General features: G+C 34.7%; 2 protein-coding genes across 5 annotated transcripts in view; both read right to left on the bottom strand.

The window, feature by feature from the left end:
- Positions 1–10,716, bottom strand: part of LOC138695165 (uncharacterized) — an 11,271-nt gene extending 555 nt beyond the window's left edge. Inside the window, exons 1-2 of the mRNA XM_069819623.1 lie at positions 10,625–10,716; positions 1–2,916 (exon numbers count right to left, since the gene is read on the bottom strand). The exon at positions 1–2,916 is cut by the window's left edge and continues 555 nt beyond it. Coding sequence (XP_069675724.1) covers positions 1–2,901 — 2,901 coding nt within the window. The 5' untranslated portion in view covers positions 2,902–2,916; positions 10,625–10,716. The remainder of the gene's footprint in view (positions 2,917–10,624) is intronic.
- A 19,785-nt stretch (positions 10,717–30,501) lies between these two features.
- On the bottom strand, positions 30,502–116,171 carry LOC138692959 (uncharacterized). 4 transcript variants are annotated; one of them, XM_069816404.1, is made up of 5 exons: positions 83,785–83,998; positions 61,622–61,781; positions 51,351–51,449; positions 49,529–49,875; positions 33,361–33,502 (listed from the first exon to the last, which is right to left on the bottom strand). In XM_069816404.1, exons 1-5 carry the CDS (start codon positions 83,868–83,870, stop codon positions 33,484–33,486), a joined length of 711 nt encoding a protein of 236 aa, XP_069672505.1. In that variant the 5' UTR covers positions 83,871–83,998; the 3' UTR covers positions 33,361–33,483. The 4 variants fall into 4 exon arrangements, with proteins under 4 accessions (XP_069672488.1, XP_069672497.1, XP_069672481.1 ...); XM_069816387.1 differs by lacking the exons at positions 49,529–49,875; positions 51,351–51,449; positions 61,622–61,781; positions 83,785–83,998 and adding exons at positions 113,607–113,859; positions 115,994–116,171 and having other exon boundaries at positions 30,502–33,502; XM_069816396.1 differs by lacking the exons at positions 49,529–49,875; positions 51,351–51,449 and having other exon boundaries at positions 30,502–33,502.
- Between the last annotated feature and the right edge of the window lie 28,008 nt (positions 116,172–144,179).

Below are 144,179 nucleotides of genomic sequence, written 5' to 3'. Positions count from 1 at the left end.
ATGTGGTTCCTTTGATATTTGATTGTGTCCAATTGGCGATTCTATGCAGTCATGTTTGGTTGTAGTTTGAATTTCTATTTTCTGATCTTCTGTTCTATCTTTCATGTATTGACGAAGATGATCTGGCATTGGTGACATTTCAGGTGATTTCCTTGTCACCTGAGGTTTATAAACGTTTGAGTCTGCATGTTGGGAGTTTATTTGCTCTGACGTACATCTTCTACGATCGTCACCATCTTCTGTCTCGAGGTTGTGAATTTGCCGTTGTGATATTCCACGCACGTTTGTGATCATTTCAGGAGCACTTTGTGATGGTTTTTTATAATCTGGACTATGTTTGGCACAAAATGGTATCTGCCTTTTCTGAACCTCAGTTCCAGCAGCCATATTTTTCTCATGGGGACATTGTGATACAGAATTTTTTTTACATTCCTGATGTACTTCAGATTGTAAACATTCTGCACAGCGCTCAACTGATGGTATTCCTTTTTTCTTGTATTCTTCTCCTTGCATAGTTTTATACTGGCTGGGTACCGATGGCTGCACTCCATGTGTGTGTCCTTCCAATGGAGGAGAATTAGTATATTGACCCGATGCATCTTGTCTTCTTTGATTCTCAATATCATTGCTTACATGGTAATGATATGGTGTCGATGTAGGTACTCCATATTGGAACTTCACTAAAGAATTGTACTTCTCTTCTGGGTGATAATGACGATCATAATCCTTAAAAGAGTATTCAGGAATATTTGAAGGGATTCTTCCAAATGTATCATTGGTCTCAGATTCATGTTCTTTCTTTGTAGCTGCATGCTCATCTGCAACATTTTCATTTCTTTCGTGACTCAGTTGCTCTGGACTAAGATCTTCCTCCTTTTGTCTCCTAGTTGTCGGTTGAGATCTTAAAATTGCTTTACATGTATCACATAAACCCCCATCAGAAAGACCGTTACGTTTGTTACATTCACAGTTTTTTAAAATGACACTTCCACGGATGGCTGGCTTTTTGGGAGATGTATCCATTTCAACCTGGGCTACGGATTCATCAGATGGAATTTCATTCTTATTGTCTGTTTTTTCTAGCATATGAGTCGCACATTTCTTTTGTGTTTCAGTAGTACCACACTTCCTGTTGAAGCTTGCTGGTATCGGCATACTAATTCTACTAGGTTGTCTATTTAACTCCCTGCACGCGTTGCATCTAATTGATGTAGTAGACTGTTGAGGTTGAATTGGTTTGTTTGTCACTTTTCTTCTTGCACTGTAACGAATCGGACTACGGAAGTTATTTGCTTGATAATGGTCATAGTTTTTGAGCCTCTCACTCAAACTCTCATGAGCTGCATCACATTCATGTTTGTCACCCGTTATTTGTTGGCAGTGATTGTTGGTGTTCTGAAATTCATTGACATGATCTTTCTGAGTAATTTCTTTCATATGACAGTGGAGATCTTCATTAAATTTTGTTCCTTCCGCTACCTCATTAAGTTTATTGTCATTGGATTTCTGTTTATTCTGAAATGGGTGAGTGTATTTGGCATCATAATGATCTGCCATAAATCCTCTGTCGAGATTCTTGTGATTGTGGTTGTATGTACAATGTTCCGTGTTGTAAACTTCATTATTATTGTCAGTAATCCCTTGAGATGTACGAGAATTGTATGAATTATGATTACAATGAATATGTTCTTCGAGTTTATGATCATCTGGACGAATTTCTCTTTCAAGTTGCTCGCTGTTTTTCATGTGTAAAATTCTATGATTCATTGAACTCTCAGCATGAGAACTTTCAGTGTGAGTTTTATTTAGACCGACATTTTGTTGATTGCTAATGTGATTACAAGAAATGTTAGTGTAGGGCGCGTAACGTAGTGGATATGTACTTGTGTTTCCATTAGCCACGGGGTTTCCATGTGTTTTTTGAAGATTATTCGACTTCATATTATTTTGATCTATTGTAGGTGGATATCCAAAAGGGATTTCATCAGTATCATAATCACAAAACACTGTTCTTTCATTACAATTTTTTACACATGACATTCCCTCTTCGGCTTCACGATTTCTGCATGAATGTTGTATATCATTGCAAGATTCATCAGTGTCCCCGAAATCAGTTTGTTCTTGATGTGGCTTGTCACAACACAGCTCTGGTTCCTCATTTACCATTTGAATTCCATGAATCATGTCAGGTATGCTTTCTTCATTCAATGGAGTTACTGTTGGTGGGTATCCAACCATTCCTCGGTTCTCATATGGGTCTAGAGGAGGTAACTCTGTACGATACGTACTCTGAGTAATTTCTCTTTGTGAGTGTACTTGTCTTTGTTCAATTTCCTCTCTATCAGACTGAATATTTTGCCGATTTTCATAAACATTTCCTGTAAAATGTTGCTCTTGTGACCCACATCTGTGGTCAGATGGACTGTGATTCTGACAACAACTTCGATGAGGTGGATTGTCAACGTATGCATTAATTCTTGCCAGATTTGGGTCGTCTTCGGACAGTGGCTGCACAAGTTCCTTTTTATACGCCATATTCTGGTCATTTATGTTCTCTTCACAAGATGACTGTGGGTGAACACTGTTGATTTTATTCGGTAGCAACACTTGATTGCATTTATCTGTCTGTGTTGTTTCTTGTTTTCTTGTGCATTCTTGTAGGTTTTTACTGGTTGTTCGTGGTTGTTTGTAATTCGGAGCCTCTGCCCGATATGTAGAATCAGGTAAGCTCGTCTGTTGCAGACGTGGAGAAGGTGGTGGTGTTTCGATAGGTTCTTCGTGAGGTCCGGAACAGTATTTAGTAGCACCGTCCTGCAATCCATTACGCGTGTTACATTTGCATCCCTTCAGTATCTTACCGCCGAGTATACTGGGTCTCGGGGATTCTGGACTTTCAGTCATTTTCACGTACTGAAACTTAAAAAGAAATTATATAAGATACATTTCAATGTGCAATCAAAATATGTTTGTGCGAGATCGTGCGTATTTGCTTGTTTTCCGCACAGAACCAATACGCGGTAAGTGTGAAATACCACATTCAGTATTCCCAACGTAACACACATAACAATTTCCCTCTTCTTACCGCTTAAGTGACATATTGATTTTACTGCTTTAGGCTTTTAACATATTATTTTTAGAGACGTTCAATATAGTAATAATTATAAATTGGAAACTTACCACTGCAATTTCACCTAAATTGTACTGTTAATTATTGTTTTTAAATATTTGCAAAAATTAAGTAAACTATACAACTCCACTAAAGTTACTGCATTCGTGATGCATGTAACATTAAGGAAGCCGTGAAAAAATCAACAAGATTCCAGACTCATCATAGACTGGGGGGAAAAAAAGACAGACGTATATCACGGCCTGCTGGAGTATAGTAAACACAGAAAACATTTTATAGCAACAATGTTGAAGAAAGATATTTTGGTGTTCCGAAGTTGCCGTCATTAAACAGAAACCAACATGGAGGTTTCATTGCAACTAATTAGAAATTCGTCTTTCAGGTATGTAATAAACGATCTTCGCACAAAATAATGTACGATACACGAACGGTATGTTTGTTTTCATGTTCTCGGAAATTAAAAAAGCTCAACTACGTTTCACTTTTTCAATCTTTTCCTCGACCATGAAAACGTCAACATACCGCTCTTGTAACGTATATTACTATTTAATAACCATTTTATAAAGCGAGAGTTTATTATTCTATTAATTCCGAGTCGATCTCCGTCGTCTAGTGCAGTGACTCTCTCACTAGAGGGGCCACGGCCCTCTGGGGGTGCTTAGAGCAGTTAATGGGAAACGGAACAAAATGATAATGATAACGGTAATCAATAATAACAGTAATAATTATAATGACAATAATAATTAATAATTTTTAAAAGTAGTTTTATTACAATTTAAACATACAACTGTTTTGCATTAAATAAAACATAATTGAATTGTTTTATTTTTAAATTGATACCAGATTTTGTATTACGATGTTCTGGCCCAGGAAAAGGAGACGCCTCATTATCAAAAATTTGGAAACATTCGTGTAGAGTGATAGGCCTACTATACAGTATTCGGAATTAAGAATAAATCGTGGACTCGAGGTTTGTTACTTTGATGGATTATGCATAGAGATTTAGGTAATTTATCAAAATTAAGTTCGCAGACTTAGTGCTATTCTGTGCGAGAATCGATACGTATCATGTCCAAAAGTTAACTGGAAAGTTCAGAATGAAAAAGGGCGGGGTCTTGATTATAACGTTTTTCAAGGGACCCAACAATTCTTGTTATAAGGGAGTGTCATTGTTACCAAGATATATAGTACAAATGTTGTACTAACATCCATGGAAGGCGGAAAATTATACAATTTATTACTTAATTAAACCAAAGTTACAATTTTTACGTTTTTACTTTGTAATTTACAGTTATTTAATTAGATTTACGGTATATTTTAATTTCAGATATATAAAAAATATTCATTACACATCAGCACTATGCGTGCATTATCCAGGGACATCATTTTATTTTTACTTCAATTTTTATTGTACCTGCATTTCTAAATGTACTTGACTCCCACCCCTTTCACTAATGTCCTTGCTAACGTCAGTCACACGAACTTATGGCCGCTGTTGCTAGCAGTGAAATAAACAGTACAGAGTACAGAGTGTTTCAGAAATATGTTGCATTTTCTGTAGAAGAAAGAGCTTATATTATTGAAGTTTATTTTCACACAGGCATCGAGTGTAGCATAACTGAATTTATCTGTGTGGACTGACTACAAGTGAAGATTAGAGTACGGTACTTAACAGCATTATTTAAACAAGAGTTTTGTTTTACTGTTTGTAGGTATGAAGGACTATGATGGAAACTGGAATTACAATATAACCGAATGTAAACAACAGTTTTTTTCACAATTTCCTGATTATATAATTACGGAATATTTTCGTAGAAATGCCATTAATCTGGTAGATAAATTTAGAGCAACAGAGTGTACAGAAAGGAAGAAAAGTGTTATATGGCCAACAAAGGTAACAGAAGATGCTGTAGAAGATGCTAGAGAAAGGATGCAGCGAGGTCCTAATAAGTCGGTCAAGAAGTTAGCTGTAGAAATTGGGGTTTCTTACGGAAGTGCTCACAAAATTCTCAGGAATAAATTAGGTTAGTAATATGCTGAATAAAGTAGACATTACGTAATGAATATAACCGCCTAAAGAGTTGAGTTTGTCAAAAAAAATTGTTACCGGTACTATTCAACTTTTTTTTGATAAAATAGTGTAAAAGTAATTATCAAACTGAAAATCGTAATACTGTATTTCCCCGTAACATAAATGGATACACTACTTTTCTCTCCTCCTATCGCTAGTAAAATGATTTGTTTACATATTGCACTAGCAATTCCAAACTCCTGTAATGGAAGGGGGTTAACAGTGTTTCCGAGTATAGCCAGGTTAATGTTAAAAATGTTGGTAAAAATAAAGTGATGTCCCTGTACCTGTGACACTATCTCTGCGCTTCGATGACGTCAGAGCGGTGGGGGTAGTATCTCACTACAACTCACAACAAAAATATAAGTTCAAGCACGCAGATTTAGCGCTGGTTTCGGAAGAGGAGTTGCATTATTTATAACAGGAAAGTAGGCTTTATAACTTTTATTCTTAGAATTTTTCTTCTTTACTCCTATTTTATTTTAATATACACCGTGCCCGGCTTTTAAGTTTAACATTGTAAGAGAGCACATATTTCAAAGTAACCATAATTTAATGAAAAACTGATGTTGTCTAATACGGAAACTCTTGCATTGTAAGTTACATTCAAACAATTTCGATATATGTACCCCCCTCATGGTAAGACAGTCAGCAGTAGGTACAGATGGAGAGGTGAGATCTGGCAATGAACTGTGTGAGAGGGGAAAGAATGAATTATCAGAAATAGAACTTATTTAATGATGGTTAATATTATACAAATCTATCAACACGGAAGTTCATCTCAAGACTAAAACTTTACTTCCCTCTCCATACTCATTGGTGATGTAGCTACGACACATACGTTCACAGGAGCCACGGTGTGGTATTTTCATAAACTGCCACATCATTATATCATCACATATACAACAATTTTCAATCGAAATTTCATACAACGAAAGTTATATATGTTTCCGGTGTTGAAGCTACGAACTGGACACTATTGTTTGCTGACGACATTATACTTTTAGCAAATTCCGAAGATGTATTGCAGAGATCAATATACCAAATCACAAAGAATATGTCAGGAATATAGTATCTGCCGAACAATCTGAAATAGTGGAATTTGAAGGGAAATCACAGGTCCGTAGTAAAATTTGTATAATATGACAAACCTGTTGAGCAGCAAGTTCTTTCAAATATTTAAACTCTAATATATCCTGTATAAAAGAAGATATTTAAGGAAAAACTTAACAATATAATTCAGCCGTCTCTCCGATACAGCGTACCTCGATTAATTTTTTGCACGCATTGCGGTACACTTTTTTCAGATACTGTTTTATATTTTGTAATGGCATTTCCAACAACATTTTTCACTTATAAAAAAATAGACACGCTAGTTAAAGAAAAATATAATATCTTGTTTAGAATCTTATTAGACCCGTTTCCTAAAGTTCTGTCGAATACTCCATAAATGAATAAACAACACTTAAATTTACAAATAAATTTATTTTAAATGGACTTAAGCTCCATATAAAGAGAGCGAAAGCATTCAATCTTAGGAAACCCACTTTTTCTGAGTAACTTTTAAAGGTTTGACATCAAAATTTTGTACGAAAATGTTTCATTAGCACAAAAGAATCATGCTTTACTGCCGTATATCAGCATAGGTCGAGCCATTGTCTAATAGACTTTAATTCTGGTGTCTTTTGTTTTTTTTACTATGTTTGGCTTGAAGATTTACTCGCTCTATTCAGATTCAACTTGTCGACTGCTGATTGTTGCTGAATTGAGATTGTAGTCTGATTCGTTACGAATCATTTTACACCTCTGTGGACGTTCTATCGCTTCGCATTCTCGATTTACACCGCCTAGGATGCTTCAATTTCCCCCGCCCGTGTATTGCCAGACGTCACCCCTTCAACTCAAGGTCACGTTGGATATATTGATCCTTTATCTGTCGATCGCTGTTTACTTCATTGTAATATGTCGTGTAGTTTAGAAATAAATGACATTCTAATACTGGACCGAACTTACAGACGTATTTACATCAAAAACAAAAGAAACGCATACGCGTAACACCTGAAATTTTTTCCCCAAATAAATGTTGCTTATGCATTCAGTGCCGCCAAATTCTATGGGCCCGTGGGGCCTGAGCCCATCCAATAATATATTATTATTATTATTTATTTTATATATTTATTTATTTAACCTGGTAAAGATAAGGCCATCAGGCCTTCTCTTCCCCTCCACCAGGGGATTACAACTACAATATTAAGAATACAATTACATTATAATTACAATTAATATTGAATTTACAAATACAATAAAAATCAAAGTACTAAAAGATTAACAGACTAATAAAAGCTAGACAGTTCATTGTAAAATTAAGAGGAGAGAAAAATTTTTTTATTAACTAAGAAAAATTAAACGCACTCTACGCAGTAAGAAAATGCTTAATAAGTTTGCTTTTGAACGCTACTAAATTCCGACAGTCTCTGATGTCACTGGATAGGGTATTCCACAAGCGCGAGAGCGAGATTGTGTATGATGATGAATACGATGATGTCTTATGTGTTGGTATGGTTAGTATGCGGCTATTTTGCGTGCGTGTGAAGAGATTATGATATGATGACAAGTAACTAAAACGGGAGGCAAGGTAGGTAGGTGTACAGATGTGAAGGACTTGGAAAAGGAGAACAAGTATTATTATTATTATTATTATTATTATTATTATTATTATTATTATTATTATCTTTTCCATTCTTTCCTGGCTCAGTTATCTCATGCGTGATGCCTTACTGATGAGGTACAAACCTGTCTTCGGACAGTTGTCTAAACAAGAACATGATATGTGATGGTTGCTCATTGAAATCAGTAAATTACAATAAGTAAATTTTCAGTAAGTGAGCTGTTCAGAGCAGAAGTGGTGTAAATCAAGATTGGGTAATGAGGATTAAACTAAAAATTCTATAAAATACAGCGCAAAGTGTCAATTAAATATGTCTTTCGTGCTATCCACTGACTACTAATAGTTTAAATAAACTGAATATTAATTGCTACTTTGCGCTGTATTTTACAAAATGTTTACTTTAATCCTCATTACCCATTTTTGACTTACACCACTTCTGCTCTCAACGGCTCAAGTAAGGATGCATTGTTGGTGTCCACTTTATTCACCTACCTACCGACAGTCAGGTGCCACATACGGATAGTGCTGAAAAGTTAGGTTTAGAAGATGTTTGTGACGTATTTATAGGGAGAAACACATTTTGCATCATCCGTGCTACATAATAGTGAATCCACTTTCGTATTATCAATTTATAGTTAGAAAGAATTCAAGTCCCCAAGTTAAAATGCTTATATAATTGTAACGTTCTATTTAATTACTAAAAATCGATAATTGTGCAGAACAGCTGTGCACAAAATAATGCGGAGATTTTTTTGTATATAGTTACTAGTACCTACGAAGGAACAAATTGGTATTCACATAAAATCCAAAAGAATGTCACCTACAAGTAAATGGAATATAGTACCTGAACCTTGTACTAACTATATACATTGCAAAATCGTTCTTTGGTCTCAATTTTGTTATTTTTAGCATTCTACTGTATATTGTATAGGCTTGTACTATCCGTAGTCACATCAATATTACGAAAAATGATATCATTGAAGGGAGGATTTATGAGATTCTTTTGAGAAATTATGATCAAATGTTTGAGCCCAGCCAATGTTTTTAAAAAGTTGGCGCCACTGTATGAATTAAATGTTTCTAAATTATTATATAATATTAATTCATTTTTGCATTAAAATACAATATTATTCTAATTTATAATCATTCGAAACAGCCTTCTGACTACCAAGTGTCCTCAACTAAGAGTTATTGTTTCTCAACACAGCTTTCCAAAGACGTTTTCACAGCCTTACAAATTAGTGTGGACAGCAATTCTTTTTATACTTGTCTGTCTGCTATTGAGCAGTTTGAAGACAGATTTCGATATGAGATTATTAACAGTTCCCATGTAAAAAAAAAATACGTAAGTTTAAATCCATTCATTACGCTATTTCTGAATCTGCAAGTTTCCTTCAATGTGAAATATTCAACAATTGAATAGTATGATCCCAAAACTCGCTTAGTACATAGGGCCATTTTTATTATTTATACATATTATGTATAATTTTTTTAAACCTCTATCATTATATTTTAACGATGAAAGAGTAGTGGAAAGGAGAAAAATTCTCTCCGGCACCGGATTTGAACCCGGGTTTTCATCTCTACGTGCTGATGCTTTATCCACTAAGCCACACCGGATTCCCATTCCGGTGTCGGATCGAATCGTCTCAGTTTAAGTTCCACCTCTTAGGTTCCCTCTAGTGGCCTGCCCTCTGCACAACGTCATAGATGTCTATGAACATAGGACTAATGTCCACATATGTGCGGAGGTGCACTCGTTATGAGGGACTGATTGGCAGGGATCCGACGGAATAAGCACCGTCTTAAATCACAAGTGATTTACGCAAATCATATATATTATTTTAATGTACCGAAGTACATATGAAGTTTCCATGCAGGTATTCTGTGTGTGGCTTAGTGGATAAAACATCAGCACGTAGAGCTGAAAACCCGGGTTCAAATCCCGATGCCAGAGATAATTTTTCTCCGTTCCACTACTCTTTCATCGTACGATGACGCAGAATATCTACATGGAAAGTTCATATGTACTTCGGTACATTAAAATAATATATATTATATTTTAAGCTTATTTTCTTAAAAAAACAACTCCAATCCTTGTCTAAAAGTTTATGTTATTGTACATGTTACTTGAAAACTGGCTCAGTCCGCAGATCTGTAGATAAAAAGGTAACTAGCTCAGTCCTTTAGGCTAAAAAAATTGACTTAACACGTTTTGGGATCACATTATTTAATTACAGAATAAAAAGGATGTTAGGCCTAAATAAGGCGATATTTAAAACATTAATTTACATCAGATAACGTCTACAACAAACATTGTAATATTGCAAATTTTCTCGATGACAGATTTCTTCAAGCTATTCCTGTACTTAATAATAAAACAAGGAATATTCTGGTAGTTTCACTGATAACACGGTTATTGATAGAATATCTAAGAAGAAGGTTTGTTGCCAATTAAATTTCAAACTTTGTACTTCGATGTCGTTAAAATAAATGTAAAATAAAATTATTATTTGCTATTAACAGAAATAGAAACACAAAAGCACGAAGAAGTATAGACGTCTTGTTATATACCGTACTATTTTGTTATATAATATGAATCAATAATTGTGTTTGAATCTAATACCGAGCTTTATTCATAGGTATCTTCTTATATTGATTGAATTTACTCTAGATATAATATAGTTTATTTGACATTATTAAACCCTAACCCAATTAATCTTTACATTATAAAGATTTGCATTAAATTAACACTTACCTTATAATAACTAAATGCTGATCAAGTTAGAATTTTGCAATTAATTTCTGAAATTTACTGTTAAGAATATTAGCACACAATGGCAACGTAATAAAAACACATTCTGAAATACGTTCTAGCATTGAAACAATATGTTACATGGCCTCCTATAAGCATCACAGCCTTCGAAGTCTTTCATTATTCTGGAGAGACATTTTAATCGTTGCCTGTTGTTTCAAAACATTGAACGGTTCAAAATGTTATCTTTTATATTCAAATGAATAAAATATTATGTATTGTGAGGTTATATCAAATACCTTACTATAATAATACCGGACAGCTAGCAATTTTACGTGCGAACGACGCTGGTGCTACTACCTAGGCGGCCGGTGTGGTGATACTCGTGAAACAAGCTGTAATGAACTGCAATGTATATTGTTGCTGGGCTAGTTAATAGTTTTATTAATTAGTGCTCTGTTAAAATGTCAGGGTTTATATGTGCTGTTTATAATAATGCTACAAAATTACAGCATTACAAATTGCTCCAAATCGTACTTTGGATTTCCGAGGGATCATAAAACGTGAGTCAAGAGCATTCTTTAGTAGGCCTAATTCCTTCGTCTTTGTGTTGATAGAAAAATACAAATTGGAATTTTTTATCTAGACGTAATAAATGAATAGAAGTTAAAATGTATTGGAAATTTTAAGGTTTTATCAAATTAAGTTTTTTTTTTGTTGTCCACATGCCTTTACTAATTATTACAAGCATCATATTACTATCAATTTTATCTTTGCAGTTGTCAGCAATGCGTATACAAAGCATTATTGTAAATTCATTTCTAATATCAGAATTGATTTTGTCTCACTAAACCAAAGAAAAAATATGTAACAATTAATTACGGCAAGTAATATGGAGTATGCAATATTTCTCATAATATGCAGCTCTGATATAAGATAATAATTTTGTGCGAGATCGTGCGTATTTGCTTGCTTTCCGCACAAAACCAATACGCGGTAAGTGTCAGCGTATTCCGAATCTCACCGGTCCGGTGGCATCAATGACGTCACGTTGCAGCGAAATAAGGAACAAAACTACTGGAAGGATCGATGCTGTCATGGCGACTGTACAAGTTGTTTTCTGTGCTACGCTAGCAAAATTTTGCGAAATTTTCGTACTCCCATCTCGTTCAAAGAAAAGATAGCATAAACAATTTATTTCTTGAACCAGTAATAATAACTGGTCCGTTGACATGTTCGCTCATAAGCCATTAACATATTGTTTTTACGTTGTGCTCATTACAAACAATACAGCAGAACTAATGCAGAACACACCGCCATGACACAACAGTGCACGATGTTATTCGTCTGCTAATTCCCGCCCTATACAAGAACCAATCAGATTCACTGATGGCGGCTGATGGAGACTGCCACCACCTCTGCAAGTTGATGGCACCGGTGCGACACCGGTGGAGCATCGATGACATCGGTGGAATTCGGAACACCGTGATGCCATCGGATTGCTCACCGGTGAGATTCGGAATACGCTCTGTGAAATACCACATTCAGTATTCCCAACGTAACACACATAACAATTTCCCTATTCTTACCGCTTAAGCGTCATATTCATTTTACTGCTTTAGGCTTTTAACATATTATTTTTAGAGACGTTCAATATAGTAATAATTATAAATTGGAAACTTACCACTGCAATTTCACCTAAATTACACTGTTAATTATTGTTTTTAAATATTTGCAAAAATTAAGTAAATACAACACCACAAAAGTTACTGCATTTGTAATGCAAGTAACATTAAGAAAGCCGTGAAAAAATCAACAAGATTCCAGACTCATCATAGACGGGGGGGAAAAAAAGACAGACGTATATCACGGCCTGCTGCAGTATAGTAAACACAGAAAACATTTTATAGGAACAATGTTGAAGATAGATATATTTGTTAGATATATTTGTTTTCCAAAGTTGCCGTCATTGAACAGAAACCAAGATGGAGATTTCATTGCAACTAATTAGAAATTCCTCTTTCAGGTATGTAATAAACGATCTTCGTAAAAAATAATGTACGATACGCGAGCTGTATGTTTGTTTTCATGTTCTCGGAAATTAAAAAAGCTCAACTACGTTTCGTTTTTTCAATCTTTTCCTCGAACATGAAAACGTCAACATACCGCTCTTGTAACGCATATTACTATTACATTAAATATTAATCAACATTTCTTAAGTGTTTCGTATATTTCTCCACATTAGTAACTCACGTTTTAAACAATAGTCAGAATCCCGGTAAGTTAATATTTGTATATGTGAACGTAATTCCATCCCGCTTCGCTAGATGTCAGGTCCGCGATATTTCGCACTCACGCCAATGCTGCTAGTATACAGCTGTCCGGTATTATTATAGTAAGGTATTTGGTTATGTTTAAGATGTAATGCAAAATTTAATGCATCTCACTTTCAACGAATTTAGTTCATAAAAAAACTTCGTTCATTTTTCTAATGAGGACATTAACAAAATTTGTCTAACGGTATTGAGAGATTCATTATCCATTTTACACAATCACTTGTATAACACTACGTAATTTTTTTTACTTCAGTTCATTACTCTTCATTGTGCTTTCATCCACGTTTCTCCGGTACTTTGTTTTTAAATTTATCATTGTTCTGTATTCTCTCCGCAAATCATATTGTATTTTATTTTTAAGTTAACCTCTGTATCACTTAATCACTACGTAATTTTTTTTACTTCAGTTCATTACTCTTCATTGAGCTTTCATCCATGTTTCTTCGGTACTTTGTTTTTAAATTTATCATTGTTCTGTATTCTCTCCGCAAATCATATTGTATTTTATTTTTAAGTTAACCTCTGTATCACTTAATCACTTGTGTAACACTACGTAATTTTTTTTTCTTCAGTTCATTACTCTTCATTGAGCTTTCATCCATGTTTCTTCGGTACTTTGTTTTTAAATTTATCATTGTTCTGTATTCTCTCCGCAAATCATATTGTATTTTATTTTTAAGTTAACCTCTGCTTTGTATTCTGGATCCTAATGGTCAGCCGTAGATGTCTGCCAGATGCCCAAAATTGTGGAATTAGTAGTAGAATATCAAGCATAGTAATGCATTGAATGAGGAAAATGTAATTGTTCGGTTTGTCGCTATTATTTTCAGACATTTTCTGAATGACAAAGACTTCTTAATTCTGCTAGTATGACAGTGCGAATAAATACATTTCTCAGGCGCTGAGCACTCTTAATAAGGATGACGTAATGAAAATTTGGACTCTCACTTTAAGAGAGGAACATAGGTTGAGGGTGTTTAAGAATAAGGTGCTTAGGAAAATATTTGGGGCTAAGAGGGATGAAGTTACAGGAGAATGGAGAAAGTTACACAACACAGAACTGCACGCATTGTATTCTTCACCTGACATAATCAGGAACATTAAATCCAGACGTTTGAGATGGGCAGGGCATATAGCAAGTATGGGCGAATCCAGAAATGCATATAGAGTGTTAGTTGGGAGGCCGGATGGAAAAAGACCTTTAGGGAGGTCGAGACGTAGATGGGAAGATAATAGTAAAATGGATTTGAGGGAGGTAGGATATGATAATAGAGAATGGATTAATCTTGCACAGGATAGGGACCAATGGCGGGTGTATGTGAGGCAATGAACCTCCGGGTTCCTTAAAAGCCAGTAAGTAAGTAATGGAAATAATGATGATGATGATGATGATGATGATGATGATGATGATGATGACCCCAGCGGAGTTAAATTATGACGTGGATGAGAAAACTGTGGATAAATTTTGACTGGAATTCTCTCTTTCAGAAATAGGGTTCTTTTATATGCAGTAAAACTGTGGTACGAGTCTCTAATCGTCATTTTCCTCCCGGAAGAAGCCATGCGAACGGTTTTACTACCCTAAGAAATCTATCGTCCTCTCCTACATATAAATCCGTGAACCTAGGTTCTAAAGAAAGCCTCATTAATAATTCATTCATTCATTCATTCATTCATTCATAATGTTCTGCTTTAAGTCAGGTCTTTCACTACAAACCCAGCATTCTCCATTCCCTATTTTACCTCATTCTTCTTACTCTTTGCATATTATCCATATATTTTAATGTCGTCTATTATCTGATATCTTCTTTTGCCCCGAACTCTTCTCCCGTTTTCACCATTCCTTCCAGTGCATCCTTCACAAGGTATTGTCTTCTCAACCAATGAACCAGAATAATTATTAATTAGGAACAATAACTGTATATCGAAGTTTTTCATACGATTTTATTTATAACTTCATGTTACTGTTTTGGTACGTTCCATTAGACGTTTGTCATAAACGCAGAAAATAAAGCCTTATTTTTACCGTGTGAGCAAAACATAATAATATGTGTATCTTATCTGTCGCCTTCCATACAAGATAAGACATATCGGTGGGATGACCTTGTACTGTACTTCTATTTATTACGAGCGTATCACGACCGATCTTATCTCGCTCGAGCGTGCGACATTCGACCGAGTCCAAGCGAGCGATTTAACTCCAATGCAGCACTCTGGAAGAAGGATAGCAATGGCCAAGGAAGCTTTGAATACAAAGAGGAACATCTTCTGCGAACATCTGGAAAAAGAACTAAGGAAGAGACTAATGAAATGCTTTGTGTGGAGTCTGGCATTGTACGGGAGCAGAAATATGGACATTATGACGAAGTGAAGAGAAGCGACTGGAAACATTTGAAATGTGAATATGGAGAAAAATGTAGCGTGTGAAATGGACAGACAGAATAAGAAATGAAGCTGTGTTGGAAAGAGTAGGTGAAGAAAAAATTCTGCTGAAACTGATCAGGCAGAGGAAAAGGAATTGGTTGGGTCACTGGTTGAGAAGAAACTGCCTACTGAAGGATGCACTGGAAGGAATGGTGAACGTAAGAAGAGTTCGTGGCAGAAAAAGATATCAGATGATAGACGACATTAAGATTTATGGATCGTATTCGGAGACTAAGAGGAAGACAGAAAATAGGAAAAATTGGAGAGTGCTATGTTTGCAGTGAAAGAGTTGCCCTTGGGCAGAAAACTATGAATGAATGAATAAATAAATCATCATCATTATTAACCATTACGAACTATAAAATAGATCTGTGTCCAACTCATCTATTGTCTCTTCATTGGTCTTCAGGGAAGTCTACAACTGGTAGGATTATAATTTATCATTTGTATATTTTCTTGTTTATTTGATAAATCCGTTGTAACTAATTGTTTTCTATTTTCGAACTCTTATCTTAGGTGAGGTCACGTTTAAATTATTATTATTATTATTATTATTATTATTATTATTATTATCATTATCATTATTATTATTATTATTATTATTATTATTATTATTATTATTATTATTATTATTATACCCGAACCCACACTTTCTGAAGTCGAAATTGCGATAGAAAATCTGAAAAATTATAAGTCTCCAGGTAGCGATGAAATTCCAGCAGAATTAATACAAGAGGGTGGAAGCGCATTATCTAACGAAATTTATAAGCTTGTACTTCCTGTTTAGGAAAAGGAAATTGTACCAGAACAATGGAAGAGGTCCATAATCGTACCTATCTTTAAGAAGGGGGACAAGACTAACTGTAGTAACTTTCGAGGAATGTCACTTTTGTTGATGTCGTACAAAATTTTGTCCAATATTCTTCTGAGAAGATTAACTCCATAATATGTAGATGAAATTATTGGGGATCGTCAATGTGGTTTTAGGCGAAATAGATCAACTATTGACCAGATATTTTGTATTCGACAGATAATGGAGAAAAAATGGGAGTATAAGGGTACAGTGCATCAGTTATTCATAGATTTCAAAAAGGCATATAACTCGGTTAAGAGAGAAGTTTTATATGATATTCTTATTGAATTTCATATTCCCAAGAAACTAGTTCGATTAATTAAAATGTGTCTTAGTAAAACGTACAGCAGAGTTCGTATAGGTCAGTTTCTGTCAGATGCGTTTCCAATTCACTGTGGGCTAAAGCAAGGAGATGCACTATCACCTTTACTTTTTTAACTTTGCTCTAGAGTATGCCATTAGGAAAGTTCAGGATAACAGGCAGGGTTTGGAATTGAACGGGTAACATCAGCTGCTTGTCTATGCGGATGACGTGAATATGTTAGGAGAAAATCCACAAACGATTAGGGAAAACACGGGAATTTTACTTGAAGCAAGTAAAGAGATAGGTCTGGAAGTAAATCCCGAAAATACAAAGTATATGATTGTGTCTCGTGATGAGAATATTGTACGAAATGGAAATATAAAAATTCGGAATTTATCTTTTGAAGAGGTGGAGAAGTTCAAATATCTGGGAGCAACAGTAACAAATATAAATGATACTCGGGAGGAAATTAAACACAGAATAAATATAGGAAATGCCTGTTATTATTCGGTTGAGAAACTTTTATCATCCAGTCTGCTGTCGGAAAATCTGAAAGTTATAATTTATAAAACAGTTACATTACCGGTTGTTCTGTATGGTTGTGAAACTTGGACTGTCACTTTGAGAGACGAACAGAGATTAAGGATGTTAGAGAATAAGGTGCTTAGGAAAATATTTGGGGCTAAGAGGGATGAAGTTACAGGAGAATGGAGAAAGTTATACAACACAGAACTGCACGCATTGTATTCTTCATCTGACATAATTAGGAATATTAAATCCAGATGTTTGAGATGGGCAGGGCATGTAGCACGTATGGGCAAATCCAGAAATGCACATAGAGTGTTAGTTGGGAGGTCGGAGGGAAAAAGACCTTTAGGGAGGCCGAGACGTAGATGGGAAGATAATATTAAGATAGATTTGAGGGAGGTGGGATATGATGATAGGGAATGGATTAATCTTGCTCAGGATAGGGACCAATGGCGGGCTTATGTGAGGGCGGCAATGAACCTCCGGGTTCCTTAAAAGCCAGTAAGTATTATTATTATTATTATTATTATTATTATTATTATTATTATTATTTTGTAGGTGGTGTTGAGTCCCTTTTCTTACAATTTTATACTCTCAAGAAACTAACAGCAATGATATTAAACATTGCTTATGTTTGCAGATACATCAAAGAAGTTGGTCGACAATTAGGATGTAATAAACAGAGCTTTAAAAATACAACTATGGTAGTAATTGTAACTTACCTTGGAAACGCATTCACGCAAAAACATTTTCGAATATTAAATTCAATAGCATCACAACGATCAAACGTCTTGGACGCTAAATCTTAAAATTCCTCGTAGAAGATGTCGAGAACTGGCATATCTTGTAATAGCAAAAACACCAGGTCGCAAGAGGTAAACTGTCAGTTGTATATCATATTTTAGATATTAATTCGTTATTTTTTCACAAAATGTGTTTCATGATTGCATAATAAACAACATGCATTAATAACTCTTTACAGTTAAAAGCAGAAGTTACCGAAATGCGATGTTGTTGAAAATTATTTTGAATTTCAGTCAGTATAAATGTTTTTATTTTGATCATCTTAAGTACCGCTAACTTAATCATATCTTAATTATGATTTTGGGTTCAGTGTCTGTATTTTATTTTTATATACAAGTTTGTATGCGGGTACACGATTTCGCAACCACCTGGCATCACGAAAAATACCTTCCAAATTAAAAACAACTCATTATGCCAAATAGTTCATCATTACCGCACATGAAATCAGTATAACTGTTACAGAATACATTTTAGCACAGATATTGACAGGAATTGCGAAATCTATCGATAAGACCGGTTCTGAAAAATCTGTAAAATAAAAGATGGTACTGTAACATTTCAGAATGTGAATAAAACGGAATTAATACATTTCAAAATACAAAATATACAAAAATTCTAAGTTAGATTATATTTCTGGAAGTTTTGAAATAAAACACCTTAAAATTCAGCTACAAAATAAAATACTTGCCCATCTTAAGCTATGAAATGATAAGATTACGGTTATTGTGAAAAATGTTTCAAGTGCTAAAATTTTTAATTGAAAAAATATACTCTTTTCGTATAGTTTTGACATATCATAACATTAATTATACGTTTTGTTGCCTTTTTTAATACATCTATTTGTTCAAATAGAGCTTATTTATTATTGTTAAAATAAAATAATAATCCAGTTCTATTAAGGAGTTAGGTACAGCTTATAGCAGCAAAAGTTTTGGAAATATTAAACATTTTTTTCTTTCATTACTGTATCTTGTACAATAATCAAAATTGGTATGTGTAAAACACTGTCCTTCTGCTATATGAAAAAAAAATATATATTTACAATTTAAATATATATAATTTTTTCAAAATTCAAAATGGAGGCAGTTCACTGTGCAGTGATGAAGCGTTTCCCTCATAACTCATAAACTTGTTAACTTCTTCATGTTCCATGTCTTTTATTTTATTGCTGAAACTCATGTTTACAATATCATGCTCTTTCAGCTACATTCCTTGATAAATAATCTCTTTATTTGCGATAGAACAAAATATATTTGACTATTTTTCAAATGAATTTATTTTTATCAGACAATCTATCAAAGGTTGAGAAGTGATTTTGCACCATATTGTAGATATGATGTAAGTGCACACAAAACATTTCATCACAGAATGTTGGATAGTTTATAAATTATGAGGAAAACGCTTCATCACTGCACAGTGAACTGCCACCCTTTTGTATTTTGAAAAAATATACACAGAGACTCCGACATAACTGTTTTCTTCTGCCATCTGTGGAATAGTGTAGGATGTATCTTAATAACCTTGCATAGTGAAAATCAGGGAATACCCCAGTTTCTGTAGCAGCTTCAGAAATCGTTGGCTTCTGCCATCTACAAGCAATTGACGCACTTATTGTGCACGCTGTAGTTTGTGCCATCTGTGGTGTAATTTGAATACTTCTATTGTACGCTGTAGGTTCTGCCACCTGGACGGCAGCCTCAAGGACTACGACTGTTCCTTCTTCGTGGCGGATGCAAGTGTAACAGACGCAATGGCCTGAGTTCGGAATGTACGTGTCCAAACGCAAATCGAAGCTTAGAAGAAAACCAGAAATTAGAAGTCGAATTGCAGATTGAAAATACAACGAGATCAGAAATCGACGTCTCAGAAAGCACGATGCATCGTTCTGGGTTCCCCTGTCCTCTCTGTGAGCCACCTAGAAAACGTGATCCCCCATCTTATGATGTTCCTAATGAGCACTCAGTTTAGTTTCGTCTCCAGTTTGAACAGATTTAGAGATGAAAAATATTTACTTAGCTATCATTTTAACGGACACTAAATTGGTGAAGTTCTAGATTATGACAATATTATATTCAGAAACTTACAAATGTATAAAAATTTTCTGTATTCAGAGCAACGACAAATAAATAAATTTTCTTTCACCGTTTTGTATATTATTGTCGACTCACTATACGAATTATAGGAAAGTTTGGGATGCTGTGTAATTATTTTTATCCATGACCATATCGAAAAACATGCCTTTACTAAATACTTTTGCGTTTGTAAAGTAGGCTTTTATCCAACATTACTTTATTCCACTAGTGAGATAAAGACTTTACCTCGCAGTTTGAACTTTATCTCACAGTTCATTAGTATTTTCCTAGTACCCGGGTGGGTACACACGTATACATACACTGAATCTCCCTCTCTTTTCTCTATCTACTACGTAATTTGTGCATTGCATCCATATCTAATATATATATATTTTTTTAATTTGTAATAATTTACCTTATGGAAGGCGAGGTAGACTTGAACCTGCGAAGTTGGGTTTATAGGATTTTGTATTTTATAACAACGCGCGTTAGTCAACTGAGTTAGACACGATGATAAATTACGTTTTAATATTCCTCTTAAGTTTACAGAAGTAAAATGTGAAATTATTTTAATCACATTAGTCCCGTGAACACTTCTAAATAATCCCTGAAACTTCAAAAAGATGAAAATACACATTTAAAATGAAAAAAAATAATATATATATATATAAATTATATTAGTACATTATGCAACGAGCCTATAATGAAGGTAATTAAGAAGCGAGTATGGATATTTATGAAACGAGCGCAAGCGAGTTTCATAATTTTCATACGAGCTTCTTAATTACCATTATAGTCGAGTTTCATACGACTTTTTATGCTCGACCATATTTCTAACTTGATATTATTAATTTTCTTTGTATCTGACCTTGACCAATGTCCCGTATGTTGTGGGATGTGCGCAGACGCGAAAGTATTGATTTTTTCCGAGGAACAGATGTCCACATTGACCTTGCTAGGCCATAAGAATCTACAGAGATAACACTGAAATTAAATTAGACATTGAAAAACGAGATGACAAATTGAATTTATTTGAATATTATTTACAATTAACGCTAATTATTATAGTAACAGAACATAACCTTCTGCGACAGTATTGGATTTCCAGCCTCCGTGACTTTTCGCTAATTCTCTTTCGATTGCATATCCGAGAATAATCGATACTTGCGGTTTTATAACGGTAGAAAGCTGACCTGTCATTGGCTGAACAGTTGTAACCTGAGTCGTCATTGGCTGAAAGACCTGACCTTTAATGAGTAGGTGTACTTCAATAACATGCATTAAAGGTCTGCTACCAGGTGTATAATTACTACATTTCGGCATGGTCGAGCATAAAATTAATTATAATTTATTTATCCAACGCCTTAGATACCATTCTTCACTAATCACGGCCTCCTACATCATAACCTACCTACTACACGTATCGATTCTAAAATCCATGCCGTGGTATGTGATTACATGAGGACTTATTTTCAACATATTGTCTTTTATAAAACATAATTTTTCGTTATGGTCATGGATAAAATTACGTATGATACTTGTGAGCATGATCTTTATTGCGCTCGTGTAATTTATACACTCAGTTGATGCCTCGTGCTTAAATCTTTCCACTCGCGCAATAAAGATTCACTTACCCCAAAGTACCATAAATAACTAGTATTTATTTAGACTAATCCTACAAGGAGAGATATATTGTAACGTTTTGACATGAAACGTTTTCCGTAAACTCTGACATCACTCGTGATGTAATGGAAACAGAAGACTGTTGTATTTTCTTACATGACCTACTATATTTCAGTAAATTCTGTCATTCGAGGTCTCTTTAACTCTCAGGATGTGCCTAAATCACTCGCGATAAAGTAAGTGCAACTATTTTGACGAGTCCATTATTACACGGAGGTGCATGTATATGAATAACATATTGGGCGAGTCCATTAATATGGAGGGGTGTTTAAATTATTTTGAAAGGTAATACATATCAGCAATGCTTCGTCATGAGAACTGAACGCACATATCAAATAAAAACACTTACTTACTTACTTACTTACTTACTTACAAATGGCTTTTAAGGAACCCGAAGGTTCATTGCCGCCCTCACATAAGCCCGCCAGCGGTCCCTATCCTGTGCAAGGTTAATCCAGTCTCTATCATCATACCCTACCTCCCTCAAATCCATTTTAATATTATCCTCCCATCTACGTCTCGGCCTCCCTAAAGGTCTTTTTCCCTCCGGTCTCCCAACTAACACTCTATATGCATTTCTGGATTCGCCCATACGTGCTACATGCCCTGCCCATCTCAAACGTCTGGATTTAATGTTCCTAATTATGTCAGGTGAAGAATACAGTGCGTGCAGTTCTGTGTTGTGTAACTTTCTCCATCCTCCTGTAACTTCATCCCGCTTAGCCCCAAATATTTTCCTAAGCACCTTATTCTCAAACACCCTTAACCTATGTTCCTCTCTCAGAGTGAGAGTCCAAGTTTCACAACCATACAGAAGAACAATAAAGACACTACAGTGTTAAAGAAAGTACATATTATATTTTATTACTTTAATTCCGGTATAGACGTTTCACGCAATCATTGAAATTTCCTTAAATCGCCTTTGAATTTTTATGTACCTGAATAAGTTTTCACCTCTTTTGACAGTGGCATAAGGAAAAAAACGAGTGCCAAGAAGACAAAAGTATATTCCCATTACCATGGGTGGGCAACTCGTGCTCTCAAAGTGTCAACATAATCTCAGTGCAGGTAGAACGGACCCTGTACTGTCTGTGTGCGATTCTTTCGAGACACAAGTTCAATCGCGTCTGCAGTAAGTGGCGGCTCGTTTTAAGTTAAAAACAATATAATTCCCAGATCATTTCTCTTTAGTTGCGAGTAAAAAGATATTTTTTTTATTAAGAAGAGAATTAAAACTTGTATTCTATTACACTTTCTTACGCATGACATTTTATGTAACAAATAAACAGTGAAGGTTTTAGTAAAGAAATACTGTCTGCATCTGCTTTAGAACAGCTGAAGGTAAAAATGAGATATCAGCAAAGTGAGACTGATATCAAATATTAGTACGTTGTGCTTGCGAATTACAGAATTCCAGGACATATAATCAACTAGCTAAGAACATTTTTATGGGTAAATTTGAAATATGGCAGTATCATGTAGAACATAGACAACTTCACTTTCTTTGACTATAAACTATCTTGAAGAGTGATAAGAAAATCTTCTTATCAAATATAAGACTCTACTTCAAGACCTACAGCAGAATTCACTGCTAAGTTTGGAGAAACAGTGACAATTGACAAGGAATTGACGTTTTTCTGAAATCTTTTTGGCTTACGCCGATAGAAAATCCTGAAAATTTATAGCTTGAATTAATAAATCTACATGACAGCACGCCACTCAGATTCCAGCAAAATCAGGAATCGAACTGTTCGTAATGTTGCCTAAGTCAGAATTTCCAAATATACTCTTTGCTTCCATATATACTGTATGAGCTTGAGGCAGAGTTTAATACAAGAAAGGAGTGTAAAAGCTCTAAAAGTAAAGAAAGAGCTCAGAAATAAGCTTACTTAATCTGCCGTGACATGTAAAAAGCACTTTCTTGAATTTGTTATTGTTTGCGAATATAGACTATTACCCTTCTGAGAACAGAGTAATACTCTTTAATGTATAAAGACTTGTAAATTCTCGCGTTCTAAGTTTCAAATAAGACATATTAACAAATAGTGTAATAATAAATAAGTGTAGCGGCTATATGTGTTGTATCTTGAAAAGGTTGTATCCAGTTTGTGTTTCCAGTACTAAACTAATTTACAAAGCTAGAACATAATATAATTTTGTTATGTGTTCAGGTACAGTCTGTCTAAAATTACTATAATTATTGTACCATGCGTCATTCTGAAATTCAAATCATGGAATAGGTATCACGACCACCTACATGAGCCGCCAGAGCGCACCGTGGGAGTGAACTGCTTTTGCAGCGAAACTACAAACAACTTGTAACTGCTGCGGCTGGCTCCGTCTGCCTTTCTCTCTTTCAAGGTTTTTTTTAGCACTTTGGGAGCACGAGTTGCCCAACCATGCTCATTACACTGTTTACATTTTTCGTAACTGTTTAGCTATTTTGATAGTTTGGTATGACCGTTCATGGTTTGTATATATATACAGAGTATTTCAAAAGTGATTGTCAATAATTTACAGATAAAAAGTACAAGCTAACACGAGCAAAAAAAAAAAAAAAAAAAAAAAAACTCCAATGCACATCGGTCCGCAATTTAACAGTTGTCGAGATAATGCATATTTTCTGTTGAGACATCCCTAACTGAATTCAACCTAGAGCAGGTGTTCAAAACACTATCCATGCATCTGAACGCAACGCTGTGCTCTTCTCTGTAGTGAGCCGCGAATCCTCTCGGGCAGTGCTGGATCATTCCTTATTTGCTGAAAGGCACATTCAATTCGAAACCGCAATTCCTGAAGTGTGTTGACCTTGAAGTGTAAAATGACCCAAAACACAGACATTTAAAGCCATGATTTGGGCAATTTATTTAAAAAAAAATAATATGCACATGTTATTTCGAAGAACAAAAACATATTCCTGTAAGAGTCTAAAACAAATTTCATTAAACGCGAGTGATGCCTTATTGTAGTCACTTTGGGGTTCAGATCAGTCTTCGAAGCCAACAGCCCGAAGACTGGTCTGAACCTCACAAGTGACACCAATAAACCATCACTCATAAAAATTGACGTTAAACTTTCTTTTTCAGAATTCTATCATTCCTACAGGGACATCATTTTATATTTACTTCAATTTTTATTGTACCTGAGTTTTTTAATGTACTTCACTCCCACCCCTTCTACTAACGAAGTTCAACAGTTCTCCACACAGATCCATACAGTCATAGTAGTGTTACTGTCATAGTAAACAGTACGTTCCAAAAATATGTTCGCTTTTCCAGTGATGAAAGAGCTTTCAATATTGCATCATTTTCCATTTACCTACGTCGCAACCCGGTTTCCCCCAACTGCTTCTATTCGCCTCTCTGTAAATGCTAGTAGATGGGCTGTCTTAGCTCTTTTCTGAGAACATTAATTTCTGTTAGAAATTGGACGTCTACGTAATATTATACCCATAGGCTACAATTGTTTAAAATAACTTAAATAAAAGGGCCTCGTTAAGTAATTAACTATCACATGATTTCCTCCCTTTCTACGACGCTGCGACGTAATCACTTGGATGGACAGTACATAGCATGTCTGAGTAGTTTTCTTTTCGGATCGGGCATAAGCGAAGATTGAATTTACAGTACGTAAGGTCTCTTTTATAGAGTAGGTACAGAATTATTTCAACCTGGTAATTGGAATTACGTACAAAGTCTATAGTGCGATAATATGCACATTAGAACTGAAGCCTGTATCGAAATGAACTGCTACCTTTTTCAAAAATGTGTATAAATATCCACATTATGATTATTTTTCAATTTAACTTCATTCTCTATAGTGTACGCTAATGTGCTATAGACAGTATACAGTGCATAATGAATACGTCCGCATGGAAAGCTCAGTTCGTGAGTAAAAACACTCATTGTTAATACTGTACTGTATTTAAGTTAGATTAAACAAAAACCTAATGAAAATTATCAAACTCAAAATCGCGATATTTCCTAGTTTACGTAAATGGATGAAGTACTTTTCTTCCCCCCTATACCTAGTAAGGTGTTTTGTTTGTATATTACGCCAGTATCATCGAACTCCAGTCGTGGAAAGGGGTTTCCGGTTCCTAATCGTTGATCCAAAGGTATAGCCAGGTTAATATTAGAAATGTTAGTAAAAATAAAATGATGTCCCTGTATAATTATTACTAGGGTTAAGAATTGTATGCCGTTACATTGCGCTTCATGAGCCTCTGACTTAGGTACCAGTACGTAATTGCTTTGGGGTGGAGGATTTCAGTGTGTTTCGTTCAGCAGTGAACTTCAGTTGATCGGTCACATTACGACCGAATACTGCTATTCGTAACAGGCAACAATCAACGTCCTGTAAAGAAGAATAATAGCAAGATGCTGAGGACGAAATTTGTGACAATTTCAATTTGTAATAATGATACAGATTTTGAGATAAATAATGCTTGAGTAAAATATTTCAGATAGGCCTATGCCCCCATTGTTTCTGCAGAAGTGGAACGAAGTTTCTCTAGATATGAGGCTGTATTTTCTAGCAACAGGCAATCATTCTCTTTTGAAAATTTGAAAATGTGGTTTTTTGTTCACTGGAACAATATGTGAAATGAAAAATTGTGTGAAAAAAGCGTAATATACTATCATATTAATATAGTGAAATAAAAAGGCTGATACGTCTTTTCAATGTCATATTAGGTGTACGGGCATATCAAAAGTCCGGTAACACTGTCAATATTTTATTACACAAAAAACTGCTAATGATAGCACTTTCAAACACACGTCAGTTTAAAGTCAAACTCTCAAAGTTATTCAGCCGCTTAATTTTCAGCGACGAAGCGACATTCCATACGAGTGGGAAAATTAACAGGCACAACTGTCGTGTTTGGGGTACACAGAAACCTCACAGAATCATTGAACATGAGCGTGATTCACCAAAGGTGAATGTTTTCTGCGTGTTGTCACAACGAAAACTGTACGGACCTTTCTTCTTCATTGAGGCTACTGTGACTGGACATTCATATCTGGACATGTTGGAGCAATGGTTGGTGCCTCAACTTAGACAAGATCTCGATGACGATTTCATCTTTCAGCGAGATGGGGCTCCGCCACATTTCCACAATGCATTTCGCGCATACCTGAATACGGAGATGTCTGATCGTTGGATAGGACGTGTTGGAGTAAGGGACAGATGTTTCATGACATGGCCACCAAGGTCACCCGATATGACTGCATGTGACTTTTTTCTATGGGGGTACCTAAGGGACCGTGTGTTTGTACCGCATTTGCCACGTGATTTAGAGGAACTAAAAACCAGAATACGAGAAGCTGCGACCACGGTCACAGAGGATATGTTGAAAAGGGCATGGGAAGAGTTTGATTAGCGTTTGGACATCTGCCGAGTCACTCGTGGTTCACACATTGGATCTCTGTAAGGTGTAAAACGAACTTTGAGAGTTTGACTTTAAATTGACGTGTGTTTGAAAGTGCTATCATTAGTAGTTTTTGTGTAATAAAATATTGAAAGTGTTACCGGACTTTTGGTATGCCTTGTATTTACCACAGACATAAAATAGCATGTAGTCAATAATATTGTGACGAACCTAATAGTTGGAACAAGAAATAGGAGGAAATGTAGCAAATAAGATGGAAAAAATTACTGAATAAACATCATGGATATTTAGCTCTATGTAAAATTTGTGACAATTCCAAATGAGAAAATTTATTAATAATAATACAGATTTTGAGATAGATAATGCTTGTGTAAAATATTTCAAATAGGCTCGCATTGTTTCTGCAGAAGTGGAACGAAGTTTCTCTAGATAATATGAGGCTATGTTTTCTAGCAACATGTAGGCCTAATCATTCTCCTTTGAAAATTTGAAAATATGGTTTGTTATTCACTGCAACAATACACGAAATGAAAAATTATGTGAAACAAATACGTAGGCCTAATACACCATCATATTAACGTAGTGAAATAAAATGTCTGATACTTGTCAATTTTATATTAGGTGTATTTTCTATAGACAGAAAATAAAATGTTTTTAAATTAGTGCAATTTTTCTTTAACAAAGAAAATGTCTTTAAATGTTTCTTTGGCAGATAGAAATGAAAAATTATGTGAAACAAATACGTAATACACCATCATATTAACGTAGTGAAATAAAATGTCTGATACTTGTCAATGTTATATTAGGTGTATTTTCTATAGATATAAAATAAAATGTCTTTAAATTAGTGCAATTTTTCTTTAACAAAGAAAATAATGTCTTTAAATTTTTCTTTGGCAGATAGAAATGAAAAATTATGTGAAACAAATACGTAATACACCATCATATTAACATAGTGAAATAAAATGTCTGATACTTGTCAATGTTATATTAGGTGTATTTTCTATAGACAGAAAATAAAATGTCTTTAAATTAGTGCAATTTTTCTTTAACAAAGAAAATAATGTCTTTAAATTTTTCTTTGGCAGGTAGTTGTACTTTCAAACACAAAGGAGTGGCTTTCATCCACCCAAATGCTGAGGACTAATTTACCGTTATTATAAGCATGAGTTCAAACGAACGGAAGACACTGCGTTAACTCAAACTCCCTCTCTGAGACGTGCTCAAAGTCAGAGGCGCACGAAGCGCACTTGTAATATAACGGCATATACAGGGACATCACTTTATTTTTACTAACATTTTTAACATTAACCTGGATATACTCGGAAACACTGTTACCCCCCCCCCTTCCATTACAGGAGTTTGGAGTTGCTAGTGCAATATGTAAACAAATCATTTTACTAGCTATAGGAGGAGAGAAAAGTAGTGTATCCATTTATGTTACAGGGAAATATAGTATTACGATTTTCAGTTTGGTCATTATTTTACAGTATTTTATCAAAAAAACAGTAGAATAGTAACAATTTTTTTTTTCACAAACTCACAAACTTCAGGTGGTTATATACATTATATAATGTCTACTTTATTCAGCATATTACTAACCTAATTTATTCCTGAGAATTTTGTGAGCACTTCCGTAAGAAACCCCAATTTCTACAGCTAACTTCTTGGGACCTCGCTGCATCCTTTCTCTAGCATCTTCTACAGCATCTTCTGTCACCTTTGTTGGCCATCTTACACTTTTCTTCCTTTCTGTACACTCTGTTGCTCTAAATTTATCTACCAGATTAATGACATTTCTACGAAAATATTCCGTAATGATATAATCAGGAAATTGTGAAAAAAAAAAAGAAAAACTGTTGTTCACATTCGGTTATATTGTAATTTCAGTTTCCATCATCTACCTTCGTACCTACAAATAGTAAAACATAACTCTTGTTTAAATAATGCTGTTAAGTACCGTACCATATTATAGGGTACCGTACTTTCGGTAACTCTAATCTTCACTTTTGCTCATTCCACACAGATAAATTCAGTTATGCTACGCACCATACTTGTGTGAAAATAAACTTCAATAATATAAGCTTTTTCTTCTATAGAAAATGCAACATATTTCTGAAACACACTGTACTCTGTTCTGTTTATTTCACTGCTAGCGACAGCGGCCGTAAGTTTGTGTGACTGACGTTAACAAGGACATTAGTGAAAGGGGTGGGAGTCAAGTACATTTAGAAACGCAGGTACAATAAAAATTGAAGTAAAAATAAAATGATGTCCCTGTATTTCTCAGGCCTAATTATTACTTTAATAAATTATAGACCCTATTCAGTTCGATTTTTCCTTTGTATTGTTTCACAACTTCTCTTGTCCTGAAATGATTACCGTGATTTCAGACTGTTATTGCTTTCCACTGTTGTAATTTAAAAAATCAAATATACAGAATAAAGAAATATAATTACAAAAACAAACAAAGAGAAATACAAATAAAATAATACAAGCAATATAAAAAGAAGATACAGTAGTATTAACAAAATTTGAGACCGAATGAGCAGCGCTCGTGCTCGGTCGCAGTTGTAATTGATTTCTGGTTTTCCTTTGTAAGTGAGATGTTGGTCGCTAAGTGCTTCAGTTCCCAATTACGCCGCTAGGAACGCTGTAGCTACTGAATATCTGTAATGGTTTCACTATAAAAAAAAAGGCGTAGTGTGTACCGTGCAAACTTCACGAAAGGATCCATGCGAGGGGAGTATGATCCTTGCGGGGTAAGAGGAGAGGGTAAGCTAGTAACTGAGCGCGCGTTTCTGAAGGAGCAGGTGGATGAGGTGGTGTCATTGGCCGGCTGGGACAAACAAAGCTCAGTCATTTGCCAGCCGCTTCCGTGTCGGGGGTTTGTTGTAAGGGTGGGGGGAAAAACTCGCATTCCTTACTCAGATCTTCTCCTGAAATGCGGCCATACTCCCCACGCAGGGACCCTTTCGTGAAATTGAGGAGCGTTTTTGCAAAAGTCGATAGATGCAGAAATTTTCGATAGTGAGTTACATATGAATATCGTATGTTTTCTACCTCCGGAATCGATCTATGAAATCAGATTTACCAAAACTTGATTCATACCATATGTAGAGACTACCAAACCTACCAGGTTTTTTTTAAAAACTCGATAGATCCTGTCACTTAGTGTAATTTCTGTAAAATCTTGACTTCTGCATCTATCGACTTTTGCAAAAACGCTCCTCAATTTGTACAGTACACACTGTGCTTTTTCCTGCAGCGAAGCCATATATTCAGTAGCTACAGCGCTCCAAGCGGCGGAATTGGGAACTGAAGCACATAGGCTTCAAAACTTTAAAAGGGTGCACCATCTCACGTACAAAGGAAAATCAGAAATCAGTCACATCAGTGGAAAGCAATCAACCTGAAATCAGATAATCATTTCGTGTCACTCTGTAAATTCTAAGGAAATAAACATTATACAAATTAAAGAAGATGATTTCCGGGCGGCAAAATGTATTTATTACTGGGAATGCATATTACAAAAAGTGTTGTTTTTATGTTTTATACGAGAATAAACAAAACTGGGGGATATCATCTCCACAACATGCATGCATGTCGAGAGATTTTGAACATATGAATTTATACTTGCTTGCAAAATTATAGGTAAGTTAATACAGTTGTATTCTCGTACAATTTTTAGCACAGTTTTATCTTCATCCCATATATTTAAACACACGCAGCATCAAAATCCGTGCTTCTGGAACATATAGTTGATACGTTGGCGTGAGTACTGAAGAATGGACCCTGAATCCCTACGCTAAAGTAACTTTCTCTTTTTCTGGTGGCTTGATACCTGAAATGGAAACGATTAGTTATGTTGGAATTTACTCACTATCTCCGTATGCCACTTAATGTTCTTTTCTGAGGAATCGATTAACATTTTTATCGTAATTTACGGAAGATGAATATTTAGAATAAAAGTCCGGTGTCCTTGTAAATGCAAACCAATTTGATAGTTTTGTTTTGTAAACACTCACACTAAAATTCTCTGGCATGTTTGAATACATGTAAGATAATCCATACTATTATTACTGTTGTCTGATATAATTTAAAAGATTTTCTTTGCTCTTCGTTTGAGAATTAGTACGTCAATCTTTAGTTGTTCGGAACACTAAGCTTTTCTAGGTGCCACGTAGATGAACTTTGACAGCTTTAAATTTATATAAGGTCTTGAAACTTGAAAAATTAAAACTTGAAAAATTAAAACTTGCAAATTAAAGAGAGTCGAAAGTTTGATGCATAGTCAAAAGCCTCCACAATTTGACACCTATTACTGTGTTTTGTTTTCGGCAACTTCAACTTATTAGACAACCGTTTTATGGTCATGTTTTTGAATGTTGCAATAATAATGCAAACTTTAGATTTCAACTTGCATCTTGACATAAAACTTGCATGATTTCTTCAATTCCAAATATTTTTGCGAAATAGATATTATCAAAACACTTTTAAAATGTGTGGCTGACGAATTCATTGTTACGTAAGTTGCAAGACTGACATGTAAGTACTGATTTTCTTTGCTAGTACAAATAGCCACACTGTATTTTTCATGTAGAATTTTTGTTTTTCTTTCTTTGCAAAACGAGTAAAGTAGTATTGTGTTTTCAAACTTATGGCATACATAAGTGAAAGTCGTAATCTGACGTACTAATTACGATTGATGAATTTCTATTTAAATTATGTTATCTTTTAGCACAAAGTTTCTGAAATTGTAAATGCGACAAAAATCTGTTTAACATTATCATACACTACGTTTGTACTTGGATTTGTGCATTAATAAATTGTCTTCCTGTGATAGTAAATCAAGTAATCAGACAGCATTAAGCTCAAAAAAACTTCTGCATTAATATTACCCAAATTCTCTGCTTGGGTTTCACTGTTTTAATTCTGTCATTAGGGGACAACAAGTGGGAACTCCTCAGAAGAAATTGCGACAGAATGGAAAGATAGCGCTTTGCAACATATATACATTGATGAAATACCTCAACTGGTGTTTGAATTTAACTTTGAACAATGAGTTTCTAGAACAGTAATTATTCAAAAACAGAATCGTTTGTCTTATTTCCAATAGACGTTACTATTACGCTTGTATACGTGCATTGCGAAAGACTTTTTATGGGGAATTGTAGCAGCGAATCATGAATTTTGGAATTTATGAAACTATTCCAGGAATCATCCAAGTCTTTACTGTATTGTTACTGTTTGTGGGCACTTCTTAGAGCACAGCAAATAAGAAATCTCGGCAGATATTAAGATGAGGAGCATGAAGGCAGATTGTTCAGTCACACATATCTCGATGATCCTCCACTGAAGTTCTGATTGTAGGGTTTTCTGATCCATCATGTGATCTTTTCATGGTATTTGCAAGGTACTTTAGGGTAAGGACCAGGTTGGCAACCTTTCATTCGTTTTCCTTTTCCTGGAATATAACAAGAAGCAAATTTGTTCAAGGGTTCTGAGTCTTTGCAAACTGTGAGCTTTCTCCAGACCTCAGTATCTGAGAAATCAGCACAAGGAGTTTGTGAGACTTTCTCAGAATGATTGAAGTCTGGGGAAGGCTAGCAGTAGCGATCCTTCACGGGTTCATTCCAACAAGGGGGTTCACAGACAGGGTAGCAAGGTGATATGTAACCAGGGCCTCCACTGGGTATGCACATGGGTTCAGGCTTGGTGAGACACTCAGGGCGGCCCTGACACAACGTTCTCTTGCAATCATGCTGCAATCCATTGCGCTTATTACAATCGCAGCCTGTGTACAAAACACCACCTCTGAGTTCTCGACTCTTTACCTCTTGGAGAGGGATATGAATGTTGGAGGACGCCGGACATGCCTTGAGATCACAGGGAGCAAGGTCTTCTACAGCAACACATGGTCCGAATCTTTCTTGAGGACTAGCATGTGCATGGCTTCGATATTCACCACCAGATCTGACAGGGTTGTTGTAACTGGTGTCCTTGCAAACGTTGGAGTTACCAATTTTATTTTTACCTACAAGATGTGCCTTTCTCGCCGCTTTCAACATCTCTTCTTCGAACTTGTGTTGTCCTGGACACATGTACGGCTTTCTCGCTCTCAGATCTTTCTCCCTTCGATCTAATTCCTTCCTTTCTCTCTCGATTCTCTCTCTCTCCATCCTCTCTCTGATCTCTCTCTCTTGGCGCTCGCGTTCCTGGCGTTCTCTCTCCAAGATGGCTGCTGTGCAGGGACTCGCACGCATGGGTCCAGCTCCTGTTCCAGTGTAGGCCGTAGCGGGACACACAGCACCCATGCCTGCTCCCATTCCCATCTCCATGCCGTATCCGTTAGCGCACGGAGTGTAACCCCCAGCGAAGCCTCCTCCCCCGATGTTGTAAGATCCCGTGAAACCTCCTCCTCCAGTGGGTGTTCCTGCGACGAATGAAGCGGGACATCTGGGGTCCATTACTGGGCATATCGGTTTCTGTCAGGGAAAATGCAAACACATTAGTTTCAACACCGGGACATTTCAATGGAACAAAATCAACCTTGCGATTGGAGCACTCTGTCATGATTGCTACTGTCGATGACTACATGTTACCTACATTACCACTACTGTAACAAAAATTACGAAAAATATGCTGCCTGGGAAAGACAAGTTAAGAAGTGAGAAGAAACCGTGACTATCGTCATTTTATCCCTTACGGATTGCTTCCCGCTGGAGCAACTCTCAACAGGAACTGAATCGAAACTGATTCGTAGTTGCAGCTCGCCATGTATTTAGGCAGTGCTACGTCCATTGGCCCGAAAAAATTTGTGAGCCCCCCATGAAGTAACTTATAGAAATGATAGACGTTTAACAGTAAATCTGTAAAACAAAGTGGCGTGTAACATCAACTTAACATATCGATGGTGTTCAGGTAAAAGGGCTAAACCAAATTTGTTTGTAATTTGTCTTTTTACTGTAATTAGCATAGCCTAATTATTTAAAATTTAATTACAAAATGTGAAGATATGACTTTGGCAATTATGTTTACATTCCACATATTAGGCAACTAATAATAATGTCTTAAATTTTAATTTTTGTTGTTCCTGAAACATCTGTTCTGTCGGATAAGCCAGTTTACTTAAACACCATTGATATTCTACTACCCAAAGCAGGCATCTGCGAATTAGGAAAATGTCTAAAATTTATTTTGAACTCGGTTTTTTTCTTTTCTCAAAATTTTGACGCCTCTGCGAATTTTCCGTTCTTGGCCCTAGCCCATGCTTAAATATGGGCATGGATTCAGCTTAATTGTATTAAAGATTCGTGTCTGTTTGCACCAGAGAAACTTTGAGTTTAGTGACTGCATATTCAATATTATTTTTAGCTTTTTAGCACTCCATTTTGTAGATATAAACAGCAACTATCAACTGCAGTCACAAAAAGTTGCGTTGAAGTATAATTGAGTTCTGGATGGCAGTTGCTCCAGTGGGAAACTTTCCTAAGAGAATACCAAACTCGACGTAATATCTGTGTAGATAATTTTGCTTAAGTCAGTGATTCTCAAGGGAGATTAATTTATAGCGTTTCTAAAACAATAATGCAGTAACTTAATAATACTAACTTATTAATGAGGCGTTTAATTGCAAAATCAGATACATCACTAAAACATAATTTTTGAGTATGAAGGAAAAACGTTTGCAAGGAACCAATGATTTGCAACCAATACTATTCTTTCATCTACAAATCCATGTGATGTATCTGGCTTTGGAGCATAACAGTGCCATAGCAGTTGTAGAATCATATTATGAAGAAATGAAATATAACATTAACTCATTTTCGAAAAAATGTTATGTATCTGATTTTTCAACTACACGCCTCTAATATGAATGTGAAAGAATCTGTTCTTGGTCAGAACTATGGGACTGTTCAATTGTCACAAATTGTAGTTGCCTGTAAGGTAAATTTCCTTCCTACCTTTACCAATCACGACAGCTTTCCTAACAGTTCTTTACCAACCCTCACTCGATGTTCGTAATGGACTGTGGTATCGTTAAGATTTAAAACCAGTACAATATGAGTAGGCCTATACCTCTTATTGTTATATAGAATCTGAATTCCAAAATGGAAATATAACTGAATTTAAAGACGTATGTTACATGCGGTACATATCTGAAGCGACAGAAAATGTCAACACTCTCTACAAGCAATTGTTTCTTGTATCCTCGAACAGATCTGCAATGCGTGTCTGTGTAGTTAGTACGAGGAAGTAACAGCGCATTGAACTGTAAGCCGCTATCAAAGGATGAGGAAAAATTAGACAAAGAACGGTATAAATCGTCCAAAGTTTCGGAACTACACTTATCAGCTCCCATAACTAGGCAGGACAAGAAGAACCTATCTCCAATGGACCAGTAGTGAATCAAACAGATAGATTACCCTTGTCTTTCCTTATGATGGAACAGATATGCAAGCTCCAATGCGTAGGATGCATCTGAGTTATAATAAGGTGCAAGAACTGTTAGGTATACCCTCTCACCATCTTGAAAATCATGAAACTCTTTGATCATAAATAATTGATTAAATGGCGATCTTACTCGTGTTAATTATGTAAGCATGTGCGGCTTATAGCTGTTTCGGTGCTATTCGACACCATCCTCAGAGCCTACTAGATCTTAGCGATATCTCAACTTCGCTGCCTGTTGTGTGGGTGCGTTCGTGTGATGAAGAATTGTGTCAAATAGTGTGTGTGTTATGAAATTGATCTTTGTGTTGAGAATTTGACTGGTGTCTGTATATTTCATATTGTTCTAGTGTGTTGAGATTTGGTTTTTGGGTTGTATGTGTATGTCTGTATTTATGCTATTGTATGTGCGGCTAGCATTAGTTATGTGTTCGGCGTATGTGGATGTATTCTGCCCTCTGGTTATTGCTTTAATGTGTTCTTTGTATCGAGTTTGGAATGATCTGCCTGTCTGTCCAATGTAGAAACTGTCGCAACTATTGCATGTGAGTTTGTATACGCCTGTGTGGTTGTATTTATTTGTTTGTGTGTTGAGATGTACAGGGACATCATTTTATTTTTACTAACATTTTTAATATTAATCTGGCTATACCTTTCTATTAACGATTGAAACAGGAAGCACCGTTTGCTACCCCTTCCACGACTGGAGTTCAATGCTACTGGCGTAAAATACAAATCACTTTACTAGGTATAGGAGGGAAGAAAAGTAGTTCATCCAATTATGTAAACTATCACTTTTATAATATTACGTAGACGTCCAATTCCTAACAGAAATTAATGTATTCAGAAAAGAGCTAAGACAGCCCAGCTACTAGACTTTACATTGGGGGAACAGAAGCAGGTGGGGAAAACCGGGATGCGACAAACGGACGACAGTACCTGTGCGAAAATATGATTCAATATTGAAAGCTCTTTCGTCACTGGAGAACGCGAACATATTTCTGGAACGTACTGTACTCCTAACTCAGTACTGCTTACGCGCCCTCGGCACTATGTCGTAAACGGGTGGAAGTTTACTAGTAGAAGGGGTGGGAGTGAAGTACATTCAAAAACTCAGGTACATTAAAAATTGAAGTAAAAATAAAATGATGTCCCTGTATTTGTAGTGTGTTTTCTGTTCTATATGCTATGTTGTATTTCTGTTTTCTGAATGAGGATGTGATCTTGTGTGTGTTTTTGTTTTCGTATGTTAGTGTGCTGTATTTCTTGTGTTCTTGTGTTTGTGTTATGTTTTGTATTTGTTGAGTTTTTGTTTTGTCTTCCTTATGATGTTGTCTATTATGTTATGAATAGCACCGAAACAGTTGTAAGCCGCACATGCTTATATAATTAACACGAGTAAGATCGCCATTTAAACAATTATTTGTATTCAAGTGTTAAAAGTAGTGTATGAAAGATTCAACATGGATCTTTGATCATGCTATTGGATATGAGTTGTATTGACAGAAGCTGAAAATATGAAAAGTATTAATAATAACAATAACACATTTACTAATTAGCATTATAAAGCTTGCCAGTTGTAATTAAATTTCTACGCACAAGGACAAGCAAACAGGATACTACAAATTTAACAAGCTATGAAAAATAAAGCAGCTAAATTGGAAGCTTATATACTTTATGATAGTGTGCATTCTTTGTTGTGTAACTTAAACTAAAAAAAAAGTGTAATAATATTACACAATTTATTTAATGCGGAACGTTTAAAATAGGCACTTCTGTGGGGGAAAATGTTCGTAATTTGAATAATATCTACGCTCATCTTGCCCCTATGAGGGTGCTCGTTGAAGCAACCAGCAACATATCGTTTGGGTTAACGCGGGATTCACACGTGGAAATATTAAGCATCGAGGTTCGAGGATCAGTCACGTATCGGAATGTCACAAAACGACATATTTCCTACAAAGCCTTTATGGCGTAGCGACAGAGTTACTTCTACTCGATACGAAGACCAGGCTTGAAATCTCTAAGTAAAAACAAAGCTAAAATTCTTTGAATTATTTATTATCATAATACAGTTCTTTCTTAAGCTGATTGAGCATATTGAGAATTAAATCAATGGCTTTCCCAAAACACGCTATGAAATATTTCATATAAAACAATTTCGATCTCGTAAAAGAAGCAAAAACGAGCAAAATTATAGTGAACTGTTTAATTTTAAATATCTCAAGGAATAACCTCCTGATATTAATAACATAATAGAGCAATTGAATCAGTCGGAGCTAAAAGGAACTAAGTCACTTTTCACAACTTTTCAGGAGAAGCAAAAAACATTCCACAAATGTATATATTTTTGTTATAGAAGACCAAAGAACATTTAAAAGTCTGACTTAGTTCCTTCTTTCACCATTCGATGCGCATGACATCCGTTGTTCAAATTGTTGCATAACCAAAAAAACTGCATATTTTGACTTAGTTCCTTTTAGCTCCGACCGATTCAATTGTGTAATTTATGGACATTACCCTAGATCATATATGTAACAGATAGGTCGGCCTTATAGGCTCTGACGTTAACTTTTGTCAGGTTTACTACGCTGCCATCTAGTTGTTACATAAGGAGTCACGTCATAAGTCCCATTTGTTTATTTATTAACGGGAACATCTATGGTACATGTCAGCCTGAAAAGGTTTTTACTTTAACAAAGATGATTAACAAGCAGGAACATTCATATTTTTAATTGAGGTGTCCGATCTTGACGGTAGTTGTTACTTTATACTCTTGTTGCCAGGGCTCTTATCAGAGGATTGGGGTGGTACAGCAAGTTCTTATGAAAGTTTTCTGTAAATTTCTGTATAATGTCGTAGAATGATTCTATTTCAAGCATGTCTTGTAGTTGTTTATTGGTGGTTCTATAGTCTGCACCAGTGATAGTTAGATCCCTAACTTTTCTCTGCATAGCATGAAGATGTCTGATAATTTGGAATTTTGCGTTGCTCCAGTTTTCGCAGTCATAGGTCATTTGAGATCTTATAACAGAAGTGTAAAGTATTTTCTGAATTGCATTAGCGACTGTACTGCCATCTCGTGTTCGTTTACGGCGGAAGGGTGGCGACCCTGGCGGTTGTTCTCTTCAAAGTGCAGCCGATTTTAACATAGCGATGAGTTATCTGTTAGATATATGATCTAGGACGTTACCAAGAATACCAAGTGAACATCGTGTCTGTGTTTCAGTAATACATGTAGAAATGTAATCATTTCAAAACATTCGAACATAAGAATTGTGATAAAACGTCCTAAATAAAGACATTTCTACCACACATACCTGAATTATTACAGCTTACAGTTTAAGAAGACTTACTCTTTCCATAGGCTGGTGGTAATCTGAGGGTGGGTACTGCCGTCTCTCGCTTTTAATTGGAGGAAAGCACTGCTCGCAGGGCACTTCCGCCCTGTGTTCGAAATTATGGGGAGGTGGTCCTTGCGGCCTCATTGCCTTCCTTCTTTCCACCATCTTGATTCTTGCAATTCTGTCCTGCTCTTTTCTCTCTGCATCCCGTTTCTCTTTCTCACACCATTCTCTGATCTGTTTTTCCCTTTCCTGAACTGAAATCTGGCATTCGCCCCAATCAGCTAGTGGCGGAACAGAATAATCTGTTGGCTCCACGATTTTAATCGGCCGCTGGAGGAATGCTGGACAGTTGGAGTCGCCGCGCGGTGCAGGATTTATAGGTCCAAAACTTGCGGGACACATCATGTCCATCGGTGGACAGACAGGAGGTGGAGTCTGTGTGGCGGAACATTATCAGAAATGTGTCAAACAGAACACGTAATAAATAACACTTTCACTGCAATTTTGAAACGAATTTAAGCGTCCGTACACAGCACCACGCACTTCACTCAATACTTGTTTCTCTCTTCAAAACCTGTTCCCTTCATGCATAGAACGTAGCAACTATAGCTGTGACGAAAGCTTTCTTTAATTCGATGAGGAATCTACTGGCACAATACAATAAAAAATACAAAATTTGAAGCACTGAATGAAGATTTCTCTTCCACCATTTCATTGTCCCTTTCAACATAGAAGTATAGAGAATTTATCTCACCGTTATAATCTTTTTAGTAATATCAAACGAGTAGGATGATATTAATTTTCGTAACTACATTACAATGCTTTTCAAAAATTAAATAAAAAATTGAAATTATACATTCTTCTTTCCAAATTTGAAACCATAGTGTAAATTTTTATTTGAATACTTGAACATTAGATTTGAAGTAATTATACTTGCTCCCTTGCTATTTCATTATAATCGTTTCATATTCTTTCAAATGTTGATGTTATTTTGAAATTCAGCGTCCATAAAATTTCATTATTTCTGTGTCTCTGAACTCTCCCCAAAACGTTTAGTTGTATAAAAACTGTCACGTATAATTGTACAAATAATTTTCAATTTATAATTAGACATACGATTAAACACTTTGAATAAACTTATTTTTTCATGTTCGATTTCCAATACATTTTCTCTCTTCTGAATTAAAATGTATACGAAACGCAAGTTTCCTGTTTGCCAATTTCTTGGAGTAAAATAGGAAACATAATAAAAAGTTATCCAAAATGCAGGATTCTTTTGAAATTGCTAACATTCTGTTAAAATTAAGCTCACGTATGATTTAAAACACCACTTCATTCGTAAAACACTGATTTATATTAATGCCCATACTTCAAGGCTTTGTAGGCCTACAACATTTAGAAGAATTTTTTGTGTGAAATATTCTAAATTCTTCTAGGGTACCGTAGAATTATTTCCCATTGCATTTTTAATGCCACTGGATTAGACCAGTTCGCGTCTGCAGAAATAAACTTTTATTTCGAGTAACAAATTTACAGATCAGACAGGGGTAGCCTTGATTGTAACATTTCGATGGTGAAGGAAATTGAAATAAAGCAATTGATTCCAGTTGCCGATAGATGGCAGCACGTTGGAAGTACACGTTAGCGGACCGGCCAGTAGATGGCAGATTTTTAAAACTGAATGCTTCAACAATATAAAATACCCACAAGCAGTTCTGATATGACCTTTGCAGTTAAGGCGGTTATAAATAAAGAGAAAATAAGTATTTAAAATATATATCGCGATGATGTCAAATTTTCTTTTGGTTATATATATTTTATGTAAACTTTGTTTTAAAGTAAAATGTCAGAGATGTCAAAAGTTTCCTGATTTTTTAATAAACTTACGGATGCTTTTCCCCTATTTTTTCAGTGTATTATAATGGCTCAAAATCTAATAGTAATTGTAAGATAATATCATCAATGAAAAGCACAATGCATTCGTTAGAAAAAACAGTCAATATACTAACACTAACATAATATTAATTTCCGAAGGAAAACGGTTAAAAAGACTGCGATATATAGGCCTATCGAAGAGAGCATAAGTCAGGCGTGTTCGTGAAATGCTTGTGTGGTTAGATATCTTAGAATTACTTCAAATATAGACGAAAATATTATAATGTGTAACGAAATTTACATTAAAATCCCGTACTTTTCGTGAGAATAAGGGAAATTTTAGAATTGTCTCTACAAACGATATTGTGTTAGAATTAGTCTAATTGTAAGAATTTAAAGAAACTTGCGCAGTAAAGGAAAGAGATATTTTCTTTGTGTAGACATAAATATTAATGTCCAAATTGTAATACTCATAGTAAGTACGATTCTTCAGCGTAAACTAGCCTAAGTCCTCCTGAGGCCTGAAGTTGAAATAAAGAATTTCCTGAGTGTCACATGTGTCCCACAATTCCCTCTGCAGAATATTCATAAAAAATATTCTGATGTTAATGTTTAGCGATATGAATGATTTCTTCAAACTGAAATGTAACGTTACCGGTATTTTAAAGTTAGTAACACATTTGAAATTAAGAAAAATTGAGCAATCAAGATGAATTAAACGGCTATGGGATGTGCTAAGAAAGGAATTATCTGTTTTCCGTATTCGACAATTGTATTAACTTCAGCAATGAGAGTAAAGTGTGCCTCATCTCTCCACAGTATTCCAGACAACTATTCCAGTTCAATTTCCATCTGAGCTAATATACGCCTACATAAAACAAGTTTTATCTCTTTTCATAATCAGCTTCTTTCACTTCAAACACCATTTGGAATTTATAAAGTTACCATTTTCAGAAGTTTGCGTAAAATTTCCTAAATTGTGCTGTATAGTATTAATTGAAGGGTTAAGAGCCATGGTGGGCCAAGCGCCATATATTAAAAACGTAGAAAACAAGGGTTAAAATTAAGAGATTACTTACTTACTTACTTACAAATGGCTTTTTCGGCGTAATAGATTGACTATTGATCAGATTTTTTGTATTCGACAGATAATGGAGAAAAATTGGAGTATAAGGGAACAGTACATCAGTTATTCGTAGATTTCAAAAAGGCATATGACTCGGTTAAGAGGGAAGTATCATATGATATTCTTATTGAATTTGGTATTCCCAAGAAACTAGTTCGATTAATTAAAATGTGTCTCAGTGAAACATACAGCAGAGTCCGTATAGGTCAGTTTCTATCTGATGCTTTTCCAATTCACTGCGGGCTAAAGCAGGGAGATGCACTATCACCTTTACTTTTTAACTTCGCTCTAGAATATGCCATTAGGAAAGTTCAGGATAACAGGCAGGGTTTGGAATTGAACGGGTTACATCAGCTTCTTGTCTATGCTGATGACGTGAATATGTTAGGAGAAAATACACAAACGATTAGGGAAAACACGGAAATTTTACTTGAAGCAAGTAAAGCGATCGGTTTGGAAGTAAATACCGAAAAGACAAAGTATATGATTATGTCTCGTGACTAGAATATTGTACGAAATGGAAATATAAAAATTGGAGATTTATCCTTCGAAGAGGTGGAAAAATTCAAATATCTTGGAGCAACAGTAACAAATATAAATGACACTCGGGAGGAAATTAAACGCAGAAGAAATATGGGAAATGCGTGTTATTATTCGGTTGAGAAGCTCTTATCATCCAGTCTGCTGTCCAAAAATCTGAAAGTTAGAATTTATAAAACAGTTATATTACCGGTTGTTCTGTATGGTTGTGAAGCTTGGACTCTCACTCTGAGAGAGGAACATAGGTTAAGGGTGGTTGAGAATAAGGTGCTTAGGAAAATATTTGGGGCTAAGCGGGATGAAGTTACAGGAGAATGGAGAAAGTTACACAACTGTGAACTGCGCGCATTGTATTCTTCACCTGACATAATTAGGAACATTAAATCCAGACGTTTGAGATGGGCAGGGCATGTAGCACGTATGGGCGAATCCAGAAATGCATATAGAGTGTTAGTTGGGAGACCGGAGGGAAAAAGACCTTTAGGGAGGCCGAGACGTAGATGGGAGGATAATATTAAAATGGATTTGAGGGAGGTGGGGTATGATGATAGAGACTGGATTAATCTTGCACAGGATAGGGGCCACTGGCGGGCTTATGGCGGCAATGAACCTTCGGGTTCCTTAATAAAAAAAAATTAAGAGATTACCATAATTTAATGAATTATGTAGCAAGTAATATAAAGTATGCACATTAAAACTAAATGATATGTCAATTTTCATTAAATTACGATATTCACTTAACTTTAATTTTATTCTCGTTTTCTCCGTTGTTAATAAATGGCGCTTGGCCCACTATGGCTCTGAACCCTTCAATCGCCTAACACATTAGCACTGCTGATTGATAACGGATTTTCTCTGTCTAAATTTTCGTGAAGAACATCTGAAAATCACTAATTCTTAATCACCTCAATTTTACTTCATCGTGAACTGAACCAAATTCTTCAGACTTCATAATTAGTACATGTTAAGAAAGCATGCTGCAAGGGACGTCTCTCAGATTCATTTTTGTCCGAAATTCCTACCACATTTATAATAACATTGTACCAATTCTTGTTTGAAGATTTAAAGCCATTTTCTGAACATTGTACCAATTCTTGTTTGAAGATTTAAAGCCATTTTCTGAACCTTGAAAAATATGTGTAGTAAATAAGAAAGAAAATGGCTAACAAACTCCTGTTTATTTTTCAAAGCTTCATTGCTGCATCACGAGAAAGAAATCATTTTTTTTTTGTTTTAGCACTCAACTAAATCACTTTCTTCACACATTCCATAGCCGTTTAGTTCATCTTGATTCCTCAATTTGTTTGGCAGTTATTCTAATTTCAAATATGTTAGTCACTTTATGCAAATCCGACAAATGAGATTTTCACATGGTTTGTTTGAACAATATTATAATATTTGGAGAGTTTGACAGATCTTGGTTATCGTAAACAAACCTAGGAAGGAGTTTCTGAGAAGAGTCCATGGAAATGAAAATAATTAACAGGAATCAAAGTTGAAAGGGTACTTATTATTTAACGAAAATCGGTAGAGGAGTTTTATAGAAGATCTGTGTTCAACAGGAAGAAACAGAGATGACAAAGAAAACAGAATATGAAAAATACTGCAGTATTTCAAACTACATACGAAATAGACAATAAATTATGTCAATATATAGAGTGAACTGTAAGTAATGTCATTAATTTCAGGGGGTTATTCTTTTATATATTTCAAACAAAAAAGTTTAATATAATTTTGTTTGTTTTTGCTCCCTTTCTGCGATAAAAATTGTTTTATATGAAACATTTCATAACGTGTTTTGGGAAAGCTGTTGATTTCATTCACATAATGCTCAGTCAACTTAAGAGAGCAGTGTATTATGATAATAGATGATTGAAATAATTTTAATTTCGTCCGTTAAATATGCAGAAATTTTATTCGAACAAATTTATTACTTTAACATTCATTTCCAGAACGAAAAATTACATATTTTTCGGATCATATTTCTGCACATTTGAAGGAAAATAATTTTTTCAATAATTTATTATCTCAATACACTGGTATCTTAAATTTACTGAGCATATTGTGAATTAAAGCAATGATTTTACCAAAACACGCTATGAAATATTTAATATAAAACAATTTTTATCTCGAAAAGGAAGCAAAGCGAGCAAAATTGTATTATTATTTTTTTTAGTATCTCAAGAAATAACTTCCTGAAATTAAATACATTACATACTGTTCACCTTGTAGTTCCATGAAACATTTTAGTGCAAATATTTAAACATAGTGGTTCAATTATTATGCAGTGAGTTACATCAACACACTTGCAAATACCAGAAATCATACAGAAGATTCAATGACTGACAATGGACCTCTAAAACAATTTTTATAATCCTAGAAAAGTCAAATCCATTTAAAACTGACAATCCGTGTGCTTGACTGTTTAGGTCCTCTTTCGACCTATGTATTTCCCTGCAATATTCACTGCCAGTATTTTTATTAGTTTGTTATTTAACGACGCTGTATCAACTGCTCGATTATTTAGCGTCGATGAGTTTGGTGATAGCGAGATGGTATTTGGCGAGATGAGGCCGAGGATTAGATTATCGCTGAGGAAAACCTCGTAAAAAACAAACAAGGTAATCAGCTCAAGCGGGAGTCGAACCCACGCCCAGCGCAACTACGGATGGGCAGGCAAGCGCCTCAGCCAACTGAGCTGTACAGGTGGTTAACCATCGTTATAATCTGTCAAAGATGTTTGCAGGTATTGTTGAAATAGCCACCACAGTGTAGTATATACAGTCACGAAGCTCAATACGTAATAAATATGCGTCTATAGATAGTTGCTAACCACTAGGATCGCTAATATCGCCTCATTACAGACAATACGATATAGTACCGGCACAGTCTATTGTTCCTAGCACCCTCACAACTCAAGCTTCGTGACTGTATATACTAAACTGTGATAGCCACCAAGAATCCGTTTCATGAACAGCGTTCTGATATGGAGAATATGATAAATTTTGTGACCAGAGTTTATGTATGAGAAGGAGCAGGTCGTAGTGTTGATTATGACTGGGAATTGAAGAGATTAGCTCAGTGACTCAATGTGACTCGATCCCCAACAGACGCTGTGATATATATAATCACTTTATAATGTCTAAATTGACTCCGTGCGATTTTAATTAATAGTGGATTAAGAGTTAACACTCAACTTTTGTGGAACAAGTTGTAACTAAAACGATAAGTACCATCATATCAATGACAGAAATCCTTTTGTAAGACAGTAATCAACATACAGTTTCCTACGATTAGGTTAAAAAAAATTAAGTTCCGGCTGACTTATTTTCATCAACATTCATCCTTCAACCCTTACCTACTTACTTACTAGCTTTTAAGAAACCCGGAGGTTCATTGCCGCCCTCACATAAGCCCGCCATTGATCCCTATCCTGAGCAAATTAATCCAGTCTCTATCATCATATGTCACCTTCCTCAAATCCATTTTAATATTATCTTCCCATCTACGTCTCGGCTTCCCTAAAGGTCTTTTTCCTCCGGCCTCCCAACTAACACTCTATATGCATTTCTGGATTCGCCCATACGTGCTACATGCCCTGCCCATCTCAAACGTTCATCCTTCAACCCTAGTGCAAAAATCTCTGAGATGGACACTTTACGGACAGAGATTCTTGTGCAGAACAGTAACCGTAATACAATTAACACGATGACCTGTGATAGAGCAAATTTTGTCTGGTGTATATTCATCAAAAACTAGTTTAATTTTATCCTTCAAACTTAATGCAAAAAAGACATACTCTGAGAGATATCGACATTTGAGGAACCGAAATAGTTTACAAGGTAGTAAGCATCGTTCAGTTTACTTGACTATCTGTGAACTAACAAGCTTTCAGTGGTGTATTTTCATCAGAAACTCGTTCAAGTTTATCCTTAAAACTTGATCCAAAACTCTGAGAGGTACAAAAACTTGAGGAACTAAGATAGTTTACAAGGCACTAAGCATCGTTCAGTTTACATGATTATCTGTGAACTAACAAGCTTTCAGTAGTGTATTTTCGTCAACAGCTCACCCAAGGTTATTTTTCAATTCCAGTTCAACAACCTCTGACTAAGGAACACCTAAACTTGAGCAAAAAGAGATTCGTTTAAAAAGCAGTCAGCATATTACAATTGATACGATATTCCATAAAAATTATATTTTGACTAGTGCATTTACCAGCAGCTCATACAAGATTATCTTTCAACTCCAGTTGAAAAATCTCTACCTAAGGGACAGCTAGACTTGAGGAGCAAAGCTTCGTTTTCAAGAGAGTAAGAATCATATAGTTGACGCGATTACTTTCAAAGATTAAGTGTTGACTAGTGTGCTTTATAAACAGCATTCAAAGTTATGCTTTATCTCTATTGCAGAAACTAGTACTGTAGGATACTACCAGGTGAAGAGCAGATATTTGTTTGCAAGAAAGTAGATGTAATACAGAAGACATGATTACCTTTAAAAGTCTGGATTTTGATTGCGTGTGTTGGTGGTACGAGGGACTAATGGGTTACTGCTGTTAAACTGTTCTGTGAACGGCACATAACTTGTCGAATATCTGCACACAGGGTGGTTCCTGTCGCTCGTGCACTCCGCAAGGACTATTGTAGTGCTCCACACATGGCGGCTGGGACACGTAGTAGTTCTTGCAAGGAGGCGGGTCTTCGGCATCTGGAGGTTGCAAGGCATATGGGAGGAACTCCGGGCAAGGCGAGGAGCAAGGCTTCGGACACCTACTTCGAGATTCCTGGGTCTGCATGGGTCCACAATTTCCGCAACTCATCTTACCAATTTGTTTACCGGTTCTTCCCTGTCGAGACAATGCGGACATTGAGAAGTTCCAATTTGAAGACGAGGTGAACCAGCCCACGGCAAACAGCGGTAAGTCCTCCAGAAATAAATTTTGAATTGATAAATTTATTTTAGGGCGTACAAACTTGGTTGTTTGGTCGATTTCTGTATATATTCTCAACTGAGTTCTTCATGGATTTTGCTAGTCCAGCTATGTGAAGAATTTCAACTTGTGGAGTGCACCTACAAAGTGATTGTTCCTTATTCCCTATGACAGGATTATAGTGAAGAATTATGGATATTAAAGTGCATCACCTTCCTGAGAAGCGACCGGTAAACTTTTCCTAAATTTCCATTTTTCAGGAATACACTTTTTACGCGCCATAAATATAACACGGAACCCTTCTGAATTATACCTTATTTCACAAGAAATCAGTAGGCCTACCATAATAATTTATCGCTTTTTATGAAATTTCATTCCGCGAACCTTGAATTAATTGCAAGCATAGAAATCACTCCATCACCCATGACCACAGACCAATCAACCAATAAATTTTGAAAGCCACATGTGCCCCACTCCAGCTACTTCTATCATTGGAGGTCGTTTACATTCCCGAAACACAAACCGAAATTTAAAAACACGGAATAGAAACTCAAAATGAGATGTTCAGGCGATAGGAAAGTAGGTAACGAAGATTTCTGAAACTCTAAGATAACCTACTAGGAAGATATTAATTAATCTTATATGATTGTGGAATCTTTTGTTTCAAAGTGAATTAAGTACAAATTTCTGTTGTTGAAGTGATAAAATCGGAACAGTTCTCAATGTTTTTCCCAACGAAAATGTATCCTAATTATTAAGTCAAAATCTTATTTAATAATTTCAGCTACGTTTATAATTAAAGTTAGTGTATGACTATGCAGATTATTTTTATACATAATGCATAGATGCGGTGTGAGGAACCGGTAAAAATCCATTTTAAAACATTAATTAGTATCGAACTTTTTGTGGCGAGATTAAGTTTAAATTAAATGAGATTTTTTTTAATTTCTTATTTTATTTATCAACTTAATATGGTTATATGGCTGAATGATATGAAGATGATAATGGTAGCGAAATGAGCCCAGGGTCCAGCGCCGAAAGCTACTTAGCATTTTCTCTTAATGAGTTGAGGGAAAACCCCGGAATAAATCTCAACCAGGTAACTTGTCCGAACCAGGATTTGAAGCCGGACCTGCTCTTTTCACGGTCAAGAATGCTAACCGTTGCTCCACAGCGATGGACGAAAACAAGAAATAAATTCAGGAACCTGAACACGAAAACAAAGTGATCTTTTTGAATATAAAGTATCACAATTTGTTCTGTCCCTTTGCGCAGTAAAAGTATGTAGTTAAGACGAATAGAATTAGTAAGTTCGTGCAACAGAAATATCTTTAGAGCATTAAAAATAATTTATTTTTTGACAATAATTACATAAATTTAGTATTTAGTGAAAACTGTATGTCGCTTGTTGTGAAAGACAACCTGTCACATTGAATTTAGTCCTTTTGTCTCGCTGTTTGAACACGCGTAACTTCTTCTCTCACCCATGCTTTAATAGGAAAGTTACAAACCCTCAAACCCAGTATTCGTATTACCTGCAACGTCTAATCTATATATCCCTCGAAGCCTCAAACAGTTCAGTGTCTACAACACACGTAGGTCTTTGAAACACATCAATACAATATCACTCTTGGCACAAATATCAACGACCTGCCCGCCTCTTTCTTTTCACCAAGGTAGAATAAGTCTCGGCACTTTTTCACGTACTACTGCATGAAGTTTGCAAGGTCGTCCGAAAAATTCTTCGCAGTTGTTTATGAGCCTTTCATGGGCACCGCAAGGTTTGTTGTAGTGGTCAACGCAAGGTGGTTGTCGTAGGAACTCCACTTTGCAAATCGGTGGTTCCATGGGATCTGTGTAATAAGCAAGGTTGACGGGATGGAAAGCCGGACACGGTTCACCACAAGGCGAGGGGCACGTGGTTCTTGGAGGTTTGGGGTCAAGGCAAGTGCCACATGTTCCTGGTCTTGGCGACGGATTGTAATGAATGTTATTTTCAAAGATAGGCATTTGTGGCTGAATTTGGTAATCAGTATTGTAACTTCCAGACGTGTTGCAGTATCTTCCAAAATCTTGTTGTTCGCCCATTCCCCACAGATCAGAGTTGTGCATTGTAGGGACCGCCTCATTCTGTAATAACTCTTGAAAAAACGCTGGGATATGGAAAAGTGACAGCTGTTTCGATTTATGGTTTTGATTTGGATTAAAATAATCGCCGAATTTTGGATCCGGTACGAACCTAGGGTATGATTGGATCGGAGGGCATCCTGCTGCTTGACCTAGAGCCTGATGACCGCAAGGTGCTGACCAATGAGCTGGGCATATCTTGGATATATCTTCTTCTTGCGGACATTCCGGATATCCGTGCCTGAAAGGAGGATCGCAGATCTTGCAAGGAACTTCACCCCTGTGATGCATACATTCAGGTGGGAAGGTTCTTGGTTGTAGTACTTTTGGTTTTGGTTGTGGACTTCGGTACAGGTAAGGACTCTTTTCACCTGGAGGTGGATAGCCCTTTTCCTTATTTGCAAGCACCCGCTGAACTATTTTTGGGTTGACGGGGTGTAATCTGAATCGATCTTCCCACTGTGGCATAAAACAGAGAAAGAATGCTGCCAAATATAAAGGATTCTATAAAAAAATACCATATTGTTTAAAGAAATTATTTTGATTATTATAATTTCAACTTTTTATTTTATAACCTCATAATTGTGCACTTTTAGTGTGAAATTAAATGACCATACAGTGGGACTTCAGTTATATGACGTCGACGCTAACACTTCAGATAAAACAACAAAATAATTAAATTAATAACGACCACCAAAGCTGTTGACCAGGCTAAACTCACGATCGTATATACCACGCAGCAATGCAACCCTACGCTACGGCACACTTAATTAATTTTGAAATGATTTTAATGTGCTTTAACAAATCAGATGATATGGAGTTGTCAGCAGAAGAGGAAATGATATTAAGGGATATGGTACTGGAGCTAAATGATGACTGCGAGCAGTATGGATTGAAGGTAAATGCAAACAAGACGAAGACCATGGTTATCGGAAGAAGAAAAAATGAAGGTAAACGTGCGAATTCTAAATGAGGCAGTGGAAAGAATGAACAGTATCAAACACTTGGAGTGTACTGTAAGTAGTAACATGAGCTGCTGCCAGGAAGTCAAATGGAGCGAAACAATGGCAAAAGAAAGCTTTTAATAAGAAAAGGAGCATCTTCTGTGGACCAGTGGAAAAATATCTAAGGAAGAGACTAATGACGTGCTTTGTGTGGAGTGTGACAGTTTATGGGCCCAGAAACATGGGCAATACGTTGATGTGAAGAGAAACCACTGGAAGCATTCGAAATGTAAGCATGGAGACAATTGGAGTGTGTGAAATGGACAGACAAAACATGAAATGAAACTGTGTTAGAAAGAATGGGTTAAGAAAGAATAATGCTGAAACTAATGAGGGGAGAAGAAATTGGCTGAATTACTGACTGAGAAGAAATGCCTGAAAGAAATGGTGATCGGGAAAAGGTATAAGGTATGCGGGAACTGAAAAGAAGATGAAAAATTGGGAAGACTGGAGAGTATTGGGTTTGCAGTGAATGACTAGCCCTTGTGTAGACAGCTAAGAATGAATGAGTGGTCATTAAATAAAATGTAGTTTTTCCTTTTATTGACATTAATTGTATGAAAGGCTATTGTTGTATTCCTACAATAAATTTAAATTTATTTCATATATTCAGTTTCCAATAGAGATTCCGTTTTTAAATATATGGACATTATAAGAAGTTCAAATAATTTTGATATTGACGCATTGAGGATATAATTATATTTAATAAGAGCAACGATTAAGTCCCACCGTACCAAAACTGTGTAGCTGAAGTTGCGGGTCACATGTGTAAGAAAAATTTGAATATACGTTATTCTAATTCTATTGTGAGAATATATTTGAAAGAAATATTCTTTCAAATTAAATGTCAATATAAAATTCAACATTTTTGCTTTGTGATATTCTAGAAGTAACAAATTGTAGTGGAGGAGGACTTAAAGGCTAGATTACCTTGGGCAAATCTTCCATTTCCTTCAACCAGACACTCTCTTCTGGACCACTTTGCATTCTGAGAGCTTTAAGGTCAGATGTCGGTCGAAATTCTTTAACCTATGGCATCCGATATAGTAACAACAGAATAGAGTTCATACACATACTTTTATTTATTGTAGTTTATTGCTACTAGCGTATCTCTACTGTAATATTAAATTATTGTACGTTCAATTATAATAGTTCATTTCAGAGGTTGGGTTTCCAACTGTGGTGAGGTGAGATGAAAATATGTCTTGTAACATACGAAACGCATTTTGTATGTCAAAAAGAGACAATTACATGGACATAATTATCTAATTGATTCAATTTCAGATACTCATTAATAAATTGTCACGGAGTACATTATAATCACCAACACCAAAGACTGGACTCTTTTTTTTTTTTGTATCTTCCTTTTATGAGTATTTTAAATCTACAGTATATTAGTCGATCTTTGGTTTCAGGACTTTAAGTTACCAGCAAGAGGAACAGGACGTTAAAAGTGATTTTAAATACCGTCGTAGATTCTAATATAATTATACGATTTGTTTATACTATTTTTTTAAACTATTACTAAATTTACTTAGAGTATTGAAATCGTAAATTACCGATAAATTGCGAATAGATTTAATGAGATTATGACAAACTGTATTAGAACCTTTTTTAAAAATACAGAACTGTCACAATTTCGGTACGTATACCATTTTACATCTGTGAGGTACTAAAATCTACCGTCTTAAATATCCCTTCTAGTCCTGTAGTATTATTGATATCGACGCACTGTTTTCGCTATATTTAAGAGGACTTAATAGCTCACATATAGTCTACAGAGAATGAATATTAATTGGAAATGAGAGTATTTTCAACACAAAATTTTATTTTAATGGAAAAATAGCCTAAATGTAGCAGAAATTAACTTACTGGCTTTTAAGGAACCCAGAGGTTCATTGCCGCCCTCTCACAAGCCCGCCATTGGTCCCTATCCTGAGCAAGATTAATCCAGTCTCTACCATCATATCCCACCTCCCTCAAAGGTCTTTTTCCTTCCGGCCTCCCAGCTAACACTCCATATGCACTGCTCTCTTTTTATTCCTAAGTGTACGATTTGCTTCCTGTCTTTTATTGAAATAATTATCTCTATTCGCCTCAACTGGATCCTGAGAGAATTTCAATTTGCTCTGTTTCCTTCTTTCTATTACCATGTAACAATCTTCATCAAACCACGGTTTCTTTTTCTTAGTTTCAGTAGCAGAAATTAAACTAAATAAAATTTTAATGGTAATTGCATTTATCGCATGTTTCTAATGCAAATAGTGAACGAAATAGCGCTACTAACTTCTGTTATTAAGATGAAATACCTGTATGATATAAGAAAAATAATAACAAATGTGTTGATATTATTATTATTATTATTTTAACTATTTCTTATCAATGTTTATTATTGTCACACTAACATTACTTATCCAACTTTCATTATTTACTTTCATGTTGTTTTATGGTCTAGATATTAATGTAATAACTATGTAAGCAATTGTATTCAATTAGAAATAGAGTCTGGCTGGGCGGAAGAGAAGGCCTACTGGCCTTAGCTCTGCCAAATTAAATAAATAAATAAATAAATAAATAAATTATTATTATTATTATTATTATTATTATTATTATTATTATTATTCTGTTTGCTACGAGAACAATAGAAAGTGTTGGTGATATTCCAATTTTGTAATTTTATTTACTACTCATTTATTTATTTATTTATTTATTTATTTATTTATTTATTTATTTATTTTGCTTGTTTTCTCCGTTTTGTTCTTCGTTTGTCTGTTTGTTGAGTAATGTGTGGTGATTATTTAGAAAAAAATGGTAGACTATTTACCAATGCTGAAAAAGCTGATATCATTCTCGTGTAAGATAAATTAAAAAAATTATTTATGTATTTATTTATTTATTTATTTATTTATTTATTTATTTATTTATTTATTTATTTATTTATTTATTTATTTATTTATTTATTTATTTATTTTGCTTGTTTTCTCCGTTTTGTTTCTTCGTTTGTCTGTTTGTTGAGTAAAGTCTGGTGATTATTTAGAAAAAAATGGTAGACTATTTACCAATGCTGAAAAAGCTGATATCATTCTCGTGTAAGATAAATTTAAAAAAATTAAAAAATCTAATACTATCTTGCTATTACATTATTGTCTACTTACTTTTATTGCATTGTACAGATGTTAATAATTTACGTCTGAATTATTAAACAAAATAACAGCATCTTTCTCTCGAATTTAATCACTAATTGCATTGCCTGCCTCGTCATCAGTCGAGTATTCGGAACTTTCGCAATAAACTCTTTACATAGTCGATTCATATTTACATGTCTTGCACACGAACACACTCTTATTTTAGAGTCAAATAGCGAGCCGTTGTAGGCGGTATCTCACACGAAACTGCACTTACAACAATCGCACAAATGCAATACAAACATGAGCGCGTCCAACGTGAAGGGGAATTGGGGAGCAGAGTGGGCGGCAAACGGTAGGCTAACGCCGGTCGGCTCACGTGCCATAGGTCGGTAAACCAAACTAATAACAACTCTGTAGTAATAGTTGTAATTTAACGACGTTTTCGACTTCAGAGTTATTCCGCGTCGAAATACAACGTAGACGATAAATGGCCGAACAATTTTGACTCGAACCCTCCATAAAGGACAGGATACTTTTACGTTCCATAATTCTACAACAAGGTACACACTTTACGTGCCGGTACTTTGTTCCCGGATTTTATTACTCTTTGAAAATCAAGTGCTCTCAACAGGGTTTGAACCCATGAATGTCGAATCTAAGCTCCGAGGACGAAGCGATGAACTATAACACTTTCATTTTTTTTTTTACATAGAGTCTGTAGATATTTTCGGATATAAAACAGACATTGACATTGTTAATACAATTTCAAGAGAAGGTTCCAGATACACACGAATATGAGTGTGTATGCAATATTAAATAAGGGAAGCCATATGTCAATAAAGATTTGTTTTGTTTTCAAATATATTTCATGCTTAACTCTCACATTTCCCCAATGCGAATTAAATTCGTTAAGCAATGTCTGTCTAATATATTTTCATTACATTTCACTGAATATAGATTTTACCCTGCCACTGGGTCAGAAACGTGAATCATACTTTTTTCATTAGTATTAGGACAGCTGTAGTGTGCATTTCCATGCCCGGTACCAACTATAACAGAGGCGACTGCACTGTTTTCTATTGAAGAGTTCACTGCAGAAGGGGGAATGTCACTATTTTGTAAATAATTAGTTTAAGGTTCAAATATTATAGGCCTACATCAAAGAGTAGAATATCTTAGACCAGTGTTTCTCAAACTATGATCCGCGAACGACCTGTGGTCCTCGAGGTCTGCCCTTGTGGTCCTTCAAAAAGGACAGAGAAAAAATGAAATTCAAACGAATTACGTATCAAATTATAGCTGAAAATCTGAGAGTTTGGAAATGACACATGGCATATACCTTTCACTTTTTCTTTCAGTACTGACATTTTATGAAATTTATTACCCTACCTGTCTATCGACTTCCCACTCTACTCTCAGCAACAAAAGAGGGATTTAAAGCACTATGAACGTGGTGTTTCTCGCATCTTTTCCCTGTACATCAGCTGATGACATGTGACTAAGTACATTGGCATATCTTTCAGATATATTCTCAAAATTAAACGAACTAAATCTCCCTCTACAAGGTAATTTTTTTACTGTTGTCAATGCGCATGAGAAAATAAACTTGGTTTGTGGGTCAGTTCCGTAAAACAGACGATTTTTTCACTATTTCCAACCCTAGAGTCTTTTTTGGTCGAAAATGATTTCATTATTGGAAAATAATTTATGCAATGACATATCTTCGCATCTCCAAACTACAAGATCACAATTTTAAACTTATTTTCCAAGTAAATATGACGAATTTTCATGTGTTCGTGATCCATTTCATTGCGATATTGAAAATAACAAACTGTCATTGAGTGAAAGAGAATAGTTAATTGAACTCTCGAATGACACCGGACTTAAAGTGAAATTCCAAGCGGAAGGTATGGTTTATTTCTGGACCTCATCACAAGTGAAAAGAGAATATAGTGAATTGTACAATGGTGCTTTATAGATTATAATTCAGTTTGCTTTTACGTATCTGTGTGAGAAAGGGTTTTCATCACTAACTCTAATAAAAACAAAGTACCGAAATCGACTCGATCTCCGACTTAAGCTTACCAGCATACATCCAAATATAGAACTGTGCTAGAATCGGCAGGCTTATTCATCTCATTAATGTGAACACCGACATTTATTTAGTTTGTTTAGTTAATAAGTTAAAGGTTTTATCCAATCCCTAATAGCCTTGATTTTTTAAAAAAACGAAGTAGTAATATACGTTACAAGAGCGGTATGTTGACGTTTTCATATTCGAGGAAAAGATTGAAAAAGCGAAACGTAGTTGAGCTTTTTTAATTTCCGAGAACAGGAAAACAAACATACCGCTCGTGTATCGTACATTATTTTGTGCGAAGATTGTTTATTACATACCTGAAAAACGAATTTCTAATTAGTTGCAATGAAATCTCCATGTTGGTTTCTGTTTAATGACGGCAACTTCGGAAAACCAAAATATCTTTCTTCAACATTGTTGCTATAAAATGTTTTCTGTGTTTACTATAGGCTACTCCAGCAGGCCGTAATATATACGTCTGTCTTTTTTTTCCCCCAGTCTATAAATGCGAACTTAAAACAAACGGTAAGGTTATGTAATGATTTATTTTTCATTTTAATATTTTAACAATATTATTTATATAACATATTGCAGTAATAACATCGGCATCTGGAATCTTGTTGATTTTTTCACGGCTTCGTTAATGTTACTTGTATCAGGAATGCAATAAGTTTCGTGGAGTAGTAGACTTTACTTAATTTTTGTAAATATTTAAAAACAATAATTAACATTGCAGTGGTAAGTTTCCAATTTATAATTATTACTATGTTAAACGTCTCTAAAAATAATATGTTAAAAGCCTAAAGCAGTAAAATGAATGTCGCGCTTAAGCGGTAAGAGGGAAATTGTTATAAGTGTTACGTTGGGAATACTGAATGTGGTATTTCACACTTACCGCGTATTGGTTCTGTGCGGAAAACAAGCAAATACGCACGATCTCGCACAAATGATTTTTTTATATTAACATTAACTTAATTAGTTAATACTAATATAAAATTATATGAATTAAATTAATTTTAATTAATTAATTATGTTTTAAAATATAAGTATACTGGTATTAAAATATGCTACAAAAATGATAAATTTGCTTTCCAGGGAAACAAGAGGAAGTTGGTCCGCGTAACTGTTCTGACTTAAAAAAGTGGTCCCCACTTCAGAAAGTTTGAGAAACGCTGTCTTAGACTATAATGCACTGCGAGAAGGATGATAATCTCATACCTACAAAGTTTAGAAAATAAAAACTGGGAATATCATAGTGAAATAATAAATTAACGGGGAAATTTAGAACATGTAAAATTCCTCCTTTTTGAAATGGACTTTTCTATTGGGACTTAATATGTTTATAGGAATCTAGCGAGCGGTACACGTACCCCGACACTGCTCATGCTACTTTCCTCAAAACCCGTTCAGAGAAGACCACAATGATATTGTCTGTTATGTTTAACTCACTGTCCTGATTCATCTCTCAGAAGCACCCTATTTAGTCCCCTGTTTATCTCATAGGCTTATCAATATTATGTATTATACCTATGCTGACTGTTACGCATTAGATGTTAGGAAATGTTCTTCAGTGCACATCCATCCAATGCAATAGTATTAACAGAGCAATTCTTGTGTATATATATATATATATATATATATATATATATATATATATATTTATGCTCGACCATGCCGAAATGTAGTAATTATACACCTGGTATCAGCCCTTTAATGGACCTCATTAAAGTACACCTATTCATTAAAGTTCAGGTGTTCCGCCAATCAGAAAAACCATTGTAGCAATATGAAAGCGCAAGTATCGATTATTCTCGGATATGCAATCGAAAGACAACTAGCGCGAGACATTTGTTTCTCGGAAAAAATCAATACTTTCGCGTCTGCGCACATCTCACGAGGTATTGCACAGGGTCAGTTCCGCTCCTCAGTCAGATAAGAATAACATGAATACTTATGAATAATTTCAAGTTAGAAATATGGTCGAGCATAAAAATCGTATGAAACTTGACTATAATGGTAATTAAGATGCTCGTATGAAAATTATGAAACTCGCTTGCGCTCGTCTTAATTACTACCATTATAGGGGCGTTGCATAATGTACTATTATCTCGAAAATGGGTTTATGGATTTTGATGACATAAGGTGACTCTAAAGTTTTCGAGTGCGACAAAACGATTTAGATAGTCTCGATTTTTGGAAGAAAAAAAAAACTTTATCTGGGAGTTAAATAACCACGTTTATGGCGGTTCCGTTGTTGAAATATATTTAAATTTAGAATTCATTTATTTCTCAACGTTCTCATACGAAGGTTGAGTTCCATTGACTTTGGTAAATTTTAGGTAGTAGTCTGACTTTCAGAGGGAAAAGACTGCCGTTGGTGTTCAGAGAAATTTTCAGATGTTTTTATAGATTTGTGCTGAGTTATTATTTTTATTTTGTACCTCTTTTTACCATGTAAGAAATGTGGCAACGCTAGAGAGAATGCCAATAAATAACAGTGTTGCCATGTGTAGGGATTTATCTATCGGCGTAGGGATTTTTCACACGAAAAGGGATGTGGAGATTTTTTAAAATAATTGCAAAAAATGTAGACTTTTAAGGGATTTTTTGCCTATTTATTACTGATGGATAGTTATTTACTCTTGAAACAGAACAATGAGCTAACATACTAAGAAACTCCAAGCTTCGTGGTCCGAAATAGCAATGTTCTGTTGTTCTGTTCTGTGGGCAATAGTGATGAAATAAGCATTTTTTGGATCCACCAGCCTTTTAGGAATGTCTCTCTCTGTCACTCATAAGCATATAATAACGAAAAGAATTCTCTGCTTCTCTAATCAAAGAAGCCACGTAACTGCACACGAGGAAGTTGTACGAACTAAATTATGTTATGTGTGGCTTGTATTCATTGTAACTGATTACACTTTTAATGATTACGATAATGGTGATTAAGGCGGTGATGAATCATGGTTGTAAATTCTACTCCGGCATTAGCCTATGTAACTGAGGGAAATCATGAAAACCTCAGTCAGGTTGACCGGTCGCGGGATTTGAACTGCTGCCTCCCAAATGCGAATCTTGTGCGCTACCACTGAATCACCTCGTTCGGCTAGTGAGTATTGCAAAACGATTTACGGATCAGGAATTAATTTATTCATTTCCCATAATATATCTGATATTATTAATCTTGACGATTTCCACTTTATCACAACCTTTGGAAATAATACAGCAAAATATAAAATCTTTATAACCTCATATTTCTGTAGAAAATAAGTACGAGAAACACTGAGGATGTTTCATACAGCCTATTTCATTTAATTTCCTTTAAAATAATTTATAGAGGGGTAGAGGGGCAGAGAAGGCCTGACGGCCTTATCTCTACCAGGTTAAATAAATAAATACTAATATACTAATATAATTGAACGTACAAAATTTAATTATTTGTGTTAAACCTATATCTACACATAGAGTATTTGTCAGAATGTAGAAATTCTCATTACTAGAATTTGTAGTTGCATTTGTAAATGAATTATGCTTTAAAAATGTTTTGGTTATACTTCAGATATTTTCAAGTTAGTCTTTAAGTTTGGCCTCCATTGACTTATTTCTGCAGAATGGCCTGATATCGTAAAAGATACTTTTGTAAGCTGGCCACGAAGCATTCTAGATTCGAGCTTTGTTATAGTATCTTATTGGAAATTAACTTCTTATCACTAACTGGAAAATTTTTCATAATTTTGAATTGTAAATTTGCTTCTTTAATCATTTGTTTTGAAATTACGTAGGATTTTCGATTGTTTCCCTCATTATAATGCTTGTTAAAAATGATGGATTATACACTGATTTAAAAAAAAGGTAAAGCTATCCCCGTAACATACCATGAAGGCACTTGGGGGGCATGGAGGTAGAGCCCCATGCTTTCCATGACCTCGGCACTAGAATGAGGTGGTGTGGTCGGAACCACGCTCTGACCGCCTTTTACCCCCGGGAAAGACCCGGTACTCAATTTTATAGGAGGCTGAGTGAACCTCGGGGCCGTTCTGAAAGTTTGGCAACGAGAAAAATTCTGTCACCACCTGGGATCGAACCCCGGACCTTTCAATCCGTAGCCAGCTGCTCTGCCAACTGAGCTATCCGGCCGCCCATTATACACTGATTAACAATTATAAAAATTGCTCCAACTTTGTATTGTAACAGGTTCATTCATCACTGTTCCTAAAATATATTAAATAGAACTATTTAATATCAATTAATAATTTACTGATCTCTCACTATACAAATGATAAATTTTGGATTGTAGATGAACGGATTAGTCATTCATCACAACTTTCTAAAATGTCATTGTAAATATCTTAGAAATCTCTGATATATTATTTTAAAGTTCTTAAATTTAAATAATCTTTCTAGTCACTCATTCTAAAAATTATTTGCTGTTTTATATAAAAAAATTAACTCATTCATTACTAACTATAAACTTTTCCAATATTCGATTTAACATTATTTTACTTTTCAACACTCCCTCCAATATGTATTCCAATTTTGAAATATTAAGTAATTAATTATTGCTAATATTAAACTACATTAAAATGTTCGATATAAATTAACAAATTAATCGCTTGATCTAAGATTTATTACAATCATCATCAACATTTACGATTTAGGTATGTTTCTACCTGTAACAACTAAATTAGTACTTAAAAATTAATAATTTCAATATTTATTTAAAATTTTGGAATGAAAATTACCTTTCTGATCCCCGATTCTAAACTCTGATCTAATTTTATATTTTAGTGTTACCAATTTAAATGTGTAAATTAACTCATTAGTCAGTTACTTTAAAAATTCGTTATAATTTTCAGCTGTAGACTAAAGTGTTAATGAGTTTTAACAAAATTTGTTGCAATAAATTACTTACCGGTATTACAGATTAACTTATAAACCACTAAAATAATTGTCACAAATGTTCAACGTAAATTCATTTTTCAGTTGCTTATTCTAAAATGTGCTTTTTTAGGGAGGGGTAAATTAATTATTAAGTTACAAACTTCAAAATCCGCGAATTTTCATCCATTTTAAATCGAATTGTGCATCAGGGATTCTAAAATTTTGTGATAATTTTAAATATAAATTAACTTTGCACCCATTCTAAAATTTGTCACTATAAATTTATTACAATTTTGGGTACTAAATGGTCCTATTAGTCATTGAGACTGTTTTAATTTTCAGTTTATTAAAAATTTTGCATTGCTTATGGTTATTCCGTTCCTCATAGAATTCAGATATTTTCTCCATAAGATAATGTATTTTAGATTTCATTTTCGAAAGTAGTTTTAAGTTAGTCTCATCCTGAAAATTTAATTTTTCTTGGCTATATTTTGATTACTTTTTCTTCCTTAACATGTATATTTACAAAATAAAATATAACCACGGTGATACAAAACATTAGTTGTATTCCTATTTCTGTCAGACTACCGAAAACATTTTAAAATTCCTGTTACTTTGCGTTTATATCTTTATATCTTTATCACATTCATGAAGGATCAAAATCGAAACACAGTTGAACATTTTACATCGTTTAAAATTATGTTACCGGAAATATAAAAAAAAATCCATGTCATTTGACATTTCTATCTTTATTGCAGACATAAAAAAAATCAAAATATAGGAAAAGATTTTACCTTTTGTAGAATATAATCATCTGTTATTATCTTATTTCTGATGGGAGATTTCCGTTTAAATGCCATAGTTCTTTATACCGATTTTTTAAATCAAATTGTCAAGACATTTTATGTATTAGAGCTGATTTTCTTACTTAAAGATATACAATTTTCACAACATTATACAAACCCCCAAAAATATAAGCGTCATTCTTAATGTATGAACAAATTTGATTCTTATTGCTGAAATACTTAGTTTGATAATGTCTGTTCAACATTGAAGATGAACAGTTTCATACAGTGCATTAACATAAATTCAGGTGACTACATCTAAGTTACCTGGATATTCGTAATTAATGGTCGTTTGTTAGGGTCCAAGTAATCGGGAGCACGAGGTGGATTAAATGTCGACACAGGACCCGGATGCGTGTGGCCAGTGTGGCCAAAGGAAGCACAAGGCCCAGTGTTGCCACATGGGGACTCTGGGCAAACCGCTCGACTGTGTAACATTAAGACAATCTTTTAATATAACTCATTTAATTCTCAACTTACGTTATTCAAAATGTATCTAATTTTATACCTAAACTATTACATAATCGTTTCAAACCCCAAAATCCTGATTTTAGGACAGTATAGTATTTTGTCAATGGGGTAGGAATTAGATCGTCGTGATTTCCTGTGAAGTTTTTGGTGGGTAAAGGTAGTGAGGGATAGTTTTTTCCGTGTACATAGGTTTCCTAAGGTCTCTTATTAATTTCCACGGTTTAAGCGGTGACAAATTTCACTTTAATATACCGCGTGTCTTTACGCGGTGTTCCGCCTCTATCACATTCCGCGGGTAGTCAACGATGTGTTGCTGTGCAAAACTAGACTTAATGAACTCACGGTACTTTTAGTTGATTCTTCGGTACCAGTTACATTTTTTTTGACTGAAAAGCTACATTTGTAATGCAAACTTAAACATATGGAATAATCTTACAAAAACTAAAACATAAAGAAGATGATTTTAGTATTCAGAGTGAGGAACGTATATGTAAGGGATAACCAACTGATCCTCTTGTAGCCTACATGTGTTATGGTCTTCAATATCTTGCCTAATGTTCTTAGGGCTTTGAAGATCCAAGAGAAGAGATTCAGAACACAATTAACAAAATTTCTGTATACTCATACCTTCTACTCAACTGATAAATTGTTTTTGCTTATAAATTTAATTACCGGTAATCTATTAACTATGCATTGTATATTTCTTTATAACTTTTCACTTGTTCCAAATTTTAAAGCTAAAATGTTGACGTAATATCTATAACTTAAATGAAATGATTTAGTCTGTTTAATTATATATCACGCAACTTTATTGTTACACTTATTTCACACCAATTTATATTGCTTCATTTTTTGGCAAAGAAATGTATGAAAATAAAATACCTATACATCATTCACTGCGGGCAAAGGAAGGAGATGCACTATCACCTTTACTTTTTAACTTTGCTCTAGAGTATGCCATTAGGAAAGTCCAGGATAACAGAGAGGGTTTGAAATTGAACGGGTTACATCAGCTGCTTGTCTATGCGGATGACGTGAATATATTAAGAGAAAATCCACAAATTATCAGGGAAAACACGGGAATTTTACTTGAAGCAAGTACAGACATAGGTTGGGAAGTAAATCCCAATAAGACAAAGTATATGATTATGTCTCATGACCAGAACATAGTGCGAAATGGAAATATAAAAATTGGAAATTTATCCTTTGAAGAGGTGGAAAAATTCAAATATTTTTGAGCATCAGTAACAAATATAAATGACACTCGGGAGGAAATTATACTCAGAATAAATATCGGAAACGCTTGCTATTATTCGGTTGAGAAGCTTTTGTCGTCTAGTCTGCTTTCAAAAAAAGCTGAAAGTTATAATTTATAAAACAGTTGCATTACTGGTTTATCTGTTTGGTTGTGAAACTTGGACTCTCACTTTGAGAGAGGAACAGAGGCTAAGAGTGTTCGAGAATTAGATGCTTAGGAAAATATTTAGGGCTGAGAGGGATGAAGTTACAGGAGAATGGAGAAAGTTACACAACACAGAACTACATCCATTGTATTCTTCACCTGACATAATTAGGAACATTAAATCCAGACGTTTGAGATGGGCAGGACATGTAGCACGTATGAGCGAATCCGGAAATGCATGTAGAGTGTTAGTTGGGAGGCCGGAGGGAAAAAGACTTTTGGGTAGGCCTAAACGTAGATAGGAGGATAATATGAAAATGGATTTGAGGGAAGTGGGATATGATGGTAGGGATTGGATTAATCTTGTTCAGGATAGGGACCGATGGCGGGCAGTAATGAAGCTCCGAGTTCTCTAAAAGTCATAAGTATACAGCATTGAATTAATCAAGGATATAATAGTGAAGTAACTCTAAACGGACAGATATTATACTGAAAACTCGTAGGCTTAATTTTGTTCTCTTTTGGTCGCATTTATTACCCTGGTGATGGAATCTGATTGTGATTTCAAAACTTGGAAATGTTAGGCTGTAGGGAATGGAATACCCAAATGTATACTTCTGAACACATGGCTTTTCATTCTTAGTTTCACTGGAATCTTCCCTATTTTTCGCCTTCCTCTTCGTCGTCCATCATCTTATATCTTCTTTGGCTCCTAATTGTTCTTCCGTTCACCATTTCTTCCAGTACATCCTTCAGTAGGCAGTTTCTTCTTAGCCACTGATACAACCAATTTCTTTTTCTGATGAGAATCGTCATTATTCTTTCTTCACGCATTTGAAAGACTAAAAAACATATTCTCTACTTTTCATTAATTTAGTATTGTGTATATGTTATTTGAGTCTGCCTTTCTCTATTTCATTTTACTTTCATTGCATTAGTTAACCCGAGAATTACATTTTGTGGGCTGTATATCATCTTGTCTGCACGTAATGGAGAGAATTGTTCACATCTCGTTAACACGCTCTTAAAATGGTATCCCTCTCATATGAAACTCCATTACTTTCAGCGAATTGAGTGCATAATAAAAGTGTGTTCCACATGGGTAATCCGTTAAGTGGACGTGACTGCCTCGATGTGTTACATATCGACGTTCTCAGATATCCTATACTTTTGTTTTTGTTATCACCGATCTACATTCCACTCAAGTGAAAATCTGTAATCTAGATCATCTTCCTCCTCATTAAATTACCACGAACAAGCTCTGAAATTTCTTACACTTTCCACTTGAGTGGTATGATGGTGATGAAAAGAAATCTTGTCGGTAGATTATGATTTCATTAATGCATTTTGAAAGCATGTCTATTAGAGATGTTTGATTTACAGTGCCTCGGGGTGGGCTCAGATAATAGTCAGTTTCACTAGCCATGTTCACGGGAACTTGACCAATATGAAATGTTTAACAGCTTTAGAGATTTTATTTTGACATCTTTTATCATCACTATTCATAAGCACTTCGACATTCGTAAAATCCGTGGTCCTTGAAATTAGATTTTTGTTTGCAGCACAAGGTTCAACAGGTCTCTAAACCTGATTTTGGTGTGCAATTTGTCTCATTATCATTTTTCGTATCACGTACGGCTACTTTGCCATGTGGGAAAATAAATGTTTAATTTGTTAGCAATTTGTAATTTTAAATATAGCAAAGTCCCGATTATCCGGACTATCTGGCAGAGAGCAATCCGGATAAGCAAAAATCCTGAGAATGCTATGTGGTTTTTGGTCCTGTAATTTTAAGGTAAGAAAGTACAGCCTATCTTGACAATTAATTTAATGAAATTTGGGTGCACCGTTACTAAAAAAAATGTTAGAGGTATCCAAACAAGATTTTCAGGGAATGTTTTACAGTCTTTATTTTTAATAATACCTACTGCAAATTGAGTGTTAACAGGTATTGAGATATATTTTTTATTAATATAAAAATGTAAAACCGAGAAAAAATTATTCCGGCGTTTTTTTTTTTCAAAAACTGTTCATCCAAAATACAGTTGTGACATAAAATATTCCAACTACGAGTAGAACATTTTTGGAACTTGTAAAGTTAAATTATTTTTTTTTGTTCTTAAAAAACTGACGAGACATATATTTCTCATTGATCAGACCTATATGGATGTATGGCTGTGGTATATGGGGATCTGCATCCAATTCCCAAATCAGACGAATTCAGACAATACAGAACCGAATCCTTCGTCTAATCGTGGATGCACCCTGGTACATCCGCAATGACAACCTACACAAAGACTTGAACGTGCCTACAGTTAAATCCACCCTGCGCAGCTCCTACATACGACTTCATCACTCAATGGTTAACCATAAAAATGAACTCCTTAATACCATCCCAGAACAACTTTCACCGCCTCGCCAAATAAGAAGATTAAAGAGAAAAAGACACTCAGATCTGTTGTTTGAAGATTAACATTTTTGTTTTGTTTCACATATTGCCAGAGGACAGTCATAGGACTGCAACCTCCATACATGTTTCTTGTGTGTTTTTATAGCACAGTATTTACAATTTTTAAGCACAATTGTATTGTACATAATTGTATAATAAAGTTTTCTTATAATTGAAAAAAAAAACTGACGAAGACCATGCTATATTTGATGCTGCCACATACCATTTCAGCGAAAGCATTGTTACAATGGTCTTATGAGCAGGCAATATAATCAGTCATCAGATGCGTATATACGAATAATTAACATAATAGTTTTTATTTTTAAGGCTACATCAATAATTTGAAAAACAAAATATATTTTAATAAGATTCGAAATATAGACATAATTCCTTGCTTACTAAGTATTATGAGCATTTACAAACTCCCGAACTAGTTAAAATGTTTTCACTTTCGAATCGTGATATTAAAACATCGTATTCAAGCAAGACGTACAAGCTCTCCGTCTTTATAACACAGAGAAACAACGGTTGGGTAACTCGTATGATTGCCTTATCATAAGCAACGTTTGCCAATCCCTGGCCAGCGCATGTATCAAATGAAGGACTGTCGGAATTAGAGGCTGCTCTGTTCTTTAAGAAAGTTCGCGTCACGAAGTTGATACTCAAGTTATCTGTACACGTTTCATGCGTTTCGAAACAATTTAGTTCCCTTATTATGTTGCGAATGACATTACAACTTGAAGTTTATTTGCATGAATTTTTATTAACAAGATATAGTATCAGAGTGCGAATTAACGGGGGGTGGGGGATTCCCTGTGGAAAGTTATCCCCTCTCATAAATTCATATTAACATCCCTGCCAGGGATAACATCTGTCCCCCCTCACAAAATATAATTGTTTTAATACGTGTATACTTTATAAAGTACAGTATAAAGTATGCAAAGAAAATAATATTGATGTATTGTCATCACCGGAAAGCTGACAACAATCAATAACTTAGGATTTAAATCTGCCCATTATTGTTACAGTGTGATCGAAAAGTCCCTCCGCAGCTCTATTAGTTCTAGTAACACTAGAATACAACCCTGTAGAAAGTTGGTACTCCCCCATTCATTCCGGTTTGACAACCCCATACCCCCAGTCCATCATATGCTTAGCGGCCAGTGCTGCCACTTGATTCCTTTACCAAATACACTTGAATTCTCTAACTCGTGGGTTCTCGGCTACACAAGCACTACTGAAAGACTTCTCAGTCACACTGTATTATAATCAAGATGCAAGACATGCAACTCAGTGCGACCAAGCGTTGAGCCGTATCGAATGAGGATAATAATAATTTTATGTTTGGTATTCTCTATCTAGGATTCTATCCCTCCTCATCAGAAATCTTAATTCGCATCCTGCATAGATTACGAAATGAAATTATATAATAATTATTATGGATCCAAACAAGTAGATAATCATTTGTTTTCTGGATTATACGAAAAAGACAATCACAGTAGTGACGCCGTTTAAGATACAGGACTTCAGTTATAAATTGTTTGCTTTTTGTACTTATTTTTTCAAACATTTATATGAAATAAACCTATGTATATCATAATAATTTACTGTATTGTTTTTGTATTTCAGAAAATCAGCATTTAAAATTAACACAAACGTTAAAAAATATTAACGATTGAGACTCCTTCCTCTTATCGAAATCATTAAGCTATCTCTGTAATTGTTCACCCACGCATAACATACGGGTTTGAAAGAGATTATGTCTTAGGCAATGAAACGACTATACATATTATCTATTTGTTTTCAGTCTCTGACATTGAAGACTTAGGACAAAATTGCAACAAAAGTTAGAAATAATTCTCTATATAATTAATCACAATTATGCAAACATTTTTGTGTTAACGCTAAGTAAGAGGTATTGTCAGTTAATTCTCCTTAATGAAATAATCACGAAGAAAATTTTACGATGAATCTCGAAGTTGAGCTGCACTTTGTTTTTATTTCAAATGAAGACCATTAAGTTTTATTAACAATATGAAATTTGATGGTACATCGTTCCCTGATAAATCAATTTGTGATAGGCCTACTGAATATGAACAAAGTGCGTCCAATACTTTAATGGCAATCTCTGTACACAGAATATTTCATGCACATCATTTCCTGACAAATTTATTTGCAGATATTGAATATGAACAAATTTCGTCCAGTAGTTTAGTAGAAATCACTAGTCACAGACAGACTAGGCTATTATTAAAATTATTATATTTCATGTACATCTCTCCTTAATATTATGAGTCGTAGATTCTGAATATGAACAAAATCCGTCCAATAGTTTAGCATAAATCGCTGTATACACAGACTAGTACTAAAAAATTATTATATTTCATGTACATCATTCCCTGATAAATTGACTCGTAGATACTGAATGTGAACAAAATCCGTCCAAGAGTATAGTTGAAATCGCTGTACACAGACAGACTAGTAGTAAAATTATTATACTTCATGTACATCATTCCCTGATAAATCGACTCGTAGATATTGAATGTGAACAAAATCCGGCCAATAGTTTAGTAGAAATCGCTATACACAGACAGACTAATACTAAAATTATTATATTTCATGTACATCATTCCCTGATAAATTGACTGGTAAATACTGAATGTGAACAAAATCCGTCCAATAGTTTAGTAGAAATCGCTGTACACAGACAGACTAGTACTAAAATTATTATATTTCATGTACATCATTCCCTGATAAATTGACTCGTAGATACTGAATATGAAAAAAAATCCGTCCAATAGTTTAGTAGAAATCGCTGTACACAGACAGACTAGTACTAAAATTATTATATTTCATGTACACCTTTCCTTAATATTATGAGTCGTAGATTCTGAATATGAACAAAATCCGTCCAATAGTTTAGCATAAATCGCTGTATACACAGACTGGTACTAAAATTATTATATTTCATGTACATCATTCCCTGATAAATTGACTGGTAAATATTGAATGTGAACAAAATCCGTCCAATAGTTTAGTAGAAATCGCTGTACACAGACAGACTAGTACTAAAATTATTATATTTCATGTACATCATTCCCTGATAAATTGACTCGTAGATACTGAATATGAACAAAATCCGTCCAATAGTTTAGTAGAAATCGCTGTACGCAGATAGACTAGTACTGAAACCACTCCTAGGTTTCACTTATGAAATTGAAATGGGATATTCGAAATAGATTAGTTTAAAAACCAAAAACATCGTTGAGGAAAATATGAAAGAATATCGACAATGAGTAAAACACAACGAGAGGATGGACAACAATGAACTTTCAAAACTTGCTTTATCATTCATAATAAAGCCAAAGGGAAAACGGTCTTGAGGCATCCAGATGTAAGATGGATAGATCAGTACATCAGGAAAAATTCGATATAAATGTTCTGCAGCATTGCAATAGGCTACATTCTCTTTTATTAGCTTGTGTAAGAAGAAAGTAAAGAATTTACAAATATTTAAAAATAATGTAACTTCCTATAGTTTCTTAAGCTTTCACGGTGACTGTGATCAGGGGCCCGTTTCACAATGTTAATAAATTACAAAATTAATAATTTAAAAATCATAAGTAAAAGGTTACAAATGCTTGTAAGCTGTGTTTCACATTGCAATCTTATGAATTTGTAAAGTTCAACGAGCTTTAAAAAATTAGCTAAAGAAATTTACAGAATAATAAGCATTATTGGTTAAGCAATATCGGCAACGACTGTTTACAAAAATCGCTAAGGAGCAGAGATAAAGTCGCTGTATTTTCACCACTATCCAAAGATAATATTTTATCCTAAAATAGATTATTATTATTATTATTATTATTATTATTATTATTATTATTATTATTATTATTATTATTATTATAAGCTTGCTGAATCATAATTATTTCACCAATAGAAAAATATATAAAGTATTGTTAAGAAAAATTTAGAAGTATCTAGATTTTGCTATATTGGCGACAATGGAGTTTCGTGTGATGTTATCGATCAAGTATACTACCGTGTTGATTGGTCTACGACTTAAATGACCGTAGGAAGCGCCAAATTCATTCAAATAAATGAATAACGGTTTTAGTCCACGTACAAATATGCAGTTGATAGAACGGTTGTCGTGTCTATTCGCAAAATCAGCTTCATTTTGTGTTGGTTCATCAATATTTGTGCTAATAATGTTTCAGCCACAAACTCACAAACATTAAGAAACCCAGCAACAGCATAAAAATCCAGTGGCACAGTAAGTACGTATATATATGGAAACTATAAGTGTTAAATAACATCAAAACTGGTTTACTTTAGTTCCTAATGGTTTCAAACTACTCAAAAATTAATTTAAGAAATATATTTTTAACTAGCCGTACCCGTGCGCTCCTCTGCACCCGTTAGAAATAAATATAAAGTAATTACATAATTAAAATAGGACGTTTGATCCAGGGAACATTCGTGTTTGATAGAAGGATAAATCGTTTAATATGTTACTTAATTTAGATTGTATTTAAAATATTAAAATGCGATCGTTTTGGTCCAGAGACCACTCATTTGGTGCAATGACAATTCCTTTAACATGTTATTGTTATTACCAATTATTTTTGGAAAAGCGAAAATTAACAGAAAAATTTTGGCTACAGATTTATTATTATGTTTATATTATATTATATTATATTATATTATATTATGTAAAAAGTGTGTTGATTGTTCAGAATTTGTTGCAATATTAAAAATTACATATCTAAGAAATGCTGCAGGAAACCTGCCACCTTTACACGTAAAGTTTACATATTTATAAAATTATTCCTTGATTGTGAAACAAAACTCCTTGTAAAGTTATCAAAATTTCACTTCTAAAGATTTGATTTTCTTTGTGAAATTCAACATTACAAATGTTGTAAAGCAGAAGTTACAATTTACAAAGGAAGTTTATAATTCACAAAGATTTACATTGTGAAACGTGCCCCAGAATTAGGCTTTTGGGTGGACCCAACAGAGTAGGCGACCTATCTGCTGGAACCTGTATGTAGTTCAGAAACGTAGAAAATGTCAAGATCCAGGACACGGAATTCTCAAAAACCTATACTTCGTTCTATAATGTCTGACAAGAGAAGTAAACATTTCTGGCAGAGGAGAGAAGTATAATTGCTATTCAACCAATGGCAGAGGTCTCATTCCACGCTTGTCTTGATATTGAGCGGGGGTAAAACGCTTCAGTCCTCCCAACTTCAAGTCTAGAGTAGAATTAGATCTCTGCCATTAGTTGAATGGCAATTATACTTCTCTCTGTCTCTGCCGGCAATGTTACATCTCCTGTCAGACATTACGGAACGAAGTATAATCATTCTGAATGTAACTTCCATTTCGCGAACTCTTTTACACGTATATTTGTTTTGTCTAGTCAGTATTGGCCTGTAAATTACGTATTTAATAGTCATTCAGACTACAAAGCTCAGCTTATCAAGTAAAATTATAATTTGCTTCTATAGGTCGTCACAGATACTTCGAAAACGAGCGGCTGATTGTTGGAGTTTGTTCCAACTTTCTATTGTCCACACACACAAAGGTTTATAATCGTAGTTTCATGGCCGTCTGGATACTTGCTAATGGCCTTTGAACTATATGAGCTGAATGCTATGTATTAAGGTCAAGCCACTGTAAAGCTGTTCACCGCTTCATGTTATTTAATTTTTTTGCACGTGGTGTTTGAAGTCATTTGTGTTCGCCACGCCTCAAATGTCCCTTCGCCAGATAATAGAGGATTATTTTAATATCTCTTTGAAGTTCAGAGGTTTCCAGACACAATAGAATAATGATACGTCATTTATGAATCAGTGGATAACATACTCTCATCCTATTTAAGCGGTCCATGGTTCGATTCACGGCGTGAACATTGGAAGAGATTTGTCTTTCTTCCACGGAAGTCGGTGTTTGTTACTTAATGTGTGCTGTCTTGATTTGTCTAGTGGTAGCACTGTGTAGTGCTAATCACAAGAACGAGGAGCCCGCGATGTATTAGATGTCTAATAATATGATTCGGAGATAATAAAAACCCGGCACTGAATATTAAAATAAGAATAAAATATGAATCATCAGGGAAAATCTATAGAATATGGGACTTTTGGTGGAAAGATCTGATATTAGATTACAGCAATTACTGATATCTTATTGTTGTTATTTAGTCAACTGTCCGAAGACAGGTCTGAACCTCACAAGTGATACCAAGAAGGTACCAGTTATGAGGCAACTAGGCCAGGAGATAATGGGGTTGGGTGGCCAGTACCTTTCTCCCTGTTATCTCATTATGAAGCTAAAATAATATGTGTACTTTAATGGCGCAATAAGCGAAGTAACAGATAAAAGTAATCAATGTCAAAAAATGACACATTTTCTCAATATACGTGCCGTATTATGCATTTCACAACAATTATTTAAGTATCTCTATCATGTTTCGAATAATATTACTGCTTATAGTTTGCTTTATTGAACTATGAATTCAATATATATTAACAGTAAGACATAGAGAAATAGCGAGTTCATGATTGGTATAAAGCAGTGACTAGGCATAAAACTATAGGCCTATGTCAAGGACATTCTATATTCGACCTACATTAATAGGAAAAATTAAAGGACTCTTTGGAAAGAAAATTACATTGACGTTGTTCCACTTTGGTAGCCTTGGATACGCTTATGTCATATGCAATAAACTCTACAATGTTATAGTTCGCACATATACATAACATACTTCGAAGATTCTATTATAATCCATGGAGGTTTGGTTGCAGTAGACTTATATTAAAACAAAAATTCAGTTGTGCTGTGGTATTAACGGTACAGGAGTAACTGTAGAATGAGTAAAAAGGAAGAAAGTAGAAAAAGAAGCTATACAGACAAAAGAATGGTAAAATGTATTAACCAAGGTTGGGATATTTAGATGCGCACCTTTTCCTTGTAGGGTAAATTAGAGCTTCTGAAGAGAAACTAGTGTGTGAAATGTTGTCTCCTGATGAGAATGGAGATAATTTTCTAGCGCCTTCCGCCCCCCTTTTGGAACTTTATTCCTTTTTCTACCATCTCGCTACCACGTAGACGCTAAATAATCTAGTAGTTTATACAGCGTCGTTAAATAAACAATTAAAAAAACAAGTGAACGCGGGACTGAAGGCAAAGAACATCAACAACAATGGAAAATTCCACTCTTTAAGTAAGTTTCCTCCACTACTAGGGCTATTTGTGACGCAACAATGTGTTTATCCCAACGAACTGGAATCAGTACTTTTTTTATTTGTCGCTTGACAAGTTTATTAAAAGATTTCATCATATCGAAGACGTCCAAATACCGATTTTTCATCCTGGCTCACGAATTAAAGCAGTATTTCATTGCAACTGGTGGACTGTTAAACGATGTACCGTTTCCTCTGGTGAAGGCCACTGATATGTAAGTACTAAATACTGAATATAGCCTTTATTATAGAGATGTGCGTAGTTTTTAATCAGTTGAATTCAGTTAGGTAAAATAGGAGAAAGACATTTGCCGAAATAGTTCAATGAAGCAACACCTTAATGTCTTTTCTTTTTTGTCTTATTTTAGCATCTTTTCCTCTCCCTTTTTGCTATGAAAATTGCTCCTGTAAACCCTAACGTTGATAATAACGAATGTAAAGAGCTGTGAGGGGGGGATCGTGCGATGATTTACAAAATAAAAGTGTTTGATAAGTGTGCCTGTTTAGAACTTAACCTCTCAAATCTGGACAAAGTATTCGATACACACACAGTGATATGATTTTCAAGTTCGAAATTTCTGGCTTTTGTTTTGATGGCAATCACAGATTAAATTTTTTTTGTATGAATACTAGGTTTGCAAATGTTATACAAATTTAAGAGCTTCTATTGGAAAACGGAGATATTATTTTGATGCAAAACTGGTCAATGTTCTGCGAAAAAATGGCCCAGTTTTAATATTCCATCAGTAGATACATATTGCAGTGTGTTTTTTCTTCATATATATTGGAACTTCAGTCTGTTGCACACAACGGATTCAGTGTCCATCTTTGACTGTCGTAATTATTTTGAGTTTCTTCTGGATAATGCTAAAAAATTTTTACCTAAATTCGGGTAGTATCCGCTGATTTTATGTAAAATTATAATTGTTTGCGGTTTATATTTTTCTAATGGAGTCGAGAACCGGTACGGTAGTGGAGACGGGAGTCGAAAGCCCAAAAGTTGATCGCGCCTTTAAAAGTATGGGAACCACTGATATAGGCAATGTCGGTAAAGCACACTACTTCTAGAGGTAAAGCTAAATCTTACTGTAAATTGTATTTATTTATCAAAATTCCTGCATAGATGTTACATGTAATCAAATGGATTTCCTCAAATCCTCCTGTCACTTTTTTATCTGTTATTTAACAACTTTGTATGAAAAACGATGCTTTCTAACGTTATAAGGATTCTGAGTGAAGAATAATCACATTCTTAGACATTCTTCGCAGTTTCAAATACCCACTAGTGGAATTCTGTACTTCCTCCAATTTTTACGACAAGGATTTACAACACAGTCACAGCTCCCACCCCGAATAGCAGCCAAATCCGCAAGCACAAGTTTGAGATACGGCCAGCAGTCTGGACTCTTAAATCATTATAAGAAAAGAAAATAAATAAAAGTAACATATAAAAACATAGCATAAATGCAACATTTCTTTCTGTATTTTTTTAAAGTAATATTTATTTCTTTAAAAAACGACGACTTTTTTGAAGACATACAGTCCTTACCGCTTCATTTCCATTTTATTTTTAATTTAAAATATTCAGGAAGAAACTGACTAAAATTCATTTTGAATTAATAGCAGTTCTTTGCCCTTTTTAATAGAAGTAAAGACACGATTTTTTCAGTGCAAAGTAATTCCCAGCTGAATTGAATCAGTAGGGCTGAATGTGAACAAAATCCCACTAACAGTTTATAAAGAGTCGTTCGTTCTACACAGACGAACAGAGAAACGACAACATAATTTTTTCATTGACAGGGTTGCTCAAAACGTGTATTTTCCTGAATGATAAAGAATATAAATTTTGTAGCATGACTAGGACATACTTTTTAACAGTTATTTATAATTAGTATACCTAGTGAAAAAATATATTTTAAGTTCTCACTTCTCAATGTACGTTCATTTAGAGCGAGCGTGAGTCCATTGGACACATTTAAAGCTGATATAGGACCTTGCAAGACAATGCATTGTTTCAATGTCGATATTCACTCAAAGAAAAGAAAAGAGAGGATGATGAATGATGTACTTCATCTGTAACTAGTCAACCTTCCTTTCGAGGAAAAAACTAATTTCATATTATTAATTAATAACCTTAATTACCCTATTATACAGGGTGGAAGTGAAATAATCCTGCAGGTTGAAAGGAACGATAGGGCACACAAATGAATAGTCGTTATTGTGATTATAACCATTGTCAGAGTAGTCATCATCGTCATTGTAATCATTATCGTCAGTGTAGTCATTAATGTCATTGTAATCATTATCATCAGGGTAGTCATCATCATCATTGTAATCATTATCGTCAGGGTAGTAATCATCGTCATTGTAATCATTATCGTCAGGATAGTCATCATCGTCATTTTAATCATTATCGTCAGGGTAGTCATCATCGTCATTGTAATCATTATCATCAGGGTAGTCATCGTCATTATAATCATTATCGTCAGGGTAGTCATCATCGTCATTGTAATCATTATCGTCAGGATAGTCATCATCGTCATTGTAATCATTATCGTCAGGGTAGTCATCATCGTCATTGTAATCATTATCGTCACGGTAGTCATCATCGTCATTGTAATCATTATCATCAGAGTAGTCATCGTCATTATAATCATTATCGTCAGGGTAGTCATTAATGTCATTGTAATCATTATCATCAGGGTAGTCATCATCATCATTGTAATCATTATCGTCAGGGTAGTAATCATCGTCATTGTAATCATTATCGTCAGGATAGTCATCGTCATTGTAATCATTATCGTCAGGGTAGTCATCATCGTCATTGTAATCATTATCGTCAGGGTAGTCATCATCGTCATTGTAATCATTATCGTCAGGGTAGTCATCGTCATTATAATCATTATCGTCAGGGTAGTCATCATCGTCATTGTAATCATTATCGTCAGGATAGTCATCATCGTCATTGTAATCATTATCGTCAGGGTAGTCATCATCGTCATTGTAATCATTATCGTCACGGTAGTCATCATCGTCATTGTAATCATTATCATCAGGGTAGTCATCGTCATTATAATCATTATCGTCAGGGTAGTCATTAATGTCATTGTAATCATTATCATCAGGGTAGTCAACATCATCATTGTAATCATTATCGTCAGGGTAGTAATCATCGTCATTGTAATCATTATCGTCAGGATAGTCATCATCGTCATTGTAATCATTATCGTCAGGGTAGTCATCATCGTCATTGTAATCATTATCGTCAGGGTAGTCATCGTCATTGTAATCATTATCGTCAGGGTAGTCATCGTCATTATAATCATTATCGTCAGGGTAGTCATCATCATCATTGTAATCATTATCATCAGGGTAGTCATCGTCATTATAATCATCATCGTCATTATAATCATTATCGTCAATACAGTCGTCATTGTCTTGTCATCTTTGCAGTCATGATTATTGTAGTTATCAGCAGCACCAATCTAGTCATCATCGCCATCGTTTTTACTTTCACAAAATGTATGTAATTTTATAAACAGTATTTACAGTATTATTATTAATATTATTATTATTATTATTATTATTATTATCATTATTATTAATGGATTATTTTGTATTACAATCTTTGTATCATTTCTGTCACGATTAGGCTATTATTATTATTATTATTATTATTATTATTATTATTATTATCATTAGTATTATTATTGTTACTATTATTTCTATCATCAGCATTATTATCTGATCCCTGCAAAATTTATGTAGACTACTGGGCTGTACCCGAGCACGAGCATATGCTCATTTCGGGTATCCATACATATGTATTCATTTCAAATTTAAATTGTACATAAATTTGAAAAAAAAATAGAACCGTATTGTGTCTGAGAATGGTCTGACACAAAGACAGCCTTGTGGGATAGGAACTACGATGGTCACGGAAGTCGAGCCTGCGGACTGAACTGTTATAGCGGGTGGGGCTCGTGTATTTGCTGCGGTCATATCACCTTGAACCATTTATTACCAAGTAGGAAATAAAAAAAGTAGACTGCCACAACAGTACGGTTTCTAATACACGCATTTGAGTGAAGTTTTTTTAAAATGGTGGCACAATCAGGTCATACACAACTCCAGAAGAGCTCGTTCCACTACATGAGCCCATAAGAGACTCGAGTGTTTTGCAAACCACGACACGGTGAGAAGACAAAAAACCGTTGATTGTCCATATTTGGGGCAGATGGGACTCGGTGCTGATTGCGGTTTTGTCATATTTCTCGTACAAGTTCTTGGTTTTAAAACGTTGGTGTGATGGATTTCGACTTCGTTTTATGTCCTCGATATGTGCCACATATTGAAAAGTATCTCATTTTTTCATTATACATGTAGAATTCCTCAGCTAAACTCGATGCTACATATACTTTATTTATTTATTTATTTATTTATTTATTTACTTCTTTACATCTGTCTGTCTATCTATCTATCTGTCTGTCTGTCTGTCTATCTATCTATCTATCTATCTATCTATCTATCTATCTATCTATCTATCTATCTATCTATCTATCTATCTATCTATCTATCTATCTATCTATCTATCTATCTATCTATCTATCTATCTATCTATCTATCTATCTATCTATCTATCTATCTATCTATCTATCTATCTATCTATCTATCTATCTATCTATCTATCTATCTATCTATCTATCTATCTATCTATCTATCTATCTATCTATCTATCTATCTATCTATCTATCTATCTATCTATCTATCTATCTATCTATCTATCTATCTATCTATCTACCTACCTACCTACCTACCTACCTACCTATCTATCTACTCACTTAGCTAATATATGTAGTTTTACTTGGTTATTAGCAGGGACCGTACTTTGTCCTATGAGCCTACAAGGTTAAGTATTACTGGAGTTTTTACTGTAGCGGATGAAGTTGTGTGCATGTAGCAAGTGTACTGCTTGTGTCTGCTCAGCGATTCCTGTTTGGTCAAGTTTCTTTATTTTATTTTATTGGGTTATTTTACGACGCTGTATCATCTAGGTTATTTAGCGTCTGAATGAAATGAAGGTGATAATACCGGTGAAATGAGTCCGGGGTCCAGCACCGAAAGTTACCCAGCATTTGCTCGTATTGTGTTGAGGGAAAACCCCGAAAAAAACCTCACCCAGGTAACTTGCCCCGACCGGGATTCGAACCCGGGCCATCTGGTTTCGCGGCCAGACGCGCTGACCGTTCCTCCACAGGTGTGGACTTTGGTCAAGTTGGGCGGAATAAAACATGGACCACTTTAACAATTACACTAATATTTATAATTTATATTATTTACCTTATGTACACTAGAATACGCTATTTTCACTATTTACACTACAATAATAAAGACTGTAGGCCTACACTGATGAAACATTATTTACATTATTATGTACAGTGTTGTGTATTGTAATGCAAGATATTTTATTTCATAATACTATAGCCTATTATTTTGTAAGTAGTGTATAAAGGGGCTTCAGACATTGACTACTTTCAAAAGCCGATTCTCAAAAAGACTGATTTTCGTCTCTAGAATATGATCTTTCTTCAAAAATAACTTTTGTGAAATATGAATTTTATTTTTAATATAGGCCTATCAATTATTGTCTTATTTAACACTAAATTGTAATTGTTTAACTCTTGGAATTACATGTAACTAAACACATCTACATTTTGCTGTTACTAGTAGGCCTATTTCATACAAGCTTTTGATAGAGTTGATAGAAATAAACTTTTAGAGATTTTACGCTATGATAATGTGCCAAACCAAATCATTCTCTCCATTTATAATTTATATCAACAAAATGAAATTGCCATAAGAACTGAACGCGGAACTACTAGCTGGACTTCTATCAACCAAGGTGTCAGACAGGGGTGCGGTCTTTCCCCTCTGTTGTTTATTATATATATGAACCATATTTTATACATTTTGAGGCAAAGTCATCATGCTGGAATTCAAATTAATCGAAACACACTTCTCGATACACTAATGTTTGCCGACGATCAGGTTATTATCGCTCAAACAGAGGATGCTTTACAGAGAGCCATTTATAATCTGCAAATAATCGCCTCAGATTTCAATATGGAAATCTGAAAAGAGAAAACGAAAGTCATGGCATTTTCGGGAGAGAACCCAATTCCAAGTAAGATCGTGATAAATAATACTTTAATTGAACGTGTTAATTCATTTAACTATTTAGGTTATAACCTCTCTTACATCACTGATGAAGATATATCAAACAAAACATCTGAATTTATAAAAATCACTGGCTTAATTAACACCGTCTTCAAATCCTCCCATGTTCAGAAACATACAAGGCTAAAGGTATATAAAACACTAGCTCGACCGGTCCTCACTTACGGTAGCGAGGCATGGACAATCAGAAAAGCTCATGAGCAAAGGCTGACGACAGCTGAAATGAGGTTCATGCAACGAACAGCGGGATGCTCTTTGCTGGAACGCCGTAAAAATGTGGACATATTGCAGGAACTGAAAATGGATCCTATAGTTAATTTTGTTCAACAATATCGACTTCAGTGGAAAAAAACATGTCGAAAGGATGGATCGCACACGATGGCCTAAACAGATTCTTACTTATGTACCACGAGGAAAGAGGAAATTGGGAAGACCACGCAACCGCTGGCATGAGACCGTAACAGATCCTGTAGGGTCTAATACGTGACGGATATGATGATGATTAGGCCTATTATTATTATTATTATTATTATTTAATTGCTTTTGTGTTGCTGTTATTTATATTTGCTACGAATTTTTATACTGGTTGAGTGGAAAAAGAAGGTAATTTGGTCTTAACTCTGCACAGTGAAAATAAATACCGGTAACATAAATAAATAAACAAATAACTTAATTCAAATTGTAGGAAACATCATCGTAGTATCAATCTTTATAAGAGGCCCAAACTATAATCCATTGTAAACAGCCTATGAGGTCTAGTTTTGAATCATGAATAGAACGGCAACTTCAGCACAAACAAGATGCTGTGGCACGCGTCAAATATGACTTCACGTCAATATAGTCTATGAACAGGTACCTAACCTTAACTCCGTACGCCCTGGGACAAAATACGGTCCCTAGTTATTAGTTATTTATTTCATTATTTAGTTTATATAAACCCGATTGCAAATAGGATGGAGGAACACCGAGAAGATGATGAAGCGATTATTCTAACTTAGTAACAGGTCTAGAAAAGTCTACATCTTGATCGGAAGAAAATTATTTTGACATTATACCAAGTGTAAAGTTTCTGACTGTGTCTTTCTCCTCTGTTTGTAGGGAGAAGGGGTAATTTGCGAATTGACAGTCAAATAAGAATTCAACCTCCCTTGTTCTCTTTGTATTCCCCTTCTTCTCCTTGTAGTTCCCTAGTTCTTCTATCTTCTCCTTGTTCTCTGTGTATTCGCATTGTTTTCCTTTAAATTACCCTAGTTCTTCTTGTCTACTTTTTTTTTTTAAATTCCAATTGTTGTCCTTGTCTTCTCGTAGTTCACCTTGCATTTCTCTTGTTTTCCTTGGCTTCTTGTTTCTATCCTTTTGTAGGCGAAGTCACAATAATTTCTTCTACAAACATTCTTAATCTCCTCCCTCTGCCAGCTTGTACAACAATTAATTTAATGAATTTACTTCATAAACTTAGAATTTTTCATTATTGTAAAATATTTTCCGTAATATTACTTACTCACTAATGCCTTATACAGAAACCGAAGGTTCATTGCCGTCCTCACATAAGACCGCCATCAGTCGCTATCCTGAACAAGATTAATCCAGTCCCTAACATCATATTAAACTTCCCTCAAATCCATTTTAATATTATCCCCCCATCTACGTATCTGCCTCGTCAAAGGTCTTTTTTTTCTCAGGCCTTCCAACTAACACTCTATATGCATTTCTGGATTGACCCACAAATGCTACATGTCCTGCCCATCTCAAACTTCTAGATTTAATGTTCCTAATTATGTTAGGTGAAGAATACAATGCGTGCAGCTCTGCGTTGTGTAACTTTCTCCATTCCCCTGTAATTTCATCCCTCTTAGCCCTAAACATTTTTCTAAACATCTTATTCTCGAACACCTTAACCTCTGTTCCTCTCTCAGAGTGAGAGTCCAAGTTTCACAACCATACAGAACAGCCGATAATATAAGTGTTTTATAAATTCTAACTTTCAGCTTTTTCGAAAGCAAACTAGATCACAAAAGCTTCTCAACCGAATAGTAGCAAGCATTTCCGATATTTATTCTGCGTTTAACTTCCTCTCGAGTGTCATTTATATTTTAAGCGTGCATTTCCATAACGTAAATGCCGAAACCGGGAGAAGCTATTTTTTCACATATATCATTTGTAGGTGTCCTGTTTAACAATATTACGAATGAAGTGCTGCCCCAAGTAATAAGCAGTGCACTTTCAGGTTGTGCAAGTCACAACGTTGTATGTACTGTATAAAACTATTTTTTATTCCTACTGTAAACTTTACAAATTTGTACTTACAACGTTCCGGAAATGCACGCTTCATTTATTACTGTTGCTCCAAGATATTTTAATTTTTCCACTTCTTCAAAGGATAAATTTCCAATTGTTATAGCTATTTCCATTTTATAGGCCTACTATGTTCTGGTCATGAGACATAGTCATATACTTTGTCTTTTCAGCATTTACTTCCAAACCTATCTCTTTACTTGCTTCAAGTAAAATTCTCATGTTTTCTCTAATAGTTTGTGGATTTTCTCTTAACATATTCACGTTATCCGCATAAACAAGCAGCTGATGTCATAGTTCAATTCCAAAACTTCTCTGTTTTCCTGGACTTTCCTAATGGCATATTCTATAGCAAAGTTAAAAAGTGAAGGTGACAGTGCATCTCCTTACTTTAACCTTCAGTTAATTGGAAAAGCGTCAGACAGAAACTGGTCTATACGGACTCTGCTGTAGGTTTGACTGAAACAAATTTTATGGTAATCGCACTAGCTTCTTGGGAATACCAAATTCAATAAGAACTTCTGTCTTAACCGAGTCATATACCTTTTTTAAATCCATAAGTAACTGATGTACTTTACCATAAGTATAATAATAATGATAATAATAATAATAATAATAATAATAATAATAATAATAATAATAATAATAATAATAATAATCAAGGCAAGGTATACTCTCTCAGTGACTAGAAATTTTCACATCGCTTCTGGAAATCAAAACTAGGTTCATTGAATTAGTATTCGGAAACTTTACCACTTGAGACACAACAGAGACTGTCAAATTAATTTATATATTACATAATATCTTATATTACTAAAAAAATGCATTACAAAATCAAAAATATAAACCAATAAAGAAAAAATTTTCCTAAAACAACAAAAATGAAGTGCCCGAATAAAGGATTATCGTGATAGTATAAATAAAGTAATTGAAAATTACTTTTATTACATTTAATAGAATTAAACTATTACCACAGTCTAGTATATATATAGTCACGAAGCTCAATACGTAGGGAATATCCATCCATAATTAGTTGCTAACTACTAGTATCGCTACAATCGCCTCATCACAAACAATGCAAAATAGTACCGGCACAGTCTATTATTCCTAGCACCCTCAACAAGTCAAGCTTCGTGACTGTATATACTACTAGACTACGTATGGAAGAAATCTTAGTGACGTCACCACAAGGTCACATCAAGAGTGTAATGTGTCAAACGAATAGGAGCGGTAATGTAGACGTGTGTGGTGTCAGCGAAAGAAATGTAGGCAACGTGAGACAACAGCTGGGAAAGGTTAATGTGCAAAAGAAAGTCGATAGGGATAAGGCTGAGAGCAGCAAGGATAAACCAGCATACAATCTAAGGAAATGGTGTGTCAGTGGAATGAAGGATTAATTAAGGGTGCAGTGAATATGGGAGAAGTGTTTTAGTGTGAGAAGGGTCATGATGAGTAATTTAATTAGTAGGAATGAGTAGGACGTATTGTAAATATAGGAAGAGTAGAGGAGCTAAAAGTAGGACTAGACTAGATAGGTATCAGTAGGACAAAAAAAAAGCAATATAGATAGATGTAAAGCAAATAATAGAGGGTAGGCTTAGTTATAGTACAGTAAATGATTGTAGTGATATGTTAAATAAGTTGGTCTGTGAAAATGATGAATAGAAAAAGTAATTGTTACGTGGTTATTAGGAATAGGAAATAGTAGAAGGTAGGAGTAGAGGGAAAGAAGGAATATTTAATAAACGCAGAAATATAGGAAGTGTGGTGAACGAACATGAAAGACTTAGTGGGTGAACATTAAATGATGAAGAGATGTCGGTCATTAACATCGAGTATTGTACAAGTTGTAAATAGTATATGAATGGGACTGCTGGCCCGAATACTATATAAGTGAAGGGCCAGCAGGACCAAAAGTTTGAGTGAGAATAAACCATACCATAACATACCATACCATACTACTAGACTGTGCTATTACCTAAAATATCAAAAAAAATTTGTGCACAATACACCAAAATGTATTAAAACATTATATTAGAAAAGTAAGCTAAATAAAGCTAATGGGTTCATATCCCATTTATAGAGGAAATCCTCTCTTCTCTAATGACCAACAATTGAACAAAAATCCGCTTATTACTAATTCTAATAAAGATACATTAATTTCAATTTCATCAAATTCATGATTAGGGGTATGAATAGAATTAGAAATTAATTTATATTTTAGCAGCAGTACCGCGTAACTCAATTATCATATGCTACAAGAATCACGATTTACTATCGCGTATTTGTACTATTATTATTGTAAACATTGAGGAAATCATACCTTTCATCTATATTCTCCAGGAACTGCTGGAACTTATCCATTAAAGCCTTTCGCCTGCCGGAGCCGCCACTTCCGCAGTAACCCATTTTGGCTATATAATATGAACCAGAAAATAAACGATAAAGTAAGTCTAAACTGTTAAATTTTGCAATTATAAAGGCCGAAAAGAGGGGACAAATTTAGCGCCGAGCCGCCCGGATCAAACTGTAAGCTATGCAAGATCTTCCGTTTCTATGGAAACATAACAAATCAAAGGTGTAGACAAAGAGCCTTCTAGAATGAATAACATAACTGTTCTATCTTCGTCATATCTTCGAACCAATGCAGTATACCATAATTTGTTATGTAGACTATCGTAAATAAAGATACACATTACAGAAGTTGAAGAAATACATAAATTGAATGTAGACCTAATGAAAACTACCTACGACTAAAAACTAGTTACTTATGAATATTAATGGAGCAGTATTATAGGAAAATATGGTTTATTCATGGTAAATAGAATGTACTCGTAGGTGAGTTTACTGAAGAGACCAAAAATGGCGTTCAATTTTCTAAACTGTATGACCTGGTGGGTACTATAATACTTAGAAATGCCTTTAAGGTTCATTGCCTCCCTCACATAAGCCCGCCATCGTTCCCTATCCTGTGCAAAATTAATCCAGTCTCTATCATCATATCCCACCTCCCTCAAATACCTATTTTTAATATTATCCTCCCATCTACATCTCGGCCTCCCCAAAGGTCTTTTTCCCTCCGGTCTCCCAACTAATTTTTTATTTTATTTTAGTAGGTTATTTTACTACGCTTTATCAACATCTGAGTTTATTTAGCGTATGAATGAGATGTACATGATAATGCCGGTGAAATGAGTCCGGGGTCCGGCACCGAAAGTTATCCAGCATTTGCTCGTATTGGGTTGAGGGAAAACCCCGGAAAACCAGGAATCGAACCCGGGCCACCTGGTTTCGCGGCCACACGCGCTAACCGTTACTCCACAGGTGTGGACCCTCCCAACTAACACACTATATGCATTTCTCGATTCGCCCATACGTGCTACATGCCTTGCCCATCTCAAACATCTGGATTTAATGTTCCTAATTATGTCAGGTGAAGAAAACAATGCGTACAGTTCTGCATTGTGTAACTTTCTCCATTCTCCTGTAACTTCATCCCTCTTAGCGCCAAATATTTTCCTAAGCACATTATTCTCAAACACCCTTAATCTCTGTTGCTCTCTCAAAGTGAGAGTCCAAGTTTCACAACCATACAGAAGAACCGGTAATATAACTGTTTTATAAAGTCTAATTTTCAGATTTTTGGACAGCAGACTGGATGATAAGAGCTTCTCAACCGAATAATAACAGGCATTTCCCATATCTATTCTGCGTTTAATTTCCTCCCGAGTGTCATTTATATTTGTTACTGTTGCTCCAAGATATAATAACAGGTGAAAATCTAATTTTGTTTTATAAGTTTTAATATTATGTTTTATTATGAATACAAATCTAATTTAACAGATTTAAATAATAGTAGATACTTTTTTTTTTTTACTAATGGCGAGTACCCATATGAAGCCAGTTGTATGTACCTGTAGACCTTGTGTAGACCACCGACTGAATCGTTGCCCAGGGGTGCGCCGTAGGAGGCTGGTCTACGCTGCGTCGGCAATGAGATGAGATTTGTTGGGATGTCACAAGGGAGTCGGACATCTCGGAGAAAACCCCTATGTTACCTGGACCACGGGCTTGCCCATCACAAGTTACAAATCGAGGGTACGCAGGGAATGGAACCCGGGTGCTCAGGATTGTAAGTCTAGAGCTCTAGCCACTAGACCACCGTGGCAGTTAGTATAACAGCAAATGTATAAATAAGAAGTTAAAAGACGGAGAATTTCACTTACGACCGGTTTCATCAGCAGAATGTTAAACATGCTTTAACAATATTATCCTATATTATCGTTGTGTATTCTAACCTCTATCGAATTCGTTCAACTATCTTCATGACAACTGTCTTCTAGAGTCTGTACCATAGCCAAAATTCGTATTCGTCCTTACACTGTTCTCGCCCTCTCTTTCTTTCTCTTTCTCGCGATGACGTGCACTTACGGGTTAGTAAAGCTTACAGCAGTAAACTTTTTGGAAATATTCAACATTTTTTCCTCCATTACTATAGCTTGTACAATAATTAAAATTGGTATGTAGTAAACATTGTCCTTCTGCTATATGAAAAAAAAATATATTTTTACGATTTAAAAAAAATATTTTTATTCATTGTTTCAAAATTCAAAGTGATGGCAGTTCACTGTGCAGTGATGAACCGTTTTCCTCATAACTCAAAAACTTGTTAACTTTTTCATGTTCTATTTTATTTTATTTATGAAACTCATGTTTACAATATCGTGCTCTTTCAACTACATTCCTCAATAAGTAATATTTTTTTTTATTTCGTGTTAGAAGAAAATATTGATATTTGTCATTTTTAATGAATTTATTTTTATCAGACAATCTATCAAAGGTAGAGAAGTGATCTTGCATCATATTGTAGATATGACATTCATAAATACACACAAAAAATGTCATCACAGAATGTTGGAAATTTTTTCAGTTATGTGGGAAACGCTTTATCACTGCACAGTGAACTGAATTTTGAAAAAATAAATATAAATATTTTTTTTAATCGTAAAAATATTTCATACATCAGGACAGTGTTTTAAACATACTAATTTTCATTATTGTACAAGATATCAGTAATAGAGGAAAAAAATGTTGAATATTTCCAAAATTTTACTCCTGTAAGCTGTACCTAACCCCTTAAAAGGTCTAACTCTAAATAGGACAATTCTGCATCTACAGTGTAATTTACACCAACCGTAGGTCAGGTTTTAACAATTTTGTTAGGGTTTTAACACGGGAAATTCTGATGTTATTTTAGCTAACAGTTTAACAAAATGTTGTATCCTGTAGATTCTGAATATGAGCAACCGCCAACCAGGAAGCGTATATCAAGTACATTGTAGAGTTGAACATTGTTGGTGAGGTAGGTAGTGAGCACCAGTGGCTACTTGCCAATGTATAGCTCTTGGAATTCCTGCCAAGCTTTTGATATGGCAGGTATGACCTTGATCCCTATTTCACAGTAGCAATGGTCCTATTATCGAGTGACTGACGTAACTTATACAGCAATGGGGAACACTAGAGGCCTATAGTTCGCTTTGCTTCTATAAAAGTGCTTTTATGATCAAAAAGCATAGGTCTTTTATCTGCCGCTGTAATATTGGTAGTCTTTCGGTGAGTATGATTGAACATTATCAAGATTGGCATTCCTTGATTTTCCTTCACATTCATAATAATGTGATATTTGAAATAAAAGTTTTTTTCTGTTTCCCCCCCCCCCCCATAATTGACAGCAGTTGGTTAAGACGTTATGATTTACGAGGGATATTGCCTATTGTCAGAGGCAAGAGTTTTTGTTATTAGCAATAAATAAGAAAGTAGTTCGTTGAAAAAACATTTTTTTATATGTATTTGACATAGTTTTGAAGTGGTGTATGGTATTATTTCTTTCGCTAATTTTAAGAGGGGACTATAGTGAAAAATGTATTTTCCATGTTTTTTGGGCTAGAGACTTGAGTTTTAGTACATACAGTCTTCTTAGTGTCTTAATACATTCCCTAAACTTTCATCTTCCTAACGCAAATAGTTTTTGAGATATTCTTCTTTTCTTTTTTAAAAATTGCCCTTTTTTTTCAAAATCCTACTTCTCATGTAAAAATGTAATAATATACATGGAATATATTACTTATTTTATGTATAAAAAAGGCTGTCATTCCACATTTTGCAAATAGGGCCTCATTGCAAAAATAAAAAATAAAATGTAATAAAACTATGACATTTTACAATTTCTTGTGCTTGTTACATATTCAATGATTACTTTTGAAAATTGTAGAATATTAAAAATCTACAATGACCAAATCATTCAGCATATTATCGTTATGATTTACGAGGGATATTGTCTATTGTCAGAAGCAAGAGTTTTAGTTATTAGCGATAAATAAGAAAGTCGTTTATAAAAAAAATATGTTTTATATGTATTTGACATAGTTTTGAAGTGATGTATGATATTATTTCGTTCGCTAATTTTTTTTAGAATTTTGTGTTTCTAGCGATATATGAGAAATCTTTATTTTCCATTTGGGCTAGAAAAAATGTACATTTGTTGAAAGAAGCACTTTACAAGTAAAACTTGAATTAAACGTTCACAATTTCATTCCATGAAGTCCGAATTACCTCACTGAGAACCAAATGTGAAATATTAGATGGTGGTCATTTTGGAAGTAGAGTAAGAGAATTTGAAAAAATCATAGAACTCATTGTTAGAAATAAACTGGAAGACAATTTTAAATCTTGCTATAGCATGACTTTATCTAAATTGGAGTCTATTATGACTAAAACACTGCTGACACAGTAATTTCTATTATTGTATTTGTATGTCTGGTGATGTGGAAGACACTGATGGCCTTAACTACACCGGAATAAATAAATAGATTACAATAAATTAATTATAATTAATAATTAAACTTTAGATCATTTTTTGAGTCTTCGATGTAACTTACCAAATCAAGTATCGGCGATTTAAATAATGTAATGGCAACCAATTAAATGCGTTTAAAAATGCTAATTTTCATTTGATTCTTTGTCACTAATAACTTTGTACCATTGTTGAAGAGTTAAGCCATTATAATAGGGATACAAATTTAATATTGGAAGCAAAGATTAACCTTATCACTTTTTTTTTTTTTTTTTTGTAAAGACTTCCTTCAATGTCTTTGGTTACCTATATCAGATGCTGAAAACAAGCGATTTTTCTCTAAATACAGCTTACTTGTAACAGATAAAAGGACACTAAAATTATGAAAAATGAAAATGTCACAACTGTATGTTGCAGTTTGGTGATATGCCTGATGATAATATAATTCATTCAGTGTTCTGCGCAAGGGCAGGTCTTTCACTGCAAACCTAGCATTCTTCAATCCTTCCTATTTTCTGCCTTCTTCTTTGTCTCTTCACATGATCCCTATATCTTAAAGTCGTCCATCATCTGATATCTTCTTCTGCCCCGAACTCTTCTCCTGTTCACCGTTCCTTCCAGTGCATTCTTCAGTAGGCAGTTTCTTCTCAGGCAGTGACCCAGTCAATTTATTCTCCTATTCCTGACCAATTTCAGCATCATTCTTTCTTCACCCACTCTTTCCAACACAGCTTCATTTCTTATTGTCTGTCCACTTCACACGTTCGATTCTTCTCGATATCCACATTTTAAATGCTTCTATTCGCTTCTCTTCACTTCGTTGTAATGCCCATGTTTCTGCCCCATACAATGTCACACTCCATACAAGGTACTTCACTATTCTCTTTCTTAGTTCTTTCTCCAGACGTCCGCAGAAGATGTTCCTTTTTCTATTAAAAGCTTCTTTTGCCATTGCTATCCTCAGTTTGACTTCTTGGCTGCAGCTCATGTTACTGCTTATAGTACACACCAAGTATATGAAGCTGTCCACTTGCTCTACTGCCTCATTTAGAAATCGCAAGTTTACCTTCTTTATTTTTCTTCCTATGACTATGGTCTTCGTCTTATTTGCATTTATTTTAATTCTAATATGATGTAAAATAAATGTTGCAATTTGGCTATAAAGGGTTTAAACACCATTCCTCAGTGGTACCTTACATACCTGTTAACCTGGTTAATATTTAACTTTAATTTCAGTTATTACTCACTAGTTTTATCCGAAAATTAGCGCGACATTAATGCGAATTTGTAGTATAATTTTTAACTCAAACATCATCAATTAAAAAAATTAATCGGAAGTGTTAAAATAATTTTACCATAAACTATAAATTGCCTCTGAATATTGCTATACAAAATAGATATATACACGATGTATTAATTTTATTGGAGGTATGCCATAATATTACAGTAGAGCATCGATTATCCGAATACCGATCAACCGAAAGCGTTCTAGTGGGCGAATTCAAATTTGCACGCGCGCCACGTAGAAGTTCTGCTAGCGCTGTTTGCGAGATTTGGCGGTAAAAAAACGAATCTCAGCTCTGAAGCAAAAAAAAAAAAAAAAAAAAAAAAAAAAGACTTCTTTTCCTAAACTGTAGGCCTACTTTAATGGTCATTTTGAACTTGTCATTCTGTGCTAGTTAGTTCTCTGTGTTATTTGTAAGTCGTGTGATACAAAATATACAGTATATGTACAGTTTTATGTGTAATATAAGTGTTTATTTCATACTGCTCCTATGACATCGGTACAGTTTGCTTTCGTAAATTATCGGTTATCCGAAAAATCAGTTATCCGAACACCCCCTTCCCCGATTGTTTCGGATAATCGATGCTCTACTGTATATCCATAATTAAAAATTATATCTTCAAAAAATGTAGTTATACACACTTCCTCTTCACACCTTTAGAAAGGAAATCTTTCAGAGTTCTATCCACACTTTGTTAAGCGCATGCGCAGGCTGGTGGCCTTGAACGAGCTCAGTAAACATGGCGACACCGCAGGAGAAGCTTACATGTATATTGTGGCTAGGAGACTATACTGTTCTCCAACCAGGAGATCAACAGTGAAAGGAATGTGCTTACTATTGCGACATGTATTGGAGCCAAGTAGATATATAATATTATCGTTATAACGTCTGTTTAAAAACCATGCGCTCTCCTGCATTTGTTATTTCCTGTATGGAGAGATTAAAAGACCAGGAGATTAACATTGATCTAATTTTGTAACTAGGGTAGTACAGGGACACCATTTTATTTTTACTTCAATTTTTATTGTACCTGAGTTTTCGAATGTGCTTTACTCCCACTCCTTCTAGTAGCAGACTTCCATATACAACTAAAGCCGCAAAGTCGTCTTACGGTCAAAATAAACAGTACAGAGTGAGAGAGTATAGTATGTTTCAGAAATATGATCACATTTTTCAGTGAAGAAAGAGCATTCATTCACTATTGAATCATATTTTCGCACAGATATTGTGCGTCCGTTTAGTTACGTCGCATCCGGTTTCCCCCACCCGTTTCTGCTGGGCCCTCTGTAAAGGCTAGTGGCTGAGCTATCTTAGCTCTTTTCTGTTCTAACATTTGCCGTTAGGAATTGGACTTCTACCTAATATTATACAACTATTTAAAATAATTTAAATAAAAGGGCATCGTAAGTGATTTCCCCCCTTTCTAAGACCCTCCTACATAACCACATGGACGGGCAGTAGATAGCATATCTGAGTAAATTTATCAATGCGGAAGATTGAATTGACAGTATGTAACGTACACTGGTACAGAGTAGGTACAGAATTATTTCAACAGGCGTAGGATTATGGCACCCCCATGTCGCCTGATTTGAGTGCTTTGCATTATTTCTTTGGGATTACTGTGAAACAGTTGTGTTTACTAAACACCCTATAACAATAGAAGAATTAAATAATTACATTCAAGAAACTATACATTCAATTTCATAAGATATGCTTGAAAACGTTTTTGATAATATGCACAAAATATTTTAAGCCTGTATCGAAATGAACGACCAACATTTTCAATAATTTGTTTAAATATTCATATTTTGATTATTTTTTAAATTTAAATGCACTGTAAATATTGTATGCTAATGTGCTGTAGACAGTATAGTATACAGTGCATAATAAATACGTCCGATTGGATAGTTCAGTTAGTGAGTAAAAACACTTACTATTAATACTGTACTGTATTTTGATTAAATAAAAACCCGACGAAAATGATCAAGCTCAAAATCGTAACATTTCCTAGTTTACGTAAATGGATGCACTAGTTTTCTTCCCTCCTATACTTTGTAAAGTTATTTGTATTGTATTTTACACTAGTGTCGTGGAAGGAGTAGCAAACAGTGTTTCCGGTTCTCAATCGTTATTCCAAAGGTATAGTCAGGTTAATATTGAAAATGTTAGTAAAAATAAAATGATGTCCCTGTATAAACATGTGTGTATCAATGTTATTGTTTGTGCTGTGACAGCGAGCCAATAGAGATACGAGTACCCACGTGTGTGACCTTATGACATCTTATGACATCAACATTCATTCACAGCATTACTCCCTTTCGTCTCATCCGGCGGAGACTTTCTCGTGGTTGGAGCACAGTATCTATTCTGCATCGTTTTAGAACGTAATACGGAAGTGAACCTCCAACACGGAAAAGCATGCGGTTCAGGAACAACAAACTGAGCACTACAGAAGTCACAATTGATATTAATTGTTACCATAACAGATGTACTCAGTAGGGCCAATAAAATAATAATTTTTAGTAAATACTACAGAAGTCAGTATTCTTACTCTCGATACATTTACTTGCCATTCATCCAGCACTTTATGTCTACTCTTCTGAGAATCAATCCTGTATCCACTGGATTTACAGTGGAAAATATAGTATAACCACAGTCTAGTACATACAGTCACGAAGCTTGAGTTTATGAGGGTACTAGGAACAATAGACTGCATTGTCTGTAATGAGGCAATAGTAGCGATTCTAGTGGCTAGCAACTATCTACGGATGCATATTTACTACATATTGAGCTTCGTGACTGTATATACTAGACTGTGGTATAACTTACTATGTATAGGCCTATCCACAGCGGTGTAACGTGCATGGTATTCCATTGAATTGGAATCATTCGAGTGGAGAACCCGAGTGTGTTTTAGTCATATCCAGGTGACCTAAATACATAATGAAGACACTGCCTTATCGGCGGAATTAAAACGTACCAATTAAAATCTTAAATAACATTACGCTATGTTTTCTTAACCTAGTAATTACACTCTTTCTGTATGCGTTAAGAGTGCGTAGCGGTTACGTGTGATGCGTGTGTAGGTTGTAGGTATTTCGTATGGGATTCCGGTCCTTGCCGTTAATTACATTCCCCTCGACCAAAATTCTCTGTCACGCATTTCATGCCTGTTGGGCGTGTAATGGATAAATCCGCCTTTCTTCAAATAATGTTTCACTGAATCTTCCTGTATTTGTATTTCTTAATTTATCTTTATCATTATATGAACTTTAGTGAAAGCATTGCAGTGATTAAACATTTTATTAACGAGAGTTTCACAAAAGATACGCTTATGCCGAAAACGTGAGCCACTAGCGTAGCTCAGGTGATAGAGCGTTTGCGATCCGGCATCAAGATATTCATTCATAGAAAATGGAAATGACAATATGGGTCCATTTCTAAAACGAGGTCTAGACCACGGCCATGTCTTTAAACCGAGTTTGGATTTATATAACGAGATCTTTTTCATTTTTCTAAGCCACGGCTCGAAACCATGGTCTGAAGCAGAGACCACGGCTTGGGTAGATTTAAAACCACAGCTTTATGTATGCAAGATGGAGGAAGTAGATCAGCTGGATGATTATCAAAGGAAAATTTGTCTCTACGGTATTAAATCCCCGGATTAGAGTGATGAGAGATGGAATAATCCTTTTTAACTATATAACGACGAATATTTCGATTTCCGAAGGAATCAACGCAAAATTTAGTAAGAAAGCTAAATAGTAATCTGAAACAAAATGCAAGAGGCGGCGGGTTGACAATTTTTTTTACACCTTCTTGTTGCTTTGAGGGAAGTAAGTTATAATATTTTATATTAATTATAGCCTATCTTTATGCCTATAAGACGATATAACTTAATTCTTAGTCTTTACAGTAGTTTTGAACATTTTATTTAATACTCGAAAATGATGTGAGCCTACAAGAATATAAAGTAAACGTGATTTTGTTTTCTTATTTTAAGTTTTATGCTACTAGGGCTTTCCACGTAGTATTATATATGAAAATAGAATCATACTACATTTCAGTTGCAATTAAAATTTTAATTCATTTAATATATAGGTTATTCATTCCTTAGAACCGGGTTTTCAGGTAGATAATGTTGGTAGTAGTTATGAACAAATGATAAACTACTACAACATAAACGCTCGATTTGTGCTAATTATTTGGGCAATATCATTAGGGTACCTAAAAATCCGTTCCCTATTAAATACTAAGTAATGCTAATATTTTAAACGCACATATATTCTGTAAATTAGTAAATATAACAATACCTTAGCTGAGAAAAAAAAAGAATGTGACTTACTGCAATTCAATAAAAATATTAATCCCGATGTTCATTTCTTTCTAATATCGACTGTTTACAAGAATAAAAATCGATTCTAAGCTGCGTTGCCATATATAAAACCCACGAACCTCGGTTTCTTCTCAAGCCGCGTCTCGACTTCGTTTTAAAAATCGCATAAGAATTCAGACCTCGATCGTGGTTTAAAAGCCGAGGTTAGGAACCACGATTTCTTCCATGTCTTAGAAATCGACCCTATAAGTCCAAATTATTCGCTTTGAAATGCCAGTGCTCGCCCTTTTCTCCTCCAGAAATTTTCGCCACCTTCTTGATTCTAAGTTTTACTCTCCTTCCGTACCGCCAGCATACTTAGGCTGTGTCTTCTCGCAGAGTCCTTCCATCTCAGTTTATCTTCCGATTATTCTAGTAATTCCTTCTGACTTTATATTAAAGACTTTATCAACTGTTCTGTTGTCATTAGCGCGTAATATTATGCCTAATCCATTTACTTAAGAAATAAACGTAGAACACAGCTTCGATTCTCGGCCGATCAGAGATTTCCGTGTAATATTTCTAGCTCCAAACTAGGAGAGGTGGCGGTGCACAACTTCTAATCATTAGATTGTGCAGCAATATATCTGGATTAAATCCCAAATCTCTCCGCAGTGCATATGAAGAGAAGGCATATGTCACTGTTGATATTGATTCGTCCTCGGACGGGGACGTTAAGCCTGGCTGCCCCTTTGGTGTTGTTCGACAGAAGTAGGCTACGTGCCAGCGCCGGATTTCCCCTTCTCCCTTCCTAATCTTCATCGTCCTTACCCATTCCCTACACTACACTTACACGAACATTTACACATATACTAATCCTAGTACACGACATAACTCTCCACAGATGCACCTCATGCATAGCGTGGCCCACCGAAGTGGTGTGCAACTTGATAATGGGTCACAGTTCTGCCATCTATCCGCAATATGCGGAATCTGAATCACGTAAGTGAAGTGGGTAAACATTGGATACACACATACACATTTACGCGAGAAATCCTATACTATTAAACGAGCAGTTCTTGTATATTTGTAAATTTTGTCTTGAAAACGGGCATAAAGATTTTCATGACATGGGCTGAATATCTACAGTTTTCAGTTGCGAGAAAGCGATTTAGCTAGGTCTCGACTTTAGAAAAACTCATTCTTAGTGTTAAATAACCAGATGTAGGGAAGTTCATTGTTAAGCTGTAAAAGGTAAAAGGTAAAAAAGGTAAAGGTATCCCCGTAACATGCCATGAAGGCACTTGGGGGGCATGGAGGTAGAGCTCCATGCTTTCCATGACCTCGGCACTAGAATGAGGTGGTGTGGTCGGCACCACGCTCTGACCGCCTTTTACCCCCGGGAAAGACCCGGTACTCAATTTTATAGAAGGCTGAGTGAACCTTGGGGCCGTTCTGAAAGTTTGGCTACGAGAAAAAAATCCTGTTACCACCTGGGATCGAACCCCGGACCTTCCAGTCCGTAGCCAACTGCTCTACCAACTGAGCTACCCGGCCGCCTTCATTGTTAAGATGTACCTGTATATAAATTTAGAATAATTGATTTGTCCGTTATTTCGCAAATCATTTACAGTATTGTCAACTTCTTTGGTTTTCCACTGAATGTGATGGTTTTTTAGGTAGTGTTCATTGACAACAATACCTCTGTTTGAAAATGAGACACTTTCTCATTATACTTATGTTTTATAGCTTTCGCAACTTTCTTATATTATTTTAGAAATTCTGGCTATGTTAAAACCACAAATCATATATAACATTTTCACTATAGAATTTAGTCCTAAATAAAAGCAATTAAATAACAATATTTTGAGAAGATGTTGCAGATGTACACTAGAGATGAGCTTAAACGATATTTTCAAGTATCTGTGACAACTGTGACTGTGACAATTAAATATCTGTTACTTTTATCGGTGATTTTGTCACACCGATATTTTATATTGATACGTAAGAACAATATGCATGAATTACACAAATATTTTGTCACACCGATAAAAATTAGCAGGAAATACTAAAGAGCAGTGAAATATGAATACGATTTCTCTATACACACTCATCAGTGATTTATATGGGAAAATCCAACAAAGAAATTATGTACATGTACCATTAACAAATAAATACTTACCTAACTGAACAGTGACATGTCGAAAGTAGTTATGATGTATATATCAATGTGTTTTATTAGATTTATTTTTTTATTTATTATTAGAGTTGTTCTGGTTTTTATGGGTTTTTATTCTGTTATTAATGACATAATTTATTTTATTGAATGGGATATTATTAGCTTTAATTCTGGATCTGTTGTTAACCTCATGTACCAAGAGGTTATATTGTAGATATTGAACCAGTTGATCATTTTAAAATGTAGTTGGGTATGGAGAAATTGAGGTTATATGATTATCCTAATCGTTTTAAAAATTGATACTTTTTATTGTATATAATATAATGGATAAATTATTTTAAGTCGTGCATTAACATTATAATATTGAGTCATAGAATAAAAATTAATGAAACATAAGTATTCGGAAAACATTGGAAAATAATTACAAAACAAAACAGTTGTTCAGACAGGATTTTACACAAGATTAAGTACTGGTAACCAATGGTGTTATTATTTAAATCGTGTAATAACTACATCATTTATAATAAGATGGAGAAACTACCGCCCGATTGCTGTTAATGTATCATGCGCACGCGCAAACCTACGACGTAGAGGAGAAAATATCAGTCACAGAGTACTGAATACGGAGCAGATTTCGACAGCGATATTTTGTCACAGATATTTCGCGTCATCAGTCACAGGTTTATCTGTGACAAAAAAATACCCGTGACAAAATGTCGGTTTGTGAAATATCGGCCATCTCTAATGTACACGCAAAATGCCCTCCTTGTAAGGTCTATCTCGTTGTCGGAAGCGCTCCCGACGGACTGCGTCCCCTGACACGCGCCAGACTTTCCCGTTGTGACAATTTCTAACGCCCTGCTCAAACTCACGCTCTGCTAAGCCCCAAACGCGAAAATAATGGCGTCGATTTTTGCATGTTGTAATTTTGAAACGTTTAATATGACAGAATGAATTACTTTAGCGAGGGGAAAAAAATGGTCACACTTTGTCAACCAACAAGATTTCATTTTAACAAATTAGAACATTACCAACTCTGCAGAGCGTCATACAGAGGAGGTAGCAGAGGTGGTGATCTAAATTTTTATGTTTTCCGGTTCGTTTCACATTGTTAGGTCACTGTTTACTGTGACAGATTCATATTTTTTGTAGTTCTGGAAACTGTTAATATTGTAATGATGTTAATAGGCTTGGTGATAATTATGTTTGTAGATGGTTTCTACGACGAAAATGGCCGTGAAAATAATTATGATAATGAGATAGTTCTGGTAATGATGATGATGATGATGATGATGATGATGATGATGATGATGATGATGATGTTAAGAACACATATTGAACAAGTAAGAAAAATTGTAATCTCAAAATTCAATACGGTGGGACAATAAATAATTGGACGGAGTTACGCAATAATAGACCAACCGACAATTTGAAAAAATGAGATACTGGCACAAATCTGTTGATGGCAGGCTAATTTAACTCGGAAAAAATCAAGAATGCGATATCTGAATTTTGCTGCTATTTATAAGCAAAACTTTGTTTATTGCATAAAATTCATTTATTTTGCTTTGAAATATTAATTCAGTTGCTGGTCTCTTATTAAAAATCGGTTAGCCTTCTTTGGTATTATTTCTGCTATGTTTTGTGTAATAGTATGAATGTTATAATCAGAGACCGGAAGTTTGGCAGAATGCCTTTTTAAATGTGTTAAATCTATCTTCATTTTGAAAGTAAATCTGTACAAATTATACCTTTGTGATTGAAACGTCACAGTTTCATGTTACCCTTTTCTGCCTTTTTTAATATAAATGCCTAATTTACAAAATAAATGCTTTTTTGCCTTTATTTGATTATTTATCTATTATTTATTAATTTATTATTAAAATTGCCTACAGGTAGGCCTATATTTTAATTTATTTCTATAACCGCTACAATGAAAGTGACCACTGAATGTATATTATTGTCTTTCAGTCAGTTCATATTCTCTTTGCAACAATGAGTGCTGCCGTGCAAAAATGTATAACAGTAAGCGTTTTAATTATTGCTTGTGTTTATTTGACAAGGCAACAATGAATGCGGGCCTAACGTTATTTTTCTTTCAGTTTTCATTTCGACGTTAATGTAGCTAGCTAAATATTTCATATCGCAACATATCCAGTGTTGCCAAGTCAGCGGTTTTGTAGCTAAATCTAGTGTTTTCAGGACTACAGAACTTTACCGTCAGCGGCTAGCTATTTATTTGGCGTTTTTTGATGATTCTTGCAGAAGGAGATAATATTTTTAAGTTTTTTTTTTCTGTAAAGATGTTATATGTACTTGCGGACAACAATGTTAGTTAATCATAAACCAGAGTTTAGTTTGGTATTATCACAATTTCTCATTGTGCGAGTGTAAAATATCAACGTTTTATGTTAACTCCAGTTGGTGCAACCACGTCCATTTCCTGGCTCATCCATTGTTGTTCTACAAATAAGGTATGCGCATTCGTTAAACTCTTAATTTAATGCATGCATTGTTTTTGTAAATGAATTGATGTATTTAATCATAAAGAGAATAGATAATGAACTGAATTATTATTTAATTTTTCATTTCGCATTATAGTTTATGTAACACAGACATACTTAAAACCAAACTCATTGTTGCCAGGCACGTCTCCAGTGTTGCCAATTCAGCGGTTTTCCCACTAAATCTAGCTTTTTTGGATAACCGTCTCGCGGGTAAAATTATATTATTCCTCTTAGCTGGAATACTAGCGGTTTTTAATCTTTAAAGTTTCTGAAATGAAATTCATATTAGCATTATTGACGGCTTTCATAATTACATTTAATTCGTTCAGTGTCTGTTTTGTGAAATAATGGATGTGTTAATGTAGTGATAATTTCATAAATAGCTGTTACCCTTAAAACCCGAAATCCGTCAAAACCAGTTTCAACTAGTAAAAACTAGTTTAATTAAATTTAGATAGATAGGTTTTTGTTTGGTAAAAGGCTAAGAAAATCTAAACAGACCAAACCTAACCTGTTATTGATTCTAGATCTTACGAAAATTCGCTTTCTATCTGCATTTTTAAAACTAGTTTTTACTAGTTGAAACTGGTTTTGTCGGATTTCGGGTTTTAACGGTAACATATAGGCTATAATGCAATAAGGATAATTGAAATATGTTGTGGCTGGATAAAAGTGTTCAAAATTGCTCTATAACGCCGCTTTGGAAATTATAAAAGTGTGCAATATTCGTTACATTGGCGGACGGATGTAGTTACATTGGAGGGTGGATGCTCTATATTGACCATTATTATTATTATTATTATTATTATTATTATTATTATTATTATTATTATTATTACTATTGAATAGTAATAAGTACACATTGAAATCTAGAGATATTTGTTAGAAAATCGCGGGTTTTCGAAAGCCATCTAGTGGTATTTTTATAAAACTGTTGGCAACACTGCACGTCTCCAGCTCGATATGAAGTCAGATTTCGAACCGACTGTGATTTGATTATTTCCGAAGTGTCCAGTATATTCTTGATCTACTTCATTCAATTTTGAAGATATATTATTTAACGATTCCGCGTAAAACTCCATACGTACAAACATTTAGAGATGTGTGGAAAAAACATAGTGTTGAAAAATTGGGTGCAAGAAGCCAGTGATAGTTGGAAAGCTCGGTGTAAATGGTGTAAGGTGATATTGAATGCAAAATATTAAGATTTAACTACCCGTCCTGATAGAGATAAACGCAAAAGAGTAGCGAGTGTTTTTCTGTTGCTCGACAACAGTTGCTGAGATACAGTGGCGGAAAATTAACTTTGGGGATTGGAAAAATGTTTCCAACACTACACGCTTCTGGGCAGAGGTGAGTGTTATTTCAATTTCCAAAGGAATAGAAATATTAGGTTTTTTTTTTTTTTCTAAATTCTAAATCTCATTATGGTTCATTCCAAATTTTAGGTTGCGATTTTCAGTGATGCATTGGTCCTTCAGAGAACTAGCTAAACTGGCATTTTATTTCCTTATCTTACCACTAGCCGTACCCGTGCGCTCCGCTGCACCCGTTAGAAATAAATATAAAGTAATTACATAATTAAAATAGGACATTTGATCCAGGGAACAAACGCAAAAATGCACTTTCCAAGGCTACTGGGAAGAAGATTTCTTTGCTTCCAACAGTAATTGCAACATCGAGTCGAAAATCTCAATTTGCATTCGACTTATGTAAAGCTTTTCTTGCTGCCGAAATCCCTTTGTGGAAAGTGCAAGGTTGTGGGTCTAGTGCAAGATTTTTGCAATTGCCTTTTATTGCGTATTTTAGCTATTTATAATACCTTTTTGCCTGCCTATTTTAGCTATTTATGATGCCTTTTTGCCTGTCTACTTTAATGATTCATAATGTCTAAACTTCCGGTCTCTGGTTATAATACTTCTTGCATAAAATGTTTTATAAAAAAAAAAAAACAGATTTCAATGGTCAATATCTCGAAACAGGTTTTTGGCGCTTGGTCTCGTATTGCGTAACTCCGTCCAATTATGCATTCAGAAAAACTAAAATACGTATGGGCAAAGCACAGGTTACAATAGAGAAGAACAGATTTCGAATGTAGACTCTCAGTTGTAGTGATGGATTTTTTTTTAAGAAAATGTGAGGAAGGTATCACGACTGCAAAAAATGAAGAATTATAGAAGTTAGGAGACGGATGAGCGTAGCCAAACATCCATTACGTGTGATTTAAAGTAGTATTAAAATGCTCTTAAAGCGTAAAGATGACAGAAACATTATGCAAAATGATTTGTTCTAACCGAGAACTCTAATGTAAAGCCATTTGTAATAAAATATGCAGTTATTAATATATTTAAAAGATAATGAGATCAATATTTATCATGTAAAATAATTATCTCTGGGAAATATAACGGCAAAAGAAGAAACTGTTGCAGAGGATTTTTCCATTCATATTATGCTAAGAATTTTTCCCTTAAAAGGACTGTCATTAAACATCTTCCATCCTGTTTAACAATAGATATTCAATAAATGTATAATCATCATTATCGACGTCAAGGTATAGGCCTAATTAGCCTGTTCCGACTCCAAGAATTGTTCTCACCATCTCTTCTTAGGTTTTTCAAGTTTTGTGCGATTTGTTGGGTTGTAGTAAAGAGCTGGTTTTGAAATCCTTGTATTTGACATTTTCTGATTCTCATCACATGATCTGTCCAGTTGTTTCTGTATTTTATTACGATTTCGTTTACAGTTTGTATTATTTAGTTCTTCCCTTACGTCTCCATTACGTTAGTGATCGAAAAGAGTGTATCCTGCTAGTTCTCGGAGAAATTTCATCTCAACCCATTCTGTTCTCTTCATTTGGGCCGCTGTCAATATCCAGCATTCACTTCCATAAAGCAAAGGGACAAAGCTATTACTTCATACAATTTCAGTATAGTTTCTTTCCTCACTCTTTCCCTTAATGTACGTTGCAAAGTGCCACAGAAATATCGAAAATTGTTAATTTTTTCATCTATACATGTTTGTTTTCATTATATGTGATCTGATATCCCAAATATATGAAGATGTTTACCTGCTCTATTATTTTGGAATCTATTACTATTTTAACTGTGACAGGTATTGGTCCCTTTTAAGCCATAACTTTTGTTTCTATTTGTTGTATAATAAATTTAAAATAAATCAATGGATACAAAGACAAATGAAACGATATGAATATAAAAAATATAGATACAAAGGAACAGAAATTGGAACACCAGAGCGAAAAATGTATTTAATATAAATCTTAATATTGTATTTTTCCTGTTTATTTTTTTACACGATAAAATTTTTCACTTCAAATTCCTATACTACATTCTCATATTTTTTTTATCTATATTTCGTTCCATAATGTCTGACAGGAAATGTAAACATTGCCGGTAGAGGAGAGACGTATAATTGCTTTTCAACCAATCTCATTCCACACTTGATTTGAAGTGGCGGACTGAAGCGTTTAACCCCCGCTCAATTTCAAGATAAGCGTGGAATGAGACATCTGCCATTGGTTGAATAACAATTATACTTCTCTCCTCTGCCGGCAATGTTTTACTTCTCCTGTCAAACATTATGGGACGAAGTATAGACTTAATTATTTTTTCTGTAAACGAGATTCCTTTAATTATGCAAATAAAAGATTCTACAGTAATGTTTGACGCTTCCAGATCCTGAGTCTTTTCCGCGCGAGTCTTAACCCCAGTTCGTGATGCTTAGGTTCCAGTTAACAGCTTCCCTTTCTGCGTGATACATATCTACAGCGTGGAAAGTTCAAGGTCACTCGACGAACATAATGCACACAACGAAACATGCCGTTCAGGTCCACACAAAGAGGCTTGTTCCCGACCTTTCACGAATTCAAATTGCATTCATACTGGACGCTATTTACGCACAAGGTATAGCTTGAAAGTTGCATGAAAGCCAAGGCACCTATAAGTAAGAGCGTTGTTGACTCTATGCCTAGATTTGTCGTTTGTGAAGCCATGTGCTTGTACTGTTAAATCGAAAATATTAAAACACATTTTTGGAAGGTGGCTTGTAAGACAGAGAGGGCGTGCAAGATGTCACGAAATACCGAAAAAGTGTTACAAGATATATCGTGGGGCAGTAGAGACACCCGCACAGTGTGTCTTCCGATAGTAGATACATGTCTCTCTTACTTACTTACAAATGGCTTTTAAGAAATCGCAGATTCATTGCAGCCCTCACATAAGCCCGCCATCGGTCCCTATCCTGTGCAAGATTAATCCAGTCTCTATCATCATCATATTCCACCTCCATCAAATCCATTTTAATATTATCCTTCCATCTACATCTCGGCCTCCCTAAAGGTCTTTTTCCCTCCGGTTTCCCAACTAACACTCTATATACATTTCTTGATTCGCCCATACGTGCTACATGTCTAGCCCATCTCAAACGTCTGGATTTAATGTTCCTAATTATGTCAGGTGAAGAAAACAATGTGTGCAGTTCTGCATTGTGTAACTTTCTCCATTCTCCTGTAACTTTATCCCTCTTAGCCCCAAATATTTTCCTAAGAACTTTATTCTCAAACATCCTTAATCTCTGTTCCTCTCTCAAAGTGAGAGTCCAAGTTTTACAACCATACAGAGCAACCGGTAATGTAACTGTTTTATAAATTCTAGCTTTCAGATTTTTTGACAGCAGACTAGATGACAAAAACTTCTCAACCGAATAATAACAGGCATTTCCCATATTTATTCTGCGTTTAATTTCCTCCCGAGTGTCATTTATATTTGTTACTGTTGCTCCAAGATACTTGAATTTTTCCACCTATTCGAAGGATAAATCTCCAATTTTTATGTTTCCATTTCGTACAATATTCTGGTCACGAGACATAATCATAATATATTATACTTTGTCTTTTCGGGATTTACTTCCAAACCTCTCTCTTTACTTGCTCCAAGTAAAATTTCCGTGTTATATACTAGACTGTAATATGACCGTGACAGCCGACTGACGTTTAGAGAATTCTAAGACGCAAAAAGCTTTCTTTTCACCAGTGAACGCCATGTTTTCGTTATGACTGCCTCCTAGTGGCTAAATCTACAAGTATGCCATGGAGCTTATTACTAAAGTAATGTTGGAGAGATTTACAGTACATACACAGTTTAGTATATACAGTTTAGAAGATCAATACTTACTAAATATGCAAACATAGACAGTTGAAATATGCATCCATAGATAGTTGCTATCCACCAGGATCGCTACTATCGCCTCATCACAGACCCTTTCCCTAGCAGACGATAAAATGTATTGTACTTTTGATATCGTGTTCTTTTGAAAAATTAACACCTTCCTTCCACTATTGAAATACGAAATACATAAGGTTTATATATTATTTTCATAAAGTATATATTATATTTTATAAACTCACCTTCCTGGATCTTTCGGAATGGCCTCTTTTTCTTACAATTTATAGTGAAACAAACGTCTCCTTGTCCCATATTATTACTCAAATTATCGTATTTTAGCCATTTACAGTTATTACAACCGGTAACGAACATTTCACAGTTTACACAACTTTTCACAACAATACGAAATACGGCACAGTCGATCTAGACCAGGCCGTAATATATGTTCGGGTTTTCTATGTCAGCGTATGGAGCTCAGTGAATTATTGTATTATAACATTATTGCGTATCATAGCTAAGCTTTATTTAGTGTAATGTGTCCATAAGTTCCCTTTACTTCTTGTTGCATAATATGTTGCAGAAATAATTACAAAATGGTGTTATATTAATGCGAAGAGAATTTTACATGTTAACATAATCTGTTCGTGTCAACATTTTAAGTTTAGAATGGAAGCTATTTTGAGGTTTAATAAAAAATAATTTATATTGTGATTTTAATATAGCACATCTACCTTCCTTGATAAAGACAGAACATTTATCATACCACTCTTATGAAATTAGTGTACGTACGATTGTTACTTCGTCTCTTAGGTAGTAGATAAATACAATAATTAAATACTCAATCGTAGTATTAAGATACAGACAAATTGAATGTACGGAGTATGATACATGACATTATGCTTAATTATAATGTATAATTGCGAATTTAGGAATATAAGATATAGTAAACATAACCTATAATATTTCCATATGAATGGCAGGGCATTGGAGACCACTAAAATTAGACAGAAAGGGGCAACTGGGACAGTAAACATAACCTATAATTTCAACATATCTAAATATTCGTGCGGTGCAACTGAAAATTATTGAATCGTGCATAAATGAATGTACAATAGTTTCGCAATATTTAATCGAAATAAAGGCAGGTAGGTCTATTACACATACGAACAACGTAATTTTCACACCAAAAATATTATTACACCTTAACTCGCAAGGAATTATGTCTGAAGTGTCTCCTAATCATTGTTTTAAATTTTATTAATGCAATTACACTATATTTTAGAGAAATATATGTTACTTTTGATGCATTCCAATTAATTTATATGGTTGAAACGCCGCCCTCCGTGATCTGGTTAAGCGAGTCACATGGTCTGCCTGTATTAGATCACGATGCCAGTGACAGTCTATTGTTCCTAGTACACACAGCGCTCCAAGCGGCTAGCAACTATCGCGAGAAATGCAAAAAAATCACCCCAAGCTTCGCGACTGTATATACTAGACTGTGCTCATATCAGAGTGTCTGCTGTGTCTATTATTATGGTTATTGCCAACGACTTCCGAAACCTCGGAGTTGCTTATGAGTTATCCTGTATTCCTGTCTCTTGAGCGTCGCCATTATTTGACTTCCTGTTACATTTCGAATGTACCTCGTAATTGACTTTCAAGTACTTTACAACTTGGCGGTAACCGTTGTTCATGTTTATAAATAAGGGAAGAACAGTAAGTTGGTTTTGCCGCGGTGAAAGGGCAGGAGCTGCAGATAACATGAAGGACATGTTGCATGTCGGAGTCGTCATCCCTGGTGAATATTACAATCTGATTGCAGCGCCAAGTTTCTCCTGATGCATTTATAATGGAGCCGCCATGTGCACTGGTCGTACAGCTAGTTACATCTCTACCGCCAGCCCCCCACCACACACAACAAACGTTGTTTCTCTACGATGTTAAGGTTTCTGTTTCCGGAGAACACAAAACAACTGCTCGCTGCTTCCCCCCGTCAAAATTTAAAAATACTCCTCCTAATGGATGTTCTAATGGGATTTTCGAATGTTAAATAAACATTATATACATGAAAAAATTGCCTTCTGAATAAGAAGAATGGTACACTGGGCTACAAAAGATATTCCGATACGAAATTATATCGTTTTCCGAGAAATTTAGCAAACATGGCGAAGTGGAAAGCTATTTTCCTGAGATTAGTTTTTTAATAGTACATTATGCAACGAGCCTATAATGATAGTAATTAAAACGCAAGTATGTTTGTTTATGAGACTCGCTTGCGCTCGTTTCATAATTTTCATACGAGCGTCTTAATTACCATTATAGGCAAGTTTCATACGACTTTTTATGCTCGACCATATTTCTAACTTGAAATTATTCAGAAGTATACATTTTATTTGTATCTGACAGAAGATCGGAAGTGACCTTGTTCATAGCTCTTGAATTGTGAGATGTGCGCAGACGCGAAAGTAATTAATTTTTTCCGAGTAACAATAATAATGTCATTGACCTTGATGTAATGCAGAGAATGTATAACCTGGAAATTGATTTAGAATTGAAAAACGAGATGACAAATTGAATTTATTTGAATATTATTTACAATTAACGCTAATTATTATAGTAACAGAACATAACCTTCTGCGACAGTATTGGATTTCCAGCCTCCGTGACGTTTCCCTCGTCTTTCGATTGCATATCCGAGAATAATCGAAAACCTGAACTTTAATGACATGCATTAAAGAACTGCTACCAGGTGTATAATTACTTCATTTCGGCATGGTCGAGCATAAAAACATTAAATTATTAGATAGTTGAAATCGACTAAGCATCGTCACAATCAAAGCTATCTTTTGAGACAAATCAATTAAACAATTGAACATCGGTACATGTTAAGCGATTGTTAGCCGTTCTTGCACTGTGTTGCCAAGTCAGCAGTTTTGTAGCTAAATCTGGTGTTTTCAGGACTATGGTCAGCTACAGAATTTTACCGTCAGCGGCTAGCTATTTATTTGTCGTTTCTATGATGTAGAGAGAGAAGATATTTTTAAGTTTTTTTCTGTAAAGATGTTATAATTTTTTATATGTACTTGCGGACAATGTTAGTTAACCATAATTAAACCAGAGTTTAGTACGGTATTATCACACTTTTTCATTGTGCGAGTATACAATATCGACATTTTATGTTAACTCGATTTGGTGCAACCACGTCCATTTCATTCCTCATCCATTGTTGTTGTGCAAATAAGTATTCCGTATTCGTTAACCTCTTAATCTAATGTATGTATTGTTTTTGTAAACGAATTTATGTATTTAATCATAAAGAATAGATAATGAACTGAATTATTATTATTTTTCATTTATGATATATTATATAGGTTATTATTTAATTTATCATTCAGCATTGAAGTTTATGTAACACAGATATACATAAAACTTAAAACCAGACTCATTGTTGGCAGACATGTCTCCACCTCAGTGTGAAATCAGATTTGGAACCGACTGGTGTGATTGTGAATGTGATTATTTCCGAAGTGTCCAGTATATTCTTGATCTACTTCATTAAATGTTGAAGAAATGTGCCGCACAAAACTACATGCGTACAAAAGTTTAGAGATGTGTTAAAAAAACAATGCGTTGAAAGATTAGGTGGAATAAGTTACCGATGATAGTTCGAAAGCTCGGTGTAAATGGTGTAAGTGATATTAAATGCAAAATATTCAGATTTAATTACTCATGCTGATAATTATACACACAGAAAGAGTAGCGAGTGTTATTCTGTTGTTCGACAACATAATATTGCCATTCACAACAAGCTTCTGGACAGAGGTGAGTGTTATTTCAATTTCCAGAGTATTATAAATATTACAATTTTTTTTTTTTTCCGGTTGTTAATATTATGAGACTTGAATGTAATATAGAGTTCCTGTGGATAGGTTACAAGCCTGTCGCACAGTAGTCCAGTGGTAGGGCTGCTACCTTAATAGCCTTCTGGACAGGCGTTTATATGGCATTTCCTCCATATGGGTTGGAACAGTTATACCGCTGTGACTCGGTCCCCAGAGCCTCGTCTGTTTAGGATCAGGTTGCACCACGGTTTTTTTTACGGTAGCGAGGCATGGACAATCAGAAAAGCTGATGAGCCAAGGCTGACGACAGCTGGAATGAGGTTCATGAGACGAACAGCGGGATGCTCTTTGCTGGAACACCGTAAAAAAGTGGACATATTGCAGGAACTAAAAATGGATCCTATAGTTAATTTTGTTCAACAATATCGACTTCAGTGGAAAAAACATGTCGAAAGGATGGATCGCACTAGATGGCCTAAACAGATTCTTACTTATGTACCAAGAGGAAAGAGGAAATTGGGAAGACCACGAAAGCGCTAGCATGAGGCCGTAACAGATCCTGTAGGGTCTAATACGTGACGAATATGATGATGATGGTGATAATTTTTTTTTAAATTTGAAACCTAAAATTCTCCAATTCCTAAAACTATATAGTTTTTATTTCAAATTTGGAAATAATGTGTTAAGAAAAATCTGGAGTTTTTAAACTACAGTGCAGCTTGTGCAGCGGTAAATGGAATTCTGAGTTGGCAACACTGTTTGCAGCTTTACATAATTATTCGTGGGCTTAGTGTGAAACTAACACAAGTACAAAAATAGATATTTTTAGATCTTTACACCAGTCGATAATAATTCGTTCTTCTATTTGGTCATAAAAAATCGTAATTCAGTTTCGAACAGTCTTCTACTCTTATGTAATACAATAAAATTCGCAACTACAAAACATGATGGTATATCAAAGACGGACATCTGTTGTCTACATAGTTTTGATCTAGAAGCACTTTTTGTTTCACAATTTATTTTTATAGATGTAGTGCTAGAGTTTGCATATAGTTCACCATAACTGAAAATAGCATGAAAAAATGTATAAGAATCCACATTATCTAAATTTCGATCTGAGGTCAGATGTCCGCCTTTGATATTAAGCTACTCAGTTCATACGATGAAAGAGTAATGGAACGGAGAAAAATTCTCCCCGGCGCCGGGATTTGAACCCGGGTTTTCAGCTCTACGTGCTGATGCTTTATCCACTAAGCCACATCGGATACAACTCCGACGCCGTTTAGAATCGTCTCAGATTAAGCTCCAACTCTTGGGTTCCCTCTAGTGGCCGCCCTCTGCACTACGTCATAGATGTCTATGAACGCAGGACCGAAGTCCACACATGTGCTGAGGTGTACTCGATATGAGTGACTAGTTGGCCAGGATCCGACGGAATAAGCGCCGTCTTAAATCACGAAGTGATTTACGCATATCATATATATTATTTTAATGTACCGAAGTACATATGATATTTCCATGCAGATATTCTGCGTCATCATACGATGTAAGAGTAATGGAACGGAGAAAAATTCTCCCCGGCGCCGGGATTTGAACCCGGGTTTTCAGCTCTACGTGCTGATGCTTTATCCACTAAGCCACACCGGATAGACATCTATGACGTAGTGCAGAGGGCGACCACTAGAGGGAACCCAAGAGTTGGAGCTTAATCTGAGACGATTCTAACCGGCGTCGGAGTTGTATCCGGTGTGGCTTAGTGGATAAAGCATCAGCACGTAGAGCTGAAAACCCGGGTTCAAATCCCGGCGCCGGGGAGAATTTTTCTCCGTTCCATTACTCTTTCATCGTATGATGACGCAGAATATCTGCATGGAAATATCATATGTACTTCGGTACATTAAAATAATATATACTCAGTTCATCTGAAATAGTATTGCCTGTTAAGATTGTTGTTGTGAATAAAACATCGATTGTACTTACGTTAAGGTCACATTAAGCCCTCGAATTATTTCATTATAAACTAATTTTATTCTAAAGATACGGAAGATAACAAGATGCCACTAATGACAGTCTATGAAAGAGACATATTGTCCTTCTAACAGTTGGCAGAGTTATTCCCTGCATGTCTGCAGAAACTACTTGAAATTAATTGAAATCAATATGCAGAAAACATTATTATGGCGACCGCAGGATTAAAAATTAACTGCATATCCAACTGTATAACATATTTGGTCAATGTAGAGTATCCACCGCCCACTGAACGAATATTGGTTAAACGAGCGTTGAGCGACTTCCGCCGATTTTGGAATAGACACCGACGCACTTAGGGTAGGTTAGGTTAGTTTAGGTTTTTATTATCCCGTCAAGATGTTTAGGATTAGTGTAAAAACTGGCCTGTCTCCTATAGTGGGGGTGACATAAGTAACATTCACCACATATTTTCTATAGAATTAAATAGTCAAATGAATATTAAGCCATCAATTACTTGTAGCGTAAAATCGCGATGAAGTAAGAAATTGAATAATTGGTGGATTAGATAATGCTCTTTGATTATTTTTCATCAATGAATGTTGAAACATGACGAGGATATCTAATACTGTCTGTTTATCAAATCTGTACCTTGCTGGGTTTGCATTGAAAGACCTGGCCTTGGGCAGAAAACTATATATATATATATAATTTAAAAATGGTATTTAACTGCCAATTCTCACAATATTCAACTGGGATAGTCTATGTCTACATTTATATTTTACATTGTTTAAGTTCAATAACGTCGTAAGGACGTTTGCAGTACACAACACTTGGCAATGAGCTTATAATCATAAATAAAGATTTGTCACTACATCCATAGAGCGTAGTCTTGTTCTCCTTATCGGAATTCTAATAATAGGCCTACTTGTGCTGCAGACATAGAGCAAATGTTTTTTGTAAGCTGGTACCAACAACTGCAGTATGTTTAGAATACATCTCGCTTATCGCGATTACGTTATAATCAGGACTATGGAGTCCAGCTCGCTACTAAACGCGGCCCTATACCGTGATTTACATAATCAAAATGCTAAAGCGTTGAAACTATAACTAACTCAGTGAACTGTAGACTCCAGTTTTATTTTTATTAGGCTTATTATCGGTTATTATTAGGGCTCAGGTAATTAAATGCTTAAAATTCCATACATATTTATTTTTAAGTGCTTGAAAATTAAGAAATAAGTACGTATAAAATTCAAGCGGAAATATATTGTCTTCTATGAGTAATATGCTAAAGATTAACAAATAACGCACTTACAAGTTAGGCCTACAAAATAAATGCTTGATTAAAAATATACATATTTGTCATCGCCAATTAAAAATAATTAATAATAAATATTGGTATAAAACCTCTGTACTGTTATTCACACTAAAATTCTTAATCTGTAGAATTAGAATGTTTGCCGGTGTCGGTATGAATTAACACATAAAACATGGTAACACGATGTTGCAGAAAATAACTACAAAATGTTAGTAAAATTTCGCTTGTATAGGAAAAAATATCTGTTTGTGACTGTTGGATTTCTTAAAAAAAAAATAAGAATATGTACTGTATTTTTAAGTAAACATGCTGAAATATATATTTAAGTATTCTGAAGTACAAAATGTGTAAAAATATGTGCTTCAGACATCTACCATGATACTTAAAAGTACCTAATTTGCATATAATTTTAAATGGACATAGAAGTGACAATATGTATTATTTACATAATTATCAGAGCTCTAGTTATTACATAAGATGGAAGTGAAATTTTCTTGCAGATTGAAAGGAACGATAGGGTTCACTTAAATGAATAGAAAACCTATATTACGTTTTGTGATTAAATTAAATGCACGGTTAATTAGAAAATTAAGTTGAAAATTTCAGCAGTCTGGCAACATCGCCGCTAACACACTGCTCTTTCTTCTCGTAATACAGAAGTAAGAGGTGAACAACTCAGGTCTGTCTTCCTAGTTGAACCATCTTCCACCTCTCTCTCTCTGGCTACAACTTTGCAATCTGTTCGCACCATTCAGTGGCTTGAAATTAGTTGTTTATAAATTAAATTTACACGAAAACCGCTTACGTAATTGAAATATGCCTGAAGAATATATTATTCTTTATTAGATTTTTAATCGATATGGAATCACAATAAATTCTACTCGTAATAGTTACGAATAAGAAGGTGTTAAATATTTAGGAAAAAAATATATTATTCATTTTGAAAATTTGCAGGGTTATTTCACTTCCACTCTATAGGCCTAGTTCTCTAAAAATTATTTCAGTGGCGACATATATCGGTATTTGTTCAAATCATTACTAACAGTCAGGTAACCGCAGATCGATGCAGAGTTACTAGTTGAAGCTCTGATAACTGTAAAGTTTGCGATTGTTCTTTCGGTAACTCATTTTAAAGGTATTACTCGATCAAGGCGAGTGGAGTCGCGGGCGTAATGTGAACTATCGCGATGCGGTATTACGAACGTAGGAGCAGTAGCGCCACGGCTCCGGGCTGCAGGACTCCACTGGCCTTGGTCGAGTAATAACAATGAGTTAAATTACGAAATTCTAAACTGTGAAAGCTAAATTTTTTTAATTTGTACCGTACGTGTATACTAATATAACTAAAGAACTCACAAAAATTTGTCGTTGTAGCTCTCATGGTTCACAAGTTATGGGCAATGTTATATTTCGGGGGGGGGGAGTGACTCAAAAAGTTCTTTGCGTAACAATTTTCTTTTTTCGTTCTCAATTTGCGAATAGGCTCACCACCCATATTCTTATTTAAATTTCCCTGGATTTCCATGTAGATTGATTAGATAAGGCTCTAGAAGTTTTTAAATATTGTATTTTTTCTTAAAAAATAAATAAATACTATTAAGAAACTGAAAAAAAAAAAAATATATAGCCTATTTTTAAATTGTATTCACCGTAAAACCAATTTTTATTCACTACATATCTATGAACTTAAATACCAAGTTTGGAAGTCTGTCTATTACAAAATCTGCGTCCACACCTGTGAAGTAACGGTCAGCGCGTCTGGCCGCGAAACCAGGTGGCCCGGGTTCGAATCCCGATTGGGGCAAGTTACTTGGTTGAGTTTTTTTCCGGGGTTTTCCCTCAACCCAATACGAGCAAATGCTGGATAACTTTCGGTGCTGGACCCCGGACTCATTTCACCGCCATTAATCACCTTCATTTCATTCAGACGCTAAATAACTTAGATGTTGATAAAGCGTCGTAAAATAACCCAATCCATCTCAACAAAATCTGCGTCGCAAAGAGTATTTTATAGAAATGAAAATTTAAAGTGTGAGAAAACAGTGCAAAACTGAACGTGTCTCATCTGGAATTTAAAGCACCACGGGACTTTTAAAATTGGCGTATGGACTTTAAAAATGGCGCTACCCTACTGGTGGTGCTATTTTTTAATAGATTGTGATTTTTGAGAGAATTTCTTCAAAATTCACTCATGAGTACCCTTAAAATATATGTTTGTTGTTTAGTCAACTGTCCGAACCTCACAAGGAGGCACACTTATGAGGCAATTAGGCCAGAGATAATGGGGTAGAATGGCCAGTTCCATTCCCCCCACCATCAATGAGCTACATGTTCCACTAATCAGACTTCAGATGCATACAAACAATGGTTCTTCCTCTGACACATATCGTCAAGTGAGATAATACGTACATGTACATAACAGAGGTAATTTTAAATATATCAGCATGTTAAATCGTAGGTAACTCTATATAATGTACAGAGAACTGACGTTCTAGAAATCGGGCATTACTATTGGTGAGTAAAATGTTACAGCATTCTACTTAAAGCCGAAGCAAAGCGCAAATCTACAGATACTTTGCGTTAGACCCGCTCCGTGTTGGAAAAGTGGTTTACTGCAAAGCAATCCCGCAATACTTTTTGCACCACGCTCTACCAATCCACGAGACGGTTCTGTTAACTGGAGAGTACAACCTGTCTGTCGATTCCCTTGTCGTGGCTTCGACTCTGGACTTCTCTGTCGGGGAAAGTAATGAGGGGTCTCTTGGAGGGGTCCTTCCAGTCGAATTCTCGAGGTGGCTGCCATATTTTCGTTGGTTGATTGTTCTGGAACTGTTGAGCTAGTTGTGCATATGCACCGCCGACTCCACCGCCAAATCCGCCTCCAGGGCCTCCGCCACCGCCACAGGGACCGGCGGGGCAAACAGCCGGGCCTTTTACTGCACAACTGCACAGTTAAAAGAAAGACGCTGTATAAATATATGCACTGTAAAGAAGAGAATGGGAGAAACTAAATCATGGCTGAGATAACTACGCTGAGAACCTTACCTAAACCAAAAAACACGGGAACAAGGTAAAATTATCCTGAAAAAACCAATCCCCAACCTAAATAACAAGTCACATAAACATATGCGGAAACCAAACATAACCTAAACAAAATCTCGCTTAAACTAGTTAAAACTAGCCTAAGAAAACGAAACCTAACCTAAGTTAATCTAAAGTCACGTAAAGAATCCAAAATTAGCCTAAGAAAATCAAATCTAACCTAAACAATAAATCACATAACAAGCTAAAACTCTTCTGAGAAATCAAAATCTATCGTAAACAAAAAGTCACATAAGTAGCTAAAGCTGACCGGAGAAAATCCAAACCTAACATAAATAAAAAATCGCGTATGAGAAAAATGACACTTTAACCTAAATAAGCTAAAAGCATCACGATAGAACAAAATTTTATTAATTATTCCGTAATGTGTAGATTTGTATTATTTACTTACAAATGGCTTTTAAGAAACCCGCAAGTTCATTGCCGCCCTCACATAAACCGCCATCGGTCCCTATCCTATGCAAGATTAATCCAGTCTCTATTATCATATCCCACCTCCCTCAAGTCCATTTTAATATTATTATCCTCCAATCTACGTCTCGGCCTCCCCAAAGATCTTTTTCCCTCCGGTCTCCCAACTAACACTCTATATGCATTTCTGGATTCGCTTATACGTGCTACATGCCCTGCTCATCTCAAACGTCTGGATTTAATGTTCCTAATTATGTCAGGTGAAGAATACAACGTGTGCTGTTCTGCGTTGTATAACTTTTTCCATTCTCGTGTAACTTCATCCCTCTTAGCCCCAAATATTTTCCTAAGAACCTTATTCTCAGACATCTTTAATCTCTGTTCCTCTATTTATTGCATGGATTCGTAACAAGCTGATTTTTACGGTGATAGATTGTTAACCCTTCGCCCAACCCCCAAGCTGGAGGACCACCCCTTAGCGGCTGTCCACGATTGCTTATTCAATATATTCGTAGCTACTCTCCATATCTGGAGGCCGTCTCCTCTATCCGCAACCTGAGGACGCGCCATGCCGTGGTGATAGGGACCCACAATACATGGGTACATTTTTATTACTTACAATATTTTCCACTTACTGTTTATTATATGCTCACCGGTATGCAATTTCTATTTTATACATATTTTATTGTTATTTGCTATCTCAAGATCACTAAGAACGATGAATATTATTCATGTTTGTTTCCTGTATTTCTTAAAACAATGTTCATGTGTTATGTTAGTTATTGTTTGTCTTTGTTTACGTAAATAATGATGCACAATGGGCCAACAGAAAAGAATTATCATTGTACATATTCCACGCTATGTTCACGTTGGTTTCGAGCGATTTATTAAAGAATGTACTCAAGACTCATTTAGACACATGTTAAACGAATTGTCCTTGAACTAAAAATGATGCTCTCTGGACCAAATTATCGTATTTTAATTATTCTAGTACAATAACTATAAACATAAATGAATTATATTTGCACAAAAATGTATGCTCTCTGGATGATACTATTTTAATTATTTGATTACAACTGCAATTAAGAACCATGTAAAAGGAGTTATTCTTGCACCAAAAACGGATGCTCTCTGGATGAAATGATCGTGCTAAAGATGTAGCTTTACTTATCCAGTATGGAATGATGTGTATGTCTTTGACGGAATTGTTACCAAAACATTAACCTAAACAAGCTGAAAAAAACATGTAAATAAACTAGAACTATCCTTAAAAATCCAAACTAAAGGCTATAAAATATACATAGGAAGCACAAAATTAAATAAATAAATACGAATGATGATAGGGATGGTGATGAGGTATGCTGTGAGCGCAAAACCGACATATGTGGATGATTGGCATTTTCTACGGCATGTGTCATTCGTATCGGTATTGATTTTGTGTGTTTACTATGAAATATTAGCTCTTACTTTATTAACACACTGTATATTATAAAAGTTACGCATACCCTTGATCGATCTGATACCTATAAAAATATTGATACAAATGATTTGTACATTTATCTTACCTGTCATCTAGATGATTCAGAAACTCCTTAAATACTTCGAGAACAGCTTGCCTTCTTGCTGCTTTACGATCCATTTTCTTAAATTTGTAAAACTGTACACTAGTTAATTTTGAATTTTGTGGCCAAAACTTTATGAATTTAGAACCGCCCGGAAAGCTCACCGGTCAATTTTTCTTGAGCCTAGTATGTTCCGTTGTTGTAAAATAAATGAATATCGACTGTCTTTTATTAACAATGGAAAAATATGGCTCACTGAACTCAATAATACGGTTAGATCTCATCAGTACTAACGAATACGCGGAACTCAGTAATACGGTTGAAACTCAATGACGTCTACAACTTCACTCAACTCTGTAAAGCCATTCCTGGAGCTACAGATGCCAACGAAATGTTTGTGTTAATTTAACGTGTACACTGGCGTTCAGAGATATCTGACCTAGAATTGAAGAAACTTGCTCAGGCCATTTGGAAATTTTATGATTTATACATATATGATTATGTTGAGACCTTTAACATTATACTTTAAACTTCTTTCTTTCTAAAACATCGCCAATCCTTGCCTGAAAGTGTGAATTATTGTGCATTTTGGTTGAAAACTCACTTAGTCCGTACACCGATTGATAAAAAAACTAGCCCAATCCTTCCATAAAAATGGACGTAACGCGTTTTGGGATTACTTTCTTCAATTTTCTGATTTTGTAAGCGAACTATCTAACCATGAGATGTCAGAAACAAAAAAATATTATAACAAATGGATAAACCACAGTCTAGTATATACAGTTACGAAGCTCAATACGTAGTAAATATGTATCCAAAGATAGTTGCTAGCCACTAGGATCGCTACTATCGCCTCATTACAGACAATGCGGAATAGTACCTGCGCAGTCTATTGTTCCTAGTACCCTCACAACTCAAGCTTTGTGACTATATACTAGACTGCGGATAAACTTGAAATAGTTTCGTTAGTAAACTCATTTGTCATCTGAAGTCGATATTTACTTCCCAAGTAAATTAACTAATTAGAATGCATCCTTAAAATAATACATTTCTGCATCCGTAAAATATTTAAATACATAAAATAACAGAGTGGAAATGATATAATAAATTTTACTATGTATTCATTCATAACATACTCTAAATTCATTCATTCATAGTGTTCTGCCCAAAGGCAGGCCTTTCACTGCAAACCCAGCATTCTCCAGTCTTTCCTATTTTCTGCCTTCCTCTTAGTCTCCGCATATGATCCATATAGGGCTATCTTAATGTCGTCTATTATTTGACATCTTCTTCTGTCTCGAACTCTTCTCCCGTTCACCATTCCTTCCAGTGCGTCCTTCAGCAAACAGTTTCTTCTCAACCGGTGACCCAGTAAATTCCTTCTCCTCTTCTTGATAACTTTCAGCATCATTCTTTCTTTGCCCACTCTTCCCAATACAGCTTCGTTTCTTATTCTGTCTATTCACTTCTCACTCTCCATTCTTCTCCATATCCACATTTCAAATGCTTCTAGTCGTTTCCCTTCACTTCGTTGTAATGTCCATGTTTCTGCTCCATACAGTGCCACATCCACACAAAGAGTTCACTGGTCTCTTCCTTAGTTCTTTTTTCAGAGATACGCAGAAGATGCTCCTTTATACTCTACATTTTGCTCATAATTCAACCGATGGCTTCATTGCTAACATAGCAAAGCATTTTGTTCGTAACTTGTCAGCAAAATTACAATCTATTCGACAATGCGGGCAATAAGTAACAATGATAAAATAATCCCAACATTATTACAAAATATATCTCATTGGCCTATAACTCGCTTCTAAAATTAAAATTAGCGTTTGAACCTGTAGATTAAATCTAAAACAGCATGTCTGTTAAGTCTATTTAGTCAAGGGTACTGTTGTCCACTGTTAATGAATTTGGATGGTTGTTGAAACGTTCGTAATATGCGAGACTGTAATTTGCTATTTCTTTATTGCTAAGATAGCTGAGCATTGGGGAACAATATTTTAATATGTATAGTGTAGATAATATAATTAAATGTTAATCCCTTGGTTCATTTATTTCATTCCATTTATTTATCATTATCTGATCGACAGATGATTTGGAAGTTGGAGTGAAGATTATGGCTGCCAAATCTGATTTCTTGCGCCAGTAATAATCCTACGAGAAATGAATAAATAAATAAATAAATAAATAAATAAATAAATCTATACTAATAATAAATCTGTAGCCAAAATTTTTCTGGTAATTTTCAAATTTCCTAAAATAATTGGTGTTAACATGTATAATTAACCACCCTGAAACCGAAAATCGCTTTTTTGACATTTTTGTTTGTATGTCTGTCTGTGTGTCTGGATGTTTGTTACCTTTTCACGCGATAATAGCTGAACCGATTTATACGAAAATTGGAATATAAATTAAGTTCGTTGTAACTTAGGTTTTAGGCTATATAGCATTCAAAATACTATATTTAAAAGGGGAGTTATAAGGGGGCTTGAATTAAATAAATCGAAATATCTCCCTTATTATTACTTTTCATGAAAAATGTTACATAACAAAAGTTTCTTTAAACATAATTTCCGATAAGTTTTATTCTATACAAAATTTTGATAGGACTGATGTTTAATGACATAAATGAGTTTTAAAATTACAATAACAACGCCATCCAAGGCGCTGTACTGAAATAAAAACAAATGACTTCGTATATAAGGGGCCTTGGACAACAACAGTCGAAAGCTATTAAACATAGCCTCCAGAGAATGTTTCTATGTTTGTATGAAGTAATATCGGAAGCTAATTAATTGTTTATTATTTCACCATTCGAAAGTGTAGTTTCTCTAGATGGACATAATTCTACAATGTTATTACAGTAACTTCTGAAACATATAGCAAGTAATATAAAGTATACACATTAAAACTAAATGATATGTTAATCTTCATTAAACTATGGTTGCATGTAATAACAATTAAGAAACATGTTAAAGGAATTGTCATTGCAACAAATAATTGCTCTCTGGACCAAAATGATTGCACTTTAATTATTTAAATACAATTTAACATATTAAACGATTTATCCTTCTATCAAACACGAATGTTTCCTGGACCCAATGTTCTATTTTAATTATGTAATTACGTTATATTTATTTCTAACAGGTGCAGCGGAACGCACGGGTACGGCTAGTAAATAAATAAATAAATAAATAAATAAATAAATAAATAAATAAATAAGTAATAATTAAATAAAGAAACATAATGTTATGTATGTTTTAATTTATACTGCTACCTAGACAATATTAAACTTATACAGTCTTACTAATAAACCGTGTATAGTTTTTATACTTGACTTATGCAGAGTTGAGACAGAAAACTTTACTAATAAACCATGCAGAAGCGATGGACGTATAAACAGGCTGTAACTATACAATGGGAATTGCTTTGCAGTAGTTATATACACGAAACCCCCTGTTTAAGCGTTATATATAGAGAAAAAATGGCTGCCCCTCTAACAGCTGTTCGTATCGACTGTCATTTTATGATGATGGTTGCCTAGTAACCGAAGAAGAACAAACCAAAGAGCACAGAATTACTGTAGCTTGTACTCTTTGACCAAAATATAGTATGGTAATCGATTAGAGCCAGTTGTACTATCGATACTTAACACGTCACACTAAAGCGCTCTACCGGATGCAATAGAGAACGTCAGATATTCTATTATCTTTCGTAACGAAGTAATGGCGAAACTATGACGTAGCTGTGTAACAGTTGTACTGTTATACACGACGTATGTAGTGATTATTAGTAAGGAATTTACACACGACGTATAAATGAGCTACTCATTGTATAAGTATAAGACAGTTAAACGTCTGTATATAGAGTTTTTATTAGTCAGACCGATAATGAAAAAGGAATATAATTCGGTTGGAGAAGGTAATGTAGCTTAGCACGAAGATTGCTGGTCAATTGGATTACTCGTTTGTTTTAATCTACTTCGATATAAATTCAATTTCGTCTATAATATACGAAAATATTGAACACGCCGCGACGACTTTCTGATATCTTACAGTGTACAACGAGCTGTGGCTCATCTGTGTCCACTTTGATACTATGGTAGGTTGGTTCTCAATCAGCAAAAGACGACAATGACCATCTGTGCTGCAAGTGTGGAAATTTAAAGACCTAAATAGAACAATATTTTCTAAGTACGAAAGAAGCTCTGAAAAGACATCGATATCGTAGTGTCGTCAACGAGCTCAAGTGTATGTATGTATGTATGTATGTATGTATGTATGTATGTATGTATGTATGTATGTATGTATGTATGTATGTATGTATGTATGTATGTATGTATTTATTTACACTGCAAGTGGGCAAGCACCTGATGGCAGTGGTATACACAATATAAACAATACACAGTAAAATTTACAATACAATTATACAATACACAATACAGTTATATACACAATACAGTTTAACACAATAATTACAATTAATAATAAAACATAAATAAAATACCTAATTTTACAATGAATGAATGAATGAATGTTAGCCATGATGTCCCATGTTGGCACAGGCCTCCTGTGATGGGGTTAGAACCCCCTTCGACGTGGATGGCTCAAGTGTACTCGCTTGGTGAGCCAATCCAGGCGAGCTTGTCGTGTACACTACTTTTGTGATATGGTTAATAATTCTATTAGACTTTAACCAGTCTCAGCACTCTGTTCTTTGTTCATTTTTTCTTGTATTACACACATTATACTGACACTGGCACTTTGACAAACACTGATTGCTATTTACACTATTTACCTGGCACTTTCTCAACACTGACTTAACTATTTACAAAACTTATCTTACACTTTCACTAATACTGACTTTGCTATTTACAATATCTTAACACTGGTTACGTTATCTATTTACAATGACCTTCCCTAGTTTTTTCCACAAAACTCTGTTCTTTGCTGTCCTCGACCATTGTTTCCCCGCCTCTCTGGTAAACATGTCAGACCATCTGAGCCGTGGTCATCCCTGTCCTCTCTTTCCGACGTAGGGGTCCCACATCGTGACTGCATGGGTCCATCTTGCCTGGTGTAGTCTCGCCACATGTCCCCCCAGGTCCACTTCGTGACCGTGGCTCGTTCTGCTGCGTCAGTAGTGTTCGTCAGTCTTTGCAGTGTTTCGTTTGTCATTCTGTCTCGTAGCGTGATGCCCAGTCTTTTTCTTTGCATCTTCCTCTGGCATGTTTGTATACTTGAGCGTTGTCTCTCGGTCAATGTCCAAGTTTGGCAGCCGTATAGCAAAACTGGGATTATACATGTCTCTAGTGCCTCGAACTTGAGATTGCGGTTGATTGTCTTGTCCGTCCATATGAACTTCAGGCTCCAGAACGCCTTCCATGCCGATGAAATTCGTCTATTGATCTCTTTGTGGTTTACAACCTACATAATTATGTATAGGCTCTACATAAGTTTCAATAGTCTTTCACTTTACTCTCATCTCACTCACTGTAGTGGCACTATGACGCATTTCACTGACACATTAGGACACATTTCACTGACACTATAGAACATATTTCATTGACGCCATAAATTATCACTGATCGGAACTATTCACTACACTGTAAAACCATAACTTCACTGACTCACCTCGCTTCACTGATACAACAGTTCAAATAAGTCAAATAATTACACCCTTATGCATACTTAAAACATAACTACATTTAAACTAAACATTTCTAGTCTAAGGCCCTCTTACACGCTATTTTAAAACAATTTACAATTCAAACCAAGGAAGTAACTCGTCAGGCTAAATAAATACATGTCACCTAAAAAAGAAATTAAATGTCACCTTAATTTTAATTTGCACTTTATACACAACTTTTTAAGTTATTCTTGAATCTCCTTAAGGAAGGACAGCTCTAAAAGATCGCTGCAGGTAGGTCATTCCAATCATTTATAGTTCTATTTAAAAATGAGAATTTACCTACATCCGTTTTCTGTTTCCTACATTTGATTTTAAAATCATGATCGTTCCTACCATAGTACGTTGGCTTTTCTAACCGAGCCGTTATGTCTACCCATGCTTTCTGACCTAGATGTGCTCTATACAATGATGTTATTCTATTTTTCGTACATCTGTTTTCCTAAGTTTCCCATTTAAGTTCTTTTATTGTATAGTGGACTCTTATCTAATTTTTATTCAAAGTTGCGCTCTTTCAGTAAATAAAACTCACGATTTTATTGATAACATTTAATAATACCGAAAAATTACCATTTTTTTATGTTTAAATAATGCACAACTCTTCTGGGTATCTCAAGAGAACTGGTTTACATCGCATCCGGTCCCCCAGCTTCATACATTCCATGGCAAGTAAGTAAAATACAATGAACACTTACTGACTCAAACAGTAAAGAGTAAATTGTAAGACACTTTCAAGCAGGCGATTATAAATCATGTGATTGTCTAGCAAGAAGCTGCATTAAGTCCATAGCAGTTCGCTGTTGAGGTGAACCGGAATGGAACGGGTATCATCAGCTGCCGCTGACTCATTGTCGCCGGTTGAAATAAACCAGCTCTGTAACTAATAAAAAAATGAAAAATAATAAATTTACTGTTTTTTAACATTGTTAAATATAATGAACACATCTTTGAAATCATGAAATATTTGCATTGAGCTTGAAGAGACGTACAAAGGAGAGGAAGGAAATAAAATTCAGAGTCAGAGATGTTTGCAGGAATCACACCGGCCACCAATTCCTTCTGGCTTATTCCTCAACGTAATATTCTTCATGTTCTTCTCAGCACAGTTTTCCATCACCTTCCTAATCACCATAATTACTATTGTTCTCTTGTTCTTCGTGATCAAATTGCATTTCACGACATTTACTTCAGTAGACTTTCCTTCTTCACATTGTGCAACTGTAAACACCAATTTCATGATTTACTTGCAGATTCTTCATCTCTAATCATCAAAATTTTCCTGACATTTTCTTCCCATTATCACAATTACAAATCATATACTCAATTTTGTTTTCATAATTCTCATTGTTCTATTCAAATTCGGAATCCGGTAAAATTTGCAATTCAAAAAACACGTGCAATTCCTTCCTTCATACCACCCTCGAACATATAAATTCCTTAATCTTCTAAAACTCTTCAAGTTTCCTCAGCCCACACAGTTTTCGTAGTCTTCCAAGTGTTGTCAGTTTTCTTATATATCCTCGTCTTCACTCTCTTTAGCTTTCGCAGTATTCTCAATCTTCCTAATCTTAATTACCTTAATATTCTTCACAGTCTTCTTACTCTTCCCAGTCTTCATACACTTATCACTATCATCAGTTTTTCATTATCGTAGTCTTCTTAACATTCTCAGTTATCTCTCCGTACTTAAGTTTCGTATTTATTTCGTCATCTTACTCTTCCTAATTTACTTAACATTCATCCTCTTCACAGTCTTCGTAGTCTTCTTATTTTCCTTAGCTTTCATCATTCTCAGAGTCTTCGTAGACTTTTTATTTTCCTTATCTTTCATCCTCTTCTCAGTTTTCGTAGACTTCGTATTTAACTTATTCTTCGTCCTCTTCACAGTCTTCGTAGTCTTCTTATTTTAATTACTTTTCATCCTCTTCTCAATCTTCGTAGTCTTCGTATTTAACTTATTCTTCGTCCTCTTCACAGTTTTCGTAGTATTCTTATTTTACTTACATGTCATCCTCTTCTCAGTCTTGGTAGACTTCTTAATTTCCATACATTTCATCCTCCTCACAGTCTTCGTAGTCTTCTTATTTTCCTTACCTTCATCCTCTTCACAGTCCTCGCAGTCTTCTTATTTTACTTACCTTTCATACTCTTCTCAGTCTTCGTAGTCTTCTTATTTTGCTTACCTCTCATCCTCTTCACACTCTTCATAGTCTTCGTATTTAACTATTCTTCGTCTTCCTCACTGTCCTCGCAGTCTTCTTATTTTACTTTCCTTTCATCTTCCACTCAGTCTTCATAGTCTTCTTATTTTACTTACCTTTCATCCTCTTCTCAGTCTTCGTAGTCTTCTTTTTTTTTACTTACCTTTCATCCTCTACTCAGTCTTCGTAGTCTCCTTATTTTAATTACCTTTCATCCTCTTCTCAGTCTTCGTAGTCTTCGCATTTAACTTATTCTTCATCCTCTTCTCAGTCTTCGTAGTCTTCTTATTTTGCTTACCTTTCATCCTCATCATAGTCTTAGTAGTCGTCTTACTTTACTTACCTTTCATCCTCTTCTCAGTCTTCGTAGTCTTCTTTTTTTACTTATCTTTCATCCTCTTCTCAGTCTTCGTAGTCTTCTTATTTTACTTACACATTCATCCTCTTCTCAGTCTTCTTAGTCTTCGCATTTAACTTATTCTTCATCCTCTTCTCAGTCTTCGCAGTCTTCATATTTTGCTTACCTTTCATCCTCTTCACAGTCTTCGTAATCTTCGCATATAACTTATTCTTCATCCTCTTCTCAGTCTTCGTAGTCTTCTTATTTTGCTTAACTTTCTTCCTCTTCACAGTCTTCGTAGTCATCGTATTTAACTTATTCTTCATCCTCTTCACAGTCTTCGTAGCCTTCTTATTTTCCTTACCTTTCATCCTCTTCTCAGTCTTCGTAATCTTCATATTTAACTTATTCTTCGTCCTCTTCTCAGTCTTCGTAGTCTTCGTATTTAACTTATTCTTCGGCCTCTTCACAGTCTTCGCGGATAACTTATTCCTCGTTCTCTTCACAGTCTTCGTAGTCTTCTTATTTTACTTAACTTTCATCCTCTTCTCAGTCTTCGTATTTAACTTATTCTTTGTCCTCTTCACAGTCTTCGTAGTCATGTTATTTTACTTAGCTTTCATCCTCTTCTCAGTCTTCGCAGTATTCGTATTTAACTTATTCTTCGTCCTCTTCACATTCCTCGCAGTTTTCTTATTTTACTTTCCTTTCTTCCTCTTCTCTGTCTTCGTATTCTTCTTGTTTTGCTTACCTTTCATCCTCTCCTCAGTCTTCGTAGTCTTCGTATTTAACTTATTCTTCATCCTCTTCACAGTCTTCGTAGTCTTCTTACTTTACTTACCTTTCATCCTTTTCTCAGTCTTCGTATTTAACTTATTCTTCGTCCTCTTCACAGTCTTCGTAGTCTTCTTATTTTACTTACCTTTTATCCTCTTCTCAATCTTAATAGTTTTATTATTTGAATTACCTTTCATCCTCTTCTCAGTCTTCGTAGTCTTCGTATTTAACTTATTATTCGTCCTCTTCACAGTCCTCGCAGTCTTCTTATGTTACTTACCTTTCATCCTCTTCTCAGTCTTCGTAGTCTTCTTATTTTGCTTAACTTTTATCCTCTTCTCAGTCTTCGTAGTCAACTTATTCCTCGTCCTCTTCACAGTCTTCGTAGTTTTCTTATTTTACTTACCTTTCATCCTCTTCTCAGTCTTCGTTCCCTTCTTATTTTACTTACCTTTCATCCTCTTCTCAGTCTTCGTAGTCAACTTATGCTTCGTCCTCTTCACAGTCTTCGTAGTCTTCGCAATCAATACGTCCCGGACATCTGTGTAGCGCATCGACTCCCATCCAAACCAGGTAAACCACGACCCATTGTTATCTGTTTCATGAGGAGGAGGAGCAAGGATGAATGGATGCAGTGCTACAAGAACGAGGCGCGAAAGGACAACAACGGACCAGGCTTTCCACTTCAGAAGCTGAACGAGATCCTACCTACCGGAAGGTTCCCAGCAGGGGACCATTTTACAGCCGCAACTAGAAGTCTGCTGAATAGCGCAAGAGATGCCGCCAGGAACAAAGGCTACCAATTCGTTTGGACAAGGGATGGTAAAGTACTGGCTCGCAGAGATGAAAGAAGTCCGGTTATTAAGATAAGTAGTACATATGACATAAATAACCTGTAAAGTCTTGCACACTATTCCAAACGTTTACTTTCTAGTATTTTCTAAATGTTAACTAACAATGGAACACAATACTATTATAAATAAACTTAACCAATACTACCACGAAAACAACAACGCCACAGAAAATTTCGAAGACCTCTCCCTCTGCAACAGTTATATTAGCACTAGTCTATGACAATTAAAAATTCTTCATCTAAATATTCGTAGTATAAATAGAAGTTATGATGAATTTTGTGTATTACTAGAAAATTTTACTTTCTTTTCGATATAATAATTCTTATTGAAGCCTGGATAGATCATGATAACGGTTTTGACTTACATGGCTATAAAAAATACGTTAAAATAAATAAACATAATAAATGTGATGGAATAGTGGTATATTTTAAAGATTATATTAACGTCTGCTTAAAGGGTATAGAATTTGATCACTGTAACTCTGTTCATTTTGAATTTTCTCTAGGCGATATTCCATTTTCTCTAACAGCAATTTACAGATCTCCAAATAATTGCAAAATTGATTTCCTGGATAGCTTTGAACAATCTCTGTATGAACTAAAAGACGTTAAAAATCATATTATTTTAGGTGACATTCATATTCAAATTTTAGAACACAATTAAGATAACTCTGGCAACAGATATTTGAATATTAAGCTTGAATATGGTTTTTTGAAATACTTAAATGCCCCTACTCGATATAATGCATGCCTTGATCATATATTCTTCAAAACATCTATTAACTTAGATTTCAAATAAGGTGTATATAATAGTGCAATTACAGACCATTATATGGTATTTGGACTAGTCACTATCACTACTAAATATATTATTAAGGATCCCATCATAAATTCACATAATAATTGCAAGCAACATATTAATTACAAAGACTTAGTCGCAAATATTAGCTCAGAGACCTGGGGAACGGTTTTTGATTGCCAAAACGCTGAAGTTAGTTTTCAAAATTTTTACAAAATACTCCGCGATCAAATAAGTAAATATACCTTTCATACTGGTAATAATGTACCCAGTAAATATAAAAAAATAAAACCCTGGATTACTTCGAGTATTGTTAAATCAATACGCACAAGAGACAGACTAGCCAAAAAAGTAAAACGTGAACCTTTGAATGAAGATTTATCAAAAAAATATAAAAGGCACAGAAATATCTTAACTTGCGTTATAAGAAATATGAAAGTTAGTTACTACTCAGAGAAATTTGTCAACAATAGGAATGACCCCAAAAGATTTTGGCAGACTATTAACAAAGCTACTAACGTTTCAACAAATAAAAGCTGCAGAATTATGGAAATAGTAAATAAAGATGGCTTAATTATTAAGAATCATTATGATATTGCAAACGAATTTAATGCTCATTTTACAAACATAGGACACAATATAGCATCAAAAATTAACAAAAACACAAGACTATCTTCTTCCTTTTCTTATCCATCATCATCATCATCATCATCATCATCATCATCATCACCATCATCAATGTTCATATTTCCCGTAAGTGATAAAGAAATTATAACTACTGCTAAAACTTTAAAAAATAATGTGGCTCCGGGTGTTGATGTTATCACTACTAGAACACTCAAAATGATTATTGAACCTATATCGAAACCACTAACCCATGTCTTTAATTTGTGTTTGTCACAAGGTGTATTTCCAACTGATCTTAAATGTGCTGTAGTAATACCTACTCTGGTGGCCATAATTCTGGAAACTTTTTGTTTTTGTACTGAATTATTATAACATTTGTATTAATTCACAGATTTATACAATTGAAAATGTTACTCGTGACTGACCCGTTACTTATGAGGTTGTAATAAAGGTATTATATTAAATCCTGAATATTTTAACAATAAATGATCATTACAATGTGGGAAATTATGTTCTTGTCGTTTAAGATCTAAATATTAATTTCAGATTTCATTATAATTTCCCATTATTTACTGTAATAAAAACTGGTCCATTGTTGAGTTTAAGATTATTGTTGATCAGTAGAAGTATTGTTGAGCACTGATAGCATAAAATACTAAGTCAATTGCTGTGGAGAAATTCCTATATTTCTTTAGAAGATTTCTTTCGATCTTTCAATGCTAATCGACAAATCTGCCTCACATCTCTTGGACTTACTGCAGGTTTTCTACCAGTCCTAAGTGTTGTTTTACAAAATTTATTGGATTTGTACCTCTGCCATACCTTCTGGACGCCAGACAACGTAGCACCATTACCAAGTTTTCTTGCAATTTCCTTGATTGTGTAGCCTTCTTCTCGAAGTGTGACTGTCCTCGAAGGTGTTCAGTCCTTTCGTGGATCCGTTGTGATAAAATGATCAATAAAGTTTGTTGTAAAGCAATCAGGTGTTCACCTAACGAAATCTTAAGTCAGACTAATGATAGAAACAAATTAATAATGTTCATATTTTATGCTACCAGTGCTCAACAATGCTTCTACCGATCAACAATAATCTTAAAATCAACAATGGACTAGTTTTTATTACAGTAAATAATGGGAAGTTATAATGAAATCTGAAATTAATACTTAGATCTTAAACGACAAGAACATAATTTCCCATATAGTAATGGTTATTTATTGTTAAAATATTCAGGATTTAATATAATACCTTTATTATAACCCCATAATTAACAAATCAGTCACGAGTAACATTTTCAATTGTATAAATCTGTGAATCAATGCAGATGATATAATCATTCAGTACCAAAACAAAAAGTTTCCAGAAGTATTGCCACCAGTGTATATACAAATCTGGTGACAGAAACAATCTCAGTAACTACAGACCCATCTCACTCTTACCAAGTCTCTCTAAACTATTAGAAAAATGTATTAAAAGCAGGCTAATTAATTTCTTAGAAAAAAAACAGTCTATTAAGTCAAAAGCGGTTTGGCTTCCGTAATAACATGAGCACGGACGACGCTATTATGAACGTAACATCAAGGATTATCAAAGAATTAGACTCGGGTAAAAAATGTTTAGGAGTTTTTCTAGATATTCAAAAAGCCTTCGATACTGTAGGCCATAATATACTCACTTCTAAACTTCATGCCTACGGTATTAAAGGAATCGCTTTAAATTTATTTAAGTCATACTTGAGCAACAGATCCCAATTAACGAAATTTAACGACCAACACAGTGAAATTCGTAATATAAATATAGGTGTGCCACAAGGTACAGTTTTAGGCCCACTACTATTTTTAATATACATCAATGACTAGCTCAATATTGATATAGGAAACACATCTGGAGATATATTCGCATATGCCGATGATACAGCCGTAATTTTTAGTGGATCGAATTAGAATGATGCCTACCTAAATGCTAATAGAAATAAAAATATAATTAAGAAATGGTTAGATGAAAATTTGCTCTCATTGAACATTTCAAAAACAACTGCAGTTCCTTTTACATTAACGGCTTCTAGTCTGAGAAAAATCAAACTCGATGAGGATACAAATTTAAAAATACACAATTGCAGTAACATAAACTTGATTGATTGCAATTTCCCTTCCTTGACAGAATCCACGCAAGTAAAATACTTAGGTGTTAGCATTGATCAACATTTGAGATGGAATAAACATGTAACATCCCCCTTTGGACTTTGGTTTCTTCGGAGGTTTTCCCCAGCCGTGGGACTGAAGCCGGATGGTCTATGGCGAGTCCTTGGCATCAACCCCTTTGATTTTATTACCTGGTTGGGTTTTTCAGAGGTTTCCCCCACCGAAAAGGCAAATGCCGGGTAATATTTTGGCGAATCCTCGGACCTCATCTCATCTCACTACATCTCGCCAAAATGTAAAAAAATTGTACAAAATTGTAAAAATTGTAGAAAATTACTAAATTGTAAAACTATAAAAATTTGTAAAAGTTGTAATTGTAATATTGTAAAATGTTGGCATGTTCCACATCTTAAAGCTTCATTGCTCATGTAAGATCTATGGAAAAAAATATAAATGAATGAATGAATGAGTAATAGGTTACGGAAAACAATTCACAACATTGTAATCCTTCGTGCATATATGCCGATCTATGTTCTCCGTGTTGTTGATCTTGCCTTGTTTCAATCAGTCATTCAATACGGAATAATAGGATGGGGTGGAATGACAAAGCCTATCTTAACTCCATTAATATTATTACAAAAACGTTTCATCAAAATTTGTCTGCATAAACCACTATTTATTCTGAATTCCAAATACTAAAAATTGAGCAAATATATAAACATACATTACTAACTTATTTTCACAAAAATCGAATGAATTTTATAACTGAAAAACATATACACAACACCAGAAGAAATGTCCCAACTCTTTTGGCAGAACCTAAATGCCACACTACAGCTGGATTAAGACACAGTAGGAATTATGGACCAAGACTATACAATTCAGTATTGAAAAATAATTCAGACCTAAGCAATTTACACATTCTTAAGTTTAAAAATAAAGTGAAAATGTTTGTATAATAATTGATAAATTTTATTATAATATTTTTTAAGTCTTACTAGCATTATATGGCACTAATTTTTATTGTATTTATCTGATGCATGTAACCTATAAGATAAAACATTGTAATAAATATAAATAGACCATTTTCTTAATTAATAACAGTGTATATCTCCAATAAATGATTCCTTAACATCGCCACAGATACACTTGGATGTACTTGTCACTAGAGAGTTATTGAAATTTATATTTTCCCCGTCATTCAAAAAATATTTTGATATGATACCTCTTGCACAAAAGCAGAGATCTATAACTGAAACTCGATTAATATATTTCAGTATTATTTGTATTTATCCTGGTAATAATGAACAGTTTGACTCGTAGACATTTTGTTTTTACAGCATTAACTTCCCTTGATTGTACGAGAAGATTCGAAGAGAACGGCATTTACGTAGACTTTCAGCTCCCCCCTACTACCATTACTGCACAACACCATGTCAATACGGCGGTTGCTGTCGTCTGCGATACAACCAACTTTTCTGTGGATTTTCGGGTTTGGCATTTTTTCCGGTTAATATATGCTTATTTAAGTTGTATTAGCTCTCGCTAGTGGTTTTATATATTATTTTATCCGTCTTAGTATTTATTTTATTATTGGTAAATTTGTTTTATTATTATTATTATTATTATTATTATTATTAATGAATTATTTTGTATACAAATCTTTGTATCATTTCTGTCACGATTATTCTATTATTATTATTATTATTATTATTATTACTATTATTTTATATCATCACCATTATTATTTGAACCGTGTAAAATTTATGTAGACTACTGGACTGTACCCGACCACGAGCATATGCTCATTTCGGGTATCTATCCAAATGTAAATTCTTATTTTACTTACCTTTCATCCTCTTTTCAGTCTTCGTAGTCTTCTTATTTTGCTTACCTTTCATCCTATTCTCAGTCTTCGTAGTCTTCGTATGTAACTTATGCCTCGTCCGCTTCACAGTCTTCGTAGTCTTCTTATTTTACTTACCTTTCATCCTCTTCTCAGTCTTCGTAGTCTTCTTATTTTACTTAACTTTCATCAACTTCTCAGTCTTCGTAGTCTTCGTATTTAACTTATTCTTCGTCCTCTTCACAGTCTTCTTATTTTACTTACCTTTCATCCTCTTCTCAGTCTTCTTATTTTACTTAACTTTCATCATCTTGTCAGTCTTCGTAGTCTTCGTATTTAAATTATTCTTCGAACTCTTCACAGTCTTCGTAGTCTTCTTTTTTTACTTACCATTTATCCTCTTCTCAGTCTTAATAGTTTTATTATTTTACTTACCTTTCATCCTCTTCTCAGTCTTCGTAGTCTTCGTATTTAACTTATTCTTCGTCCTCTTCACAGTGTTCGTAGTCTTCTTATTTTACTTAACTTTCATCCTCTTCTCAGTCTTGGTATTTAACTTATTCCTCGTCCTCTTCAGTCTTCGTAGTTTTCTTAATTTACTTACCATTCATCCTCTTCTCAGTCTTCGTAGTCTTCTTATTTTACTTAACTTTCATCCTCTTCTCAGTCTTCGTAGTCTTCGTATTTTACTTATTATTCGTCCTCTTCACAGTCTTCGTAGTTTTCTTATTTTACTAACATTTCATCCTCTTCTCAGTCTTCGTAGTCTTCGTATTTAACTTATTCTTCGTCCTCTTCACAGTCCTCGCAGCCTTCATATTTTACTTACCTTTCATCCTCCTCTCAGTCTTCGTAATCTTCTTATTTTGCTTAACTTTCATCCTCTTCACAGTCTTCGTAGTCTTCGAATTTAACTTATTCTTCGTCCTTTTCACAGTCTTCATAGTCTTCTTGTTTTCCTTACCTTTCATCCTCTTCTCAGTCTTCGTAGTCTTCGTATTTAACTTATTTCTCGTCCTCTTCACAGTCTTCGTAGTCTTCTTATTTTACTTACCTTTCATCCTCATCTCAGTCTTCGTATTTAACTTATTCTTCGTCCTGTTCACAGTCTTGTTGCCTTCTTATTTTACTTACCTTTGATCCTCTTCTCAGTCTTCGTAGTTTTATTATTTTATTTACCTTTCATCCTCTTCTCAGCCTTCGTAGTCTTCGTATTTAACTTATTCTTCATCCTCTTCACAGTCTTCGTAGTCTTCTCATTTTACTTACCCTTCAGCCTCTTCCCAGTCTTTGTAGTCTTCGTATTTAACTTATTCTTCGTCCTCTTCACAGTCTTCGTACTCTTCTTATTTTGCTTACCATTCATCCTCTTCTCAGTCTTCGTAATCTTCCTATTTAACTTATTCTTCGTCCTCTTCACAGTCTTCGTAGTCTTCTTATTTTCCTTACCTTTCATTCGCTTCTCAGTCTTCGTAGTTAACATGTTCTTCGTCCTATTTACAGTCTTCGTTGTCTTATTATTTTGCTTACCTTTCATCCTCTTCTCAGTCTGCGTTGTTTTGGTATTTAACTTATTCTTCGTCCTCTTCACAGTCCTCGCAATCTTCTTATTTTACTTACCTTTCATCCTCTTCTCAGTTTTCGTGGTCTTCTTATTTTGCTTACCTTTCATCCTCTTCTCAGTCTTCGTAGTCTTCGTATTTAACTTATTCCTTGTCTTCTTCACAGTCTTCGAAGTCTTCTTATTTTGCTTACCTTTCATCCTCTTCTCAGTCTTCGTTGTCTTCGTATTTAACTTATTCCTCGTCCTCTTCACAGTCTTCGTAGTCTTCTTATTTTACTTACCTTTCATCCTCTTCTCAGTCGTCGTTTTCTTCTTATTTTACCTTTCATCCTCTTCTCAGTCTTCGTAGTCTTCGTATTTTACTTATTCTTCGTCCTCTTCACAGTCTTCGTACTCTTCTTATTTTACTTACCATTCATCCTCTTCTCAGTCTTCGTAGTCTTCATATTTAACTTATGCTTCGTCCTCTTCACAGTCTTCGTAGTCTTGGCAGTCAATACGTCCCCGACATGTGTGTAGCGCATCGACTCCCATCCAAACCAGGTAAACCACGACCCATTGTCATCTGTTTCATGAGGAGAAGGAGCAAGGATGAATGGATGCAGTGTTACAAGAACGAGGCGCGAAAGGACAACAACGGACCAGGCTTTCCACTTCAGAAGCTGAACGAGATCCTACCTACCGGAAGGTACCCAGCAGGGGACCATTTAACAGCCGCAACTAGAAGACTGCTGAATAGCGCAAGAGATGCCGCCAGGAACAAAGGCTACCAATTCGTTTGGACAAAGGATGGTAAAGTACTGGCTCGCAGAGATGAAAGAAGTCCGGTTATTAAGATAAGTAGTACATATGACATAAATAACCTGTAAAGTCTTGCACACTATTCCAAACGTTTACTTTCTAGTATTTTCTAAATGTTAACTAACAATGAACACAATACTATTATAAATAAACTTAACCAATACTACCACGAAAACAACAACGCCACAGAAAATTTCGAAGACCTCTCGCTCTGCAACTGTTATATTAGCACTAGTCTATGACAATTAAAAATTCTTCATCTAAATATTCGTAGTATAAATAGAAGTTATGATGAATTTTGTGTATTACTAGAAAATTTTACTTTCTTTTCGATATAATAATTCTTATTGAAGCCTGGATAGATCATGATAACGGTTTTGACTTACATGGCTATAAAAAATACGTTAAAAGAAATAAATATAATAAATGTGATGGAATAGTGGTATATTTTAAAGATTATATTACCGTATGCTTAAAGAGTATAGAATTTGATCACTGTAACTCTATTCATTTTGATTTTTCTCTAGGCGATATTCCATTTTCTCTAACAGCAATTTACAGATCTCCAAATAATTGCAAAATTGATTTCCTGGATAGCTTTGAACAATCTCTGTATGAACTAAAAGACGTTAAAAATCATATTATTTTAGGTGACATTCATATTCAAATTTTAGAACGCAATTAAGATAACTCTGGCAACAGATATTTGAATATTAAGCTTGAATATGGTTTTTTGAAATACTTAAATGCCCCTACTCGATATAATGCATGCCTTGATCATATATTCTTCAAAACATGTATTAACTTAAATTTCAAATAAGGTGTATATAATAGTGCAATTACAGACCATTATATGGAATTTGGACTAGTCACTATCTCTACTAAATATATTATTAAGGATCCCATCATAAATTCACATAATAATTGCAAGCAACATATTAATTACAAAGACTTAGTCGCAAATATTAGCTCAGAGACCTGGGAAACGGTTTTTGATTGCCGAAACGCTGAAGTTAGTTTTCAAAATTTTTACAAAATACTCCGCGATCTAATAAGTATATATACCTTTCATACTGGTAATAATGTACCCAGTAAATATAAAAAAATAAAACCCTTCATTACTTCGAGTATTGTTAAATCAATACGCACAAGAGACAGACTAGCCAAAAAAGTAAAACGTGAAGCTTTGAATGAAGATTTATCAAAAAAATATAAAAGGTACGGAAATATCTTAACTTGCGTTATAAGAAATATGAAAGTTAGTTACTACTCAGAGAAATTTGTCAACAATAGGAATGACCCCAAAAGATTTTGGCAGACTATTAACAAAGCTACTAACATTTCAACAAATAAAAGCTGCAGAATTATGGAAATGGTAAATAAAGATGGCTTACTTATTAAGAATCATTATGATATTGCAAACGAATTTAATGCTCATTTTACAAACATAGGACACAATATAGCATCAAAAATTAACAAAAACACAAGACTATCTTCTTCCTTTTCTTATCCATCATCATCATCATCATCATCATCATCATCATCATCATCATCATCATCATCATCATCATCACCATCACCAATGTTCATATTTCCCGTAAGTGATAAAGAAATTATAACTACTGCTAAAACTTTAAAAAATAATGTGGCTCCGGGTGTTGATGGTACCACTACTAGAACACTCAAAATGATTATTGAACCTATATCGAAACCACTAACCCATGTCTTTAATTTGTGTTTGTCACAAGGTGTATTTCCAACTGATCTTAAATGTGCTGTAGTAATACCTACTCTGGTTGCCATAATTCTGGAAACTTTTTGTTTTTGTACTGAATTATTATAACATTTGTATTAATTCACAGATTTATACAATTGAAAATGTTACTCGTGACTGACCCGTTACTTATGAGGTTGTAATAAAGGTATTATATTAAATCCTGAATATTTTAACAATAAATGATCATTACTATGTGGGAAAATGATGTTCTTGTCGTTTAAGATCTAAATATTAATTTCAGATTTCATTATAATTTCCCATTATTTACTGTAATAAAAACTGGTCCATTGTTGAGTTTAAGATTATTGTTGATCAGTAGAAGTATTGTTGAGCACTGATAGCATAAAATACTAAGTCAGTTGCTGTGGAGAAATTCCTATATTTCTTTAGAAGATTTCCTTCGATCTTTCAATGCTAATCGACAAATCTGCCTCACATCTCTTGGACTTACTTCAGGTTTTCTACCAGTCCTAAGTGTTGTTTTACAAAATTTTGTGGATTTGTACCTCTGCCATACCTTCTGGACGCCAGACAACGTAGCACCATTACCAAGTTTTCTTGCAATTTCCTTGATTGTGTAGCCTTCTTCTCGAAGTGTGACTGCCCTCGAAGGTGTTCAGTCCTTTCGTGGATCCATTGTGATAAAATTATCAATAAAGTTTGTTGTAAAGCAATCAGGTGTTCACCTAACGAAATCTTAAGTCAGACTAATGATAGAAACAAATTAATAATGTTCATATTTTATGCTACCAGTGCTCAACAATGCTTCTACCGATCAACAATAATCTTAAAATCAACAATGGACTAGTTTTTATTACAGTAAATAATGGGAAGTTATAATGAAATCTGAAATTAATACTTAGATCTTAAACGACAAGAACATAATTTCCCATATAGTAATGGTTATTTATTGTTAAAATATTCAGGATTTAATATAATACCTTTATTATAACCCCATAATTAACGAATCAGTCACGAGTAACATTTTCAATTGTATAAATCTGTGGATCAATGCAGATGATATAATAATTCAGTACAAAAACAAAAAGTTTCCAGAATTATTGCCACCAGTGTATATACAAATCTGGTGACAGAAACAATCTCAGTAACTACAGACCCATCTCACTCTTACCAAGTCTCTCTAAACTATTAGAAAAATGTATTAAAAGCAGGCTAATTAATTTCTTAGAAAAAAACAGTCTATTAAGTCAAAAGCGGTTTGGCTTCCGTAATAACATGAGCACGGACGACGCTATTATGAACGTAACATCAAGGATTATCAAAGAATTAGACTCGGGTAAAAAATGTTTAGGAGTTTTTCTAGATATTCAAAAAGCCTTCGATACTGTAGGCCATAATATACTCACTTCTAAACTTCATGCCTACGGTATTAAAGGAATCGCTTTAAATTTATTTAAGTCATACTTGAGCAACAGATCCCAATTAACGAAATTTAACGACCAACACAGTGAAATTCGTAATATAAATATAGGTGTGCCACAAGGTACAGTTTTAGGCCCACTACTATTTTTAATATACATCAATGACTTGCTCAATATTGATATAGGAAACACATCTGGAGATATATTCGCATATGCCGATGATACAGCCGTAATTTTTAGTGGATCGAATTAGAATGATGCCTACCTAAATGCTAATAGAAATAAAAATATAATTAAGAAATGGTTAGATGAAAATTTGCTCTCATTGAACATTTCAAAAACAACTGCAGTTCCTTTTACATTAACGGCTTCTAGTCTGAGAAAAATCAAACTCGATGAGGATACAAATTTAAAAATACACAATTGCAGTAACATAAACTTGATTGATTGCAATTTCCCTTCCTTGACAGAATCCACGCAAGTAAAATACTTAGGTGTTAGCATTGATCAACATTTGAGATGGAATAAACATGTAACATCCCCCTTTGGACTTTGGTTTCTTCGGAGGTTTTCCCCAGCCGTGGGACTGAAGCCGGATGGTCTATGGCGAGTCCTTGGCATCAACCCCTTTGATTTTATTACCTGGTTGGGTTTTTCAGAGGTTTCCCCCACCGAAAAGGCAAATGCTGGGTAATATTTTGGTGAATCCTCGGACCTCATCTCATCTCACTACATCTCGCCAAAATGTAAAAAAATTGTACAAAATTGTAAAAATTGTAGAAAATTACTAAATTGTAAAACTATAAAAATTTGTAAAAGTTGTAATTGTAATATTGTAAAATGTTGGCATGTTCCACATCTTAAAGCTTCATTGCTCATGTAAGATCTATGGAAAAAAATATAAATGAATGAATGAATGAGTAATAGGTTACGGAAAACAATTCACAACATTGTAATCCTTTGTGCATATATGCCGATCTATGTTCTCCGTGTTGTTGATCTTGCCTTGTTTCAATCAGTCATTCAATACGGAATAATAGGATGGGGTGGAATGACAAAGACTATCTTAACTCCATTAATATTATTACAAAAACGTTTCATCAAAATTTGTCTGCATAAACCACTATTTATTCTGAATTCCAAATACTAAAAATTGAGCAAATATATAAACATACATTACTAACTTATTTTCACAAAAAACGAATGAATTTTATAACTGAAAAACATATACACAACACCAGAAGAAATGTCCCAACTCTTTTGGCAGAACCTAAATGCCACACTACAGCTGGATTAAGACACAGTAGGAATTATGGACCAAGACTATACAATTCAGTATTGAAAAATAATCTACCCCTTAGCAATTTACACATTCTTAAGTTTAAAAATAAAGTGAAAATGTTTGTATATTATTTGATAAATTTTATTCTAATTTTTTTAAAGTGTTATTAGCATTATATGGCACTAATTTTTATTGTATTTATCTGATGCATGTAACCTATAAGATAAAACATTGTAATAAATATAAATAGACCATTTTCTTAATTAATAACAGTGTATATCTCCAATAAATGATTCCTTAACATCGCCACAGATACACTTGGATGTACTTGTCACTAGAGAGTTATTGAAATTTATATTTTCCCCGCCATTCAAAAAATATTTTGATATGATACCTCTTGCACAAAAGGATAGATCTATAACTGAAACTCGATTAATATATTTCAGTATTATTTGTATTTATCCTGGTAATAATGAACAGTTTGACTCGTAGACATTTTGTTTTTACAGCATTAACTTCCCATGATTGTACGAGAAGATTCGAAGAGAACGGCATTTACGTAGACTTTCAGCTCCCCACTACTACCATTACTGCACAACACCATGTCAATACGGCGGTTGCTGTCGTCTGCGATACAACCAACTTTTCTGTGGATTTTCGGGTTTGGCATTTTTTCCGGTTAATATATGCTTATTTAAGTTGTATTAACTCTCGCTAGTGGTTTTATATATTATTTTATCCGTCTTAGTATTTATTTTATTATTGGTAAATTTGTTTTATTATTATTATTATTATTATTATTATTATTATTATTATTATTATTATTATTAATGAATTATTTTGTATACAAATCTTTGTATCATTTCTGTCACGATTATTCTATTATTATTATTATTATTATTATTATTATTATTACTATTATTTTATATCATCACCATTATTATTTGAACCGTGTAAAATTTATGTAGACTACTGGACTGTACCCGACCACGAGCATATGCTCATTTCGGGTATCTATCCAAATGTAAATTCTTATTTTACTTACCTTTCATCCTCTTTTCAGTCTTCGTAGTCTTCTTATTTTGCTTACCTTTCATCCTATTCTCAGTCTTCGTAGTCTTCGTATTTAACTTATGCCTCGTCCTCTTCACAGTCTTCGTAGTCTTCTTATTTTACTTACCTTTCATCCTCTTCTCAGTCTTCGTAGTCTTCTTATTTTACTTAACTTTCATCAACTTCTCAGTCTTCGTAGTCTTCGTATTTAACTTATTCTTCGTCCTCTTCACAGTCTTCTTATTTTACTTTCCTTTCATCCTCTTCTCAGTCTTCGCAGTCTTCTTATTTTACTTAACTTTCATCATCTTGTCAGTCTTCGTAGTCTTCGTATTTAAATTATTCTTCGAACTCTTCACAGTCTTCGTAGTCTTCTTTTTTTTACTTACTTTTTATCCTCTTCTCAGTCTTAATAGTTTTATTATTTTACTTACCTTTCATCCTCTACTCAGTCTTCGTAGTCTTCGTATTTAACTTATTCTTCGTCCTCTTCACAGTGTTCGTAGTCTTCTTATTTTACTTAACTTTCATCCTCTTCTCAGTCTTGGTATTTAACTTATTCCCCGTCCTCTTCAGTCTTCGTAGTTTTCTTAATTTACTTACCATTCATCCTCTTCTCAGTCTTCGTAGTCTTCTTATTTTACTTAACTTTCATCCTCTTCTCAGTCTTCGTAGTCTTCATATTTAACTTATTCTTCGTCCTCTTCACAGTCTTCTTAGTCTTCTTATTTTGCTTACCTTTCATCTTCTTCTCAGTCTTAGTAGTCTTCGTATTTAACTTATCTTCCTCCTCTTCACAGTCTTCGTAGTTTTCTTATTTTACTAACCTTTCATCCTCTTCTCAGTCTTCGTAGTTTTCGTATTTAACTTATTCTTCGTCCTCTTGACAGTCCTCGCAGCCTTCATATTTTACTTACCTTTCATCCTCCTCTCAGTCTTCGTAATCTTCTTATTTTCCTTACCTTTCATCCTCTTCTCAGTCTTCGTAGTCTTCGTATTTAACTTATTTCTCGTCCTCTTCACAGTCTTCGTAGTCTTCTTATTTTACTTACCTTTCATCCTCTTCTCAGTCTTCGTAGTCTTCTTATTTTACTTACCTTTCATCCTCCTCTCAGTCTTCGTAATCTTCTTATTTTCCTTACCTTTCATCCTCTTCTCAGTCTTCGTAGTCTTCGTATTTAACTTATTTCTCGTCCTCTTCACAGTCTTCGTAGTCTTCTTATTTTACTTATCTTTCATCCTCATCTCAGTCTTCGTATTTAACTTATTCTTCGTCCTGTTCACTGTCTTGTTGCCTTCTTATTTTACTTACCTTTAATCCTCTTCTCAGTCTTCGTAGTTTTATTATTTTACTTACCTTTCATCCTCTTCTCAGCCTTCGTACTCTTCGTATTTAACTTATTCTTCATCCTCTTCACAGTCTTCGTAGTCTTCTCATTTCACTTACCTTTCAGCCTCTTCCCAGTCTTTGTAGTCTTCGTATTTAACTTATTCTTTGTCCTCTTCACAGTCTTCGTAGTCTTCTTATTTTGCTTACCATTCATCCTCATCTCAGTCTTCGTAGTCTTCCTATTTAACTTATTCTTCGTCCTCTTCACAGTCTTCGTAGTCTTCTTATTTTCCTTACCTTTCATTCGCTTCTCAGTCTTCGTAGTTAACATATCCTTCGTCCTATTTACAGTCTTCGTTGTCTTCTTATTTTGCTTACCTTTCATCCTCTTCTTAGTCTTCGTTGTTTTGGTATTTAACTTATTCTTCGTCCTCTTCACAGTCCTCGCAATCTTCTTATTTTACTTACCTTTCATCCTCTTCTCAGTTTTCGTGGTCTTCTTATTTTGCTTACCTTTCATCCTCTTCTCAGTCTTCGTAGTCTTCGTATTTAACTTATTCCTCGTCCTCTTCACAGTCTTCGTAGTCTTCTTATTTTACTTACCTTTCATCCTCTTCTTAGTCGTCGTTTTCTTCTTATTTTACATTTCATCCTCTTCTCAGTCTTCGTAGTCTTTGTATTTAATTTATGCTTCGTCCTCTTCACAGTCTTCGTAGTCAATACGTCCCCGACATCTGTGTAGCGCATCGACTCCCATCCAAACCAGGTAAACCACGACCCATTGTCATCTGTTTCATGAGGAGAAGGAGCAAGGATGAATGGATGCAGTGTTACAAGAACGAGGCGCGAAAGGACAACAACGGACCAGGCTTTCCACTTCAGAAGCTGAACGAGAACCTACCTACCGGAAGGTTCCCAGCAGGGGACCATTTAACAGCCGCAACTAGAAGACTGCTGAATAGCGCAAGAGATGCCGCCAGGAACAAAGGCTACCAATTCGTTTGGACAAGGGATGGTAAAGTACTGGCTCGCAGAGATGAAAGAAGTCCGGTTATTAAGATAAGTAGTACATATGACATAAATAACCTGTAAAGTCTTGCACACTATTCCAAACGTTTACTTTCTAGTATTTTCTAAATGTTAACTAACAATGAACACAATACTATTATAAATAAACTTAACCAGTACTACCACGAAAACAACAACGCCACAGAAAATTTCGAAGACCTCTCCCTCTGCAACAGTTATATTAGCACTAGTCTATCACAATTAAAAATTCTTCGTCTAAATATTCGTAGTATAAATAAAAATTATCATGAATTTTGTGTATTAATAGAAAATTTAACTTTCTTTTTCGATATAATAATTCTTACTGAAGCCTGGATAGATCATAATAACGGTTTTGACTTACATGGCTATAAAAAATACGTTAAAAGAAAGAAACATAATAAATGTGATGGAATAGTGGTATATTTTAAAGATTATATTAACGTCTGCTCTAAGGATGTAGAATTTAATCACTGTAACTCTATTCATTTTGACTTTTCTATGTGCGATATTCCATTTTTCTCTAACAGCAATTTACAGATCTCCAAATAATTGCAAAATTGATTTCCTGGATAGCTTTGAACAATCTCTGTATGAACTAAAAGACGTTAAAAATCATATTATTTTAGGTGACATTCATATTCAAATTTTAGAACACAATTAAGATAACTCTGGCAACAGATATTTGAATATTAAGCTTGAATATGGTTTTTTGAAATACTTAAATGCCCCTACTCGATATAATGCATGCCTTGATCATATATTCTTCAAAACATGTATTAACTTAGATTTCAAATCTGGAGTATATAATAGTGCAATTACAGACCATTATATGGAATTTGGACTAGTCACTATCTCTACTAAATATATTATTAAGGATCCCATCATAAATTCACATAATAATTGCAAGCAACATATTAATTACAAAGACTTAGTCGCAAATATTAGCTCAGAGACCTGGGAAACGGTTTTTGATTGCCAAAACGCTGAAGTTAGTTTTCAAAATTTTTACAAAATACTCCGCGATCTAATAAGTAAATATACCTTTCATACTGGTAATAATGTACCCAGTAAATATAAAAAAATAAAACCCTGGATTACTTCGAGTATTGTTAAATCAATACAGACTAGCCAAAAAACTAAAACGTGAACCATTGAATGAAGATTTATCAAAAAAATATAAAAGGTACAGAAATATCTTAACTTGCCTTATAAGAAATATGAAAGTTAGTTAGTACTCAGAGAAATTTGTCAAAAATAGGAATGACCCCAAAAGATTTGGCAGACTATTAACAAAGCTACTAACGTTTCAACAAATAAAAGCTGCAAAATTATGGTAATAGTAAATAAAGATGGCTTAATTATTAAGAATCATTATGATATTGCAAACGAATTTAATGCTCATTTTACAAACATAGGACACAATATAGCATCAAAAATTAACAAAAACACAAGACTATCTTCTTCCTTTTCTTATCCATCATCATCATCATCACCATCACCATCACCAATGTTCATATTTCCCGTAAGTGATAAAGAAATTATAACTATTGCTAAAAATTTAAAAAATAATGTGGCTCCGGGTGTTGATGGTACCACTACTAGAACACTCAAAATGATTATTGAACCTATATCGAAACCACTAACCCATGTCTTTAATTTGTGTTTATCACAAGGTGTATTTCCAACTGATCTTAAATGTGCTGTAGTAATACCTATATAGAAATCTGGTGTCAGAAACAATCTCAGTAACTACAGACCCATCTCACTCTTACCAAGTCTCTCTAAACTATTAGAAAAATGTATTAAAAGCAGGCTAATAAATTTCTTAGAAAAAAACAGTCTATTAAGTCAAAAGAAGTGAGGCTTCCGTACTAACATGAGCACGGACGACGCTATTATGAACGTAACATCAAGGATTATCAAAGAATTAGACTCGGGTAAAAAATGTTTAGGACTTTTTCTAGATATTCAAAAAGCCTTCGATACTGTAGACCATAATATACTCACTTCTAAACTTCATGCCTACGGTATTAAAGGAATCGCTTTAAATTTATTTAAGTCATACTTGAGCAACAGATCCCAATTAACGAAATTTAACGACCAACACAATGAAATTCGTAATATAAATATAGGTGTGCCACAAGGTACAGTTTTAGGCCCACTACTATTTTTAATATACATCAATGACTTGCTGAATATTGATATAGGAAACACATCTGGAGATATATTCGCATATGCCGATGATACAGCCGTAATTTATAGTGGATCGATTTGGAATGATGCCTACCTAAATGCTAATAGAGGTATAAATATAATTAAGAAATGGTTAGATGAAAATTTGCTCTCATTGAACATTTCAAAAACAACTGCAGTTCCTTTTACATTAACGGCTTCTAGTCTGAGAAAAATCAAACTCGATAAGGATAGAAATTTAAAAATACACAATTGCAGTAACATAAACTTGATTGATTGCAATTGCTCTTCCTTGACAGAATCCACGCAAGTAAAATACTTAGGTGTTATCATTGATCAACATTTGAGATGGAATAAACATGTAACATATTTATGTAATAGGTTACGGAAAACAATTCACATCTTTGTAACCCTTTGTGCATATATGCCGATCTATGTTCTCCGTGTTGTTTATCTAGACTTTTTTCAATCAGTCATTCAGTAC

The sequence above is a fragment of the Periplaneta americana genome, chromosome 2, assembly GCF_040183065.1.
Source record: "Periplaneta americana isolate PAMFEO1 chromosome 2, P.americana_PAMFEO1_priV1, whole genome shotgun sequence".
In the NCBI taxonomy this organism is placed as follows: Eukaryota; Metazoa; Arthropoda; class Insecta; order Blattodea; family Blattidae; genus Periplaneta; species Periplaneta americana.
The sequence above is the reverse complement of the archived record's forward strand: the minus strand, read 5'-3'. Positions and strand labels throughout refer to the sequence as shown.

Excerpts from the sequence above, each read along its gene's own strand:
- LOC138692959 (XM_069816380.1), bottom strand. The coding sequence starts at position 39,226 with ATGGACATGATGTGTCCCGCAAGTTTTGGACCTATAAATCCTGCACCG. Across the intron at positions 33,503-38,824 it reads ACCACCAGCCTATGGAAAGA|AAACCGATATGCCCAGTAAT; the intron begins GTAAGTCTTCTT and ends TTTCCCTGACAG.